This window comes from Botrytis deweyae, assembly GCF_014898535.1.
Source record: "Botrytis deweyae strain B1 chromosome Unknown BDEW_037, whole genome shotgun sequence".
NCBI classification, from domain to species: domain Eukaryota; kingdom Fungi; phylum Ascomycota; class Leotiomycetes; order Helotiales; family Sclerotiniaceae; genus Botrytis; species Botrytis deweyae.
In genome coordinates this window covers 1-109,610 of record NW_024066244.1, presented here as the reverse complement: position 1 = coordinate 109,610, position 109,610 = coordinate 1, and the positions used below count along the sequence as shown (strand labels likewise).

The 109,610-nt window shown below is 40.6% G+C and overlaps 27 protein-coding genes across 27 annotated transcripts in view; 13 read left to right on the top strand and 14 right to left on the bottom strand.

Moving 5' to 3' along the window:
* The window catches only part of EAE98_010503 (uncharacterized protein), a gene marked incomplete at both ends in the record, with an annotated part of 2,373 nt that extends 1,537 nt beyond the window's left edge, over positions 1-836 (top strand). The window contains one exon of the mRNA XM_038958124.1: positions 72-836. Coding sequence (XP_038805484.1) covers positions 72-836 — 765 coding nt within the window. The remainder of the gene's footprint in view (positions 1-71) is intronic.
* Positions 837-2,965: 2,129 nt separating this feature from the next.
* EAE98_010502 (uncharacterized protein) lies at positions 2,966-4,199 on the bottom strand (the record flags this gene model as incomplete). Its single annotated transcript, XM_038958123.1, has 6 exons — positions 2,966-3,091; positions 3,149-3,355; positions 3,411-3,527; positions 3,584-3,642; positions 3,696-3,764; positions 4,142-4,199. 6 exons carry the CDS (start codon positions 4,197-4,199, stop codon positions 2,966-2,968), a joined length of 636 nt encoding a protein of 211 aa, XP_038805483.1.
* Positions 4,200-7,477: 3,278 nt separating this feature from the next.
* Positions 7,478-13,105, top strand: EAE98_010501 (uncharacterized protein; the record flags this gene model as incomplete). Its single annotated transcript, XM_038958122.1, has 2 exons — positions 7,478-7,541; positions 7,602-13,105. The coding sequence occupies 2 exons, from the start codon at positions 7,478-7,480 to the stop codon at positions 13,103-13,105; spliced, it is 5,568 nt and encodes a 1,855-aa protein (XP_038805482.1).
* Positions 13,106-13,855: 750 nt separating this feature from the next.
* Positions 13,856-17,257, bottom strand: EAE98_010500 (uncharacterized protein; the record flags this gene model as incomplete). The annotated part of the gene is made up of 6 exons (XM_038958121.1): positions 13,856-14,955; positions 15,016-16,474; positions 16,529-16,681; positions 16,743-16,864; positions 16,921-17,005; positions 17,081-17,257. The coding sequence occupies 6 exons, from the start codon at positions 17,255-17,257 to the stop codon at positions 13,856-13,858; spliced, it is 3,096 nt and encodes a 1,031-aa protein (XP_038805481.1).
* A 683-nt stretch (positions 17,258-17,940) lies between these two features.
* EAE98_010499 (uncharacterized protein) lies at positions 17,941-19,816 on the bottom strand (the record flags this gene model as incomplete). Its single annotated transcript, XM_038958120.1, has 4 exons — positions 17,941-17,952; positions 18,015-18,564; positions 18,614-19,705; positions 19,773-19,816. 4 exons carry the CDS (start codon positions 19,814-19,816, stop codon positions 17,941-17,943), a joined length of 1,698 nt encoding a protein of 565 aa, XP_038805480.1.
* Positions 19,817-21,084: 1,268 nt separating this feature from the next.
* EAE98_010498 (uncharacterized protein) lies at positions 21,085-23,878 on the bottom strand (the record flags this gene model as incomplete). Its single annotated transcript, XM_038958119.1, has 4 exons — positions 21,085-22,161; positions 22,212-22,374; positions 22,424-23,304; positions 23,357-23,878. 4 exons carry the CDS (start codon positions 23,876-23,878, stop codon positions 21,085-21,087), a joined length of 2,643 nt encoding a protein of 880 aa, XP_038805479.1.
* Positions 23,879-24,703: 825 nt separating this feature from the next.
* Positions 24,704-27,636, top strand: EAE98_010497 (uncharacterized protein). The gene is made up of 2 exons (XM_038958118.1): positions 24,704-25,399; positions 25,561-27,636. Exons 1-2 carry the CDS (start codon positions 25,160-25,162, stop codon positions 27,487-27,489), a joined length of 2,169 nt encoding a protein of 722 aa, XP_038805478.1. The 5' UTR covers positions 24,704-25,159; the 3' UTR covers positions 27,490-27,636.
* Positions 27,637-30,009: 2,373 nt separating this feature from the next.
* EAE98_010496 (uncharacterized protein) lies at positions 30,010-30,881 on the top strand (the record flags this gene model as incomplete). The annotated part of the gene is made up of 2 exons (XM_038958117.1): positions 30,010-30,021; positions 30,077-30,881. 2 exons carry the CDS (start codon positions 30,010-30,012, stop codon positions 30,482-30,484), a joined length of 420 nt encoding a protein of 139 aa, XP_038805477.1. The 3' UTR covers positions 30,485-30,881.
* A 1,003-nt stretch (positions 30,882-31,884) lies between these two features.
* EAE98_010495 (uncharacterized protein) lies at positions 31,885-33,785 on the top strand (the record flags this gene model as incomplete). The annotated part of the gene is made up of 4 exons (XM_038958116.1): positions 31,885-32,163; positions 32,248-32,458; positions 32,535-33,065; positions 33,160-33,785. 4 exons carry the CDS (start codon positions 31,885-31,887, stop codon positions 33,783-33,785), a joined length of 1,647 nt encoding a protein of 548 aa, XP_038805476.1.
* A 5,108-nt stretch (positions 33,786-38,893) lies between these two features.
* Positions 38,894-40,353, top strand: EAE98_010494 (uncharacterized protein; the record flags this gene model as incomplete). The annotated part of the gene is made up of 3 exons (XM_038958115.1): positions 38,894-39,088; positions 39,143-39,549; positions 39,603-40,353. 3 exons carry the CDS (start codon positions 38,894-38,896, stop codon positions 40,351-40,353), a joined length of 1,353 nt encoding a protein of 450 aa, XP_038805475.1.
* A 2,720-nt stretch (positions 40,354-43,073) lies between these two features.
* EAE98_010493 (uncharacterized protein) lies at positions 43,074-44,792 on the top strand (the record flags this gene model as incomplete). The annotated part of the gene is made up of 5 exons (XM_038958114.1): positions 43,074-43,167; positions 43,263-43,382; positions 43,493-43,805; positions 43,860-44,151; positions 44,223-44,792. The coding sequence occupies 5 exons, from the start codon at positions 43,074-43,076 to the stop codon at positions 44,790-44,792; spliced, it is 1,389 nt and encodes a 462-aa protein (XP_038805474.1).
* Positions 44,793-46,389: 1,597 nt separating this feature from the next.
* Positions 46,390-49,252, bottom strand: EAE98_010492 (uncharacterized protein; the record flags this gene model as incomplete). Its single annotated transcript, XM_038958113.1, has 3 exons — positions 46,390-48,822; positions 48,880-49,011; positions 49,088-49,252. 3 exons carry the CDS (start codon positions 49,250-49,252, stop codon positions 46,390-46,392), a joined length of 2,730 nt encoding a protein of 909 aa, XP_038805473.1.
* A 4,038-nt stretch (positions 49,253-53,290) lies between these two features.
* Positions 53,291-56,109, bottom strand: EAE98_010491 (uncharacterized protein; the record flags this gene model as incomplete). The annotated part of the gene is made up of 7 exons (XM_038958112.1): positions 53,291-54,606; positions 54,682-55,044; positions 55,098-55,276; positions 55,329-55,493; positions 55,548-55,812; positions 55,876-55,942; positions 56,005-56,109. 7 exons carry the CDS (start codon positions 56,107-56,109, stop codon positions 53,291-53,293), a joined length of 2,460 nt encoding a protein of 819 aa, XP_038805472.1.
* A 7,605-nt stretch (positions 56,110-63,714) lies between these two features.
* EAE98_010490 (uncharacterized protein) lies at positions 63,715-65,727 on the bottom strand (the record flags this gene model as incomplete). The annotated part of the gene is made up of 1 exon (XM_038958111.1): positions 63,715-65,727. One exon carries the CDS (start codon positions 65,725-65,727, stop codon positions 63,715-63,717), a length of 2,013 nt encoding a protein of 670 aa, XP_038805471.1.
* A 4,436-nt stretch (positions 65,728-70,163) lies between these two features.
* EAE98_010489 (uncharacterized protein) lies at positions 70,164-72,516 on the top strand. Its single transcript, XM_038958110.1, has 3 exons — positions 70,164-70,678; positions 70,762-71,018; positions 71,111-72,516. Exons 1-3 carry the CDS (start codon positions 70,316-70,318, stop codon positions 72,267-72,269), a joined length of 1,779 nt encoding a protein of 592 aa, XP_038805470.1. The 5' UTR covers positions 70,164-70,315; the 3' UTR covers positions 72,270-72,516.
* Positions 72,517-75,754: 3,238 nt separating this feature from the next.
* EAE98_010488 (uncharacterized protein) lies at positions 75,755-77,132 on the top strand. The gene is made up of 2 exons (XM_038958109.1): positions 75,755-76,464; positions 76,555-77,132. Exons 1-2 carry the CDS (start codon positions 76,182-76,184, stop codon positions 76,911-76,913), a joined length of 642 nt encoding a protein of 213 aa, XP_038805469.1. The 5' UTR covers positions 75,755-76,181; the 3' UTR covers positions 76,914-77,132.
* An 18-nt stretch (positions 77,133-77,150) lies between these two features.
* On the bottom strand, positions 77,151-77,651 carry EAE98_010487 (uncharacterized protein; the record flags this gene model as incomplete). Its single annotated transcript, XM_038958108.1, has 1 exon — positions 77,151-77,651. One exon carries the CDS (start codon positions 77,649-77,651, stop codon positions 77,151-77,153), a length of 501 nt encoding a protein of 166 aa, XP_038805468.1.
* A 759-nt stretch (positions 77,652-78,410) lies between these two features.
* EAE98_010486 (uncharacterized protein) lies at positions 78,411-79,497 on the top strand (the record flags this gene model as incomplete). The annotated part of the gene is made up of 2 exons (XM_038958107.1): positions 78,411-78,791; positions 78,856-79,497. 2 exons carry the CDS (start codon positions 78,411-78,413, stop codon positions 79,495-79,497), a joined length of 1,023 nt encoding a protein of 340 aa, XP_038805467.1.
* Positions 79,498-80,084: 587 nt separating this feature from the next.
* On the bottom strand, positions 80,085-81,017 carry EAE98_010485 (uncharacterized protein; the record flags this gene model as incomplete). Its single annotated transcript, XM_038958106.1, has 1 exon — positions 80,085-81,017. The coding sequence occupies one exon, from the start codon at positions 81,015-81,017 to the stop codon at positions 80,085-80,087; it is 933 nt and encodes a 310-aa protein (XP_038805466.1).
* A 605-nt stretch (positions 81,018-81,622) lies between these two features.
* Positions 81,623-82,375, bottom strand: EAE98_010484 (uncharacterized protein; the record flags this gene model as incomplete). Its single annotated transcript, XM_038958105.1, has 1 exon — positions 81,623-82,375. The coding sequence occupies one exon, from the start codon at positions 82,373-82,375 to the stop codon at positions 81,623-81,625; it is 753 nt and encodes a 250-aa protein (XP_038805465.1).
* Positions 82,376-83,281: 906 nt separating this feature from the next.
* Positions 83,282-84,874, top strand: EAE98_010483 (uncharacterized protein; the record flags this gene model as incomplete). Its single annotated transcript, XM_038958104.1, has 1 exon — positions 83,282-84,874. The coding sequence occupies one exon, from the start codon at positions 83,282-83,284 to the stop codon at positions 84,872-84,874; it is 1,593 nt and encodes a 530-aa protein (XP_038805464.1).
* Positions 84,875-85,662: 788 nt separating this feature from the next.
* EAE98_010482 (uncharacterized protein) lies at positions 85,663-86,401 on the bottom strand (the record flags this gene model as incomplete). Its single annotated transcript, XM_038958103.1, has 2 exons — positions 85,663-86,130; positions 86,243-86,401. The coding sequence occupies 2 exons, from the start codon at positions 86,399-86,401 to the stop codon at positions 85,663-85,665; spliced, it is 627 nt and encodes a 208-aa protein (XP_038805463.1).
* A 396-nt stretch (positions 86,402-86,797) lies between these two features.
* EAE98_010481 (uncharacterized protein) lies at positions 86,798-90,981 on the top strand. The gene is made up of 2 exons (XM_038958102.1): positions 86,798-87,528; positions 87,576-90,981. Exons 1-2 carry the CDS (start codon positions 86,986-86,988, stop codon positions 88,827-88,829), a joined length of 1,797 nt encoding a protein of 598 aa, XP_038805462.1. The 5' UTR covers positions 86,798-86,985; the 3' UTR covers positions 88,830-90,981.
* Positions 90,982-91,318: 337 nt separating this feature from the next.
* On the top strand, positions 91,319-91,975 carry EAE98_010480 (uncharacterized protein; the record flags this gene model as incomplete). Its single annotated transcript, XM_038958101.1, has 1 exon — positions 91,319-91,975. The coding sequence occupies one exon, from the start codon at positions 91,319-91,321 to the stop codon at positions 91,973-91,975; it is 657 nt and encodes a 218-aa protein (XP_038805461.1).
* A 482-nt stretch (positions 91,976-92,457) lies between these two features.
* On the bottom strand, positions 92,458-93,698 carry EAE98_010479 (uncharacterized protein; the record flags this gene model as incomplete). Its single annotated transcript, XM_038958100.1, has 4 exons — positions 92,458-92,508; positions 92,580-92,877; positions 92,987-93,212; positions 93,269-93,698. 4 exons carry the CDS (start codon positions 93,696-93,698, stop codon positions 92,458-92,460), a joined length of 1,005 nt encoding a protein of 334 aa, XP_038805460.1.
* Positions 93,699-99,920: 6,222 nt separating this feature from the next.
* On the bottom strand, positions 99,921-101,380 carry EAE98_010478 (uncharacterized protein). The gene is made up of 2 exons (XM_038958099.1): positions 101,067-101,380; positions 99,921-101,009 (listed from the first exon to the last, which is right to left on the bottom strand). Exons 1-2 carry the CDS (start codon positions 101,266-101,268, stop codon positions 100,162-100,164), a joined length of 1,050 nt encoding a protein of 349 aa, XP_038805459.1. The 5' UTR covers positions 101,269-101,380; the 3' UTR covers positions 99,921-100,161.
* Positions 101,381-102,060: 680 nt separating this feature from the next.
* EAE98_010477 (uncharacterized protein) lies at positions 102,061-102,750 on the bottom strand (the record flags this gene model as incomplete). Its single annotated transcript, XM_038958098.1, has 1 exon — positions 102,061-102,750. One exon carries the CDS (start codon positions 102,748-102,750, stop codon positions 102,061-102,063), a length of 690 nt encoding a protein of 229 aa, XP_038805458.1.
* Between the last annotated feature and the right edge of the window lie 6,860 nt (positions 102,751-109,610).

Below are 109,610 nucleotides of genomic sequence, written 5' to 3'. Positions count from 1 at the left end.
CTTTTCCTTCCCATCACTTTTTGTTCTTCCTCTCTCCTCAAATCTACCTACTCGTCTCTGACAAAAAATAGCTCTACGCAAATAAACAAATGCCAACCCAAGCATCTCTCGGTGTCGGGATTATTCAAACAGCCTACAGACTCTCCATAACCATTGGTCTAGCCATTACATCCGCCATTTTCAACACCACCTCCTCAAAAGAAGCAAGTATAGAAGATCCAACTTTCCCTTATCGACGCGTCTATATCTGCTCTATAATATTTGCCAGCATCGGACTCGCATGCATTCCATTCATGCGAATCCAAACTCGCACCAAAGACAACACATCTACGCATGCTCGCCCAACGACTCTGGGAGCAGAAAGCAACGCTAGTATGGTTGTTAATCATCCTTCATCTCAATCGCATTATGACACCTTACTTCGACAACTCAATCTCCATCGCGAAAACCCTCTCAACCTTGACGAGCGAGTTTACCGTGGACATCGTGCCGAGATCAATAATGCGCAACGCTACGATCCTGCTCTCCCTAGATCGATGACTATGAACGATATTGCTCAAGGTCTTCTTCGTCTTCCTCGATGGAGTTGGGAAAATAGACCCCGAGCGGGTTTTTGGAGAAATCGCAGAGGTAGCCAATGTCACTGGGAGAGTAGCAGCGGAGATATCTTTGAGGTTTGCAAGAAGTGCAAGGAAGAGAGAAAGATTAAGGATGAAGAGGGAGCGTGGCAGGAGATTGATGAGGCGGGTAGGGATTGTGTAAAGGAGGGTGGAAGAGGTAAGGGTACGAGAGCTATGGAGTTGGAGATTAAAGATGAGAGGAGGTTTACTGTGTAGGGAGTTGTTTGCGAGGGGTTTTTGACGATGGCGCGGCTGCACATTGCGGGAATACCCAATTTAATTTTGCGTATGGAGTTTCGCGTTTTGGAGCTGGATGCTTACTTGCTTTTTTGCTTGTTTACTCCCCTGCTTTCTTTCGACAATCGCCTCTCGCATCAATATCTTCGCTTACGGTGTACATGGATGGAATGGAGCAACGATCGAAAGGGTGCAAATACGGATTTGGGATAACGCGAACACTGAGAAATAGATGATACGACGAAAGAAACTAATGGAGAGACGAATCATAAAAAGACAGTATACTAATTATAGATACGACGATACGACACAATACAGTAGATAGCGGGAGAGATGTGTATTGCAAGTTCGGAGAGTAGATAGTTAGATAAAAATTAGAGAAAATACAATGGGATGTTTTACATACAACACATGACACAGCACCCCTTCATTCTCAAATATAGACTTCAGTTCCCCCCCTTCTACCCTATCATTTCATTTCATCTCTAACAATTCCCTTGATATGAGAATATCTCACCACCTTTTCAACGCCGCAGATACAGAGATTTGAAAAATGTAGTACCCCCTTACCTTCTACCCCCCACCTTCTTTCTACCTTCAACACAAGCATTCAGCCCGCTCCTTCCCACCCCTTAAGAATTAAAACTCACCAATAAAATAGATAACTCCAGCACAAACATATCTAACATCTAACATCTATTACTACCTATTTACCTAATATCCAATATCCATTAATACATCAATACATTTATTCATTACCTATCTACCAATCTACCAACCTACCAATCTACCAATCTACCAACCTACCAATCTATCTACCTACCTATCAACCTACCAACCTACCAACCTACCAACCTATCAACCTACCAACCTACCAATCTACCTCCAGCTAGCTCTAACTAGCTCTATCTCTAACTCCATATCTCCCCACACAAATACACACACTATACCATCATCAAAAATACACACCATACCATCCATCATTATCAATAATACATACATACATACATACCAAAACCCCAACTCACAGCCATAGCCCCTCCCCTTTTGCTCCCTCCCCTTTTCCTCCCTCCCCTTTTCCTCTCCTCCCTTCCTTCATCATACCCAGTATCCAAATACAAAAAGACCTTCGATCGAGACCTACCCGTCTCAATAGATCAATTCTGTTGTCTACCTATCCTAGACCAGAAGTAACATTCTTCACACACCTACTCTTGAGCCCAAATCCGACATCACTCTTCGTTCAACATCGCAAATTTCAGAAGACAACGAAAGGAAATTTTCCGCTTCTTCCCTCCTTCATCCTCCTCCTCTCCATCAAGTAGCCCTCTATCTCCTCATCTTTCCTTAGCTTTCAATGTTCCTTCGCACTGATATTGATAATTTTCACCAAACATCCCTCACATTGTCATCACAACACAACTAAAACAAATCAAATACGCTCTTCAAATATCTTGACTTCATTTCTTAATCTTATTCTTGTTCTTGATCTTGATCTCAAGCACTTCACTTTACTTTATCCGACCGCTCGCATGCATTCTTCTCCAGTGTCCCTTGACAGTGCCCACCAGATATCTTTATCCGTCGATACCAATCTCCATAACTCAAGTCGTAGCCTCATGAATCATATGCTCCAGCAATCCATAAATCTCCTTTCTTTCCTTTACATCATGGAAATTTCATGGGGAATCTAGCATCGATCATCCTCGAAACTTCATCCTTCGCAAAATAAATTAAATAAGAAAAAACGCAAAATCTTGAGTGATATGACTTTTTTGAATCCATCCGTGCCGATAGAAAGTTGGAAAAGCAAGGGCCAAACTCTAAACTCAGATATGGAAGCAACGCAGCATAAGACTCCAAAAGAGGAATAGGTATTTTACTTTTCAAAAGGAAATAGAAAATGAAAGGCGACAAATTTTTCCGAAGTCGCAAAAAGTCGGTACAATTATACAAAGAGGTTATCTGTTCCCGTAATCCTTGAACGAAATTACTAGTCTTCGAAAAAAAATCCCTAAGGTTTTGTCGTTTCGTCATAATTCCTAACCGTGAATGTGTGAAATAGTCGACCTCGAGGTAGTCATGTGCCGTGCATCAAGCACTTAAATTTATTCTTGGCCGAAAGCCTTCTTTCTCAAGGGGCAGTCAAGCTTCTCGTGGCCCTCTTGCTTGCACTCGTAGCATCGACGAGCCTCAGAGGTCTCTTGGCTGCAGTCACGGGACAAGTGACCAACCTGAAGGGTTTGTTAGTATACTGTTTGGATGAGAGATGTATGTTGAAGAAAACTTACTTCACCACAGTTATAGCACTTTTGACCTTGGGTGCAGTCACGGGAAAGATGTCCGTAACCGCCACATGAGAAGCAGGTTTGGCTTCCTTGACGGGCACCACCACCGAATCCACCACCGTATCCACCTTGGTTACCTCCGTAACCTTGGTTTCCACCATAGCCACCAGCCTCTGGGCAGTTACGGGCGATGTGGCCGATCTTGGAGCACTGTAAAATAAACCCAGTTAGAAAGAGATTATGCAGCGAGAGTAATGAATCTTACCTTGTAGCATTGTTGTCCACCACCACCTCCGTATCCGCCACCGTATCCACCACCACGTCCAGCACCCTCAGTTGGTGGGTTGGAGCAGTCCTTGGAGATGTGTCCGGAAGTACCGCACTAAAGAGATTGTTAATAACCTCAATGAATCAATCTTTGAAAAACTCAAGACTTACTCTGTAGCAGACCTTCTCCTTTGGTCCCTCTGGGCAATCACGGCTCAAATGACCTGGGTCTGAAAGTATGTTAACACGATGTTAAATTATTGATCGTAGGGTAATATCTTACTGTCGCAGTTGTAGCACTTTGGTGGTCCACGGCTTGGGCATTCACGGGCTTGGTGACCTTCAGTTCCGCCTATAATTTTTGCAATCAGCTTGAATTCCAGAAAGCAATTACATGATCTTCGTATGGTATTCGTAAGATGTCCCGAAGATGCTGGGAGATGATTGACTTGAAGCAGAGTGTTGATTGTATTGTTTGTGGTGTAGAAGTATTGTTGCAGAGTTTTCGTTGGAAAGAATTGTGTCTTGATCCAATATTCCAAACTTCAACCACCAGTTTCCCAGCAGATGATGAAATTCAAATAGTATCTTGAGCAATGATTCATCCTCCGTAGTAATTCTTCTTGTTCTTCTAACAAGTTGATGGATTGCAAGGTCGAGTTTGTTGGAGAATGGACGTTTCGACTCAAGGAATGAAGGGTAAAGGTAAAGAATCTGATCCCAACTCACAGGTAAAGCATCCACGGTTTGGGGCACCGCCTTGTTGTTGAGCTCCGAAAGAATCCATTATGATTGGAGAGTTTGAGGTTTCTGTAATGAAGTGAGTACCTGGTTAGTATTTTCAATCTGTCAAGGTAAACAAGTGAAGCTTTGATGGGTTGATAGAGCAGAAAGTTTTGAAGGGATTTCAAGTTCGAAGTGGGTTGAAGTGGGGTTAACGAGGAGGATGGAAAAAAACAATGCGACGAGCAAGAACAACTTACAGATTTGTTGATAGAATTGATTGAGGTTGTCTTGAGGGAGATGAGAGGGAAGTTGAATTAACAAAGTCTCTTGTTGAAATATCTTGTTACGTTGAAGAGAATTTTCTTGTGACTGAGATGTTTCTTGAAAGAGGATGAAATGTTTTGTATGTAAAGGGTTTGGGGAAAGTACCGAATTCGAAATATATCCAAGCTCTTTACTTGATTCTCTCTTAGTCTGGTTTATTTTTTTCTAATTTTTCTAATTTTTTCTCGGTTGGAAGGTTTTTATTCTAATTGTGCGCAGATGTGGCGTTACTGAATCCCTAGGTATGTATGCTTTTCATGTATTTTTAATGGGGAATGTAGCAGATTGTCACCAAATAACAGGTCCGGCAAGATTCCCAGAGTTTTAGTAAAGTTTGGGGTGAAATGGATTTGAGCTAGATTCAACCAATCAGAATGAATCGAGGGAAGAGGGAAGAGGGAAGAGGGAAGAGGAAGAGAAAGAGGGGGCAAGGGCAAAGGCAGGGAGGGGTTATTATATATGTATATATGTATATATGTATATATGTATATATGTATATATGTATATATGTATATATGTATATATGTATATATGTATATATGTATATATGTATCTAGGTATATATGTATGGAATATGGAATTAATGAATAGGGCTTCCGATTTGTTTGATGAAGTTTCTACATACCTACCTAGGTAGAGACTTATTATTATTATGTACTCAATAGATGACAAGAATAGCGGTCAATGTTATTTACATTGTAGGTACATTTGCCTAGCACGTGCCTGGGTACTTTTCATGAGTTATCCAGAGTATTGGGTATGCAGCATGATCTACCTACCTACCTACCTACCTAGTAGTCATTTGTTAGTAGTATGTACTAAACATGTAGCCATGTAAATCATCACACCTACGGAGTTTCCTCCATTTCTTTGTTTTCAGTCTCTCTCCCTCTTCCCTTTCTCTCCCCCTCAACACTCACTTGCTCCTTTCCCCTCTAACCTCAATCATGTAAGCGTCCATTCACCATTTCATCTCGGCCCGGGGCTCTCGGAATAAACTTTCCCTCCCGTACGGATAAGCACCTAGCGAGCCTAGATACCGGTATCTACCTACTACATGGAATCACCATCCAAGAATTGGTTGTGTTTCCATCACAGCCCATTCAGATACATACATACATACATACATACATACAGTACTTTACCAACAGTACAACAACCTACACCGTTATTCAATATTGAAAACTTGCTTTCTAATGAGATTCATCAATTGGATCAGCATAATATCATGTATTGTAACATATCACTACTCCAGGTCTAACCATCTAACTTGTCGATTGGTCCAACTATCTAATGTCTATCTAATGCCTCCTCGAGTACAACCCATTGACATGTCTCGAATACAAATTATCGAAAATCAATTCTCCATATTACCTAGGCTCCGAGGTACATACTCAGATGGATGTTACCATACGAATATCTACCTACCTAGTATTTCACCATCATTCACTCTTGTTCCCCAGGTACAGATATACATACCTACCCATACATTGAAAAAAGGACCCTTGATCATCATGACGGGTAGATACATCTGGGGTTACGGATGACAACAGATGGTAATCTTTCACACAACCGGATTCTTTTGATAGGTTCCCCGAAACTTCGGTAATCCCATTCTTGATAACGACAATGGAGGGGGTTGCACATTGAATATACTTAGGTAGGACACGATGCAAGTGCTTGATAACCTTCTCGTTGCACATCATCAGATTTTCACGGAATGGGCGCCCGAGAGATGTGAGTGTAAAAGTAAGTGGGAGATTGTTTGATGGGATGTTCAATATATTGTCCGAAATCTTTGAATTTGGAGGTAAAACGGTGCTCAAGTGTTTTGGCGGGGCAGACGTATTACATTACCTGGTATCTCCTTTCACCAACAAGAGTAATAAGGGAGTGTTTCTTTGGACGGTGTCTCTCTGCATCCACTGGTTAAAGGGGTTCTCTCAAGGCCGGTATTGAGATGTGTTTTGATCAATATCGATATATGAAGAGTGTATGTACATGAGTAGGTATATATGTCTGCGTACATACAGATACTATTTGAATATGTCTATTCTCTTCCGTATCGATATACTAACCCTTCCAACCTTCGTGAGTTTACATTCATACGAAGTACTTCACTTCTCTTCTTACTCCACAAAATTCTCTCACTCATAGGAGTCAGTCATAGCACGATGTACGGAGCAGTAACATACCATACCCAACATACCGCCGCCCGGTAGATAGAAGGAAATTCTAATTCAATCTTCCGAACCAATCAAATCAAAGAATCAATACTAAGATCACGTTATGTTTTACTTTACTCACCCCTCGAAATCAATCTCTCCATTGATTTGTTCATGTTCATGTTTTGAATCTGACTGTATCAACAACCAGGATAACCTCCTCCCTTCATCTTGTTTTCCTGTCGAGTTTAAACAAAGTCAAGGGGACGCGAGGTTTGCCCCGGCGACGCGACTGTCAACATTAAAATATTACTGACAGATACCCTGAGACCTTGTGCCACATCATCTGATATTAAAGTATTTTATTTACGAAATACAGTACAAGTACAATCTCCAAGTTCTGATAAGCTTCAGTTCAACATTCATTTGCATCCCATAACATACTACCGTACCTATTGTCTTACTCCAAAACTAATACACCAATACACCTAAATTATCCCATATTGTTATTTTAAGAAAATATACCCAGGCAACTTCATCCAGGCGCATACAAAGGCCATCTTGACGCCGGGTATCCATCAGAAACCTAAAAAGCAAATAATTCCGCAATTCCTATGAACGACATCTAACGATAACAACAATGATAACCACGATACACTGATCAGTTTAACGTCCTTCCTTTTTCTCTTTCGATGATTCATAAAACCCGAGCCGCATTATCCATTGGGCATCTGTCTATTCAACCACAATCTACGATCCCCTCAACCAAACAATATCTCTCGCAGAAATAGCGGCTGTGAAAGGAGAGCTTCACAAAGAGGATAATCTGGACTATTGAACATCTGCAAACATGGCGCCCGGTGGTGGAGGGAATATTAAAGTCGTTGTGCGGTGTAGGCCGTTCAACAGTAGAGGTATGCGGTGGATATGTTGTCAAACCCCATTTTTGTGTCAGGACTGATGCCTCGGGATAGAGATCGATCGCGGAGCAAAATGTATAGTGCAAATGAAAGATGCGCAAACAGTCATCACCCCACCAGAAGGACATGAGGCGAAATCAAGAGATGCAAAGGGTGGAAAGGGAGATTCGGGCCAGAAGGTTTTCGCATTCGATCGTTCATACTGGTCCTTTGACAAAAATGATCCGAGTTACGCAGGACAAGACAACCTCCACACCGATCTGGGAAAACCTCTCTTGGATAATGCCTTTCAGGGTTACAACAATTGTATCTTCGCATATGGTCAAACGGGTTCCGGAAAATCTTACTCGATGATGGGATATGGAAAAGATGCTGGTGTCATTCCAAAGATTTGTCAGGATATGTTTGAGAGGATAGGGGAATTACAACAGGACAAGAACTTGAAATGCACGGTCGAGGTATCTTATCTGGAAATTTACAACGAGCGAGTACGAGATCTCCTAAACCCATCGACAAAAGGCAACCTGAAAGTTCGAGAACATCCTTCGACTGGACCATATGTGGAAGACTTGGCGAAATTGGTTGTGAGTAGCTTTCAAGAGATTGAAAACTTGATGGATGAGGGAAATAAAGCCCGTACCGTTGCAGCTACGAATATGAACGAAACTTCTAGTAGAAGTCATGCTGTCTTCACTTTGACTTTGACTCAGAAACGATTGGATGTTGAAACAAAGATGGCAATGGAAAAGGTTGCGAAGATTAGTTTGGTCGATTTGGCAGGTTCCGAGCGAGCAAATTCTACGGGTGCAACTGGAGCTCGATTGAAAGAAGGTGCGGAGATTAATAGATCTCTATCGACACTTGGTAGAGTTATTGCTGCGCTGGCCGACTTATCAGAAGGAAAGAAGAAGAAAGTGGGAAAGGGGAATCAAGTCCCTTACCGAGACAGTGTATTGACTTGGCTTCTGAAAGATTCTCTGGGAGGAAATAGTATGACAGCCATGATTGCAGCTATTAGTCCTGCAGATATAAATTTCGATGAAACTTTAAGTACCTTGCGATATGCTGATAGTGCGAAGAGAATCAAGAATCACGCAGTTGTAAACGAGGATGCGAATGCTCGTATGATCCGTGAGTTGAAAGAAGAATTGGCTCAATTGCGAGGTAAATTGACAGGTGGTGGAGGGGGCGGAGGCGGGGCAGGCCCAGCAGATGAGATTTATGCAGAAGGTACACCTCTAGAGAAGCAAATGGTCACAATTGTTTCATCAGACGGTGCTGTGAAGAAAGTATCGAAAGCGGAAATCACCGAACAACTCAATCAAAGCGAGAAACTCTACTCGGATCTTAATCAGACGTGGGAAGAGAAATTGCAAAAGACTGAAGAAATCCACAAAGAGCGAGAAGCGGCCCTGGAAGAATTGGGTATCAGTATCGAGAAGGGATTTGTTGGATTACATACACCAAAGAAGATGCCTCATCTTGTGAATTTGTCCGATGATCCACTGTTAGCAGAATGTCTTGTGTACAACCTCAAACCCGGGTCAACTTCAGTCGGAAATGTCGATACGAATGCAGCCCATGCGGCGGAAATTCGACTTAATGGAACTCGTATATTACATGAGCATTGCACTTTTGAGAATGTCGATAATGTGGTTACTCTTATACCAAATGAAGGAGCAGCAGTGATGGTCAATGGACAGAGAGTCGAAAAGCCAACTCGGTTGAGAAGTGGTTTCAGAGTTATTCTTGGCGACTTTCATATCTTTAGGTTCAACAATCCAACCGAGGCTCGAGCGGAACGCGCAGAGCAGAGCCTTCTGCGGCATTCTGTTACTGCTAACCAATTAGAAAATTTTAAAGATTGGGACAAATTCTCGCCTTCATCTACCCCTCGGCCAACCCATGATCGAACTTTCAGCAAAGCTATCTCCGACCTCGATTTTGATGGTAGTAGTCGAGCAGACTCCCCGGTGCCTGGGCGAGGTCTTTCTGATTGGTCATTAGCAAGGCGCGAGGCAGCTGGTGCTATTTTAGGAACCGATCAAAAGATCGCTGGTTTGTCCGATGAAGAGCTTAATGTTTTATTTGAGGATGTTCAGAGAGCAAGGGCTGAACGTGCAACTGCAAATTTGGAGGATGATCTAGACTCGGTAACATCGTATCCCGTGCGAGAAAAGTATCTTTCAAATGGCACTTTGGATAACTTCTCTCTGGACACTGCACTGACCATGCCATCAACGCCCAAGCAAGGAGAAGTCGAAGACAAAATGCGTGAAGTTAGAGAAGAAATGCAAGTTCAGTTGGAAAAGCAAAGAGAAGAATTCCAGGAACAACTTGAGACAGCCAAAACCTCAAATGTCGAGGTTGAGGAAATCAAAAAGGAAAAAGTGAGAATGGAAGAGACACTCAGAGAAGTTAAAGAGGAGATGCTCAAACAATTGGAGGTTCAACGAAAAGAGTATGAAGAGAAATTACAAGAGTTGTCCCCGGTAAAATCGGGACCAGATGGACCACCTCCACTATCAGAGAAAGAAATTGCGATTGCCGAGAAAGTTGCAAAACATTGGCAAGGACGAAGATATGTTCGAATGGCTGAAGCTGTATTTCAAAATGCCGCAATTCTGAAGGAAGCCCAAATAATGAGTCACGAAATGGATGAGAATGTTGTTTTTCAATTTGCTGTTGTTGACATAGGGCACGCTTTATGTTCTTCTTATGATATGGTTCTTAATGATATAGAGGGGGATGATTTTCATCTCGAAGATGCAACAAAACCTTGCATCGGCGTACGGGTAATAGACTACAGGAATAATGTGGCTCATCTATGGAGTCTTGATAAACTTCAGGATCGTATCCGGAAGATGAGACAGATGCATCAGTACCTTGATCGGCCGGAGTACCTCCAACATTTTCGACTCGACAATCCTTTCATGGAAACTTGTATGCCACAGTATACACATGTTGGAGATGTCGATGTCCCTCTATCAGCAGTTTTTGAGAGTCGAGTTCAGGACTTTACTCTTGATGTTCTTTCGCCATTTACAATGCATGCTATTGGTATCATCAAGCTTTCATTGGAACCATCTTCAGCAAAGGCCCCTTCAAACACTTTGAAGTTTAATGTTGTTATGCATGAAATGATAGGATTCGCCGAGCGGGAAGGGACAGAAGTTCATGGTCAATTGTTCATACCTCCTGCTTCAAATGAAGGCGGCGTTACAACGACTCAGATGATTAAAGATTTCGATGAAGGTCCAATCCGATTCGAAAGCGTTCATAGTATGAGCGTTCCAATGTTTGGCCCTACAGATGTTTCTCTTCGTGTGGCTATCTTTGCCAAAGTTTCATCAATGCATTTGGATAAACTTCTAAGTTGGGACGATATGCGAGACAACATCCCCCAACCCAAGAAGAAGCGCAAGGGTGCTCGTATATCAGAGTCGCAGTTCTATTCCGAAGAGAAACATGATGTATTTGCTAAAGTTCAAATACTGGAGTTGGCCGAAAATGGTGATTATCCAGCAGTTGAAGTGATTCAAACGAGTGAGCTTGACCAAGGAACATTCCAACTTCATCAAGGTTTACAACGGAGAATTGCTGTTACCTTGACGCATAACTCTGGTGATGCTTTACCTTGGTCGGATGTCACTGGTTTACGTGTAGGGCGAATTCAACTCGTTGATCACATTGGGAAGAGTCCGGATCTCAGCTCCTCTTCGACTCCTCCCCTTTACCTCAAATTACTCTCCAAGCCCATTGTTAAAGCAAATGCAAATGGCACCAGCAATGTTTGCATTGTTGGAAAATGGGACTCGAGTGCTCATGAATCTTTACTCCTTGATCGGGTAACAGCAGATAAATACAAAGTTCAAATGTCCCTTTCATGGGATGTGAAATCCGAGAAATTATCTCGCCCCATGACTTTCAATATGGATGTTTGCTCTCAAATCATGTCGCGTAATTATGTTCGTTCTACATCGATGTTCGCATCATTATTTCAAAGTGTACGAATTGTTCATTCTATGACTAGTATTTACTCTATCTCTGTTCGTCCAGTGGCCGTCAAAAGAGTGAGTGATCTGTGGAGAATGAATACATCGGAAGACTATGTTAAAGGGGAAGAAGCTCTTACGAATTGGACACCGAGAGGTATTAGTCTGGTGAAAGATTTCATTTCGGCGAGGAGAAAGAGACAGAGACTGGCAGAAATCGATGCTGCTCAGCCTTTGTTGAGACGTATCGCATCATCACCAGTACAAATATCAATATCAATACCCGCTCCCTCGATTCCACAGGTTATTAATCGAGATCCAGCCGACATACCACTTCCTGTCAGTCCGCCAGCTACAAAGGAAGGCTTTCCATCATTATCGATAGATGAGGTACTCCCATCATCTGTTGATGGAAATGCTCTAGGTATACATGGGGATGGTGAATTCAACAACGAAATCACGGAAAAGGCGGAATCTGCCATCGGCACTGATTCTATCCCTCATGATCCAAGTCAAGAACAAGAAAAATCCCAGAATCAATCGGAATACAACCCACACCAAACCGCCCTTCTTCAAAAGTTTACTAAATACTTCCATCTCTGCCGTGATCCATCGACAACTATCCTTACACCAACTAATATCGAACCACCTATCAATGGTTCGCCCGCTCCATCTCTCTTCCACACATCCTCTTTCACATCCAATACTTCCCGCTCAAACTCACCCCGTCCATCAAATTTTTCAAATTCACTCCACCCATCCACCGCCAACTCCCGCCAAACATCTCGATCCCGTCAAACCTCGCCCATTCCACACGCCCAGCCTATCTCATCCATACCTCAGCATCTCGCCACCATCTCTCAGATCAAAAAGAATCCCAGTGTGCTTAAAGCGGGAATGCTTTTAGTCCCTTCGGCGGATAGCACGAAATGGATACGCAGGTTCGTGGAGCTCAGACGACCGTATCTGCATATTCATGCGGTTGCGGGCCCGAATAGCGGGGAAGAGGTAAATGTGGTTGGATTGAGAAATGCAAGGGTGGACCATAGTCCCGAGATTGCGAAATTGTTGAGGAATGAAAGACAGGGTGGGAGTGGGAATGCGAGTAGAAATGCAAGTCGAAATAGTAGTCCTGCTGATGCGGGTGCGGGTGCACAGCAAAGTTGGAGTAATGGCGGCATAGGAGGCATTTATGGGTATGGAGGCCGAGGAAGGAGTGGGAGTGGAATGGGCATGGGCATCATGGGGTATGGGGGGAGAGGAAACGGTAATGCGAATGGCAATGGTAATGGAGAGAGCAGAAGAGAAATAGAAGAAACGGTATTTGCAGTCTACGGAACAAATAATACGTGGTTGTTTAGAGCGAGGAGCGAGAGGGAAAAGGTAGAGTGGATTTGGAAAATTGATCAGGGGTATTTCTCTGGGGGTGGGGGCAGAGGTGGGAATGGGGGTGGGAGTGGGAATAATAGTAGAGGGAGGAGAGATGATGGGAGTGGAGATAGCGATGATGTAGATGTAGAGGGAGATGTGGATGTGGATAGAGAGGATTATCTGGCGGATTAATCGTAATATAATGTTACCTCTCTATCTTGATGAAATTTGAGTGTTTTCTCAATGAATGATTGGATAGATGAATGAATGAATGAATGAATGAATGAATGAATGAATGAATGAATGAATGAATGAATGAATGAATGAATGAATGAATGAATGAATGAATGGGAAGCGAAGGTCCCACTCCCTAAATCCATACATAACTCACTCACTCACTCCCCAAGAAAAAGTAGAACAAAATAGACACAACACCCATCCCAAACTCATTAATCAAACACACAACAACACAATTCTACCACTGCAAGATCACGAGCTCAAAAATCGAGTCAAAAAAAAAGAACTTTTTATTTCATCCCCTCCCCCAACTACCCACTAGGTGCTTAGAACTGGCTTCCCAATTTTCCTACCTCTCACTTCACCCATTCGCTCCCTCGTTTCCTATCCCCTTCCTCGAAGGGTTTTTCTTCTTCACCCACTACATACATCCATCTCCATGAAAGATTTTAATTTATTTGTATACCTCTTCCCCATCCCTCATCATATCATTCATTCCCAACGCCAACCGAAGACTAGTAATTATAGAGAGCGAGAAATAAAAAGATGTTTCAAAAAATACAAGTGAAGAATTCGAGATACTGTTTCTCATCTCATCTCAATTCATCCTATCCCTCAAAAAGATATCCCAGTACCATGCCATTATCTGCGGTGACAATTTCCCTCTTTGCCACTACCACCCAATCCACGCATCAAGTAATGCACTTAATGCTTTCTCTTCTTCTTAGGGGCTTCTTCTTCTTCCTCCAATCCACTTTCCATATCCTTCCTCTTGGCCTTCTTCTCCAATTCATCCCAATCCTCTCCCTCACTTTGTTCATCACTATCCTCTTCTCCTTCATCCTCACTTGCATTACTATCAAAATCACTATCTTCATCCGAACTTTCTTCCGTGGCCGCCATTTCATCATCACTTATTTCAAAAGCAGATTCCTCATCTTCTTCATCACCACCTTCATCATCTGATTCTGTTGCCAAGAATCCCCATCCACCATCCTCAAAGAATCCATGAGGATCGGCTGTAACAGTCTTCATAATCGTTGGCCAATTCAAATTGAGTGGACCTTCGGAAAATGGAATATTGACGGAATCTAACCATTCCTTGACATTTTCCAGTGATTCGACAGGAATGGTATTAATATGGTAAGGAGCACGGTGGAAATCCTTAAAGACAAAGACCATATCAAAGTTCTTGAGTCCGAATTGGACACGCTCAAGATGAGCAATTTCGATATCCTCAAGAGTGATGACCATAAAAGGAGGTTCAGTAAGTTGAACTAAACAATCTGTGGAAGGTTGACAGAAAACGCTGGACCTATTTGGTACACCACCAAACCCAAGTTCACGGAAAGGTACGTCAACATCAACGTTCTCATTCTTACCAGCATCGGCAATCTTCTCGGCAAATGCTTTGAATTGTCGATCAAGATCAGCACGACGTCTTCGTTCTTCCTGCTCTGCTTCGAATTCTTCCTCGTCGCCATATCTATACTTTCGCTTTCTGTTTCCAGTTTCATCAAACTGAATATCAGTAGCTTCGCGATAGAATTGCACATCCTTAGTCTTCTTTTTGCCAATCAAAATTGGATCCTTTAGATGCACATGAATGATGACGATCAATTCATGGTCACAAGGTTGGAAAAAAAGATGCTTGACGTTACTGAAAAGGATATCGACTCGGTGTTGAAGATTAAGAGGGGATTGATATCGAAGACCATTCTGATGGATTTCAACCTTTCCGGGTACACGTTTGCCATCCATAGCTGGACGAATGAAAACGTTGTCCATAACAATTGGACGACGATCTAATTATGTTAGTAAGATAGAAAGAAAAAAGAAAGATTCGCTACAAGTTGCGAACTTACTTCGGATTTCCACCAACTTGTCCTGCTCAACAACATCTTCCATATCCTTCTTTTCTTGTTCACGCTTAACAGCATCTTTTTTCATGTTACCAATTTGATTGGCAATGTCTTGAAATCTATCTCCATCGTGAGATCTGAATGTCAAACTTCTAACAAAGTGTGCTGAAGCATCTTCGAATGGTTGATCGTCCTTTCTACCAACACCTTGGCCAGGAGATAAGAAATTGATTCGAAGGTATGAGAATTCGCCCTCGTCACTCTTACTGGCGTTCTTGATAGTTTGGATGTGGAAAGGTACTGGACGGCCCATAATGGGTAAAACAACAGTTGAGTTTTTGGCGTCCATAACAATAGCGAGATCTCTGATCTTGGGAGGGAATTGATTCTCACGCTTGTAAGATTCAAATCGCTTGAATTTCTTCACGGCAACACCATTTTGATCACCAGTAGCTTCAGCAAACCTTGCAAGGCCTTCGGCTTGTTTTCTTTTTGCGAGCTCTTTTTGATGCTCACGCCTCCTGGCTTCGGCACCTTCGTCAACCTGAGTTGATCGTTCACCCCGGAGTTTTGTCTTGGTGATATTTTTAGCTGCGACAGCCCCAACACTCGAATCCTTCTTTGCCTTAGTAGCTTTTGGTTCTGGTGCAGGCTCATCTTCTTCATCCTTGAAAAAGAATGATGTCGCATCAAGTTCCGAGGGGGCATCGCCGGTGAAAATAACAGGTTCCGCTTGAGTGACACGAACAGTATCCGATAATACCAAAGAGTAGATTTTGCTCTTCTTGTCTTGAGGATCTTTGTTCTCAATATCATTGAATCCTGTAGTGACACAAAGAGTCATTCCGTCTTTTAAGCTGCGAGTGCTCTTGGCATTCAGGAGTAAAGTAGGGTCCCTTGTTTCGATACCGATACCAGCTCCAACATTCTTCAAGAAATGCTTCTCCAACTCAGGTTTTTTGGTTCTAATGAGGGCTAAAGCTTTGGCGTAAATATCTTTGACATGAGCGCCATCGCGAATTTCTTTCATAACAAGATTGTGAACCTGCAATAAAAATTTGTAGTTGCTCTCTTGGGATTTGTTTGGGTCGACGAGATAAGTTCGGCCGATCAAGGAGCAGTAGGTTTTGTATCGAAGACCCATGGAACAAATGATGACACCAGCATGTAATAACTCATCATCGACTTGAGCACTCATCTTCAAATCGTATTTTCCACCACTTTGTATGATAGGTCCATGGGTCCAGTCCAATTGTGATGGATCGAAGTCATTTGGCATCCTCTGTTTATTAGGAAGCTCCACGGAAGTCCAAAACTTGGCGTCGTCCAATTTGCCATCCACTTTGTTTGCCAGGGCGCTATGTTTGACTTTTTTTTCTTCATCTAAAATGCCTGACATTTCCTCAACGAAATATGGGTTCATGAGTGCAGTACATGCTTTTGAGGAATTTCGCATAGCGCGCTGCAGAATGTATTAGCATCAGCCAATTGTTCCACCTCGTAATTAGCGTCTTACCAATTCATTCTCATCTTTTACTGCCAGAGCTGCAGCAGATAAAGCTGGCGCAATATCTACTTCTTCCACGTCCTTGATTTCGGTATAGATTTTCTTCCACTCATCGATAAAAGGGCCACTTGATGTATCTTTTGGTAGAATTCCGACTTTCTTCTATAAACAGAGATTTGTTAGACTGTTCTTGTTGCGCATAATAATATTGTTCATGGCTCACCCCTGATGATTTAATGACATCTGCGATCTTTGTGAAAAGCTTCTCGTTGGCTGCTGCATCTTTGCCTCTGACCAAGACTTCGAGAGGAATCTTTCCACCTTTCAAAGGTTCCAAATGTTTCGCTATTCCAATGTTAGCTTCCAATTTGTAGGCGCACATAGAATGAAGATTCACGCACCTTTCTTTGCCGTTGTCACAATGTATAAAGTTTCGACTGTGAAGAGGAAGAGCGTCGCAGGAAACTCATAGCCTAATAACCAAAACTATTTCTTCATCAGCATTTGACCTTCCCTTCATTGTACTTTCTCGTGAAACGTTTCGCAGGCATTTGAACTCACATGAATTGCATTATTTTTCTGAAAGCTTGCCACATCCTCCGTCTTTCCCATTAACACCAAGATACTATTGGCGCCATTGAAAACCGCGTCGCTGCCTCTCTTATCAGCTTTCCATGATGATATAAAGTGTGATAGTCGTTCCTGAAACAAATTCTTGTCAATTCTGATATCCACCATGATGATTTTGAATATTTGTTGATGGTATAGAATTGAAGTGGAGTTTGTTGAAGAAAGAGAGAGAAGATATCAAAGAGGAGGACGCGATAGTCGAAAACTCGCGTTGATTGAAATTGAGAAATTGCGTATGTGGTCTTTAAGGGTTGATAGAATTGTTGTCTAAGTGAGCTTCGATAGCTACGTCGATAAGGGATAATTGACGAAACCTAACGCCGAACTCCTCCTTTTAAGCCTCATTAACCTTTTACTGTACATAAGGCTGCATGAAAAGTTAGCAGCCATAAATCTTATAGCTATGATAGATTTGCATGCGTTATTGACTATTTATCATACTTTGATAATTACATCTTGTATTTATTTATAAAGTCAAGTTTTCTAACCTTTCCATCGATAATTCAGGTCTTCTAAAATCACGAGTAATATAAAATACATCTCCCTATTTATTAATGATTCAACCAAGCTTCATGAAATCAATTTTGGGTACATTGTTCGAGTACAATTGGGCATTAAAAGTTATATCAATAACCTATGTACAAGAGAAGCTTAATACTACGCCTACTATACGAGCTACCCATGTTCTTGTTTTAATATCTAGTGCTAGCATGGGCACTTCCAATCATCCATCTAGATTAGATGACTGGGACCGAAGTCATTCGGTAATGTTATATATGGTATATATACATTTAAAAGATACCCTTTGATTAAATTAGCAACGAACTAGAGTCGATCAAATTGATAGGAATAAGGCGGAACTTACTGGAATGAACAGATATGGAACCAATCTTTCGTACTCCTCCCAAGCCTCTCCATATCTCTCTCGGCACTTTTGAATATCTCTATATGCACGATGAGAAATCATACCGGCAAAGAAGACACAATAAAACCAAGGAAATGGGCTCTTGAAGCCAGTGATAAGTCCCCAGCAGAAAGCGAAGAAGAAATCGCAGGTGTAATGGATTTTGCGAGCCTTTCCGTACCAGCCATCAGCCAAAATTGAGTCACCGGTTTTGGTTTTGATGACACGTGGGTTCATAACCTCCTTCCATGGCAATTGAGGGAATGCTTTACGATCTGTGACGGTTCCGCGTTCACGAGATCTGAATCTGTTCTTTTGGCTGTTGGTGGTATCCCAGACCCAGTATACGAATAGGTACGTTGTGTACAAGAAGTAAAGGAAGTACTTGTTCCACGAGTATTCAGATGGCGGGTGGTTAGCCAAATAAATGGTGCAGTGGCAGTAGCTGAGAGGAACTCCCGCGAGATTCCAGAAAATCAACATGAATCCCCATTTCTCGTAGTACATATCCCTAAAAGAGTTAGTAAATTGTATTGAGGTGGGTATAGAGATCTACATACCAGGTTGTTATGATCAATTCTTCTCCTTTAGCGCATGCATTTGCATACAAAAAGTGAGCCATGATCAAGAATCCGACTTCGCCTGATACATAACCATATTGTTCATATTGCCTTGCTGCAGCGGCACAGGAAAGCCCCAAGAGAATGAACCAAGGTAGACGAACTTCGAAGAACATTTTGAAATCCAAGATGCCGAACATTCTTGGATTCAACTCGGCTCCCATGAAGAAGTCATAAATTGGATAGCCTGTCATTCGGTGTTGAGCTCCACGTGCCAAAGCCGACAGATAAGCAACAATTGAGACCAAAAATCCGGAGCAAATGGCTACCGACATTATTGGTCCAAACTCATCTAAGAGAGTATAAATTTTGAAGATGTCCAAGTAGTGCAAAACAGCCCCGGTGATGATGGTGAAATAAAAAGACCAAATTCCAGAGCAATAGTATGGCAATTGCTTACCTCCCTCGTGAGGAAGCGGTTTGCCATAACCCCAAACTCCTGGCATAAGGCAGTACAAGATAGCCTCAAAGACGAAGAAAACCCAGTAGATTTTCCAGGCACGAAGACTCGGGTATGCCCCTGTGTAGACGAGATCACCCAGATGTTTCACAAAATCGAGGAACTCTTGACCTGGTTCCGGCGTGGGGAATTTCCCATCATAGTATGTTGCTCCAATCCACATATACCACATGAGACAAGGGAAGCCAACCATCATAGCACTAACGCCGAAAGAACCACCAAAATCGAAATGGCCAGAAGCATCAATCTTTGGATCGTTTGTAACCTTTGTAGATTTTCCATTGACTGCCTTCTCCTTGGTTTCGCTCTTGACATTTGCGCTTCCACTCTTCAAAGATTCGATCGTACTAGAGTCATTCAATGCGGAAGTGAAGCCATTGATTGCTGCGCCATTACTGACATGATTGTTGGTTGTTGCCGTCTCGACCATATTGACTTTTCGACTCGAAGATCTCATTCTGGATGGCGGATTATCTGTCGCGGAGGAAGAATCGTCTGCGTCTTCTGGGAATTGTGACTTTCTCTGGCGACGGATTCGTGGAGTCTCGACGAAACCAGCACGTTCCGTTTTTCTATATAAATTGTTAGATTCCTCTCTCCAATGAAAATAGAAGAGAACAGATAACAGTGAGTACTTACTTTGGCGTCTGCCGCAAAGAATATCTTTCGCGTCCTTCAGACATTTTGTAATTTCGGAACGAACGATAGTTGGGACGAGTATAACCAATAAATTACCACATGTAATTTCAAATGCAGCGCTTGTAAGGAAAGTGCTATAATAGAAGCTCAAAGATCATGATTTCATACGCGTACAAGAATAAGTGTCAACAAAATTATGAGAATCAAATCAGTCTCCATTTTACATTGGGAATTATTTAAAATTAATATTTGTTTACTAGTTCCCGTTTCCCATTTCAGTCGAGCCACTCGGAAGCCATACATTGGGTCGGATTGATCTTCATTTATCCCCTGCGACTCCTTAAAATAAAGCCTTCGAGAATCGAGTAACCCTAGTAAAAGATGGGGATCTTAATTGACAAATTACGTTTTACATGAGTTTAATAAAGGGGCAAGGATAACAATGTGCGTATGGGTGTACCTACCACCTATTAACCTTAAGTTACGAATACGATATCGATAATAGTGTTTAGTCAGGTAGTCTTGATTAGACGTATTAAATGTATAGTTATGTAGGTATTAGACGTATTGGGTGTATCAGGTGTATTAAGTGTAATAAGTGTTGTCTAGGTAGTGACAACAAATAGTTGCGGGGCTATTTGCCTCAACCAACTCATCGATTCAAACATAAAAGGAATAGTCGAAACATTGTATCACCAACCGGACGTATGATGCTTGGTTAATCTTTATACCTAGGTAGGCAGGCAGCTCAACATGATCGGACTTGCGTTTCACTCTATGCATCCCAGCTGAGTCCAACACAAAAATACATTCTCTAACATTATGTGACTCCTTATTCATCGCTAATTTTTTATTGCCGTGGTCGGTTGCGAATAACCATTAGATATTATACATAGAACTTCCTCGTAACATATACTGTATTTTGCGCGCCAATTCCCTACCTAAACATGCGCCAACCGCTCATGCCATAGAAATGATGCCAAAATTCGGAAGTTATCCGAATAAGTAATGTACAAGAAAGTTGCAATGCATCTTTTGTTAACCCTAATATAAGACTAGGTCAACCGCCCATCCAAAATTTCGTTGCTGAATAGCGAAACATGGATACCTAACTTCTGAAAGGGACCGCACCTTCAGCACGAATCGTCTCTCTTCTCGTCATTTCATCTCATTTTCTCGTAATATTCATAATTTTGAGAATCAATCATGACATCCCATTCAACGACCTGTCCGGCCTCCTCCATCGATCATCGCCGTCCTCTTCATCCCTCTATCCACCGTGCCCAGCCCTATCATTACACCAACAAGACCCTCATACTTTCTGATAGAACAAAAGATACGCGACCTTGTTATCCATGAGTGAGGATTTACCAGCCCCGTATCCAGTGGCAGGTTTGGACTTTGGTGTAGAAGCGCCATTTAATACGCTTGACCATTTCTTTCCAGATCCACTGGCTTGTTTCCATCCATCCTCTTCAGTTTCTCCATTTTCTTCTCCAATTGAAGCAAAAATGTTTCCCGACGATGAACTGTCCTTCTTGTGGGCCTCCAAAGCAGCAGCCAAAACTTTGGGATCTTCTTCGCTTCCTCCTTCAGCTACATCTTCACTCCTTACACGCTTGATAACAGTGTCGTCAAGTCTGATCCACTCTTTCCCATCTTGTCTTCTAACGTCTACGGTATAGTGTCCACCGCTGGCATTCTTACCGTGGTGATAGACAACGCCAATTAGACGGTACTTTGGGTAGCCATCATGAGCAAAAACACTACGCTTAGTTCTTGGGAAGACTTCCTTTGGTAGTTCGAGTTCCAAAGGATATCCAACCTTCTTCCAAATCTTTTGTGTGCCGCCGGTGTTGTCGTATTGGAAACGCTTCAAGTGCAAGATGAGTACAGGGGGTACTGTCTCTATGAATACTTGCTTTGTCGCGGTTACGTTGGGACCCTTAGGAGACTTGAAATCGCCATGAAGAACCTCTGAATGTGTTAGGCCTTTCAAGGCATCAACGATGTTATGGATATCCGGAGAACCGATATCCAATTGTAGTGGTTGATATGGCTCAAGAGTAATGGAGTCTTTCAAGCCTGGTACACGCAATTCGGATCTCAAGCTACCACCAAAGATTTTAGTGACTGGAGAACCAGTAAGTATAGTTCCAGAAGATCTGGTGATAGCAGCTTTTTGTTTAGGCCCAACCTGTTGCCATACGTCATCAACAGATCCGCGTCGACTCGCAGTATCGCTGATAGGAGACGAAGGTACGTTCATGGGTGTGGTGACAGCCGAATTTTTGCTCGAGTCACTTGACTTCATGACATGTACACATTCATCATGAAGCCCTTCAAGTAAAAAGCCAAGGAATTCTTCCGCGTCTTGTTGATGTCCTCTCTATGTCATATATTAGTAAATGCAAACTCAAAGGATACACTCAAACTAACCTGCATTGTGACAAATCTTGGTAGACGTCGCATAACATCGTAGACAAAATCTGGCGTGAAAGAATCTCCATATTGCTCAAGTTCTCCGTCCTTGAGTCTCATTTTGAGTTGCTCAGTTGATTTTGCAGAATCAATAACTTGAAACTCCCGCATAAACATAATCCTTGTAGGTCGTTAGTGACAATCACACCAAATCCGTTGTTGGTACTTACATGGCATCAATTAAAGGTGTTTGACTCTTGAAGCTATGCGCTGCTTTCTTGCTAACTTGGTCAAGAAAGTCATAGAAAGGGGTGCAGAAAACGAGAACTTGTAAAACCGAATTCATATAGCACATGTTGCCAGTGTTCACTAGACCTCGAGGCTCAAGAAATGATATTTTGGTGTCCTTGGCTTCGGCCTTGAATGAACGTAATGCTTCAGCTAGTGACTCAGAATTGTTCTTGCCAAATTCGGAGGATCCATTCTGTCCACCATTGACAGTAGTAGGAGCTGTAGGAGCGGCAGATGAACCAAAAAGACCAGTCCAAGCTCTTGGTGTAGCCCATGCTTTAGCAGGGGGAGGTGTTGCCTTGACTTCTTCAGTAGTAGGGCCATTGGCTCCAGTCTCATTCGTCACTTCGGACTTAGTCAGTTCTGCCTCAGCTGTAACTTCGCCATTGGTATTTTGAGAATTCGTCGATGGCGTACTTTTAGGTTGAGATTTTGGGATGGCACGTATGGCAGGGACGGCAGGGACAGCAGGGACAGTGGCTCGCTGGGATTTTGTTGCCACAGGAGTTACTTCTCCACCTGCAGGTAGGGACGAAGCTTTTGTAGAAGATGGAGTAGTTGGCACTGTAGATTCAGTATCTTCTGATGGACCTTGGGTAGTGGTAGGTGTTTCAGGTGTAGGCTCTGAAGCTTCTTCAGTGCTCGGCTTTGGTTCTGACGATGATTCTGACGTCTCCACGCCCTTCTTCGACTCAGTATCAATCTCCTTGTCTAGACTTGGAAGCTCCACAGGATTCATAGACAACTCTGGACTCTGCTTTCTTTTCCGACGCCGTCTGGTCGGCCAGGGTGCAGTGGTGTTAGGGGATACCCAAGGCAGCTAGTTGTGATGTCAGCAATTGAGTAATGCGTTTTTTGAGGGTATAACATACAGGTGCCTGAAAAGGTATATGATGTTTGGGAGCTGGAGGTGGAGACTGAGCAACAGGTTGTATTTGTGGAGTTGGGGGCGTGAGAGGTCCTGCAGAAAGGGTGTTGGACGATTGTGTCGAGAAACTCGAGGGAGTTTGAGGCAGTGGAGGCGCAGGAGCTGGTTGGTAAGACGACGCAATTACTGGCGGGTGAGAGGCAGCAATAGCAGGAGATGGTTGAGGTCGAACGAAAGGTTGTGCTTGGGGTTGAAGCGGAGGTGGTGGTGGTTGGGTATAATGCGTCATCATTGGCGGAGGCGAACGACCATAGTGTTGGTATGGGTTATACTGTTGAGTCAAGCCGTTATTATAATATTGAGGAGGCAATGGTTGTGGATGGTAATAATTCGCGTTGTACGGGTGCATGTACCCATTGTACAGAGGTGCCGCCGGTGGATATGGTTGAGCTTGATGACTGTAAGGTCTCCGTCTTCCCAGGTCTTGTTGCATACCTTGCCCTGCCGGCAGATGACGACCGTTCATCATGCCGGCTTGCTGAAGTTGGTTCTTTCCAAACCTACCTTGTCCAGGTTGGTTTGAATTGGCAGGAGCTGTCGCGCAAAACTGATATTGGCTCTTCGTTAGATGGGGGGAGCTCTTTTGAGTGTGTTCTCCAAAGTACTAGCGCATTAAATAGAAAAGATATCTCTATATTTTCAAAGCGCGCGATGGCAGTACCTTCAACGATAAGTCTGCATAAATAAAGCTATTGATATAACTATTATTTAAATATATGATGTTGGGTTATACTGTTGGATTTGGGGTAGGTAGATTTCCGAAGTCCTCCAAAATTATGGAGATCAAAAAAGAAGATGACTGAGCCAAAAAAGTGAAAGCCTTGCCAAGACTTTTTGCCCCCAAACAAATGAAACAAATGATAGAGGAGTGTATGTAATCTTTGCCTACCTACCTACCGAGCCTACCTAGGTCCCTCGTACTGGTAGGAGAATTAAACTGGACGGGCTCTCATTGTATGCCGACTAGAACGATGTAAGAAATAAATCATTTGATATTACACGTGAGGTGGAAATGTACATGGTCTTTCTAACTAACAATATACCTAGGTAATGCTTTGAAGTGAGTCAAAATATATCTTCATACATTTCTTCATGGTCTCAGACATACCCACTATACATACCTAGCTATTTGTGAGTACCTGACCTGAGTAGAGGGCACTGGCTGATATGACGAACGGTCGGTCTAATTGCGCCTTATGTCTCTAATGTTTCCCTACAAGATTACCTACCGATAACATTGAGGGAACTTTCAAATCGCCCCTCCTCATTAAGTAATCTGGAGTGACTCTTCCTGTCCTCCAGATCTATCAACAACGTCCTTGTGGCGCCTGAAATCTTCTCCAAAATCAAACTACCTGGATCTTTTTACTTTTCATAGTAAAGTTACTTTGTCTTATGAGTTTGCCCGTTCTTACCATCTCATTCTTTTTGTCCAATCGTTCTACCCTAACTTTATATTTCCGGCTTTTCGACCACAGCTTTACATAGGTATCAAGAGCAATTGTCTTATCCGAGGGACCGACGATTATCAAATCGGATCGGATCGAGAACATTGAAAAGTGCAACAACTCTATCAAGCAACCAGACGTCACCATAGGACATATGAAGATACACCACTTGGAGCCATATCATATCATCTGATCCTTCCCTCTTACACGTACAATCAAATTCCCAGCCTGAGGGATCATTTGATTATCAAGCCTGGATTGGAACATTGAGAAGTCTCCATATCTATAGACTTGGAACTATGAACCCCGTCCAGCAAAGCGCGTCATCGCCTGGTGGAAAATCTCTCAATACCGCACATAATCCCACTCAACAACAGCAGAGTCAAATCACATCTCCAAGTTTCGAGTCAAATACAAGGCGCTCTGGTAGTCAATCAAGTGGTGTATCTGCGGCTGCTAGAAACAACCAAAGTCAACGAAAACAACATAGAAATTCCAAGAAACCTAGGCTCGCGGATGAGGATGCTATGGCGGAATCCGTAAGTCGTACATTTCTTCACGTTCCCATTATTTGCATTCCTGTTCCAGTGGTAGATTGCAAGCAATTGGCATAGTACAAAATATCAGCTCATTGCAGATGATTAGGATATTTCATTTTCACAAGCAGATTACAGTCAATCAGTGGTGCTAATACTGCTAGGCGGCTATGAGAAATGCCAATAGTCGAAGAGGACAAACATCAATTACACATCTTATGAGTTTCGCTCTTCCACCTAGGCCACAGGATTATCGAAACACAATCGCAAGAGGAACAAGACGTGGGAATATATATGGAATTGGATCTGGTCATCATTCTAGTGATAAAGCTAGGTATATTCACGCCAATTACCGATTTATAGTCAGGCCAAATGGAGATTACAAGCAACAAGCTCTGTTCGCAGACCAGCCTTTAGACTGGAATGATGTTCTTCAAATTCTTGCATCTGCCGAATCACAAGATACGTCATGTCCAATCTGTCTCTCGCATCCTGTAGCTCCTCGAATGGCAAAATGCGGACACATTTTTTGTTTACCATGTCTCATTCGCTACATGCACTCAACCGACGACACAAATCCTCTACCGGAGAAAAAGGCTCGATGGAAGGCATGTCCAATCTGTTGGGATACTGTCTATAGCTCAGAAACGAGACCCGTCAGATGGTATATTGGACAAGAAGGGCCGGCCCCTCGTGAAGGAGAAGATGTGGTATTACGATTAGTTATGCGACAACCTGGAAGCACTTTGGCACTGCCAAGAGATGGTGCGGATGTACTCGACAAATCGGAAGATATTCCATGGTATTTCGCTGCCGAGGTTACGGATTATGCTCGAATCATGAAAGGAAGTGAGGAATATATGATAGAACAATTTGGATTGGAAATCGAGGCATTGAAACAACAAGAGAATGAGGATGAATTGATGTTTGGAGAAGAACCCGAGTGGACTCGGAAAGCGGTCAATTCTGTAAACGATGCGAAGGAGAAAGTAAAAGGTATTGGTGGACCGCCACCTCCACCAAGTCAGCCAACAGAGAAGAAGCCCAAAAGGCAACCCATACAGTTCAATCCTGTCGATGAAAATTCTCCAGAGATGTATTATGTCCAGCAAACCTCAACGCTATCTCCATCAGCTGTTCCTTTCCAATTGGATTCGACAGTGACTCCACCACCACCTTCGTCCAATCCTGTTCCGATCTCAGATCCTTCACAATCCCATTCAGGGAGCATGCAACAAACCGACAGGCAATTACGTCCAAAGAATGCCCAAACAAATGAGAGACATTCAGATGCCCCATATTTATTTTATCAAGCTCTTCTTCATTATTATCTTGCTCCCCTCGATATCAGAATTCTCAAATCAGCATTTGGAAATTTTGCATCATTTCCTTCAACATTACTTCCCCGCGTCGAACGAGTATCCACTCACGTGATGGATGATGAATTGAGAAAAAGAACCAAATATTTAGCACATTTACCATTTGGCTGCGAAGTAGGATTTTTGGAATGCAATTGGACTGATGTTGTTCAACCGGAAATCTTGAATCAGTTCAAAGAGGATATTGAGCGACGAAGAAAACGTAATAGGGACAAGGAGGTTCGAGAGGAGAAAGATAGACAACGTGCTGAAAAAGCAGAGGATAATGCACGTTGGGCCACGGCTAGACAGAAGCAACCCGAAATATCCCCGGCAAATTATTCCGACATCGATTACACCCAGCTCGCATCAGCATCTATTGACCCGATCGATGCATCTCCTCCCTGGACTTCACGTCAAGGCTCTTCTTTCGGAGCGTTAGCTTCACCATCTACGAGCCCTCCTGCGCCAAGAACTGTTTGGGGAACGACACTGGTGACACCATCTTCGCCTGATCTTCATCCTCAGTACAATAGTAATGCGGACGATGGTTGGCTACCGGGTTGGGAACAAGAGCTTCAAGCAGAGAATGATGCATTGATTGCTCAAATTCAAGCGGCGTCCTTGAACGGAGAAAGTAGTTCAAGTGCTACACCTCCACCAGCACCTCAAGGGAAGAAGAAAAAGGGTAAGAAAATTACATTAATGAGTACAACAGCCAGAAGAGCTGCATGATTGTTCGCGAGGATTGGAAGTATGTAATTTTTTCGAAGAATTTGGCGTTCATAGTGATATCACTACAGAGACACGATGCAATATATTCATTTTCAATGTTCAACAACATGCCGAATAATGCAGGGTTTCCCATAGTCTGGATTGTATTCTGACAATGAAAATCATTTCCTTACTGAATTCCAATCGCCCGGTATATGAAGACCATTCAACCATCGGAGATCTTCAAAGCAGTCAAGTCATTGCAACATTCAACCATCTGAATTATCCAAATGAATTCACTTAATACAGTGGATTATTTTCCAGGACCTTGCTTCAAAGCTCACATCTCGTCTGCTAATCTCAATTATTGGACACCCACACAACATGATGTTATGCAAGTCTGGTCTCATTCTTCATATTTCGCACGGACAAAAAGGGTTCTAGAAGTAAGTACAATTTCTATCAAGTGTTATGAGTGGCGTTTTGGAAGGTGTAACGGCTTCCTGGCTTGATGTCAAATGCCATGGTAACACAGTGATCTGCACTTCTTCCGGTATAAATCAACCATCACAAGTAACACCCTCATCTTTCATTCTTCTAGCTGCTTCCATCAACGAACCATACGAGCTGAATTTTTTTTGCTGGAATCTTTACTTCCAAGCTAAAGAGGGGCCAAGATATCCATCCCACTTAGATGTCTGTGTCGCTTAACAATCATCCCACGTCTTCACAACAACTCAACAACACGATATCTTCTGAATTTCTCATGTTCAATATTGACTTCGGCGGTTTTATATGACCGAGTGGTCTGCCATACATTACATATCAATTGATTCAACAATTCCTTATGTGATGCAATGCACGGCCCGTACCGCGATAGGAAAACTTCCTGTAGCTAAAGTCTCGGCGCAGATCATTGTATCAATCAACAAGTTGAATAGTCCTATCAACTATTTTTATCACAATCTACTATTATGTCAACAAAGATATACGATATGTTTGAGCATTATGGGAAAGTTCAATCCTCTTATCACTCATTGGAATTTTTATCATCCTACACCACTATCTATCTATCTATCTATCTATCTTTACGAATTTTTCTCGCGAGCAACGTTACGACAGCATTCCTCGATTCTCGAGAATTTCTTCATAAATACCGGGACGTTCCGGATTGTTTCTATTTATATGTTTATTTGTATTTCTTCAATGCTTACGGAACGGGACCCTGGGGCTTGTAAATCCGAACGTTTCGCGGGACGTTTTACGATGTAACCTCAAAGTCGGTCGGTGTTGAAAATCCGGTAACATAAATTCGCTTAAGTCAGTCATCATCAGCCACGTTTACACCCCTCACATCTTCACATTATTACCATGCATTCATGGTTATCATTATTGTAGATAGGCTATGCTCTAGAACAACACAATCGGACACCCATCTTATTTTAGGATTTGCAGAACATTATTGAGTATGATTGAGATGCACTTACGTTTCATTTTCAGTTCCTAGTGTTATACATATGCAGGTCCATCAATATCATCCGAATAACCTATCGGATAGTATTCGATGCCGAGATAATCGAATGTGGAAACACTTTTCCATGCTGTCAAATACCCTACTCAATACGAGATATATTGCTAGGGATCGATGAGACACAGCTATGCAAAACCGAGTCCATGGGCTGAAAATAATCTTCAGCATGGTATGTTGATTTGCAGAATTACTTTACTTGATTACCAGTGCGAACGAACCTCGCTCAATTGATTCGCTATTGTTTATCAAAATTCATGGATAATTGTAGATTGGAAGCTTCCACGACGCATTCAGTATGCAAGCTGGAATTTGAAGTCAATATGTGTATGGCTTCGATCCAACATACCTACGTCATCCTGCTCTTTTCCCCTCTCAATTACACATGTTCAAATGTGAAAAAATAATATGATCATGTAATTGATTCTGTCAATGCTAGTGCAAGTCAACCACGATTTCGGAACCCGCCTCTTGACGCCCTCTGGTCTTGATATCATTGAGGAAATATTTTAATGGTACGAGGCTCTCGTGCTTCACAGCGTGAGTTCCAATCGGCCCGTGCTTTCACCTGTCAGGCTATCGTATAGAGTGGGAAGACACGAACTGCATATTCATGCATCTTACTGTGTTGCGTGGAGGAAGCGTCAAGAATGTATGTAAATAACAAGGCTAGGACCCTGTATAATCATGTTATGTCGTATTACTCACAAATAGTGGGACGAAAATTCATTCTTGATTCAACGTTGCTTGACATTTTGGTTTGGTAATGGTGCTGAGGGGCGAAGGTGAGATGGGGTGAGATAGGATGTGAGAACTATATATACTGGTGTTGGCTCTATGCTTTGAGCTTTCGATTATCCTCATCATACAATAACACCTTATATCCAACTCCAGTTTTATTCGATAACCACTACAACTGCCACACAGAACCATTCGGACTCAAACTCAAACATCAACATCACTATCATCCAAACAACCAACCCAAACTACATCCTTGTCTAAACTCAATCAAAATGCTCTACACAGTTCGTCTCCATCCCTTTTCCCCCATTTCAATACATGCACACTAACAATCTTCAGACCATTCTCCCCCTCACTCTCCTCACCGCCGTCCTCGCTTCCCCGGTACCCGTTCCTGCTTCCACCTCCCCAGTCTCCACCTGCTCCAGCCTCACCACCAAACTCGATTATTACCAAGGCTACCAATCCCCATCCCAATGCGGCATTAATGTTTTCTCAGGAAACATCACCGCTGGTGTTTGCGTCAATATCCTAACTCAAGGTATCATGCTTTTCCCGGCTGATACGGCTTGCACCTATAGTATCTGGAAAGGAGTCACCGATTGTAGTGGTGGTGTTACTCAGACTTTTGATTTGGGAGTCGCGCAGCAGGGTGTGCAGAGTGTGGGAACTTGTGTTGGAACGGGCGTTATGGATGGAGGGAAATTTTATCATGCTAGTGGATTTTTGAGCTGTGGATGCAACTAGGCACCTCTATCTGGATGAGTATAGGATTTGGAAGGCTGGGTCATGACGGTGGAAGACGACATGTGATTTTATGAATCATGAACGAAGGACTGATTTCGAATGCATGAAATTATGGGAGTTGTTAATGTTGCTTATGGTTGATGGGCGGATTTTCGATATCTCCTTACGCTTACCTGGGATGGATTGATGGAGTTACAACTATAGACAAAAGTGAATGCTATGAATGGAACTTCTTTGCTTGCTTTCAGCATTCACAATTATTCCGTGGACCAAATTGCCGTTATCATTTATCTTTGTATGTAATCTTTTAGGGTCAAATTAAGTTGAGTTTGCACACCGTCGCGTATCTTTTTCTCGTGCTTTTCATGAGTGCTCTAGAATCTTCTACCTGTGGTGTTCTAGTAAATAAAAAATCGTTCACAATTAGTTTGCCTCTACAGAAGTGCCTCCATGAGGACCAACGGAGCGTCATGGCGCCTCAAGTTAGGAATAGCTTGGTTTACTCTATTCTGTATGGAAATACGACAGACTGAATAGTCATTCTTGTTCCTTTTGAATGTTCCAACTCGTGGATTTGTGAGAGATGATCTTATGTCAACGGCCGTGGTGAGTTCTAAGCACATATGACTCGCGAATAATACACATGTCTTGTGCGCTACTTCCATCTTCCTCTAGCAAAGAAATTAGAGGTATTTTTTATTTCATCCATTGACGACGTGCATGTTTAGGGGCTAGGTAAGAATCTAGCTCAAGGTCACGAGGGAATATAAATGATACTCCACAGTTCAACAACACATTTCCCCCCACATCCCACTCTCCCACTCTAGTGTTCTCCCGTCAATGACTACCGCTCGCTCAATTTTTGACAATACCTATCTAGAGATAACTAGCCGATCTAGCCAATCTCTACCAAGCTCGCGCGTAACCTTCCTCGATTGATTGACGGATAAACAAACATTTATCTAATCGACGCATAATGATGCAAGCAACCAAGAATCTTCATAACTTACTGTCGGAAAAGGGCGGGGTTGGAGATCTGGGGTCTTTAGATTCTCCCCCAGTCGGGAGTTCAGGATACCCCGCGGGGACGCTCCATATGTTAGCTTCGTATCTTCATCACCCCGAACTATTCCACATAATACATGGGGAATTACTCAATTTATATGATTTTCAATACTAATTGCCGATTACATTGCCTTTGTTTAACCGCTCGCTCATTGTCAAGTTTTCAACGCCGATGAGGTGGAGACGAGGATTGATTTATCGCGCGTCTTTTGAGCTCTACTTAATTGTTGGTACCACTACATAATTCGTCTCGAAAAGTCACGTATCGAGGGGCTTTTCACTTTTTGCCATTTCCCTTCTTCTCCAGGAAATTAAGACAGAGGGATAATAGAACCATGGATCAAAATAAACAAGGAGAGGGAGAAGTAACTCATCTCGAGGGTCCCCCAATTCAACAAGGGAATCTTCAATTCGACACCCTTTCTCCGCAATCTTCATTGCCAGCATGGAAGCCATCGCAGAGGAAACAGCCAGAGGGCGATACAGCTCTTGCTTTATTCCAAGATACGGAACAGTTACATCAAGCGATTGATCCTGTCGAAGAGAGGAAATTGATTAAGAAAATCGATATGGTCATTTTACCTTGTTTAGCTGTCTGCTATATGTTCTACTATGTATGTCAATACTTTCTTCCTCATACTTTGATTTTCTTCTTTTTCCCCCCCAGCAATGACAAAACAATTGCTTACACGAATTAGATCGATAAAACTACTCTTTCATATGCCGCTATCTTTGGTATAAAAGATGACCTTCATCTCGAAGGGACAAAATACTCCTGGCTTTCAAGTATCTTCTATTTTGGCTGGCTTGCCTGGGCCTTCCCCACCAATTACTTGATGCAGAAGTTTCCGGTCGCGAAATACCTCGCTTTCAATATCTTCATGTGGGGTGCTCTTCTGATGTGTCAAGGTAAGAGTTCCTTTTTCCTCTTGCATTTGAGGCTGAAGCCCACTCCCTCGTGATTCATATCGCTGACCTTCAACAGCCGCCGCACGCAACTTCACCGAACTTGCCGTGCTCCGCGCCCTCTCCGGTGCCGCAGAAGGCTGTAGTGATTCCTCTTTCATGATCATTACATCCATGTGGTACACGCGACGCGAGCAACCGATCCGAATCGGCCTCTGGTATTCCGCCAACGGTGTGGGAATTGCACTCGGAGGGCTCATTGGCTACGGGATCGGGAATATCCGCGGGTCTTTAGCGTCGTGGAAATATGAATTTCTGATCGTCGGAGCTTGTTGTTGTATATGGGGAATTGTCTTGTGGTTCTTCCTACCTGACAGTCCTGTTACGGCAAGGGTGTTGAGTATTGATGAGAAGCGGATGGCGGTGGAGAGATTGAGGGAAAATCAAACGGGGGTGGAAAATAAAACCTTCAAATGGAAACAGGTAAAAGAATGGGCGGGAGATTACAAAACGTATTTGTTCTTCTTGATTGGACTTGTGGCGAATATTCCAAATGGAGGAATTAGCAATTTTGGTACCTTGATCATCAAAGGGTTTGGATATTCAACTTGTAAGTTTCCCCTTCTTCTTTGTTGTTCGTTTTCCTTGCGACTGTTGTCAAAAAATCATGAATAAATACATGAATCACAACTAACAAATAAAAGTGATAACAACCATCATGCAAATCCCCTACGGTGTTCTCATTGCCCTCAGCATCCTCCTCTGCGTCTTCCTCAACGATCGCTTACCTCCCAATAACCGCTGTATCATGATCCTCATCTTTCTCCTCCCCAACATCACTGGCGCATTCGGACTTCAATTTCTGCCTCAGACTCACCAGGTTCCTCGTCTCATAATGTATTACCTAACCGGGCCCTACAATGCCTCTTTTGTATTATTACTCTCAGTACTGTCGGCCAATACCGCGGGCCACACAAAGAAGATCCTCACGAACGCGACACTTTTTGTAGGTCTTTGCGTGGGGAATATTTCCGGTCCGTTCTTTTATAAGAGTTCTCAGGCTCCGAAATATCAATTGGGAATATGGAGTATGATTGTGGCGCATTTAGCGGAAGCCGTGTTGATTATAATTTTGAGATTTTTGTTGAAGAGGGAAAACGAGAAGAGGGATTTGCAGCAGGGAATTGATGTGGCGAGTGGGGCGAGAGAGGGGCAGGGAGATGAATTTGCGGATGAGGATGAGGAGGAAAGGAGAAGGAGGGATTTGGATGATACTGCTTTTGCAGACTTGACAGATAGGGAGAATGAGAATTTTAGGTATATCTTCTAATGGATAGATGTTGATGGGGTGGATTTGAGGAAGTGTAAAGGGGACTGGTAACAGGTTCCAGAATATCCATGGATTGGATAAATATGCACACACGAGCATCAAGATATTATAGAAATGGTGAATTTACAATATCTAGAATAAGACATCATAGATCAATAAATCAATTCTCATATTCTTGAAATGCCAGACTAGAGATTTCAAAATAATCATTCTGTATTGTCTCAAGCCCGCTCTACAACTTTGGCATGGGCTTTTAACGTGGAAGAAACAATATATCATCTTCAAATTTGAAATCCAAAAGAAATTTAACGGCGCACAAACATGAAGTGTGAGATTGAACTACAATACACATAAGCACCCGACAATAAAATTCCAAAAACAAAGAACATAACTTATCCATAACTCCAACATCTCTCGTCCGCCTTCTCCCCTTCCTCCCCCCTGAATGCCCAAATATCAACCCCTCATAAAATCCAAACCGACTTTCAAAGACCACCGATAACTTGCAAGTCGCCCTCTTTCTCCTTCTCAAACCATCCCTCCACCCAAAAGTTAAGAGGAAGGAAGGCTTCCCACTATCCAGTCATGCAGTCGATGGAAAGCCAGGTGTTCACCTGGAGTCTTGTTGCACGTCTCACCTTCAGGTATTCCGATGATATTGAATTAATGTTTGCTTAGAACGATGCTTCCTGGATACACTTTCGCAGATTCTTCTTCCGAGGTGAATGAATGTACAGGCAATCCCTTCCAGAAGATTCGAGGAGGTCGTTGGTTGCACATCTTACCTGCTCTAGATTCCTAGTCGTTTGAGTTATTTCGTAAATCTGACTTACGAATCCCTCAATAATGGGAGCAGGTAGATATATACATATTAATACAGGGCATCACGTTACCACCACGAAGAGATTTTTGTTGCATGTCTTACCTACGAAATTTCCGGAAAAGTGCCAGAATCAAACTGAAAAGGGGTAGGTGTTTCTTGTGTTTGTCTTACCCGAGATCTCCTTCCAAGAAGTTCAAAGATGTGCATACCCAATCGTATCCAGCGCTTCTTATCACCACATCCAGAGGAATATTTGTTGCACATCTCATCCGAAGAATCCGGTTTATGGATGAAAGTCAATAGCAGAATGATGCTGTTTCTTGTCACAACTGCTTCTCTTTTACCCCTTATTTCCGAACTTCCCGAGAAGAATCTTAGTATATGGGAAGGGTAAACACCGGACAGCAACTAGAAGACTTGATAGATATTTTGTTGCATGTCGCATCCCCGAGCCTTCCGGTGGCAGTTACTTTGAAGACTGTTCAATCCTTCAAAATCATTTGTTGCATATCGCATTCCGGATTTCCCGGGCCTAATGGAACATATTATATGATATGGTGAAGATTTGTTGTCCATCCCATCTTCCGAGAGTTCCGGTAGTTTGAGGATGTTACCGCTAGGTCGACAATGCGATAAATGTATATATATAGCAAGAAGAAAGAGGTTATGCTGGACATAACAAGAGTCATAGTCCATTTCAAGAGAGATGACACGATCATCTGCGGATGGAAGTCTCATTCAACGAAGGTTCTCATGGATCGATCAACCACTTTCGTGAACATATATCACGTGAAAATGTGCTATTCACATCATACGGCTAGGGATTTTGAGTACTACTCATTGTCTATTCACGTCCGAACTGAAGCCACCAAAACGCACGCTTTCATAAGACGATGTTTCGAAGATAAGATGACTCGACATCTTGAGGTTTTGCAACATGGATTGAAAGCTTGAATCGCTTCATCCAAATTAAGCCGAAATATGTGTCTGGACTTTGCGTTTTGTCTTGGTTCTCGATTCTGTAACCATCAAAGCAGCACCCCTCGAGCAAAAAAGAAAAGAGATCAGCCAAGAACGCGGGGCATTGACATTATAGATTGACAATGGGGTACCGGTCTCGAGCCGGGACATGTCGTTCGTGATACCGAATTACGAAATTAGCCAATTGATCGACACATAGCGTTGCGACGATTCTTCCACAGATGGCTTGGATAAATGGATTCAAGGCAAAATCTCATCGTGGTTCGCGACTTACAACCTGAATCTGAGTACTACTGTATGAGATGAAAACTCTTCATTATCCGCATATTGATTGCAGTGGCAATAAAGCACAGCGCTAAGAAGATATTCCGATGTGCTTTGGGCCTTCAATAACTTAAATATCTTGGGCCACGGAAGAAGAAAGGGAGGATTTGAGGTCGAAAAGTCTGATGTTAGGGTTGCCAAGGGTTGTTCGGCGTAAGACCATCTTTGCGGGAAAAGGTGTAGAAGAGTCTAAAGTTATTAGTCAGATCAACTGTAGGGCCACTGGTGCACTGGTGGGCTGGTGGGCGTAGAAAGTTATTCATGGGTTGGAGAATTCCATACTTACCGTGCTCGAGTCGAATTTTCCATTGAAAAAACGAGAAACCATTCTGTAGAATGGTAGTCAATCGCATTCTGCTTTACGTAGAGGTTTGTTGATTGTTTGATCGTAAACAAACAATCCCAAAATAAATCAATTCATCTCACTGTACGTACAGGGCACTCCAGAGAGCCACCCTTGAAATTTTGCACATTTTATGCTATGCGTTCATTTCATATTCACATTTATACTCGTAGATTATCTCATCAAACTACGAGTATTGATGTCGTCGTAATCAAATTCAATCACATCCATGCATGGCAGTACAGTAGATCATCAATCTCTATGGAGTAACTTCTGCGTGTTTAACTTTTCACTTGACATTGCCTCCAGGGGGAGTTCCATGTCGTTCCCTCGGTAAGCTTCCCTTGGGAAATTCCTGGCCAGAACCAGGTCGCAACTGTGGAATCACGGGTAAACTAATCAACTCATGTATCCATACTGGTAGTACCGAGTAAACAATGGTTGGTTCATTCATCAATCCATGATGAACGGAATCTAGAAGAAGTGGGTGGTAAAGGAGGTCTGGACTATTTGAGAAATTCTCGATTGCCTTCTTCTGAGTCCTTCCTCCGAGTCTGGAGATTTTCCAATGCAAACAAAATCAATTATCATACAATAAATACAATGGAAATTGTCAGGATGATTACCCAGGTCATACGATATGATAGGAATAGAAAAGATGAAATGAAGGGGTTTCACAGCTGTTTATATATCGTTGTATTTTTGACATCTAGAATCCTGTCTGTGATTTCTCCAAATGAACGTGATTTGGAAGTGCCCCAGCAAAAGATTTGACACACAAGACATTTCAAGGTTCGAGAACGACTGGATCTTTTCGTGATTCCCGTTCCGAGATGAAGATGTTCGAACTTCCAACGGAAGGCAAATCAGGAAAGGAGAGGAAAGGAGAGGAAAGGAAAGGAAAGGAAAGGAAGCAAAGTAAAAATAGAAAATATATGACGACGCAAGCTAGCTAGCTAGCTATTATTTATTGATTGAGTTGTTAATGGAAAGCAAAAGGAGTGTGTGTAATGAATTAAATGCAATCAATCAACATGTTTGTTTTATACTTTGAAAACAAGATGTGAGGTGAGCCTGTCCTGTGTATCCAAGGAATACCAAGAAAGCTTGAGGGATGATTTGGTTACCTAGTATCGATAAGATACGTTTGCAAGTCTACGTGGTAATGACCACCTCCCGGTATCTGTGTGTATGATTTGCTGCTTATGGATACGAAGCAATCGATCAAATATTGATGAGCAGGCTGTTTTTGCTCTCTTTGGCTATCCTTGGATGTCATGCTTCTATTTTAAGGTTTTCTATACGAAAAGATGGACATGTAGGTAGGAAGTCAATCTTCTCGATGTTGGAGTAGACGATAAAAATAAACCATTACAATTGGATGAATCATGAAGCAATGAGGATTGTACGAGGGCGGCGATGTAGGCCAAGAATACTTGCTCTGTATCTATAGGTCTTTGTCGGCCTTGGACGGTAATCATCTTGGTCTCTCTTCCTTTCCCCTGATGTTAACATCTACTGTACTGTACCTCGGGCACTCATTGCCTGTGTATTATGCAGCGATGAAGCAGTCAACGCAAAACTAATGCAGGTCCCAAAGCATGTAAAATACCTACATACAACCTAGGTAGGTAGTACATGATGGAATTTCATTGGCCAGAGTCTCGGCACGGATGTGAGTACGGATATGTTTCTCCCTTTGGACTCTGGAGCCATTTGGAACTTGGCACGATTCGTTCCTTTTTTGCCCCAGATGTCCAAGAAACCGGCAGGAGAATTTCCCCCTTGGCATCGATCGTGTTTCCTAACTTTACTGTACGAGGTCTTGATGGCAGACATTGGATTTAATCCGGAAAAGGAAATACACAGATGGAAATCCCCTGAGGAAGCACGTTTGATTGGAGGATGGGAAATAAATAATGGACCAAATCGAAAGAAGTGGCTCTTGCTTATCCTGGCAGCCACTGTACTAGGTTAGCTGGAGGTTCCAACCCGTGGACCTGTCAGGTACGATGCAATTTTCGATGGTTCGTCCAACCACGCAACGAGGAACGAAGCAACGAAGCATCCAGCCAACCAACCAACCAACCTTGGTAATAAAGACCTCTTCGAGACCTTCACCATCCACTCACCCATCACTCACCCACGTCCCCTGCTTTTTCTCCTTACTGCACGTTCAATCCTCCATCCCCTCCCTCCTTCCCTTTCCCCCCCCAGTTTTTTCTTACAAGGTTGATTCCCCAATAAATAATAATATGTAATTGAAGCTTTTTCTCTCTTCCTTCTATTCCATTCCAGATCTCTCTCATTCCTCCTTCTTTAAGATCCTCAAACACTCGTTAGACTCGAGATCTTTCCTCAATCATTCCAAGTCTCTCTCTTTAAGGTTGATAGTTGCTAGGTATTCCTTCTTAATTCACCACCACCTCCAAACTCAATTCCACACCACTCGTTATCCTCCATCGACTTTTACTTCTTCTACACTCACTCACTCACTCACTCATCATAATCAATTCACTTTTTCGACTTATCCTCTCTTAATTGTGGAATTCATCATTCAGTTTATAACAACATCATACGTCTTGCTCGAATAACATATCAAAATCAAACAATCAAACAATACCATAATAATTCATCATGCTCTCCAAGACTCTTTTCGCCGTTGCGGCTTCGCTCTCCACTGCAAGTGCTGTTAACCAAGGTTTCAACTATGGTGCAACAAACGCAGATGGCTCTTACAGAGTTCAATCTGATTTCCAAGATGCTTTCGAGACTGCCAACTCTCTCGTTGGTACCTCTGGTTTCACCTCTGCTAGATTATATACTATGCTCGTAAGTTGATGGAAATACTCCTCACATTCTCCTCCATGCTAACAATCTTTAAAGCAAGGTGATACTACCGAGCCAACTTCAGCCATTCCTGCGGCTATTGCCTCGGACACAACCCTTCTCCTTGGTTTATGGGCATCCGGTGGAGCTGCCGGCGTCACTGCCGAGATCAACGCTCTCAAGGCAGCCATCACAAAATATGGTACCGCTTTCACTAGCCGAGTCGTTGGTATCTCTGTAGGATCCGAAGATTTGTACAGAAACTCCCCAACTGGTATTGCTGCCAAATCTGGTTATGGTGCCAACCCAGCCGACCTTGTCGACTATATCAAACAAGTTAGAGAAGCAATTGCCGGTACTGGTTTGAGTGGAGCTTCCATTGGACATGTTGACACCTGGACCGCTTGGGTCAACGGATCAAACAGTGCTGTCGCAGAGGCCCTTGACTGGGTTGGAATGGATGCGTAAGTTTAGCAGCCTGTCAATAACCCTATTTCATAACTAACATATTATTTAGCTACCCATACTTCCAAGATACTGAGGCAAATGGAGTCAGTGAAGGAAAGTCTCTCTTCAACTCTGCTTTGGCCGCTACACAATCTGCTACTGGAAAGACCGTTTGGGTCACTGAGACCGGATGGCCTGTTACTGGTGCTACTGCCGGTGATGGAGTTCCAAGCGCTGATAACGCCAAGACATACTGGGATGATGTTGGATGCCCTAACTTCGGAAAGATCAACATGTACTGGTATACTCTTCAAGATCAAAACGCTGCCTCATCTGTTACTCCATCCTTCGGTATCGTTGGTAGCACTTTGAGCACCACCCCATTGTTCGATCTCAGCTGTTCCAACACTACATCAAGCTCCTCATCAACTGCTTCTTCCAAGGCTACCAGTGGTGTTGCAGCTGTTGCTACTGGAGGATCTGTTGCCTCTTCTGGCTCTGGTCTTTCTCCTACCGGCATGGGTGCTGGTATCTCTGCTGTTTCAGGTGCCGCTTCCCCAAGTGGTACAGGTTCAGCCGGTGGTTCCCCAGCTGGTGGATCAACTAACGGTACCTACACTGCCTCTACCCTCAAGTCCTCAGCTGGATCAAGTGCTACTGGAACATCCACCTCAGGATCCGGTTCATCTGGCTCATCTTCAGGATCTGCCTCTGGATCATCATCCTCTTCCCCATCCGAATCCACCGGTGGTGCAGCATCCCTTACCGGATCTGTTGCACTTGCCCTTGGAGCCGTCTTTGCCGTTGCAGCTGCTTTGTAAATGAATTGAGTTGTGTTTATGGGAAGAAGGAGTGGTTTGCATTACATGGGTAGCATTAAAATGGGAGAATTATGGTATTGAGCTTTTGCTTTTTCTTTTGCGGCATTTTTTGGTGGTGAATCAATACCACGATGACCGGTCTTCATAGATGGAGTTTTTAAATTAAACAAGCATGAATTACAGTGGATGGATTCATTGTCACATTAGACAACGGGACATTCCTTCTTTTACAAACAATGAAAAAGTATTGAACTTAGATTTTCTTGGCAGTTGATGTGACTTGAGAAATGATTTGAGAAGTGATTTTTCATGTTGTGATGACAACACTATCTATCTGTTCGATTTTGAGAAATATTCTTGACACCGGGAGGTTGAATAATACATTCTACATTGTGTATCACCCTTTAAGGTTACCCTTTTGTTCAAAGAGCGCTTGAAAACTCGACCCTTTCTTTGAAGATGAAGGCCACGGTATCTAATCCCTTTTATAGATGTAAATGAAGTGTCGTCATAATCTACATGTCCACATTCCTTGCACTCACGATGGTGAAACGTGGGAGAGGTAGAATGGGATGGGAAGTGGAATGCGGGAATGGGAATGCGGGTAGTTACTTGCATTGATTGATAAATGAATAGATAGGCGGGCTTGGCGTCGAGGGGGAGAGGGCAAGAAGATTGTGATGGGGGTTTGGGGGATAGGATATGGGGATTAATTTAGGGCTGGACCCTGAAGTGATGAAGGGAAGGATAATTTTTAGGGGTATCAGGCGCCTACTATTAGGTTCCTACTAGGCCCCTACCAATGTAGGTATGTGATATGAGTGAATTTGGCTAGGGGAAGTGTAAGATTATTTTGAAGTTTCCAAGTATGTATGATATGATGCCTAGGTATGGATCTCCGAAGACCTTTCTGTCGACGCTTCTGATGGTATATACCTAGTAACCTACTCGAGTGATCATAAATAATTTCACGATGTATTTTTACTAGGTATTCTCGTATTTTAAGGAAACGATAGACACTGACTGCACTCGCTGAACGCATGAGCGGGTTGCGGGCAAGACGGGCGCCAAGGGGATGGTCTCGGGGGTTTAGTTGTTAGTCTGACGGATCGCCATTTAAGAATATGTTGGGTTTTGCGACGAGAAGAGCTAGTAGATAGGGTGATACACATACATCTCTAGGTATTACTTACATGTATGCATACCTATCTGGGGAGATCTTCTCCATTGACTGAAATATATGCATTTGTCAGTAAATGTAAATGTGAACCTCGCTGTGTACGTAGGTAGGCAACCAAGATCCACCACAGCTTTATCAGGGCCACTGTTTATCTTGTTTTCATCACCCCATAATTTCATCATGAATGATACGATCCGACACAATACGATGTGATGTGATGGGGATTTGGGGGATCCATGCTGAGTGTTCGATGTCCCGCGTAAAAACCTATAAGGTGTGTTAGCACCCAGAAAATAATGGAGTGCGAAGGATAAGCTTAACCAAAGCGCAATTAGGTGGACTCTGTAGGCTGGACTCTACTGGTACGGTACAAAGAAAAATCATATAGAATACCTAGGTAGTATGTAAAGGAAGAGATTTCAGGGATTTCAGGGACAGACGGACGAATAGACGGATGAGAAAAAGATTTTTTTGTTTTTTTTTTTGATTTCTTGGCTTTGTAACAATATAAGGCTTGATGGGTTTGAGGGTTGACTAGAAAAGCTTGGAGAGGACAGAAAGGGCTTGGAAAAGCTTTTGTTGATGTTTGATGGACATCCTCGTGATTTTGTCGCCAATAATTGAATGACTGACTGTTGCTCTGTTGGAGGTTGTCATATATATCACATTGTTAACATCGAATATGAGTCCTTTCCATCTGCTTTCTATCTGCTTTGTATTTAATGTTCCGCTAGCCCTCGAGGGATTACCACCGTGAAGGTAGATTAGATTGAAAGTAGAACCCTTCGAGCGCAGCGAGCTATGGGGGTCTGGGGGCTTGCCCCCATGAAGAAAAGAATATAACTTTTGAGAGAATTGATATGGATGATTGTATCATCGACATATTGGATATCTAGTACCTACCTACCTACCTAGGCTTGTATGATTGTATTGAATTCTCGTGATATAAAATTGAACGAGAGGCTGTGCCCATAAGCCATAACATAAGGAAGGGAAGAAGAGACGAAGGGAAGGGAAGGATCCTATAAAAAAAAAACGTTCAGCTGCGAATCAAAAGAGAAAGCGCTACATGAACCTTGCTCTGCTTTGGGATTATCCTCCAATGAATCCATCTGAGATTATCTCACTACTAACTTCTCACTCATTACAACCAATCTTCTTCCTCCATCTTCCCTCTTCCCTCTTCCCTCTTCCCTCTCCTCTTTTCCCTCTCTCTTTCTTGTCTCCATCACACCTTTTCATCTCATCGTCTCAATGTCACTTACTTCTACAAGTCTTTCAATGCCTCTCTTTTCAAATTGATGGATTATCACCATACGGGAAATTTGTAACATAAAAAGAAGTATTTGACGTCCATTCGTTTCTTAAATTGATTTGAACCTTTTTGGAAGGATACTTCTGAGATTGAGTGAATCCTACAAACCTCTGAAGGATTCCCAACTTCAGCATCGACTCTTCCACATCTACAAACACACACGACGCACTACAATCTACATTCTGCACACTGCACACTACACACTATCGAAAAACTTTGGACAAAATGCTTCCTACTTTCGCTTTATCGGCTGCGACGGCAGCCCTACTCAGTTCCTCAATGGTTAATGCTGAGATAGAATTAAATCTGGACGACGATAGTATGTTTGTTATGATTTCCATTCGGGCATTCAAAAACGGTCTTTCACCTTCCAGACTCAGACTTGCTAACTGGATTTTTTGTTTTTCAATATAGCTTCGATAAAGAATGCGGCTGCGACAATCGCATACGATATGATGACATACTATAAGGGAAATCAATCGGGAGGAATACCTGGAGTGTTACCTGGACCTCCACCAAATCCCTCTTGGGGTTGTGAGTTTAGAATTCTTTTCTTTTCTTGTCTCTCCATTCTCGACTTTGCGCAAATGCAAATGCGACGTGCAAATAGGAATGTGAAACTGATTTTCATATCCACTGTCTAGATTATTGGTGGGAATCCGGTGCGATGTGGGGGTCTCTTATCGATTATTGGTATTATACTGGCGATTCCTCATACAACGATGATGCGATGGCGGGTATTCAATGGCAAACTGGGGCAAATAACGATATGATGCCTGCGAATTGGTCACAATCTATGGGAAATGATGATCAGGGATTTTGGGGAATGACAGCTATGACTGCAGCGGAAACGAAATTTCCGGATCCTCCTTCGGACAGACCAGGTTGGTTGGCTTTGGCTCAAGCAGTTTTCAACACTCAAGCAGTGAGAATTGATAATGCTACTTGTGGGGGAGGGTAAGCTTTTATGATTTTGAGATTGGGAGAGGGAATTGGACTAATGATTGATAGTTTACGTTGGCAAGTTTATCCATATCTTACGGGTTACAATTACAAGAACTCTATCGCAAATGGATGTTTCTTCAATATTGGGGCGCGACTCGCAAGATACACCAATAACGAAACATACGCCCAATATGCTGAGGAAACATGGAATTGGGTCACAAGTGTTGGATACATGGACAAAGATTATAATATTTATGATGGTGCTCACATTGAAGAGAATTGTACGGATATTAACAAGGTTCAATTCTCTTACAACTCGGGGGTTTATCTACTCGGTGCAGCTACCATGTATAATCATGTACGGTTCTTTTCTGTTTTTTTTTCCTTCCGATCTTTGATACCCTTAAATATTTATACTGACATGAGTAGACAAATGGCTCCGAAATTTGGAAAGAACGTGTTGACGGACTTCTCAATGCTACATTCAAAAACTTCTTCCCTACCGGTGATATCGCCTATGAAATTGCTTGCGAAGCAAAACTTTCATGTACAACTGATATGTTTTCCTTCAAGGCATTCCTCACTCGTTGGTTGGCCGGAACCACGAAAATGGCCCCTTACACTTACGATCTAATCATGCCATATTTAAAAGCATCCGCAGTCGCAGCAGCAAAACAATGTTCAGGCTCGAGCCCATTTGATGGTAGAACATGTGGATTAAGTTGGAGCAAAGGAACAGATTGGGATGGAACCTCTGGTGTAGGGCAACAAATGGCAGCCATGAGTGCCATTTTTGTAAATCTCGTTCAACAAACAAAAGCCCCGGTTACGAACAGTACAGGTGGAACCAGTGTGGGGAACAGTGCGGCGGGTAGTGGGAGCACGACTAGTTTGGATGCTGTCAAACCGCCATCTACAGGGGATAGGGTAGGAGCTGGAATGGTTACGACTGTGATTTTGGTGGGAATGACAGGAATGTTTGGGTGGATGAGTTTGTAAATCGGAAGAGGAACGAATGGGAAGCAAGGGAGCAGTTGAGAGATGGATATGGGAGGGCAACGGAATCAGAATGGGGAGGCAAAAATTATGAAATGGAGTTGGGAAATTAATGTTTATTTTCTTTCTTTACGTGGATATGGAAGGATATGGGATAAGGTATTTGAGCGTACAACTTCTGCTGGGTTGGTGTGATTGATGGGAAAGGATGGATATGACATGAGATGTTGAGTTGGTGGTTACAGTACTGGCTATGAATTCTTGTATTGCATTGTTTTTGCGTGCATATACCCCATACATTGCTTTACTAAGAGATATACACAGAGAGGATGAATTCGGCGATGAAGGATCGGTGATGAGAATGAAAGAATTGGATGGGATGGGATGAATAAATGAGATTTTTAAAAATATATTATTTTGATTAATTGATGTGCACAATGTTGTGAGTATGATGCATGGGAAATGATCTTTTCATCAAAGTGTAGGCGTTCATTAGACATACTGATTAGCGAGTGAGTGAAAACAGGGTGAATAATTATTGATCTGTTCGTTTGGAAGCTTTGAGGGCAAGGTGGTGGGGGAGGATAGGAGAATTTTGGAGAATTCATTTGGTGGCGTGGAGCTTTTCGGAGAGGAGATGGGGGAGTGGGACATGCGGAAGATTGAGGGGGATCGGATCGCGAGATGGGATAAGGTAGGGATGAATAGGGTGTGCTATATTTTGGAAAGAGAAAGGAGGGAGGGGTAAGAGCGGAAAAGGATGGAATGGAATAGGGATGGGGATAGGGATAGGGATGGAAACTAAAAGGTAGCATGTATAATTCTAAGAGTAGCGAAAGAACATTTAATGGGGTTACCCAAGTAAAGTAAAGATTAATAATATCAACTCTGAGAATCGTGAAGGGGGACCAATCCGGCTGGAGTTAATTGATGCACATGCATATATCTTGCGCTCATGTTTTGGCGAACGAGTCCTGTCAATTTTAGGGGAGAGAGGGGAAGGAAGCGAGGCAGGGTGGGTGGGACGGGTGATTAGAACAGAACGAGGGATTATATCATGTCAATGAAAGAATTGGGGTACTTAATTATTTTAAATCGTCTTTTCTGGATTTAGAGCGGGCTAAAAAGATTAAGAGTACGCTTGTTAATCTGGCATGATTCGGGAGGTTTGAATTCCATGATTGCAGGGTGAAGTAAAGCATGCAAGAACCGACTGGTATATTCAAAATGTCTGGTAAATCAATCAATCATAAGATGGTATTCGTCTTTCATTAATAATAATACATATAACTATTGATACATGGATGAATTCGTAACTCCTGTGATGGGAAATAACCCCAAATAAGAAGGAATATCTCTTGACCCAAAATGCTGTCTGTAATGTATGGATGGTAAGTCCCCTAGCCTGCGCTATCCCGATTATAATCGAGGGTATTTTGATCCTGCCGTGCCCAAATTTTCCATTCATTGACTCCCATACCCAGAAAGCTGGATACCTATGACTAGATCCTCTCGGATACCCTGAACGCCCGCTAATTTCAGATTGAAGAAGAAAAACCCCTCCCCCAAGCCCAAATTCACCCTGTACTTCCCAAGCCAATCATTCACTGCTGTTCTTCCTCCCTCTCGTTTCCCTATGCTCTACCATGGGCAATTCTGTGCTACACTTTCTCCCGGTAAGACTCATCTTCTGCACCAAAACAGATACTCTACGACTTAACCTCCGAAGAGGCGTATCCGGTCTATCATCTTCATTGCCTCTTGACTCCTGTCCAGCTTCTCTACTTTCTTCACCGCTCGACCAAATTCCACCCATAACCACAGGTTTCGGGTCAACTAGATGCTTCACACCTTCACCACCAAAATTCAAATACACCGGATATAAAAGTGCCAATAAAAATAATACAAAAGGAATTACAAAAGAATATTGTATAGTATGGATTGTCCGCACACCAAAAAGAACAAAAACAAAAACACTTCCTCCAGTTGCCGATGCTACTACACACGCTGATGCCCACTTTGTATGTTTCCCCATACCGCGAATGGTCAAAGAAAACACCAGTGGGAAAATCGGACCTTCAAAGAAAAAAACTAAAAGAGAGGATGCAGCAAGAAAAGATTGTGATATATTGTTGATGGCGAAGATAAAAGCTGAAAATATGGTAAGGCAAACTAAAGCAATAAGCAATAGAATTCGTGGTGGGACCACTAAACAGAGAGGTGCAAAAACGAATCGACCGATGGCAAAGAGTCCATGACCTAAAAGTAGGTAATCTTCATCGTCATTTAGTGTGAAGAACGATTTGAAACTACCCGTTCTAGGAACAAATGAAATTAATAATGGTTTGAAGAATTCTGAAATACACTCCTGTGCTGCAACGTAACAGAGTTGAGCAATAACACCGATGACGAGAGTCGTATAAATAATTGATGTGCCTGTCCAAGGTAACTTTCTTGATGGATATATTTCGAAAAGTTCCGCCTGTGCTTGAAGGTCGGCATCACTAGCTTCGGGTAGAGGCATATAATAGAAGAACAGAGCGAGGATGACGGTAAAGAGGGCAATCGCGAGGTAGGCCCATTGAACATCGATTAAAGTCAAGTGTTTTGTACCCTCAATTTGTACTCCATTGAAAAAAACTTTCTCGGCCAAAGTTTGACTCACAAGTGATGCGACGGCTTGTATACTTTGCGCAAGCATCAATCTAAATTCAGCATATTGCATTGGTCCACATAGAGCCAGGAATGGATTTGCAGCGGTCTCTAGAATCGATAAACCAAATCCAACAACAATACTGGACAGTATGAATCCCGTGTATGATGTTAAAACTGCGGAGGGCCAAAACATTAATGTACCAGTCCCGTAGATACAAAGTCCCGCAATGAATGTGGCTTTGAAACCACTATGTCTCAAGACCCATTGTCCTATTGATAGGGCTCCAATGACGTAACCTCCAAAATAAGCGGCAGATAGTCCTATGGTTTGGCCATCGGAGTAGTTGGCTAGTATTGCTATTTCGCGATTTAATCTATTGAGTAATCCGTACGAGAAACCCCAAAGGAAAAATAGAATGGTGACCATGATGCAATATTTGAAAGCTTCTCTTCCACGAGTCTTCATCATTGATTTTGGTACCCTCATATTGACAAATCCAAAGTAAGTGGTATTGGCTGTACGCGCTGTAGAATTTCGTCGTAAGGTTTCCAAGGCAATAGCTGAAGGAGCCGTTAAGAATTCTGCCATATTGAGTTCTTGCTGCTCCATGTCTTCTCGATAACCTCCAGGGTGGGTATCTGACAATGGTGATAGAGGACTGTCTGTCAATGCGGTGTTTCTCGGTGGTAAATGATTGTCGACCGTGGCTAATTGGCCTTGGCTACCAATCGGTGGACTCGCAGACTCAAGGTTATCTGCTGTGCGGGTGTGCGATCCTGTTCTTCCAGATACTCGGTCCGCAAGCATCGCCGGTAGTATTACTTTCATAAGTGGCTTCAAGGTAGGAATGCAAGCACATACGATCCCGACATTGACCTCAACAGCCGACCACATAAATGCAAGCGAGGCATTGTAGGCAAAATCATCTCCTTCGCCGAGCTGCGAGTGAGACAAAACGGATGTTTGAAAGTCATTCGAGGCTTGTTGTAGATAATAGATTCTGACAACGTCGACAATGGTGACAAAAATTCCCAAGGAGAAAGTGAAAACCAAGATTGCCTTTTGCCTTTGGGGAAGGTTCATTCCGGTGAGAACAGGAATCGGTAGAACCAATATGGCTAAATCCGTAATGATATTCACAGGAGCTGATGCGAGATAGATGGTGATAATCGATAGACATTTCGCATCCGTATCTGTCCTCCACGCACCAGAAACAGGGCTACACTGAAATGCGTTGACAAAAGTAAGGACGATACCGTCTAAAACGGTAACGAGTAGGGTGGTATATGAAGCCCACCTCAGGAGCTTTTGAGTATTTCGGCTTAAACGTAAGTAGAAAATGAGAATTGAGGTCTTCGTCGCCATCAAACATGGATTCTGTAATACAAGTCAGGAATTGCGCACTCAGTCCATGATCCAACGACCATGACTCACATAAAGTACTGTAAATGCATATTCGGCCTTTTTTAGGTGAGGGCGCCATTCTTCCTTAATATCAGGATCGGGCTTTCCCAAGCCTTTATTTGTTGCATAATCAATTGAAAAAGTTAGGCCAAATGCAAAGATCTGTCATGGGGAACCATGAGTGTTAGTAAATCCGTTCATTCAACATATTATCCCCTCAGAAGAAATCTTATCTTACCCAGGAGAGTATGATAAACCAGTCATCCGCAGTTCTCTTTCTCAAAATTCCGAATCTAGAAACCAATCTCGCTACAACAAATACGCTGGTAATAATAAAGGTAATGGTAGTGACCCAAAAAACCAGCTCACTGCGCGATTGTAAAGGCTTTATTGATGTTGACATTGTATGTTTATATATTTCGTCTCAAATTTGTTCGTCTCGAGTTCGATTCCTAAGTCATTTTCCACTCTCAAGTCGAATGTAACAATTTCCGTATTTCCATCCTCTGATGTACCAAAATAATATCGAAGTACAACTATTCCGATCGGTGAGAGTTGCGCGCAATTGTATTCCCAATGAGGCGAGCAAACACGATTTGTGATGTATCCCCCCTCCTGCGATCCAATCTCTGCCTTCAATTCAAGTCGCTGATTCGTATTCGTCAATGTCGAATTTTCGTTTTTCGATGGGATTACTTTTCGTGCGTGCCAACCAGCTTTCGAGATCGTATATGGCGCAAATGGTCCTACGCTATAATCGCTGTGAGTGTGTCGGAGGACAAGTAGTGATGATTTGTTCTGTTGTTGAATTATTTTCGGTGTAGATGGATATCGAAGTTGATTCGACGTGTGGATTGGGCTGCGGAAAGTCTGGACACCAGGTCAAGTATAGATGATCATGACCTACACTGATCCTCTTTTCCCGATTCCCGGTTCCCAAGTGCCCACTCGCACGTTTGTGGGCATTTGCTAGTAGCTCGAGGAGGTCGTTTTACCCCGGTATTTCCCACATCAAGACTTTTGGGATTTAACGTTATTGGCAGATTGGCAAAATAATAAGTTTGGAATCCAATCAACCATTCAGAACATAGCAAGACCTTGAATAGCCCCATTCCAGTAGTTCGGACGCCATTGCCGATTCGTTAACTGTATGGGGCGAAGCTTGGGAAATGAAGAGATTTTTGTTAAAGCCTTCTCACTTACAAGTTACCAGAGTCTTATGGACTGGATGATCTCCAATGAAAAGTCGACAAACTTACATGTGAGCAAGTAAAAAGCAGCATCAACAAAGATTAAATATAAACCAAACCTTATTTGTCATTAGTGTATCTATAATTACCACTTGGTCGAGCAGTAATAATAATAAGCTGTTCACTATGAAGAGGTCGTGAATCGCGAAAAGATGCCCAGGTGATGGGAAGGGGATTTTCGGTTTTCAAAGAGAGTGACGATAGAATTAAAAAAAAAGTTGACGAGTTTTGTGAGAAGTGACGTAAATGAATAAACTTCGATCCCTCGGTTAAGGTACGTTATATGACCATTTCAAGATTAGTTTTCTATTGCTGCTTTTAAATCATGAATACTAGGTATACATGTGTACATCACATCGCACGTCTTACACCGAGCACTACCTCATCTCTTCGCCTTCTCCGATATTTCATGGACTTTGGCATGCCTTGAATCTTTTATCCCCGATTTCTCTGTGTCAAGATGATATAAAACTCTGACACGGCTGAAGATCGAGAATCAAAAGGAATGTGCTGATTGATTATCAAACAACATCTTTTTCGCTTGCACAGTATTGTCCACCTGTGTGTATGATAATCCCTTTCCTTCCCAAAGTGGTAACATGGAGATTTCACGCAGGTGTCAAGCAAGCAGATGCCAGTTGTACATTGTTCCTGAGTCAATAGTTGCCAAGGAAGTTTGATGTGTAGGGCAGGTAGAGTGAGTGTATGATTAGATGAGACTCACGAGAGCATAGAACACAATCTCGCAATTACTACCTACTGCTAAACACCCGATACTTCGCAAGTATACCTAAGTGAATTCTCACATAGTCTTGATAAGGCTTTGATCAATCGACATTCAATATCTTCAATACTAACATGTTTCTCATGTAAACCCTTTTTTCAATTAAACTTTTTGAATGAATTGATCCATTTCGCAACTTGAGACGACAATACTTGCTCAGATTGTTTGAAGTAACCTTTGCTATCGAGGTAGCTGGAGGCTTAGCCATAGTATGGAAACTTAAATTCCATCGAGTAAGGATAGCTTGATTTCACCACAATTCACCACACTTCACTTCACTTCACTCACTTCACTTCAATCCATCGTATAATATCTCTTTCCAATAATCTTCTCCTTCAGTATCACATCTCAAAATACCCCTATTTCGTCTTCCGAGCCTATCAAAATCAATGATCTCTATTGAAACATTTCTTCCTTCAATGCGAATACTAACATGACTCAAAGACAGATAGACTCAAAGACAGATAGATTCACTAGGTAACAATAAGTATTTACATCCAGATTTTAAAGTCACTATGTACGAAGTCCTAACGTTTGAGTTGAGCTGACCTTTTGCATATGGGGAATTCCCAAAGCATCAAACTCTCTAAACTCTCCACCTATCAAGTATATATCGAGGCTTAGCTAATTAACTTAATACCATCGGCATTCTCCTCGTCATAACTTCCGCGATTCGAAAATCAACATGCGAAGATCCGCTATACATCCGCTCGGTGCCGGTATTCATTTTGGACTAGGTTCTTGTCTTTCGTATAATGTACCTAGTGCTGTGTATATTATTTTTTCGCAAGCTTCACCTATACCGAGACACTCCTGCTAACCTTACAAAATAAAGTAAGGAGGTAAGGTACTAAGATCTGACAATGTAGGTACTAAGTAGGTCACGCACCTCCCGGTCAAATCCCCGCGCCGTCTTGCCCCCAAGTTTGATCTAACCTACCGGTACCTAGTACATACTAGGTATTTACATTCTACCCATCGCCCCCCGATAACGCTCATAACGCGGGGTAAATCTGTCAATCACAAAATCTATTCGCTTCCTCTCGAGTCTAAAATCCTGATGCTCCAAACGCCCCTCCCCCTCTGTCAAATCACGCACCGTGTTTTCTCTGTTGGAAAAAAAAATAAACTACTAAAAGAGGGAACTCCATCGGTCCGATTCCCACCCTTTCTTTCAAAAGAACCCTAAACCTTTAGCACGTGCTCATCTAAGGTTATCATCCACACTATCGTAAATATCCCCAGCATTTCACTTTGCAGCCCCCATTTTGTGGGGGACGGCTACATCCTTCCACCATGTCCACTGTGCAGTCAAAGTAAAAGTGTAAAATACGCACGTATCTAACTCGTATAGGTAATTAGGTGGACAATTTGCAAAAGCATGTCAGAAGTGGGATGAGTGTTCGTGTTTTAGTGGAATCTCGGGTTGAATGGAGGGGCAATTTATTTTTCCGAACTGGAACGTTTGGGGCGGGAGGGAGAAGAGGTCACTCACTGGTGAGGCTCTTGGGCACCCATTTTGAGCCATTGTACGTACTCTTTACGAAGAACTCGGATCATGATTTCCGGAAAGTCAATCGATCGTGCTATGCGGATCGTGTCATTTGCTCCATATAGGTTGTAATTGAGAATCGATGGGTGTAGCTGGCGAGGGAGGCGAGGGAGGCTCGGAGGTCAGAACTTCGCACGGTCGAACATTTCATGAATCAAATCTTGGACATACATTGGAAATCTTTTCTTCACAGATTTGTTGCATAATTCATGATTTCAAACTAGGTAGTGATTGATAAGTTACATCTACCAAGAAAAGCAAGGGGCAACCATGTTTCCGAAGCGTCCGAAAAAGGGTAATAATTCCAGGCTCTCACAGTTAAAAGTAACACTCAAGATGAACTCGGTGCTTGGAAGACATATTTGTATTAAACGTCGCTTTTGCACCTAGAGTGTGATGTGATCGCGAGCACGGAAATTTCCTCCGCCTCCAATTTTGCTCACTAGATATAAAAGATTCCCGTCGTGAGATATCGCCGTAATGTAACCTACACCCAGAAACTCCCCATCTCATTCCCCCACCCATTTAACCTTCATATGCCCCTCAATGGTACTGTACGTAACTCCGGTACTCTCAATCGCAATGCAATGCTCTCAATTCCTTGTACATTCTTTTACTTTTGAGCCTGTCTTTTCATCCTCGTAAATGTCTTAATTCCTTTCTTTGGTCGTCTCTCCTTGGCCCGTGTGGATGTTCCTCCTCCTTTTATTCATCTCCATGATTTCGTACCAGGTAATTCAACCAAGCAAGCATGATGTGACAAAGTATCAATTCTTCAACCACGTGAGATGGTTATATTCATGTCTTGGAAAATAAACACGGGCGCGCATAATGTATCGTGTGCCAGGTTTATTTTCAACCCTGTCCACCTCCCAAGAAAAAGTCCAGTTCGCTTGGTCCACCTCTTTGTTGTTCATTTTCTGCAAGTTGTTCCAACAAGCTTAGGAAGGGATCTTTCTCCTCTCCACTTGTTCCTGTACTCCCATTATTTGACCTTCCTCCTGGTGTCATACCTTCTTCCCCCATCATACCACCATTTGTTCCGCCCATTCCTGGGAATGAAAAATTCCCACCATTACCCAGATGTGGCATACCAAACATTGGATCAAAATCTGATTCTTGCCCGTGATTCAAAGAGAGCGATGGAGAAAAAGTATATGGTTGCGATTGATTCTGACTGGGTGGCGAAAAGGGTATTTGTGGAAGTGTAGTCATTGAACTTCCTTGATTGGAATAAGATGCCGGATCGTGACCGAGTAGACCGTTTTGTGGCAGTGGCAATTGCTCAACCGATCTTCCATTCGGTGACATTAGAGGTCTTTCTTTTAGACTATTGGTAAGAGCACGTTTTCGTGCAGACGATGAAGATTTGCGTTTGGAAGTAACAGTAGTTGAATCATTCGAGCCATTCGAGCCTGTTCTCCCATTCATAGAACCATTCCTATTTGATTGTGTCGGCGCATAAAGGTCATGACCTTGATATGCTTCAGGATTGGGTGTCACAACATCCGCAAAACTGATATGAGCCCCATCAAAGTATTGGCCCAAATCACTATACCTATCGAAAAAGTCTTCCAGGTGAAAGACTGGACTAAAGCGCATTGGATTACTTCCAAGACTTTTCACTAGATCGGAATGACATCCATAGATAGTCTGTAGAGTTTCTCGTTGATGCTGAACTGAGGACCATGCATATCGAAGTTCGGAAAGTTGTTGCATCTCCCTGGAAAGGAAATCGGCGGAAGCGGAGAATACTTCGCCTTCACGGCCGCCTTTGTAATGTGTCCCATGAACATGGACAGTACCAGCGGTGCAAATACAGTATCCCACAAATGCGGGCCATTCTATCGATGCAGATTGCTTTCCGAGCTCTACCAATTCGGCGATTGCGTTTGCGTGAAGAAAACAAAGATTTGTGGCTTCAATTTGCCAAGATTGATGTTGACCGGTTCCAGCTAATTCGGCAAGGTCGATAGGAAGAAAGGGTCGATATATTAGACAATGTATAAGATGATAAATGAGTTTGCTGAGGACGAGAGTTGTACTGTCTGGTTGCCCAAAAAGTGTATCAACAGATGTAAAGACATCCTGTGTACCGCCTGCCCAAATATCTAAGTCTTGACGAATTTTCGAAAGGTTCGATAATGAGTGCCATGGAAAATGAGAGTCGCCTGTTTTGATAACATGATAGTCAGTATTCGCACAATAACTAATTGTCGAACAAAAATGATTGCTGCAAAACTTGCCTTTTACACCGCCAGCTGCGAGATAGCGGTTAGTAATTCCTAATATTCTCACAATATCTATGAGCATTCCAGTGCTTCCTTGGCTCTTCTTTCCATTACCGAAATGAAGATTTGAACCACTTTGGAAGAACTCTCCCTCGACGGGAAGAGCGGCTGGATTGGGTGACCAAGATGGTAATCGTAACACAATAGATTTATCGGCAATTAATGATGGTCGTTTTGATCCGCATGCTGTGAATCTGTCTATCAAATAACATGTCCAAAACAATCTTCTTCGTAATTCTCTCTCGACAGGACTAATTCGTATGTTCTGATCCAGTTCGCGATGGAGTTCTAGCGCAACAGCCATTCCAACGGCGTTCGCTATGTACAGTTAGCGAATTGTATATTGGTTGAAATTTATTGAAGGCATTTACCAAGCATCATGTATGCCTTCTTCCCTCTTCCAGATGCTGTATAAGAAATACCAAGAAGTAATAGAGCCTGCAAATTATCGATAGATGGTTCGTCAATATCTACTTCCGTTCTTGCTCGATGAGCATAATCTTCACTTAATCTCACTGCGGCAAAATAACCATTTGGATGGGAAGTATATCTTGAAGAAAGGTCAGTCAATCGTCATATGTAAACCAACAATTCTAACATACCTTGCGCTAACAGCGTAGATTGCATAAAGTAGATATGTTGGTATTTGGTTTGACTGAATTCGTTGTCTAATAGAAGTTTCGTCAAGTATATGATAAGATTTCCCATGGCATCGAACAAAGTAAGTATCCAAAAGGACATCTTGTTGAACTGATGGAGAGGGTTCGCTGAGAATACGTCAATTGAAAAGAAAAGTAGGAGTAAGGATAGGATTTAGATACCTTATGGGCGTTGGAGAATATACAGCCGATTCATCTGCAATATTTGAAGAGGTTGTCTCCAGATGAGGTCGTTTTGGTTTTGTATCTTCATGAGGACTTTCCACTTCACCCCCACCAGAACCAGAACCAGAACCAGAAGCACTCCCATCGTTGTTTGGAGAATTGGATTTTTTCTCATCTCTCAATTTTCGTTCCAATCCATCGACTCTCTTTAATAACGCTTCCAATACATCCGTCTTAGGTCCACGCTTCTTGGGGACAGCATCTGTTAAGAGAGAGAAACGTTAGGATTAAGTATTTCGAATTTCTTGAATGATATAAACCCCACCATAAATACAAGGGCATTGGAAGACTTGACAAGCTTCGCAAGTCGGTCGCAACCGATTGCACTTTATCTGGAAAAACTTTTAGTATCTCGGAAGAATTGCGCCTGAAGCTGAAGCACAGTAAAACCAACCTTCCTCTTTCTACAAGATTTACAATTCATTGATTCTCGTGGTTCGTTGCTCATACGTCGTGCTGGTAATCGTTCAATTCCAACTTGCGCTGGCCTTCCAGACATGGTATCCAAAGGAAATTCCAAGGCGACAAGAAAAGGCGAAAGAAGAAATTATTGTTGTACAGTAATAATAAGATTCGTCACATCATAAAGATTGGTCGAGACGCAATGCACAAAACATTACGAATGTGGTGGTTTTGGGGGGGGGGGGGAAGTATGCAAATAATTTCCGATTCAGACTTGGTCAAATGGATGATGTATTTATGTATGTACGTCGTATCCTCTCCGGATTTTGGATTGGTATTGGATGTTCGACGAATTCTCGGGTCGAAGGGAGCTTCCCAAAGTAATGGTAACCGTTATTCGTTCGCCAATTGCAAGTGTAATCCAATTACAGAGATGATCGGATAGTCATCGACCGAAATACTGCTCTCAGGGATAGATTCCAGGCTATTTTGGTTGGTCAGTTGACAAGTTGACGGTTGACGGTTGACGGTTGACGGTTGACGGTTGACGGTTGATATATTATGGTGGTAAGTTTGATGACGGTTTTCATTCAAGTATCAAGCAGTGGGAAAAGAAAGTATATAATTGGAATTAGACGTGGCGGCTCGTTGGTAATGTCAAATAATGGGCTAGGATTAGAAGTATGTGAGATGATTGGTATCGGTGAGTAAGAAAAGCCAGAGCTCAAAAGTACGGGAGCATGAGATGAGGGTTGTATGTTAAGGGTTAAGAACGAATGCGCCTGTCCCACCATGTCCTTGTCATTAGAGGAAGATGGGGGTGTGATCACTTGTTTGGAGATGCAGAAATATCGTACCTGGCAAGAAAGTAAAAAGATTCTCGAAGGAAAGCGAGGCACAACAGCAGTTTAGCAAAAGACAGGGGGATGTTCTGGATACTTTGGTAGGGAAGATTGCGGGGAGGTTGAAGCTAGAGAGAGAGAGAAAGCTGTTACGACCTAGGGATGGATGCATCCTCAGGGATTGTTAGTGCATTGGTGCAAATGATACCTAGGTGGTATTACAGTTTACCGTATATTGTCAAAAGATTTTTGGTAGAGGTGGTAGAGGAGGTCGTGGTTGGTAATGACGATGGCGGTGGTCATGACTATGATCTAATTCTTCATTTTGAATGTGCCGCTCTTCTTTCATTTCTATTCTCCCAAAGTTCCATCCATTCGTGCAGATATTCATGAAACAGGAAAATACGAAGGACAAATTTCATCAATGCATTATTGGACTCGATCCGGAATTCGGGTGAAGGTAAAAGCATAAGATGCGATGAGAGCGAAGGATAATTGTCGGGTACCTGAAAGTTTACTTTACTCTGTAGATACTAGATACCCAGTAGCTACATACCGAACATACTAGACACCACGATGATCATGAGTCTATCGAACTTTATGGCAAAGACGTGCAAATGCAGTAAATGCAGTGATGCAGTAGATGCAGTATCCCACGGACCATTTGCCATATTGGAGATCGTGGCTCCGATATATCAATTGAAAAACTGGGGTTGTGAGAAAAACAAAAACAACAACTGGTTCGCCGTCCTCGTTAACACACATGTCGTTTGCAAGCGCTCATTGCGCTGTACCTAACTAGTATTTTTAAACACCAGGAATCCTAGAAAAAGATCAGTCAGTCAGGAGTCAAGACTCAGGACTCAGTACTAAGTATACCGTGACAAAAATTCAAGGTAATGAGCTTACATCTCCACTCCTAATCCCCCGAGTCACCCCTCTCGGCCCTCTCCTTGTTTTCTTGTAAAATTCAATTAGATCAACCTTGGTCATTGATCTGCTGTCAAAGTGATATGTTACCATGGCCTGGCAGGGAAAGGATCAAGTGAACCAACCGATGTAAAGGGGGTAAATTGAGAAGGAAAGATTGAAGGGAAGTAAGTACAACCTTAGTTAGGGAAGAAAAAGTCACATCGCTTTTCTGCATAATTTGCGAGTCACCTACAACTCTCTCACATGAATACTAGGTACCTAACCCTCTTTCTGATTACTCCGTCGTTTTGGAACTGTGGCTGAGTTCGTACTATAATAATCTTTCCCTCGCTGAATCTCCCAATCTCAGACCTCTGCATTTCTGCCTTCACACTGCAACGGTACCGGCCGGTACTATTCTCATTTTCCTCGGTCTCCCACCTCATCACGTATTTACCTCCCCACAATTGAGACCCAAATCTGGAGTAGCTTCAAATTCATCCATTCTAGACGCTAGACGCTTGGTCGAATGACTTGTCCAAAATTCCTGTGATCCCCGAGGCTATCCCTCGTTATCCACAGAGGAGTAAACAAAACCCTCCTTCAAATCCATAACCCACAATGGCCATAACACTCAACCCACAACTTTACCTTTTGCTAATTCCTGGGGTTATTCCTGGACCCGAGTCCCCTTGAAAGTAGAATAAGAATTCACTTGGATGTATCATCTTGTTCAAATTCACACGGGAAGGTTATTCTTCGCGGATTTACGGTCCTGCCAAGCATATTTGAAGTTAAGCTCTATGTAAAGCTTCGTAGTTGATGACATTAAACCAATGATTGGGGCGCCTGCATTGTTAGATTGTGAAATGGTGAGACTGTGAACCTGTGGGACTGTAAAAACAAGACTTTGCCAACGGGTAGTGACTCTCGAGTTGAAATCCGCAAAGCTTCTAATTTCCCCCCTAGTCTCATCTTCAACGGCTTCGCTTCCGAAATCATCTTAGATCATCTCAATGCGCCAATGCGAGCCATGCTGACGAGGACTTTCATGGAGAAAAAAAACATGTCTTTATGGAGATTAAATGTTGAATGTAACCTCAAGTACCATTCATCCACCTTAAACCATCGATACTTCCGAGTCACTTCTTCAAATTGCCGACGACTAAACCAAACAGCAATGTTTCCTCCGAAGATTGAAGATGCAGGCCTCGGGAAATTTCCGTCATTCTGAAATGTCCGAGATATTAACGTTTTGAGAAGTTGCGAAATAATGTGAAATCTTATCTTCAACTCGAAATGGTATTCGAAAATATAGTAGATCACAGATCATCACGTCGTATTAAAGTTATCCCCTGGCCTACGATATACAACCATCAAATATGTGGATAGCGATACATCTCATCTAACATTCATCCATAATTGTGTGATTAAGTCGCGGGAAACCAGGTTGTGCATCGATCTTAATACTTGATTTATGCTTCAAATATATGATCTTAATTCCGTAAATTGTAACTTCACATCCAAACATATTCCAAATGTTGAAATTGAGTTGGGAAGAAATGCCGCATGGTAGGGAAGAGGAATAATATAAATTGAAATTACACTTTGGACTATTTGAAACAACTTCCCCGCAAAATGCAAAGCGCCACTCCACTACTACCCAGCATTGCAGATTCACAGCCTTTTGGACACACCACAAACACGTTTTTTGATTTATTACTGTGTGACCCTTTTTCAATGGTCTGTGTTCCCGAAGTGTCTGGGGTTCAGTGATTCAGTAACTCTCTCTGGGACAAAGTCGAGTCAGTTGAATGGTGCAGATACGAATCAACTACCGCGATTTGATTAATCGTGATACGAGGTGTGACATTATCCGCCTCGTCCCCTCTTGTGTAATCTTCATACCACGGATAAGGATGCTACTCAACTATCCGCTCGCAACTTTAACCTACACGATAGCATCACTCCCGAATCACTCCCGAAGATCTACATATTATGGGCCGATCCAAAGTATATCATAGAATCAAGGTGCCAAATAACCATCCCCCAGCACGCACGACGCTTCAAGGAGTAGCATCTCCGTCATGCAGGAGACATCCTCTAGTCCTCTGAGAAACCTAGCTCACCTCATCAGAGGCGCAAACGGTGCGTTTGAACATAGTACGCGTATGGGCATTCCATTATCCCCAAGGTCGTGACTCGTAGCTCAACAGTAACATATGTGTATGATGCTCCATGTAGCATTCGGATAACCTGCATCGGAAAGCATCGCTTTGGGTATTTCAGGGTCTGTCGTCTGAAGTTTCCTGATACAAATCGGGACACTACATCCGTGTACCTAGGTAAAAATGCATATCACATCTCTTTCACGCGCCAGAGATGCCCAACCTTCATGGTCTGCCATTTTTGTTTATCTCACATCACTAATCACATTGAGACGAGATACATGCAAATTCTCACTTGGAGGTACTCGAAAGAGTATGTCTAGACGACAGAGGATCAGAAGCGTGATCATGATCAACTACTCAGCTCCTCTTCTGTAACACTATCACTGAATGACCGAATCAGGCAGAATGGAAGACTTCATTCCGCTCATTACAACACTTTTGGTGACTCATCTACTACCTTCCCGACTCCCGAGCTCCCCAAGAACCAAGGAATATACATAGAGAAAGCGGACACACTATCAACCAAAAATGCCAAGTTACATGCTGGTGACTTTTCCAGCCATTTCGAGCAACACAAGAAAAAGCCTCTTCCGGGATTTTCATCTCTTCCTATACTGAAGTATCATACATAGAACTGAATCTTTCCATTCAGCTTAACATATGACAGGCGGCACTTGTATGAAATGGGCCCGACGTCCCGTATATTATGATTCGCACTCATTTCAATGATTGATTCAAACAAGAAAATGCCACGGTCGGTTCGGTCCGTCATCCTCTCTCCGCAGTGATTTGAACCCACTTCAACAATTCCGCTGAGAGAATTGCTGACATCACAAGTATACTTAACCTTACTGGCTTTTCCTCCTCTTCTTGTTTTTTTCTTTCTTTTCGACGAGGCCTCAAGAGATTTACACTTGGGATCCAAGCCATCGCCTTGAGTGTCGATTTGGTATCAATCTTCATCTTAAATTTCGTCAATAATTTATCAACTAAGGGTATATTCATTTATTCATTAATGGTCTCAGACAATTTACTTTTCCCACCAATCTCAGGTTAAGTACTTGCAGATTTTACAAATTAATAGAGCACCTTTTATTACATTTGCATACGCATGTCATCTTGGATAATACCCCATACTTCCCCAGATTTATGCACTTCGCGTGGCTTCAGCTATTGTCAAGGTCTTCTAAGGTTGTCTCAAATAATGTAGTTATTCCCTAATAGGGATGCGGTCTACATCTACCTGCCACTGACGAACCTTGTGATCAATATCTTACCACACATCTTTTACCACAGTATGATATTGTTTTGATAGCTGTAGTACAGTAAATATTAGTTTCTATATATGTACAACACTACCTAGGTGCTACGTATTTGATCGTCTGATAATACTTCAAAGGGTTCATGGATTTGGATTTCAGCCTCAAACCTTACGCTATTCCCATCTCACGTCTCCGTCCCTTGGGTCTTAACTCGGGATGAATTTGAGTTTTTACATGCGAAAGACCCCCAGGTCGTATTAGATGATTAGAGTGAAAGTACATTATCAACTGCCTCGTTCAGTTTCAATTTATCCTGCATTTGAGATACTTTGACAGGTATTTTTTACAAAGTTGATTAGGTTCACTGTCTCCTAGAACAATACCCTGCTGTCAGATTTATGCCTGACTTCCTGTGCCATGTGTCAAAGACAAATATTGATTCTTCGAGTCAAGTGACTGCGTCAATACTACCTTACTCATAATGTTGGCATTTGATCTCGAGTCGCTATGGGAGCGACGAAAGCTAGAAATGAAGGGCGAGGGAAGCCTATTGCCGCTTGTTTCCCCCTCAAGTTTTAAGCTGTCGCTCTGGTATTAAAATCTGTTGAACTCTGTACTTAGTAAAGAATGTCAAATAATGTGTTTTTCAAACCATGATTGTTCACATGACAGGAGTTGCATCAAGGTCGAGGAAAATTAAATGATGCTGATCATAAACCTAAGCGCAACATCGCCGGCCAGCTATCATGCGATGGCAATATTTGCTACTGTCGGAAAGTTGCAAAATTGCAAATGTAGAGAAACAAATGAGGTAGCCCAGTAGAGGCATATTTCTGAAATGATAAATCGCGAGCGAAGAGATTAATTTCGCCCTTGAACTTGACTTGATTTCTGTGTCCTATCCGTTTTTCCCCTTCACCTCCTGAGGTTCTTAATACGTCGAACACTCAAAATTTACTGGAGAGATGTCATTGCAATGATTCACAACTGAGCATTGTTAATGGTGTGATCTCTATAATTCACTCTTGATTCAAAACCTCGAATGACGGATCGATGCGCCTTTAAATTTCGTTCGATATCGTCATTTCCTGATACGTTACCGAAGTACTTCAACAATCAGAAAAAACCTTGCGTGTTTTTTGAAAAGTTTCTAGAGAATTATAGTCCTCAAATTCAAGAAGACCACCGATTGCGCACGTGTGATTAACTATGTTGGCCGTCGACTGAGCTCGACTCTTATTCCAGACACGAGCCTCATTCTCTCCCATTTGACCATAAGCTCGTTCTGCCTTTATGCCGTTCATTGCTATTACTGTTTTCAATAATTCCTGGGTGAGCAATGGCCAATTCCTAAATCAAGACGTCTCGGAATTTAAGGCGATGCACCCAAGTAGAAGAGTCTCAAAATTGATACAGTGCTTGATGAGCGGAAAGTGAAAGGAGAGATTTGAAATTGGGATGGTGGAATCTATTAAGAATTTTGGCACAATAGCTAGCCTTTATCATTTGTATCTTTTGAGGGCGAGAAAGGGATTCAAGAGAGTTGGCTTGTTAAGTCGGGGCGGAGGAGAGAGGGTGGAGGAGGGGCAGTGAAATTTCGAGACGATTATATTCCAAATTCGAAGATAATGGTTTGGAAAGGTAGATTGTGAATATTTGGAGACTTCCGAGTTCTAAAACTATTTCCAGACTGTCGAAGGTAAGAATATATTATGCACCAATTTGTTCCCTCGCAAAGCATTGAGTTTGAAAAATAGGTTGGGAGATTTACCCCGCTTTTCAATGGAAATCTTTCTGTCTGCTTTCCAAGCCGACGTGCAAATACTACAAGTATTTCAAGACTTAATTTTATAATCACCAGAGGAATTCGTGATGAAGTATCGGATGGCATGACAAAATGGGATGGGATGGGCGACAAAAAGCTCAAATATTAGAGACTTCAAAAATATCTCACAAGGTTCTGGCGGGGACAATACTGTAACTAGATTTGGATGGAGATAAAACGGATGTGTCTAAATGCGCAATAGATAAATTTGACCAACATCTATGAATTCAAGTAAGCGTGTAGTACAAGTAAAACCACGCAAGTGAGGTACTTAACATCCAAGTATACCTACCTAGTATTTGATAACATTGTGTCTTCCGCACTGTTGCACCTAATTGAAAGACTAAATTCCATAAAGTAAAAAGACAATGCAACCTTCAATTCCTAATCCTTAACCCTCAATCCTCAACCCTCAGTCCTCATTCTAAACATGATCCCGACTCTTTACACCTGAAAGTGCACAAATCCATAGCCTAATCAATGAAACCACCCCTACACTCAAGTCTCATCTACGTTTCCCTCGTTCGTATATTCGCGGTTTCGCCCCGCTGTATACCACTCATTAACGCCTGCCTCATTAAAAATAGAGAGAACACCACACCATGCACTGATATCATCACAAGCGCGTCGCTCTTACTTCCAGATTCATATACAGCCTACCCACAGGCAAATTCGCTCGCTTTCGAGAAATCAGTATAAACCTCTCCCACTTGCTAACCTAACAAAACTATATGGAACATTTTGTCCGACCAATAATCTTAGCGTCTCTACTGTTGTAAAGGCACTCGTATCAGCAACTCCATAAGCTGTCCATCCACATCCTTCTGCGACAGCCAATGGGTCTCCTTTCCTTGGCCCATGAGCAAGATCAACGAATACTTTTCCTTGTCCTCGAGAATCTCTTCCATTAAAGTATCTGAGAAGAGGTTGTACCAAATGAGTCTTCTCGGGTGGTAAAGCTGAGATTATCGCAAATGGAATGTCGGATTTCGTAACACTTTCCATTGAAGTGAAAGACTCGACACCCGCCGCCAAAGGACCATGTGCCTTAAACCCAATTGTATAGATTTTTCCAATATTCAGGCTCCTAAGTGCAAATATCACCGACGCGGCATCTTCCCCATTACTCGATAAAATAATAGCAGCTCGATCTTTATATGCCGAAGGTGCGAAATCACGTGTAAGAGTTGCACGAATACCTTTCCATGTCGCGTTATCCCCTATGAAAGTCGAAGATGGTCCTTCACCTCGTACAACAATAGTATCAACAGCACCAATAGTACGCGCTGCATCTGATAGCATAGGTATGTATGGTTGTGAAGATGGAAGAGGTGGATTGATATATGCGCCACCAAAATTAGGTTGTAAACAGAAAGCTTCGACGGACCCTTTGACACCTCGGTCTAATGATGCGAAATTATGTGGTAACCCTAATTCATTGAAACATTTCTCAAAGAAGGTTGCTTGGGGAGTGGTGCGGAAGGCCCCGATAGCGTAAATGTTTTTCTTTGGCAATTGACCCATGGTTGCTAGAGCACCATTAATCTCCGCGGCACTCATTTGACCTGGGGCCGCGACGATAGGGAGTAGAGGATGGGTGATAGGTGAAAAGACTGTATTGAGAGCACGAGATAACTGTCCAAGTTGTCCCATGTTGACGGCAGACAATGGAGGTCCATCAGGGTTGTTGGCTTTGATTTGAGAACGAAAGTACTCAAGTTCATAATTCTCAGACATAGAATTAATAATGGTAATCATCTTGACAATATCTCCATATTTTCGGCTCTCTTGGAAGATGTTTTGAGCCTGAAGCGATGGCCACTTGAATGTTCCGGAGAAGTCATGAAATGCCGAAATGATCCTACTATTTCCTCTTTGCTCAAACAATCTTTTTCTAATATCCTCTGGTAACCAAACCTCAACATCAATATATTCACACCCCCACTGTATCGCTCGGTAGAGATATTCGTAATAGAGTTCTGGGTTGTCCATGGGAAATCGACCATTTTCTCTCGTACATCTGGTCGTAAAAATTATGGGTAATTCTGTACGCTGCCTCAGTAGCATAACTTGTTCCCCAACGTAACTCAAGCTTGGTACAGAATTGAAGGTTCCATCAGTTAGACCTTCCTTTAGTAAATCGACGCGAATTTCTACTGCATCTGATCCAACTGAAAGAATATCCAAATTAGATAATGCCGTCCGAACATCTGGGAACGTGGTAGATATGAAATAAGTTCTCGGCTTCGTAATGAGTGCTTCATGATGACTGATTTGACCCAAAATGAATGCGATAAATCGTGAAAGATCTCTTCGGAAAAATGGTGTCTCTGTGTAAAGAAATTCATAATCTGTTGAAGCCGATAGATTTAAATCTGGTGGCATCCCCAAAGCCACACAGTGAGCATTAATAGCGACGATTAATGACCGATTTCGGGATTCAATATCACCCTTTGCATCACTTGCTGCTATTCCTATAACAGTTCCATGATCTTTTTCTCCAACATCCGAAAAGCTGGTGGCCATCCTATGTGGTTTCCCGAGTACATCCGCGAAAACAGGAACAATTCTATCTTGACCTTGCCCAAAAACAATTACAACTATCCTCTCATCTCCCATACCAGCTTTACTCCCATTAATAATTCCATTTGTGCTCTTCGGCCGCGTAGGCGTCGGAGACGATTGTTGCTGTTTGGTTGCCATAGATTCGCTGGAATTTGTAATTGACAGATTGGAGAATGTTTGAGGAAGTCCTTGTTGACCTTCAGAACTTCGGACGAAAGCGTCTTGACGAATAATTTTGCCGGTTGTTAGATTTGAAGTGGATGATGTTTTACCTGGGTAAACAGGCTTAAAGTATTTCCGACGGGTAAATGTTAATGAGGGACTATCGAAGGCGCAATATGAATGATAGCTTCGAGTATTAAGTTCGGAGTTGGCGATAGTTGAAGTTTGAAAGTGGAATTAATATCTTGTTTGCGATATTAATGTATGTATGTACCTCTGTAGGTATGTACAAGTCCAATAATCTCAAGGTTAGGATAAAATCGATTTCATACTAAATTTCTCTGTACTACATGGCAGCCCGTGATTTATATATAAAAGTGCGGGAGTGACAGTGATAGACATCCGAGTTGAAAGAGAAGGTAGAACTCTGGACCAACTGTGAGAGGAAAAGGTATGGGAGGTAAAATTGATATCGGATATTTCCATGCACTGTACTGCAATGTAATATTGAATCGAGATGTGGTGTGATTGCGATTGCTTATTCGTAGCTCGTGGGTTTGCTAGAAAATGTTCGAGAGGCTATCGAAATTTCGCCGAAGAGTTTTCGATTAAGTTTTGGAAGGGGGATGAAGGGGGGTGGTTTAGAAAGAAGGCTGATTGAAGTGATGAACTATTGGAAGAAGTTCATGCAACTGAGAATGAAGAGTGGTAAACGGAGTTATGATCTTGATAGGATTTTAGAGACAGGATTGATAGGGCGATGGCTTCGTTCACTCGTGTGTGTTGATACCGTTCTTTCTCTGCCAGCCTCTTGTTGTTTAGATTGAGATTGCCCTTCTGGTGTTGGTAGTGGCGTGTGTTTTTCCTTAATCCGTCGAGTAGCGAGTAATATTCAAGCCATTCTCATGCAATCTCATGCCAAGTTCGATGTGGAAAAAGAGAAAGAAATCTCGTCCTCGGATTGAACAGCAACGGTTATGGAAAAATAGAAAAGATAACAAACTCCCTCTCGGTGAAGATTGTTCCACCGACAAAGCAGCTTTGTTTAAAAGGAACCTTGCGACCCTGCATATAAATTTGAGGGCGATAGGTTTAGATGTGATGTTGAACTGGGGGGAAAAACTAAGGGGAATGCCAAAAGATGGGGAATTTGGAGAAGTGGAGGTAAAATTGGTCGGTAGCCAGGGGGTAATAATCTTCCGCCAATGATAATCCCGATAGGTAAGAAAATAGATGGATATCTCGTTTTTTATAGTTGTGGAAAAGGATTCAACAAATTAATCCCCGAACACTTTCCATTCAATATATTGCTTGTTTGTTTCTGTGAGGACGCATGGATTGATCAAAAGTATCATCTTTGAGGGGAGACGGTATATAAGTTAGACTACTCATACCCGAGGTGTTAGACACGTACCTTTTTTCGTGTAATTCACCATACAGTAAAATGGGTAGATTATACATGTATGTTGATATCCTCATCTTCTGTCTTGGTCTTGCTTACCTAGATCAAAATATCTACCATTTGTACCTACCCTCGCTACCCTACTTATTAGTAGAGAATAAGATTACTAGTCACGTTCGACTTCTCCAAGTCTTTTAGATCCTTGACATCGACAAAGACCTGGTAGTCCTAGAAGAAGAAAAATTGACTGGCAAAGACAATTAGATTGAATTCCATGAGTTCTAGAATACCTTCTCCATATGCAGCTCGGCGGCGTAAGGATATAGATTTCACGTTTTGGTGGTACGTTACACCATATAAAGACATTGTAGAAATGCTTTGAGAATACCCTGAGAATACTTTAAACGAAGGATTTATCCATACATTTTGCCTGATTACCTAGTAGATTTTCATACGAGTTTCAAATTAATTTTCTTCATCACTCTATGGAGTTGTATTGACATCTCCGTACGAATGGATTTGTTTGGTGGATATTGACACACATGCGCAGTCGAAATCTCAAATAATGGAACGGTTTTGTGGATGATAAATTTATGTGGTTAGTACACTCTGAAAGGGCCCTTCTCGTTACTCAACTGACAATGAACTTTGGAAAGTTTGGAGGTTGAATTGTCTTTATCTGTGCAAAACATCATCAACCGTACCCCATTTAACGGAAAAATATATTTAGAGTTTTGCCTCTTCACCTATTCAATTAAATGCAAACATCGACAGTACGTTTTCCTTCGGCGCGGACCGAATATTTCAAATCTCTCTCCTTTCATCTCGAGATTTATGTCATCTGAGCGGTGGAAGGATCATTTCCTGCTTGTTCATAAACTACTTCCACCTTGGCCTACAGTCTTATCGATATTTCGAGGAACATCCACATCCATGTGAAAGAGGAGTTCAGGTCCAGACGTTTCTCCTAAGAGCTTCTTTATCTGGATGATGGTGCAGATAAGACGAGAGGAGTTGTTGAGAATATCGTTCTCTGTATATCCTTTGGATCGAGAGACACTTATCGATGCTCCGAAATTGGTTCCTGGGAAAAGAAAAGGGAAGACGAAAATGGGCGAATGTGTAAAGTCTACATCTCACAAGTGTGAGTGAGTTCTTCCAGTGCCTTTTGATGAGAGGAATCGAGCTAGAATACCACTTTTGTTGTTGTCAATGTCACTCCCTAAGTCTGGTTTGACGAAGATACATTCCAATACCAACGTCAATGTGGGATTCAGGACAGAACTAGATTTCCCATAATTGATTAATCAACTCGTTTCCCTCCCGCAAAGATGGCAAGAGAGCTACCCCAGAATATCACAAGTCGAGGGGTAAAAGCTGACTTCGTTAAACATGGAAAAAAGGTTGGTCAACAATCATGTAGCTACCAATAAATCTTTCAAACATCGGTAACTCGTTTACCTGGTCTATCGATTTATATATATCCGTGGTTAATGACGATGATGTCGTATCTCACCTCCTTCACGTGCGTCGGTTCCAAGGTGAAAAGTTTCTCCTCACTCCACAATCACCCCCACCTCGAGAAAAATAATCCCCCACGTTTGAAAAGTCATTGGGTTAAACCGGAGTATACCCGATCGACACCGGAATCTTTGCGCACGAGCACCTGATTCCAATCCAATTCAATTCAAGCTGGATGGATCTCAATCGAGATAGGGAGATAGGATGGAATCATGGAATTGCTTACATATGTGTCTCCGATGCGATCCGGCCATTCCGGATTCCGTTCAAAACTTCATGAGGTCTGATGTCTACCCAGGTGGGTAGTAGGTACGAAGTAAACGACGTTACCCAGTAGTTCCCAGATGGCGAAACTCATTAGAAGGGATTTTTTTGATTGTAGTAGTCTACTGTTTTATTGTCTTTTTTTTTTTCATTCACCGTTGGGCTAGTATCTCAATTATATGGTTAACGTGTTTCGAAAATTCTAGAAACTCAATTGTTCACATCGTTTGGATTTTTTTTTTCTTTTTCCAATCTCCTTTCTCGATTAATCTGATGATGTCGCCAAAGTTTAATTAATTCTTTGGCCATCGCCCTATCGAACGTCATCTTCCTATATAGTCGAACGCCACACCCGCAACGCCTCCTAGAATTACTTGCCCAGGTGGTATCCACTCGAGCCACTCCTCCAAATCCCCCAAATCTCCAACTGTAACCCGATTTCTGCACTCCAATTTCTCCAACCATGGAGTCCCCGATACCCCGTATGAAAAAGTAAAGACTATCTCAATTACTTCCTGTGGATGATCAATCAAATTACTTGACTTGGACACGTCAACAGGAGGGACTCAACTACTCACCACTACCCAGAAGTTGAGATAATGTCACCGAGAAAAGGACCGTCCAAATCTCCAAATCTCCATATCTCCATATACTCAGCCATTGTGGGTGTTGACTTGATTCTCAAACCAAAACACGCGACAAATGATTGGAGTTTCGATTAAGATATATGGATCTTTCAGGGGATTTTCCTTAAGGAATTGCACCCGCTCCATGGTAAATATCCGGGCCGCTCGTAAAAAAAAGGGTCAAACCATCATGAACGACGTCATTTCTTGGCCATTTATCCATTTCACTAAGAGTTTAAAAAATCAACCAGAATTTTTTCGAATAATGGACCACCTTCTATGGATCCTTGGGGACTCCAGAAACTCCATATGGAGGTTAGTTTTAAAGACACTCCAACTATTCCACTTTATCATTCCCTGTCGTGAATTCCTTGTGACCTCTCGGACCTGGGATTGTCACAAACTGTTAGTGAGATATCACCGCCGGAGGTGAAGAGTCAGGAAGACTCGGCTTACCCCCGTCTCAAAACTCTGTCAATTGGGTAACTTTTTTCATTTCGAATCTAGTATCATTATTTGACACGAGAAATAACAAGGCCGAGCAGCGAGCGAATGCCCATTCAGTTCTAGTCTCATGGCTAGACTAGACGTCACATTAAGATATATTTACAACCTCCCCTCCTCTTCATCCGTTTTTCGTTTCACAAGTTTTACCTTCATCAGTTTTTTCCTATATATTTTTTAACTTTTGAATACACTTTAATTTCTAGCAAAGTCGATCTCACACTGTGTTCGTCAATCATCAGTGATCATGGCTCGCTTTGGTCGCAATCGCAATGGCGGTGTCGACAACAGCCATCCATCAACCGTCGTCAATTCAGGAAATAACTCGATGGAAGCGACAACTGGAGCCAGGGCTTTCAATGCCAATTCCGAAAAGGGTGTTCACCAATACGAAAATCTCCATGTTCCTTCCATCACTTTGCGCACTATATTCATGACCATCTTGGTTGCAATGGGTGGATTTATCTTTGGTTACGACACTGGACAAATTTCTGGATTCTTGGAGATGGATGTTTTCCTTGAAAGATTTGGTCAAAGAACTACGAACTTAGCAAAATACCCTACTGGATACTATTTCACAAATGTGCGATCTGGATTGATTGTTGGCTTGGTATGTTGTCACTCCGTTCTTTTATCTGAGCCCATCCCCCCTCCTCACTTTCTCACTCCAAGAATGGTACTAATAACCTCTAGTTATCCATCGGTACCTTGATCGGATGTTTGATTGCTGGACCTCTCGCCAATAGATTCGGACGCAGAACATGTATCCCACCTTGGAGTATGGTATTTTGTGTTGGTGTTGTTGCACAAATGGCTGTTGGTCCTGGTGATTGGGTAGGAATTGCAATGGGAAGATGGTGCGCTGGTTTGGGAGTTGGCGGATTATCGGTTCTTGTTCCAATGTACATGGCTGAGACTTCCCCTGTCCCTGTAAGAGGAGCCGTCATTTCGTGAGTATTCCTCTTTGATTATATCCCATCTTGAAAAATCGATCTCGTATCAAAGCACTAAGGGGCGCGTTGGCTAATCAATTGAATCGCAGATGTTATCAACTCTTTATTACTATCGGAATCTTCACCGCTGATTGTATCAATTATGGAACCGAAGCATTTAGCAGCACAGCATCCTACAGAATTCCTATGGGCGTTGGATTTATCTGGGCAATTATCCTTGGTGTTGGAATCCTCTTCCTTCCAGAGACTCCCAGATACGATTTCAATCATAACAATGGCACAAGGGCTCGAACCACCATGGCTGGCTTCTATGGCGTCGACGAAAGTCACCCCATGATTGAGACCGAGGTAGCCGAAATCGAGAAGGTTCGCATGGCATCCAGCGGTAACCACCCATGGTGGGAAGCCATAACCGGCCCAAGAATGCTTTACAGAGTTTCTCTCGCAATGGGATTACAAATGTTGCAACAACTTACCGGTGCGAATTACTTTTTCTATTATGGTACCACTATCTTTGCTGGCGTTGGTATCAAAAACTCCTACGTCACTGCTATGATTCTCGGTGGTGTAAACGTTGGAGCTACTTTCTTCGGTGTCTATATGGCTCGTCACTTCCGTCGTCGCGAATCCTTATATATCGCTGCTCTATGGCAAACTATGTGTTTCCTCATCTTTGCATCTGTCGGACAATTTTTGTTCAAGGATGCTCCAGAAGGAAGTGCCACAGCTAAAACTGCTGGAAGTGTCATGATTGTCTTTGCTTGTCTCTTCATCGTTGGTTTTGCCAGTACATGGGGACCTCTTGTTTGGGCATGTATTGGTGAAATGTTTCCATACCGATATAGAGCTGTCGCAATGGCTTTCGCTACTTCGGCGAACTGGTTCTGGAACTTTATGCTTGCATTCTTCACCCCATTCATCACAAACGATATTCAATATGCATACGGATACGTCTTCGCTGGATGTAATCTTGCAGCTTTCTTTGTCGTTTTCTTCTTCCTAGTTGAATCAAGCGGAAGAACTTTAGAAGAAGTTGATGCCATGTATTTGTTGGATGTTAAGCCTATTGGAAGTCATGCATACGTCTTTGATGCTGCTACGATGGCAACTTTGGGTACGGATATTAATACCGATGCCATGAATCTGGAGACCAGAAATGGTAAGCTTCAAAAAGTTAATGAAGCTGGCCAAGGTGGAGTCTTGCATGATGAGGGACTTCCGGCGGGAAATCAGTCCCCCAAATATTAAATTCGGGTGATGGAGGGAAACCTCGAAAATATGAGCATTTTACTGTTGGGTAGTGTTCGGATGAGTATGATGAGATGATATTCTTATTTTGTATATTATCCCCTTTATATGGCTTGATGGTTAATGTTTTTTGCAATGCATAGCGTGGGTTGGATTGGGTAGAGTTTTTACATTTGTATATATAACATCACGTCGTTAATTGATTAATGAATAAAGACATCTTACGTTCAACAATTATTCCAAAGACTTTTCCTCACATTTCACAAAATCTAGCATGTGATTGCCGTGCGTCCGAAGTAATTTTGGACCCGAGTTTGAGAGAAAGGGGGCTCGGAAGTGTAAGTTTAATTTGGGATAGCATTGATTTCTCCCATTAAGGTCGGCTTTCTTTCCCCCTCATTACAATTTACCACGCATCACCTCGCACCTCGCACCTCATGACTTACATTACCACTCGACGTCTCGGTACATTCGGGCAACATTTATGGCAACAATTCTTTGCCAGGCATCGAACAGGAATTTTTATGCTTTGATTGACGACCCCATCTCCATCTATTCTTGCCCCCCACCATTTTCCCTCAAGCGTACAGGAAATCCACGACGAAAATATAAATCTGGGAGCTGACAGAAAGGAGATACAAACACTCGACAAGCAGTTAATACATATACCAAAGGAAAACATTTAGCCAAAGAAGCAACAATTTAATTCAGCAATTTTGAAATGATTTCATTCGACATTCACCTTAATTTCTGCCCCTTTTAATAAGCGCCAGCCGACACCTGGTTCTAAATTACCTTTCACCAATATGGTGGAACGATTTTATGTCTCTTTTTACAACCTCTGGTCAAATTCGTGCCATTCAACAATGTGTGTGGACTTTCCGAGACCGACTCAAAAGTTTGTAGGAGGAACATGAATATTACAAGAATTTTTTTCCTAATATGTGCGAAAGCGGGAAATTCTCCTTTATACACCCATATAATTCAATCTCATTCATCAACAAGAATGGCGCAAGTGAAGAGCGCCTTTAAGGGTGAGCACCTTGGCGCACCTTAAGTCTAATATTAAACTTCCCTCCAAAAGAAGGATCTCCCTGTTGTCGCGTTTGGGACGATCTGTTGTTTTACCAATTTTGCCTTGAGAGATTTATTACTTCCGAGTGTCTCGGACATCGAAGAAATTTGGACAGAGCGGGAATTGGAGGGATTTGTTGTTGACATGAGACTTGAGGTAAAAAGAGAGAGAGAGAAAGCGAACATTCCTAGTTTTTTATATTTCCTGCTGTGCTTGTAATACAAAATCTTGCCTCGATATCTATGCCCATAATTAAAATTCTTGGCCACCCAGTCTTCGTGCTTATTCCAAGTAAGCCTTGTCTTGGTAGATAGATAGAAACTTTGGTATATCATGACTTCATGAATGAGAGAATGCTTCATCAAGATTTACCACGGAGGGAAAAAAGGAGGTTCCAATTATACATAAAGTATCATACCCTACGATTGATAGGATTGAAATGTTGGGCATTGATTGTGTTAAGTTTTGAAGATTTACAAAAGTAATTCCTTGAAAAGATCGTCGACATCGTGCGTCGAGAGAAATTACCATCAGTACCAAAATTCTATTCGTATTTGTTGATCTTAATTTTCAGGAGTAACAAACCAAGAATCATCGTCTTCTTGATCAACCATGACTCTGAATATGGGAATATTTTGAGCATACCCAATTGACAAAAGAGTGGTAAAAATCAATGTTAATTAAACAATAAGGGGGGGGGGGGGGAAGAGGGAGGAGAGGTAGAGGATAAATAGAAAGCACCCCATCCTGATAAAATTGCTTATTCGGGACCGTCGGGCTCTAAGGTCTCAACTTCGGACCCGGGATGAGGCAAAGTATCGTGGTAGAGAAGAATAATTGATTCTCTTCTTTGATCTTATCAATCAACGGAAATCATACGATCTATTCCAATCCTTTTAGTCACATTTGTTGAACAACTTCTTGGATTTTAGCCACAACCAAGAAATTATTCCTTTGCCAACAACCAAGTTGCCACGAGCGTGCCGAGTTTGCCTTTTTTCCTGTCCCCCCGCAGCATAACACAATATAGGTAACACAGCAGTGACAATGGGTTTGCCGTAGAACCGAACCTTCTTCTTATCTTCATTCAACGTTTGGACTCTCGAGCGCAGCGAGGTCTGGGGGTTTGGGGGCTTGCCCCCATCTGAGAAAAAGATTAAAGTATAATTATATTTGTTATAAGAACACCGGTAACATAAAACGCAAACCTTTTTGGTTGGCCAGTTCGTTCGTTCGTACGTACGTGTAAGGCAACCGTAATCAGTAAGAATCATATCATAAGCCCCCCTCTCCGATCAAAAGATCGAGTATTCAACACGTAACAGCCAACGAACCAAGCATATTCAAGCCACTCTCTTGCAGCTGAAGTTTTTCGTTTCTCCGTACGAAGTACTCCATCGAGTCCATATACCTTGTGGGTTTGTCTTCTCTTTCTTGATTCAACCAATCCCATGCGCAAAATCAAATTGATCTGTCACTAGCCACTCTGAAACCCAGATGTAAATGCATCCTTATGCTATCAATGCCACTCTTATCCCGGAGTAGACGTTTATGGGTTTGCCGTGCTCCCGAAATCTCCATACAGCCGTAGCGATATGGGGCAAGATGTTCGAAGCATAAAATAGATTAGAACAAGCATGGAAGCATGGCATGGTATGGTAATGAGATTGGGTTTCACTGAAATCTACTTCAGTATGAAAATCAATTTATCGAGGGAGGAGATTTACCCTAATCTGATCTTCAATAGCCTGGAAGGTAATTAACAATATTTAAAATTAAATCATTCAAGAAATAGAATCTTGTCCCCGTGAAATGCTCCCCTTTTTATATTCTATATGATTGGCTTTGAAGCGAACAAATCTTGAAGGAAGCGCATACCTCTACATGCCCAGTATCTATCAGCTACCGACGTAACACATCCTACGAGTCTACGTATAAGATGTACAGTTAACATGTAAGGTAGTCAATTGCACCCTAGCCCTAAAGTTGCATACGATGTGGTACCATCGAAAACCCCTCCCCAATGAACTTCAACCGTCAATCCTCGTGATGACAACTTTTACGTCATGCAGACCTTTCCCATCAGCCCAACCATTCAAACCTTCGAAAATCTACCTGGGTCGTGAGTCTTCTCAGAAAAGGCTTAGAAGTTAGAACACACTTAGAACCAATAACCTTGTTAAGTCCCTGCCCTTTCTCGAGCCCTTAAAAAGCTTACTTTGTATGCCCAGGTATTCAACATCTTGGAACATGACCCCCTGTTTAAATGTTTCTCCATTTTTTAATGCACTTCTGAATCACTGCGCCCATCAAGACAACTCTCAGAGACATTCATAATAATACCTGGTAGGTACTCATAGAATCATTCATATTTGTTACTGTATGGAAACGGAAAGTAGAACTAAATTGAGCTTATTTGTAAGTGAATGATTTAATACCTGTAATTGTTATTTCGTTTGTGTTTGGGGGTTCGGATTGAATTCCCTTTCATACAATCAATCAATCAATCAGTCAATCAAGCCAACAGTCAAGAGAATCCATCTGTGAGCCAGAGCCAATAAGTGAAAACTCTCGAGTATTCCAGAATACGGTGTGGTAGAACAGGATTCATAGTTGAGCCATTGCATATTTAGGTTTCTGCATACTGCAAGCCTACACCAAACAGGAAGGAATAGAGTCAGCAACCCGTTGAACCTCACGAAAACCATTTTACATATTACTTCTCTCAATTGTCTCACTCACATTGAAGATCCTTTTATTACCTCGACCATACCTGTCTATCTCTTTACTGCACTTCCACTCTTGTTCTCCTCAAAAGAGAATACAAATCAATCAAAATGACGGGTTCATTCTGGCACAATGTCCTAACATTTCGAAGACCATCCTCATCAACTTCCTCAACTTCCACAACATCCGACTCAATAGATTCCTCCTCTAGTAGCACCCTAAATTTAAGTGTTCGCTCCAGTCATAGACTATCCCGAAAGCGACGAGAAGCATTTGGTGATTTCGATTATACCTTCGATAATGAGAGCATGAATGCGAATATGCAAGAACCTTTAGGGATGGAGAGAAATTCTCTGGGCAAGGACACAGGATTTCCGGAGCCTTTGAGCCATGGTATGTTATTGTTCTTTTTTTTCCTTCTCGATCTTATTGAGAGGGGTCATGTATGCCGAGAATCAAGGAAACAAGCTGACAATAAAATAGATCGTAATACAACACTCCCACACCCCGAAGCAGATACTTCACCCTTTGCAACCCTCGAATCCACAGAAGTTGACATTTATCGTTCCCACTCACGACTCTCCATTAGGAGACTTCATAGCAGACATAAAGGATCACATCTAAGCGTACCTTTATACGAGAGCAACGAATATACAAACGGTAATCATGTCCACGGTGATATGAAGACGATAGAAAAGGATGTCGAGAAACAAAACGATCTGGTCGACCCACCCAAAACAGTAGAAGAATTTGTGGAAATGGAGGATCGAGATGATCAAGGGTATAGACCGGGAGACAGAAGGAAGGGCGTACTCAGAAAGTTGAACTTACACAAAGTTTAGAGGAGTTTGGTAAAAAGGAATCAAGAGTTGAGAATTTGGAAGGAGAAAATTTGATGGACGCAGAACGCAACACAAAACTGGATGGGATGGGATTGATCAAGCAAGCGAGGAGTTAAATGGATTTGGAGTTCGGATATTTGAAAGGTTGATATTAGTATCCCTTTGTAATTATTTCTTTTCCTCAACAGAATCATGAAATAACTTCATTCATGGAAACAAACAGCATAAGACCCCAAACTAGCTTCCCCGATAAGTTGTATAACTGTATGGTCCCAAAAGTAGCGGAACGTGGAAATGTTCTCCTTCCTTAACTACGAAGTTGAGTTCAACGCAAGGGAAGAAAGTGTTTTCGTAACCATAATATGCGCCGGTCTCGAATCGAAGTTTCCACATGCTAGAACCCATTGGCAGATTCTGATTCTTTATTTTCCCCCCTTCAACAATCAACTCTCCGACTTTCTTGGATGTGACATTCTCTTGTTCGTTACTCCAATTAGCGATTCGACCGTCGGCATTTGTTATCGCACGAAAGATGGTAGACTCTTCGGAAAGGCAGATCAAAGAGACGTTAATTCCCGAAGCAGGTCGACCAGTAGTAGTGTCGAGAGCATGGCATGTAATTGGATCCCTTTCTGCCATTTTTGCTATGTGCAAAGTTGATGTTGATTGAGGGGTAATTTGTGAGGATATGGCTTGTAGACGTTCGTTGAAATGTTCAGAGGTGGGGTTGCGGGGCATCGACTGTAAATGGTGTGAATGAGTGAGAACGGTAGATGGAGGGTGACACGAATCTCTACTTGAGTTTGAAGGATCTTAAATAAGGGAAATGCGCCGAGTGTTGTTGAAGAATGAAGCAATAACAATTCAACGATGATTATTTTATGTTGATACAATTGATTGTAGAGAAAGAAACGCCTACCCAGTAGTGAATAAAGCTTGCCTCGCAAATCGGAGATGGCCGCTTCAGCCTTGTGTTGACGCTGGATGGGGAGGGGGGGGGGGAAGGGGGTAGAGACTAGTTATGAGCCTTGTACTTCAATTGTACTTTGGACTTTGGGACTCTTCGTCAGAAACAACACATGAATTGAAGGGAATGCGATGACATTGTTTGATCATTTGAAACTCGAGTACATTGGAATGTGAACGCACCTTGGAAAGGTGTTGACCCAATGATAAGCCTGGTACAGAGCTTCCTAGGCTAGCGAATCACATCACTTAGCGCACTGTATGTACATTTGACAACTTGCAAGAAGAAGACGTCAGAAGGCAAAAGATAATTCTAGAATTCACCAAGAACTTGGACTTTACAAGGAACTTGGGAAACGACATCGACCATCATTCAAACTTGACTTCGATTACTCAAAATCACCTTTCTCTCCTGTTCCCATTAGTCCTTCGCCATTTTTGATTTAATCTTACCTTATCATCAAATAAATTAAGGGTCTTTACCCCCGTTCATCCAATTCCCCCTCCTGCCACAATCCCTCCATAATCAAGATGTCCACCGCAGTTGTCAACACTGACGACGATCAACTCGAGCCTACTCTCCAATCAATCCTTGATCAAAAGTCTCTACGCTGGATCTTTGTTGGTGGAAAAGGAGGAGTTGGAAAAACTACAACATCATGTTCCCTAGCCATTCAACTCGCCAAAGTCCGTCGTTCAGTTCTCCTCATTTCAACAGATCCAGCACATAATTTGAGTGATGCCTTTTCGCAAAAATTTGGAAAGGAGGCTAGGCTTATTAATGGATTTGAGAACTTGAGTGCTATGGAAATTGATCCAAATGGTAGCATCCAGGAACTCATGGGACAGGCTGAGGAGGGCGAGGGACCAGCTGCGGGCATGGGTGGAATGATGCAAGATTTGGCTTTTGCTGTCGGTTCTCCTTGCCCCTACAAAATTATTACTTGGAGTGTTCATTTACTAATTCCTTTGATAGATTCCCGGTATTGATGAAGCTATGTCGTTCGCAGAAGTCCTCAAACAAGTTAAATCTCTCTCCTACGAAACCATCATTTTCGACACCGCTCCAACAGGTCATACCCTCCGCTTCCTTCAATTCCCTACCGTTCTCGAAAAAGCCCTTGCGAAAGTCTCCCAATTATCCACACAATTTGGACCTATGTTGAATGGTTTACTTGGAGCCAATGGTTCTCTACCAAATGGACAAAACCTCAGCGAAATGATGGAGAAATTAGAGGGTCTCCGCGAAACTATTTCTGAAGTAAATGGACAATTCAAAGATGAAAATCTTACTACCTTTGTTTGTGTCTGCATTCCCGAATTCCTCTCTCTTTACGAAACGGAGCGTATGATTCAAGAACTGGGCTCCTATCACATCGACACACATTGTATAGTGGTCAATCAATTACTGTTCCCTAAGAAGGGAAGTGATTGTGATCAATGTAATGCAAGAAGGAAGATGCAGAAGAAGTATTTGGAACAAATTGAGGAGTTGTATGATGAGTTTAATGTGGTCAAGATGCCATTATTAGTTGAGGAAGTCAGAGGAAAAGAAAGATTGGAGAAGTTTAGTGAGATGCTCATTACTCCATATGTTCCACCTGCTGGAGGATTGTAGATTTTCTAGAGAAAGATATATAAAGAATTGAGAATTGATACCCATATTTCATGCCAACTTGTCCGACACTTTTCCAGCCAGTTACACACATTTGTCAGACATACCTCCACTTGCTTTCATTCATGTGCCCAGTGGGAAACCAACCATACTAATGATTTGTCGCTTGCTAGTTATCTTGACCACACTTTTATGAAGATCACTCCTGATGTCTGTTTAATATGTCCTCAATTTATGTTCCAACTAGCCTCCGGATCATCGCATCATCGCATCGTCAAGATTCATCGACTTAATTCTTTCCGCTTTGTAACCTCTGTTTCTCCAATGCTACAGTGTACTCCTAAAAGGAAACTCACAACTCCGAGGACTGGAAGACAGCTAGCACTTTTGGATCTCATCACAAGCCAGCCCTTTTCATTAAAAGACCACCCCTCATCCCCCCAACGCCAATTGCCAAATGATCTTTATTCTGACCCATCAGAATTTTATACCTCCGTCGACGCTTCATGTCCATACCACGGTTTACGAGCCGAGGGTATTGTAGAATCAAACCTTACAGTTATTTATCCCTCTATTCATTAGCGTATCCATCACTCACTGGTCGCTGAATAGATTCCAAGAAGTTCGACCGGTTTTAATTCAAACACCCTCTTGAGTCTCTCCTTATCCTTATAACACAACTTCCCATTTGCCCATAATTCTCCTCCAAAAGTGTCACTAAAATCCTCCATCACCTCTTCCATTTCCTTCACACCAGCCCCATGAGGTGATTTCTTCAACCACTCGTTTTGGTCCCAATACACCCAGTCATCCCAAGCTGTATTTACACAGACCGCCCTCTTTATCCCGTCCCCTAGATATATATCATTGCCCGGTGTCCCCGCTTTACGAAGAAGCTTCATCCATCGAGAATATAACCCCCAACGTTTATCCGCATTTGGATTCATACCAGCGAAAAGTTCCTCACTTTTCCACCGCATGTCCATAGCTTCTGAGACCCTTTGCATCCATTTTACATCCATCTTAATTTCCTCGGTTCTCATGGGGTTGATTTGAACTTTCTTTAAACCACTCCATTTCCCTCCCTCGGTTCTTTCATCACGAAGACCATAGTTCCCTCCAATACTCAAAAATAACATTTCAGCCCATTTCAAGTCATCGGAGTCAGTCAAGTCAAGATTTACTTGTAGTGACTGAATATGTATAAAAGTATCGTCGCCCAAATCTCCCATGCGAAAAAGTAAATCCGCGGGCCAGATTCCAAGGCTATTGACCTTCCATAGGGAGACGATGGCTTCATTGTATAATTGCGAACAAGTACTTAAGAGACCGAGAGCGGGAAGTGAAGAGTTAGAAAGACAAATGTCGTTTTGAGGATCATAAGGGAGTATTTTATAGGTATTGTTTAAAGTGCAACGGTAAGTGACACAATTGAATGGAGTTTGAAAGGCATATTCGTATATTTCGTCTCGAATTTCTCGTGGGATATCTATCAAGATGTTGAGATGTGGTTTGAGACGCATTTTGAGCCTAGGACTTGGAAACTAGAAACTGGCAACTGGAGAACTGGGAATTGCGGAGAAGACAGAGGAGATTGCGGGGGGTCGGAGATCAAGGCTGAGGAGCTACGAGCTTCAAAGTTTAGATGAAAGTGGTGTTGTACAGTCACATATAGTGTGAGATCTGCACGTTGGATAAAGAAAAAAGTCATGCGCTACACATAGAAGTTGCAGGTGAAGAAAACGGTATTGTCAGTATCACAGCCTCTTTGTACATCACTAATTGCGCGGCTCAAAAAGTTGTGACCAGCAACGGTAACCCACATTTCGGATATTCTCCGATGATTTTCACAAGGGTCGAGTAAGTGAGTGAACGAGTGAATAAATTGATCATCATCATTTGAGACCCCAGTATTACGATCGTCGGATGATACACAACATTTAGTTCCAGCGATTGAATAAAATTCCGAGTTTTGAGAGTTACGGAGTAGTCTGATAAGCCAAGTCCAGGCTAGCTTTGAGTATTCTAGAAACTATGAACCTATAAATAATACCTAATGGGTTCAGATTCACCCCCCCTCCAAAGAATATAAATCATGCAAACGTCTTCAACCCCGTTGAACAATTTCCTACCTGTGCCTGGGAATAATTTTGAGTTCTCCATCTCTTGAATCAAGCTTCAAACCCTTCACAATTTGTTTTCCATCTTTCAAACATAAGACCCCGTCAACATATAATTGCCCGCCAAATTTGTCATGAATCCTGTCTAAAAGCTTGCTTGTATCAGTCGTGTCAATTAGCATTTCTGCCAACCATTTCCTCTTGGCCCAAGGAGACAGTCGAGGCCAGCTAGTGTTTATCATCCAAGTCCGACATCCTTTGTCTGTCGAAGCATTTCCAGGATACTCTTGATATAACCTTCCATCGACTATTTCACCATTTTCCCTTAGGTCGAGAATATCCTCAAATTCTTCTACTGTTTGTGGTCGTTCTTTGCTCGCTTTGATTGTAATACCATGCAGTTTTTGTCGAGATCCTGCCACTGCTGCTAGACCACGCTCAACCCATTCTAATTCGTCCCAATCCAATACCTCCAATTGTATGAACATATGCCATCGCGTTGCTTCGCCAAGCATTGAAATCCTCTTTTCGAGCTTGGATTTCAAGACAGGAAGCTCCCGCAGTTTCAGTCCTTTATGCTCCCAAATTATTTCCTTGCATTCTCTGTGTACTTGTTTACACGTTCGAAGTATGGAAAAGGACTGCGCAACTTCCATAGACCATGGCGAAAGAGTAATGATACCTTTCGGATCTGCGAGGATAAAGGTGTAAATTAAGTCGCGGATCTCTCGTGGGAAAGTTTGGAGGAAAGGGAGAGTCATGTCTTTATATGCCAAGAGCTGCTTGTATGCTGTCAGTATACGACAGAGGTTTAATTGCAGTATGTCTTGTCTGATGGAGGATTTTCTGCACCTTCAATAGTTGCTTCCTAAAATATTCTCAAATAACGCGCCTTGCTCGGACCTAACAATGTTTCTTCAAACTTTCCAGAAGTAGACTTCAAACGAAGTCGCGGGGCTTCTCGAAGTCGAAACTGCGATTAAACTTGCACTTTTCTTGAGTTGAAGACGGCAATTTTGACTGCTGCCTTTTTTTCTCGAGAAATTCTGGTTACCTAGTATAGTAGCCTCAGAATACTTTTAAGGCCAAAAAGTATGCTTTGATGATACCTAGGTTGTTCTTCTTGTTGATAATCGACACGACCTCTCAATAGCTTAGCTGGGTACCTCACTACCACTGAAATGAATTGTTGCTGCTGGTGTATAACATCTTGCCGGCTGGCTATCATAAAGGATTCTCTACCTTTGGTGCTTGTGGATTTGTAATGGTGCGTGTATTCGACAAAAATCGGCCTTGTGCGAAAAAATGAGGTCTCGATTAAATTGTGGCAGTAAGCACTATGTTATTAACATCACTGGATATACGAACGAAAGGTCGGGTGGTAGTTGATTGGTTCATATGTATTCCATTTCCATACCGGCCGGTACACTCATGAAAATCACTTAACGCGTTAAAACACGCTTTGACCATTGTACGCGTCGTGAATTCATTCATAACTTTCGTTCCTCCATCAACCAACTTGTTCAAATTTTGTACGAAGTAATTAACACTTGGGCACCTTCAATTTTGCTATCTTACTTTGACTGCATTCACAAACTTTGCTTGTATAATTCTTGCCTTGCCTTGTATATTTTTGGTAATTCTTGCTTTCTATCACAATTGCCATCATGCCTTCTGCGGTCAAGAAAAGGAAGGTCGCGGCGCCTTCTTCGAGAAGTGCAGCAACCACCAAGATTCAACCATTGAGTTCCTTTACTACGATTTCCAAAGCAGTCACAAAGGGTGGAGCGAAGTCAATCATTGAAAAGAATAAACAAGCAGATGTGGCATCAGTGACAGTGACCAAGTTAGATAAACCTTCTACAAATTTAAGAAAGAGAAAGTTGGATGCAGAGGAGGAATCGAATGTTATTGAGATAGCAACGACTACGACTACTACGACTGCCAAAGAAGTTGAGACACTTCCATCAAAATCGGTCCTCCCGTCGAAAGTCCCACAAACACCGCACAAACTTATCAAAACGTCCTCGATCACTACCGATACCCCAACAAAAGGCGCGCGCACTCTGCTCGATCGTCTCCTTCTACAAACCCCTAAAAGACCTGTCCAAAAAAGAACTTCTCTTTCGTTACTACGATCTATTTCTTCGAATTCTGGCACGGAGGTTTCGACACTTCCTCTTAAACATCCACAAACTGGCGCTGAAGGAAAGGAGGAGGAAGCAAGTCAACAAGAGGATTTTAAGGAAACATTGCCTACTGAACTCATCGATATTATCAATCTTCACGCAGCACTTCTCACAACGCTCACCCTTCACTGCGCTCACAATGGATCCAATGCACCCGCAGATTTACGGAATCTCTGTCCGGATGTTGCCAGAGCATGGGGAAAACGGAAGGTCATGCTGGATGATGTCCGCCGGGCTCTTGGCGTCCTGAACTCTTATGTCAAAGTTGACGCAGAAGATCAAAAGCTTTCTACAATCACTCTATCAGATTATGGATCCGGGAAGATATGTGTCGAGATTGAAGATGGGAATGGGGGCGGAAAGGGTAACAACTTGAGGCCGATTGACGAAGAAAGACTAAATGGAATATTCTCGCAAAGATTAATAAGTCAGTGGGAATTGAAAGAGGAGAGTGTCACTATTGAGGACTTCATCAAGCAATTACCATCGGAGCCAATCACACCTTGTTCTTCGCTCTCAAAAATGACGCCCCTCCTCGCCAAGGGTCAACGACGACTGGAAGACATGAAAGCCGGCATTGTTGCTAAAAAAGATCTCAGGAGAATGAAATCTTCCCCCGCTCTTATTCAAGCTGCGACTTCTACAGATACTTCCTCCCCTCCCTCCACCGAAAAGAAACCTACACTTCTCGAGCGTCTCCGCGCAAAACAACTTGAAAAATCTCTCCTTCCTCAAGCGCCTTCTCCTGCGCAAGTAGCCCGCAAATCAGCTTTATCAAGAATGGAGGAAGTTGTCAAGGTCCTCAGTATTTTGAGTACGTCGGGATCAGCTGGTCAACAAAGAATCTCTTTCACCATGCCGACTTTAATTGGTAAATTGAAGGATTCATTCAAGACTCCAATATCGAAAGACGAAGCAATTGCCGTTGTGAAACTTTTAGCGGTCGAGATTGCGCCGGAATGGGTTCAATTGGTTAAGATTGGGAAGATGGAAGCCGTGGTATTTGATAGAGAGAAGAGGGTTTTGGAGGAGAGTGTTAAAGATAGGGTTAAGAAAGCCCAAGCTGCTTGAACCTCAAATTGAGTTGGATTTCGAGAATGAGTTTTGGAAAACGACTCTTTTAAGATTTTGTATATCGTATTTATTGGTTGAAAGAGATACCCTTGTTTTGTATATATTAGGAGCACGACGTACTATGGTTCGTTGGTTGAATTCGGCTCGTTGAAGGATACGGGTCACAGAATACAGGATACAGGACTCAGGAGCAATGGACGGGAAGGAAGGGGGAAGAATAGAATTGTACAAACAGAAACCCCAAAAGGAATGAATAACTACTGAACGACCTTTTATTTACTGACCCGTGTAATATCATCAGCGACAGCGGTTGCCCATCACCAGTCTTACGTGCCAAATGTTGTCTTTTGGGCCAATTATCTGCATCGCTTCGGCACCGGCATGTTCATCCCGAACTGAGGCTGCTACAGCGCATCCAAAACAGAGATCTTGTTCAAGTGTCGGCCAAGATCGAACAGGAAAAATCAGGTGAAGAAATTTAATCAGTAGGAAAAACGGACTTTGCCAGGAAACAGTCAAGACATTGTGAATCAATTGGAGAAAAAGGTTTGAATTGAGTAAATGATTTATCTACTCTGATAGACCATGATCGCCAGGTATAATAACATTGAAATCCAACGCAATGAAAACCTCTTGATATCTAATGCTTTCATTTATTCTTTCATGCATCTCATCTATTCATAAACTCCATAGCTTGAGGCAGATACCATTCACCATCCACCGTCCACCAATACTCATTTGATAGGACTCGCCCACTTATATCATCATCATCACACTATCCGCATTTACTCATCATCGTCCGCTCCACCTGGAGTACCAGTCTTAGGAGTACCAGTCTTGGGTGTTCCAGAAACAGGAGTTCCACTCTTCGCACTCGCTGGCCCAGCGGTAGGAGGAACAATCTTAATTGTGGTCTTAACAGGTGCTGCCTTTGCTGCAGGAGCAGGTGTAGCATTCTTCTTTGGTCCACCAAACTTCGAACCTCCAATATCATTTCCACGTAACTTAATACCCAAAACACGTTCCATATTGTTCAGAACTTTTTGATCAGGAGTGGCGACACCCCTTTCCATGTCGTTAACAATCTTTGGGGTAGTGTTGCATAGTTTGGCGAGGTCGGCTTGGGTTTTGATGTTTTTGGCCTTGCGACCATCTTGAATGGCTCGGGCTACTTCCATACCAACGGTCTTTGGCTTTATGATTTCATCAGAGCGGTCGACTTTTGTGAGATGTTGACCTTCTCCCGAAGAACCCTGTTATTTGAATAGATTAGTTAATGGCACATGGCGGTCGAATGTAAGGCTTGTGGAAATAAGGTCGCGGGGTCGCGGGGTAAATGTTAATGATTGAATGGACTCGACTTACAGCATTACCGGAAGCAAATTTCTTCTCGGTAGTAATAGCTCCTCCACTTCTCTTAGCAGCATTCAATGCAGCAGCTCCTCTAATGACAGTCTCTCTGTTTGCGCCAGCTCCTCCACGAACATTCTTTCCAATCTTTGTAGTTGACTCCCAGTCATCCATTTTGATTGATTTTTATGTGGGTATTTGATTAAAAGGTGTTGCCTGAAGAGATAGGATGTTGAATTGAAAGGAAAGGGATTCCGAAATTTATCGAGGGTATTTTGACGCTGATGTTGTTTTATGTTGTAAAAAGCTGAAGAAGGATTGATGACTTCTATTTGTGGCAATTGAATAGCGCTTCCTCTCGCCGAATGAATCAGATACAAAAAGAATTTCTTATGTAAGCAGGGTTAAGTTATGTCGTCAAGCGGTGAGTACCGTAGAAGGGAAACTTTACTGCATTGAGATGAAATGGTATGGCAATATATCCTTGTATGACCTAGACTTTTGATTTCTAAGAGAAGTACACCAATACGTACTTACCCATTGACCATCGTGTATTTTACATGTTCAGACAACTCTAAAACATCATTGCTATTCTATCATACGAGAACCTTGCGGTCTTATATATAGAGGCTGTCCCGTATTACCTTTACCTTCTGTTTCCTTACGATTCGTAATTCTTGATATTGAAAACGCTTGAAAAACAAAAATGCATTATCAAAGAACTCAACATCGCCTCCCCTAGATTTCCAAACCGCGTCATGGGTGTTTCTTATTTTGCATTCACCTCAATCACACTCATTGGGCTATTCGGATCAGTGTCCGATATATCAACTATCTTCGCCTTTTCGATTATACGGAATAGACATTCATTTTCACAATCAATCCAGAAATATGTTGACTTATCAACCATTATTACCATTGCCACGAGCACGAGTGTCCTGTTTTCAATTGTTCAAATTATTCGATATGTCCGAGGGCTTCAGGTAGCATCAACCAATCTAGATGATCAATTTTTAAAACCTATGCTCTTTCCTACGAAGACAAGTCATTTGAGGTTGTTTCCAAAGAGACATGGCTTCTCATACTCCTATCTTTTAACTGGCATACCCATTGGTTGGACAGGATCTTCAGGAGGGATGATTTCAGTCGATGAAAAGAATGACGGACTCCCATGGTATAGAAGATTATTATCCTTACAACCAATGAGTCCTTGGTATGTCGTGGATGGAGATTATTATTTGGAGAGGGGTCATGTCTCTGGTGGATTAGAAGGAAAATTGAAAAAATTTCTTCACGATCAGGTAATTTCGATTTTTTACATGTTCAGGATTCTGTTGACAAAATCTAGGGTTTAAATCATGAAGATTATCCATTTGCATATCTCTTGACGTCTTCTAAGTTTCTTGGTTATCAAAATAATCCAGTTTCAATATGGAACCTTTATTCAAGGAATAGAGAATTGAAAGCTGTTATCCTCGAAGTCAATAATACATTCGATGAACGTCACACTTATTTTGTTACACCAAAAGATGCGGAAGATTCCAAAATAGAGGAACCTAAAGGCAAACCACCAAGGTTCACAAATACTTGGTCCAAGGAATTTTATGTTTCTCCATTCAATTCTCGAAGTGGTTCTTATTCCGTCTCAGCTTCTGATCCATTTTTTCCATCGCTTTCTGGAAACAATCCTCTGGATCTCACATTAACTCTTAGTTCTACTGAACGTCCATTCTTAGTAGCAAGAGTCTTCTCTGATGGCCATGCATTCGACCCATCTACCATGTCGGTACTCGAGAAGACTAAATTTCTACTATCATGGTGGTGGGTAGGATTCGCTACATTCCCTCGAACATTAGTCCAAGCCTCCATATTATTTTTCAAACGGTCCTTACCATGGGTTTCGCGTCCGGAACCAGTCAAAAAGACTATTTCCAGACATGCCGATAAAACTCAAAAGTCTATCGAGGCATTATTTCGAGAATTCTTACAACATCTTATTGAGGTAACGGACCAGCCTTTGGTTTTAGAGTATAGACCTGCTGGGCTTCTTGATAATACACCAGAAATTATGTTTTCTCCATCAGCTCAAATGTCACCGGAATTAGCAAAATCCATGGAAATATCAGTACTTACACCGATTTTCTACACCCAATTCATCAAATATGTCGATATCGTCCAAGGTCTTGAAATGGAATCGAAAAATGAAACCGTATCCATCTGCGACTTGAGTCTTTTATGGACACGGCCTTTGAAGCCAAAGGAGCAGCAAGCAGTACCAGAAAATTTCCATTCATCGGATGAAAATACTCTTACCTGTGTATTTTTCCGAGCAATTCGCTCCACTCGTACATGCTCCCATGCCGATCCTATTGGAAATATTTTTTCGTCATTTGACAAATACATTCTGTGGCACACCGATAATGTCACTTCCTTGTTATACCAGAGAATACTGCTCAAGATGTGGCTTTGTGATTGGATTGCTTTGGGATGGGAAGATTTATTGAATTTCCAATGGTGGTTAGTAAAGATTGGAGGCTTTTGGTGGTTAACAGGAAAGATGTGGTTTGTTTATTTGAATTCATACACTGGCTTGGGGCATTGAAAGCATGATGTTGGGAATAATGTATGGTAGATGCCGGGAATTCGAATGGTGATGTTGAAATACTTGAGAGTTCAACCCTTCAAATCCAGCAACATTCGAATGCTCTCATCTGCAAATTAAATACACAATATACACCCGATCTCAATTACCAATCCCCAGTTCCTCTTTTGCTTTCAAATAACCTGAACATTCTCCATTGATATGTCCCCGTGGATCGCGCAATGTTAGACGTTAGGAACACCAAAATATTGACACTGGAACCTAGCTTGCCATCATCTAGTGCGGGGTGCTGATGCGTATCCCCTTCTCCCAAGACTCTCTCCGCCCAAAAGAATACTTCTTTGACTTTTGTCTCTTTTCAAATAAATGAAGATAGCATGGCCTCTGCTGGTAGTTTGGTACTGGCGGTTTCCATCGTATTTTCCCTCCTCTTTTGCTCTCAAGCAATTTGATCACTGACCCTCCGAATTTCTCCAATGATGGTTTTCCACCAGTCCTCGAAAGTGCCAAGTGGATAAAAGTTCCTCTTTGCCCTAGAACATTTCTAAATGGCTTCTGGGATTCTTTATGAGGGTGTGCGAAAAGATGCGGGAGGATGTGGGAGGATGTTCTACGCATCAAGGTTCATTCACCTCGTCCGTCAATTCGCCATTTTTGTGGGTATTACTGCCTTGATAATTCGACGGTAATGTATCTACTTGTAGCAATAGCGAGTACTTTCTTCAAAACTTTGCATCTGTCTAGGATATCCACCGGCACCCAGCGACCCTTTGGCTTCGCGACCTACTCCCATCTGAAGCCGAAGCAATCGACTCTTTGGACGGGCTTGACCTGTGCTCCGCAGATTAAATTGACCTTTTGTAAAGTTCCTTCGATGTCGCACGCTCAAGTCCCTGTTCTGTGGAAGTTATTTGAGCCTCTCCGAATCGCGCACTTAGAAGACATGGTCAAATCCAATCACCGTGGAATGCTCGCAGCAGGTGTAGTTCTGCCGCCAGGAATATTTCTTCTGTCATTCTGATGATAGACTTCGAAAAGTTTCGCAAACTACCGCATTAATGTTGTCGTGAAATTGATCGGTCGACCGAGTCGCTCTGTGATCTAGTTGCGGGGCAGTCAGCTCAAATGCAATCACTCATTCCATCATTTGGAACGTCGGGTTCTTATGAATTCACCTTGATCAATCCATCTCGCCTTTTGAAATCGTTCTTCGCGGCTATCCACATATGCAATTAAATACAGCATTAGTTATCCGTTGCTTTTTGAAGGCGCAGTGGTGATTGAGTTCGCGCCGAAAGCCATTTTCTTGTGGAGTGGGATCGAGGCGCTAATAAATCCGCAATTTAGCGTGTCAAACGGAGGTCAACCAAATCTTACTCGCAAATAATTTTAAGACTTTTGATTGCACGATCAGGATATCGGCTCGATTTATTCGAGTATCTTTCTAAATATCATGAGTTACGGGATGGGGAATATCCTGATATGATACATCTAGCCTTTCGCAAGCCATAAACACAATCTATTCACGGTCTCGACTGTCCATCTATTTCAGTATCCCCCATACCCATGCGTTTGTTTTCATAGTTCATCGCATTGGGCAGTCGGAAAGAGAATATGAAACTGGGGAATTCAAAGCCACTTGAGGAGTATTCTTAATTTGAAATGGATTATTTGCTGTTTCTTATTTGCAATCGTCTGAACTTTTGACTGGTCGTCAGTGCGATCATAAAGTTTCTCTAGAAACAAATCTGGGGCACATCATGTCGCGGATAAATTTATGCAAAGTAGTCGGATATGCTTTTCGACTCTTCAATATAGTCGTCGCCAGAAGAAGCTTTCTTGGCTAGGAGATCATGGGCTTTGCGTACATTCTACGAATTTACCCCTCGTTGAGATGCTTTGAAATCGCAGCTTCCATCGCTCCAAGTCAAACGTTAGATCAAAACAACAAGTGAAAACAAGACTTTACTATTGTCAGATTGAGAGTAGGTTGCGAAATGTTCTTCCCACCGTGTTTTTAACATTTCTTTCCGTTGCTCAAGCCCATACATATCCAGATATCGCCAACTTCTACCACAAATTTGTCGGAGAAGTTTATAGTTTTGGATCGAAACAGAATTGTGAAAGTTAATCGAACAAGCCAAACCATTATAATCTCAACTTCGTATCAAACGCTACCTAGCCTCAACTGAATATCTTCCGTCGCCTCAAACACGTGTGATTTTATGACGTCCGCATTAAAGTTTGTCTCGTAAACCCTTTCCATATGGTTTCAATACATGGAATCTTTTGACATTGCGGGGTCACAATTTCTAATATATATTCTCATCATGTTCCCTTGTATTTCTTGTTCTGGTATCCCAAACAATCATTTCGCAATCCACTTAATTATACCGGCAGGCAGGTATTACATTTCGAGAAAGTTGACCTTTCTTACAAAGCCTTACACTCATTTTCAATTCCTAAAGAATAAAATTTAAATCGCCAAGATGCGAAGTTCCATCCAGAGCATTTCCTTTCTCCTCCTTTTATTGGGTACCTTTATTCTCGCAAGTCCCATTCAAACCGAAACTGCAACAGTACCATCAGTGCCAAAACGAACAACGCTAGTCAATAAGATGTATGGTCTTTCATCTCGTCAAAAGATGAATATGACCAACAGTGACACCAATCCTAAATCTCCGACAAGTTCTGCTGGTGCTAAATCAACTGGAACATCTACTGTATGTTCACCAGAAGTTCAAGCTCTTGCATCGGGAATCAATTCGAATATTGCAGACCAACGCAATGAACAAAAAGCTGTGACAGCTGTTGGGAAGATTCTCCAACAATCACCTTTTAATACCTCCATGTTTGATGCAGCACAATCTTCTCTTATGACCTTTGTTCAGAAAGGAATCCAAATTCGACAAAACAATCAAAAGATAGCTCCAGCAGGAAATGGTGCCATACCTGGTTTGGCAATTGTAGCAATGGCACAACAGGAAGAATTGAATTTAACCATGAGTTTGACCGCAAGTAATGTGGCTGGTAGTAATGCGACAGTTGCAAAATTGAAGACCGATTTTGCAGGTGGAATCGTACAAAATATGAAGAATTTAGCAGCGGCAACTAAAGGTTGTAAAATGCCCAGTACTACTACATAATTTGTGTTGGTGGGTTTGGTCAACTACCTAGGTAGTCAACAGAAGAAATCATTCATGGGAGACGCTGGTCGCTCTGTAATGTAGCAAATATAATATATATATATATATATATTTGTATACTTCATCTCACACAAAAATTCTCAAAGTACAATTGTTGATCATTCATGCCGCCGGGTTAAATTCTCTCGTTCACGAGTCTCAAATCTCAAACTGCATCATCATAAGAATCGAACAATCATAATCAAAACGTTTCGCATCGCATGTATTTCCATAATTATATCAATATTCTATTCACTTTTGAACATCTATTTGTCAAAGCGTGCGACCAGCAATCAGCAACCAGCAACCAGTCATACATCCAATCATCCATTCAAACAATAATTATCTTCCACTGTGTCAAATCCATTTTCAAACACTTTCCTACCATACCTCTATATATCTCATGTCTACCACCACTCATGTCCATCTCATGACCAGTGAATTTATCTATGATAAAGTTTATTCCTCGAATCTTGCACGTTCAGCAACGTATACTAAACAAATAATGTCAGATAAGCGCACTTTATCCAATTGAATCCGACAACGAAAAGAATTGGGAACTCACACTACAAAATTTAATTCCTCCTCCTTCAACTCCCATACCTGGTGCTACCGTATCAATTTCTCTATGCAAAGCTCTCAATCCCCTGAATTCCATACTCTCCCACCAATCCAAATAAACACTTGCAGTGATGCCCTGCCACTCAAAGATATGCATTTCCACCAGTATTTGACCGATAGGAAATTCTGGTTTCAATGGATCTGGAGATGTAAGTGCACCAGCGCCGCCAGGAAGTGTATAACCATTCAAGGAAGAGAGAGCATTGTATTCCGAATATTCGATATCCGTCTTCAAAATATCACTATTCCCACAAAAATCGAACCATTAGTTTATTTCTTTTTCAATTCTTGTCCCCGAAAAGATTTTTGGCAATGAGGACCAGGGAAATGTGCGGCTTCTAGAAAACTCACATGTAATCATGTCCATTCCTTTTCATCATATCTTGAATTGTAACAAGTCGATTTGCATCATCTGTAGCACTATTTGCTCCATTTCTTTCAAAATGTGCTCTTGCTCTCATTTCTTCCGTAACTTCTTCACCAAAATTAAATCCCGGCACATGTTGATCGTAACCCCAAATTTCACATTTCGTTCGACTAAGTATTTCCGCTTCGAACGATGAATCATTCCCAATACCTTTTTTGATTTGAAGTTAGCCATGAATTTTCAACGTTCATGAATCAATTACTTACCAAAACTATAGACCACGCAAGGTTCTTTCTTCTCAATAAATTTACTAATTCCACAAATCCACCAACCTCCTTCCCCAATTCTTCCAAGTCTTTCCATTTCCCATGGACAACCATAACTTGGAGTAACTAAGTCCCAAATGCTCCAAGGAGTTTCTTTGAAAGTAGTTTCATCCTTGGCAGGAAAAAATCCTCGATCAGGAAAATTATGTCTAATCTCTCTTCTTTTTGTTACTCCTCGTTGATATATAATTTCGGATTGTTGCATGAATGTATTGAGGTTTGGACGTGATATAGGTATGAAATGAAAAGTTCCCAATGTTGGTATGGAAAATGGTACTTTTGATCTGGCTTTTGATGGAACAGCGATAAATATGGCCAAAAGTATTAATGAAGTTAAAAATAATATCTGAACAACATTATTGGATCTCATGATGAGATTGAGTTATTCGTCTTTTGTTGTTGTGAAATCACTTTGGCCAGAAATTTATTGAAGTCACGAAATCCAAATCAAGGGGAGTCAGGAGGAGTAGGAAAAATATTTTGGCCCTTTAGCTTCAGTATTCTTTTCAATTTTATGGCGTTCATGTGTACGTATATGTGGAAATAAAGGGCAGTCGTTTATTTTCAGCCCATTAGATTGCAACCAATAGAATTATAAAAGTTCTGAAGAATGTTTCTGCTTTCTTTTTATGACTCATCAAAACTCCTTGCTTGATTGTGGAGAGACAGTATTTTCGAAGGTCGGCAAATCTAGGAACCTTTGATAGGCGGTTTGAAAAGCATCCTAAGAATTATAGGTGTTCTTGAATTTGGTCAGAGGAAAGGAGAGAATCCTGAAACCTTTAATTCTTTTGATATTTTGAGATTGCAATTTATTTCCGGGAAGATTAGCCAGTTCTCATGAAATGGGATAGCTCCGTGTACCCTTCCAATCGAAATCTATGAATACCCCAAAATGTGAGGCAAATATAGTACTGCTACTGAATAAGTCACTTGATTATGTTCTCTATACTACATGGCGAGGGTTATAGAATTACTCAGATGCTATTATAATAATACAGTCTTCGACTTTCAAAACTACAAAATTCCCAAAATTCTGTTTTCTATTATATTAATAGATTGTTCTGTTTAGAAGAAGCATAAAAATATTATACTATTCTATAAATTATTATTTATTCTTTAACTACGATATATCTTGTTTCAATTGAATTATAAATCAGCTACTAATGTATTTTTTTTGAACTCTTAACCAAACCATACAACTTCCCTCAGTCAGGGCTACGTAATTATCTAATAAAAAGTAATAATAAATGGAAGTTGAGATTTTGTCGTTTTGAGAGTCAAAGACTTCAGAAGAATCTAAGCGAATATGCCCCCTACCCAGACTTCGAAGGCATCGGGAATCTTACATATTGTTCAGAATCATATAAAAGTCTGTGGGGTCAATCAAGATCACTTGATGTATTGCTGAATGAAGTAAAATCGACACGGAAACAAATGTGTGGTTTCGAATGGATGATAATTTTGGTGGTGTATAGATTTCATACATCCAGTCTTTGAGAACATCGCGAATCTGAATTACTTGTCAGAAATATAAGTGAATCTAGCACATTGACGCCTGATCTGGCTCCAATTGAACATTGGACTCGATATAAAAGTCTCTTGGGTGAATGGTATGTAGTCCAGATGATTTAACTCACGACTCACCCAAGATTGATGAGCTCCGAATGTATGTGTAGTCCGACAGTTCCCACGACAGTTCCTACTGTTTGCGCAACCGTATAATCCCTTACCAAAAAGACCTATCTGCGCAGTTTGTTTGATTTACAAGAGTCACTTCAAGAAGTTTCAGAAGTTTACGACCGGTGGTTAAAGATTCCGTTCCTGTCAGGTAACTACCATATTTAACTCCATTGAAGCCTCTACTCTAAGAAATGTTTCTCTAATACTTTAGCACACTATCTAATACTTTATATCCATTTAGGAATTGATTACAAGAAGAGGCGGACCTTACGTGCATCTCTGGAGGGTTTGGGTATTGGCGACATAAATACGCCAATCACTTTCCTCCGATCAAATTTTGACTAAGCATTCTGAGAATCACATAGAATGTTTAATAAGCCATTGAAAGTCGATCGTCAAAGTTTTGTAAAAATCCCGCCACCTCATCATGAGTTCCTTGGTACGATGTGTTGTGTTTCTTGCTTCTCGCTGAGCACTGCCTAGGGATCTCCTTCCTCCCCCCAGTATTTGACTCCGGGTCTTGAGACTTGCGTAAAATGCTTTCTATCTTAATTCAAATTTATGATCAAGGACTCGTTAAGTTGCGCTAGCTGATTATAAATTCCTTGCTAAGTGAGTTGACTGTTCGCGTTGCTTGTCCCGAGTATTGCTCCTACCCCCGATGGTTGGATCGCTCTCTGTCATTTAATTTTGCATCCCGCATACAGAAACTTTCATAAAGTGATCCTTAGCTAAATTGAATTCTATGATCAAAATTCGACAGAGTTGCGCCGGCTGATTATGGATTCCTCATCAAGTGAGTTGACTGTCCCTCTCGCTTACCCCCCATGTCTGAATCTCTTTTCTCTCCCTAATACTTAATTCCGATTCTTGAAACTTGCATAAGATGCTTTTCAGCTTAATCTGATTATATGGCCAAGATCCTGTAAATTTGTGCTTGTGATTTATAAAGTCATCGCTATGTGAGTTGACTGAATCTCTTACCTATCCCCCGTTACTTGAATCGCTTTCCGTTATTTAATTCTGACCCCCGCACTTTGAAACCTGCGGAAAACCTGCGCAAAACGTTCTTTGCGATATTTCAATCGTACAATCCAAATCTTGGAAAATTTCCGATACCTGATCGTTGACCCTGCACGATAATAATTTCCCTCTCCATTTAAATACGCGTTTTTCGAGCTGGTTTCCGAGGATCAGTTGTTTGCAGAGAATCTCTCGATGTAGAGGTTTGGTGTCAAAATGTATTTGATTATTGTCCAGAGGCCTACCCTCGAAGTCCGCATACAAAGAAATGACGTTAACTTTTCTTTAATTGATTCTGAATATATCAATAGTTTTTGTGTTTTCCGCCATACCGTTGTGTCAGGAAAATCTTCGTCGCATAGATATAACTTCAAAGTACTTCATAGAGACACCTAGTCCTCATGTCCATGCCCACAACAATGCCATCTCCGAGAACAGCTCGAGAACAAAAGTATTAACGCTTTCTTTACTTGATTTCTAGTATACCAGTGGATTTCCGAGTCTTTTCAATGTATATTGGAAAACGTGCGCTGAACAGAGAGTTCCATTTTGTCGATTGCGAGCTTGACTTTATCAGGATATCCAAAACAAAGTCCGACACTTAAAGAACGAATGAGAACACTTTTTCATGTACTATCAACATACTGACAAGCTTTCAAACCTTCCCCCCTAATTGTGGAGTGTGGAAAATGATTGTAAGAATTTGCGAGATGTAAGATTTGTAGATATGAAGACCTCATGATGCCTCATTTTTTGCAATAAACTTTCTATTGCGCACATATGAAATCTCGGAAACTATTCTTGGAAGAATTCTCTTTACACTGATAAGATTCTAGATGTTTTCGTTGCATTATTGTTTATGGAAGATGTCTACAGGATATCGATTCTATGGTCAATTCTCTCGACTTCGATTGAGGTATATAGCAATGAAACTTCATTGCGCGTAATAAAAACTATCGGAAAGTAACTTTCATTCGATTTTATATTTAATGAGAAGTTTCTCAATCTTTAAAAAAAAAGACTCTGTGCGTAGAGAACGAGACTCGCTATCGAATAACGATTTAAAGTCATTAATTCCGAACTGCGCAAGGAGTTAACGATTAGAAGATGCTTCAAATCTAACTCTCTATATATAAATCTTTGCGCTGTATTTTCGTATGCGTTAAGATTCTTAATAAAATTCTTGAAAAAAGAGATTCAGTATTTTTGAGAATAAAATAGTAATTTGTTTTATAGAAATAAGTTTTATTAATAAAATAACTTTATAAGTTCTATCTTTAAAATAAAATATTTCTATTTAGAATTAAAAATTCATTATTCTATAATGATGTCTTAGAAACAGTTAGTTTATAAGAAGAATAAATTAATTTTATTTTATACTAAGAGTTAAATTATCTATTAGTCCTCTTCCATTAGTTAGTTATCCTCTAGTATGGAAAAAGCTTAGTTTATGTCACGGATCGGCACCCAATCGCAGTTGCGATCGCTCACGTGCGCATGCGCGCACGTGTACGATCACGTGTACATAGTTGATATATAGGTGCGCTCGACGAGCGCTTTGCTCCCGATTCTGTAGTTGTAGATTCTAAGGATAAATTATACCCTGCTCTCGCAGTTCTTCTAAGGCAAAGCGTCACAGTTTATAGATATATTTTAACTAGATTTTGATATATATAAAATAAATAATTCTTATAAGTTTAGAGTTATTAATGAGACAAAGCTGATAGGAGACAAAAAGGAGATAAAAGATTAAATATAATTATAATTTTAGTGAGTTTTTGTTTTTCTATAAGTATAGCTTTACCATTACGGGTATTAACACGATGTGGAATCGATATCGGGCCGACTATTAGTCTGAAAGCGAAGAGTTTTCATATATATGTAGCTTCAGGAAAGAGGTTTCGAAGAAATTAATAAAAAGTCTTATTCTAGTTCTACACCTATATTTTATACTAGTCGTCATCTTACATTGATTCTAACAATTCTTTTTATTCAATCCCTTTAGAGCAAGTTGTTAATTAGTTTTAGGAATAGCTTCAAAAGCTTCGAAACAACCCTTTCAAAGATTTCACCTTAATTAAACTACAATATGCCTACAATACATTTACAATATGCTAGCGGTATACAATCGATATTATTCAGATCAAGATAACCCCTATCTTATTAGATTGAATTGAAAAAAAACTAAGAAAAGAAAATATCTTTACAATTTAAATCCTTCAAAATGCTTGAAGCATCTTTCACAATATATCATCGCAATACACTGTCGATATCCTTTCGAGATGAAATAGAATAATTGAAAAAAAAAAAGAAAGAAAATATAGAAAGAAAAAAAAAGAATCTCTTTTATAAAACAATCGCAAACCCTACCTTAAGCAATATTTACATTTTCAGTTCTAAGAACTCAATAGAAAGATAGAAGCTCTACTATTTTATAAGATTTCTATCTCAAAAAGAACAATACCCCTACATAGCACTAGGAAAGGGTCTAGCTAGTCATTCCGTAATCAGTTTATTAATTGAAGCCGATTGCAAACAATTGAAATTATATCGAATAGCTTGCTTATTAACTAAAAACAAAACAATATTTTGCTGAAATTGTTTTACTCTAATAGGTAAATACAAAAAGTTCATTTTCGGGGGCTTTCAGGCTTTTCCAGGATTTTCGGAATACTAAGTCTTTTTCAGATATTCCGAATTTGTATTATCTTTGGAATTCCCTTTAGGTTTTGAAGAATTAGTGGGAAGCTTACGAAGCTCCACTATTTTCAGGATTTTCAAACTTTTTTTGGATTTTCTTAGACTTTCAGGCTTTTTTTAAGATTTTCAGAATTTTTATTATTTTCAGAATTTTGAATATTATATAATATCTAAAATACTATTTATTTCTAATTTTATAGGTTTTCTATATTTTCGAAAAATTAGTAAAAAGCTAATAAAACTCCACTGATTTTGGGGATTTTTCAAGAGTTTCAGGATTTTCAGATTTTGAAGAGTTTCAGGATTTTTAGATTTTGAGGGTATTAGTTCGGCTAGCTTATAGAAGTTCTATTATTTTTTCAATATTTTCAGGATTTTCAGAAGATGGAATACTATTTGCCAGTGAATTACTATCGAATTTTAATTTTATACATTTTATATACTTTCGAGGACGAAAGTCGAAAAAGGGAGAGGCAAAACCCTATCGAATACGAATATCGAATACAACCCTTTCGAATACGAATCACCACCCCACCGAGAGCGAATCGACTTCTCTTTTTGAATTTTTTGAATTTTTCAAGGTTTTCAAGGTTTTCAAGGTTTTCAAGGTTCGAATATGGATTGGATTAGTTCTTGGTACTCTTGTACTACAATGTAGCTCTTTTAAAAGCTATAGAAAAGCTGAACCTCATAAAATGAGGATGTAGATACCACAACTAGTTTGCTGTAGGAGTTAATGAGGCTTAGAAAAAGAGGTCGATATAATAGCGATTGGCCATCGAATAGCTTTAAAGCTTTCGAGGATGAAAGCCTAAGGAGAAGGGCTCTATTACAAGTATTGATACAATATGGAATCGATATCAAGCCGACTATTAGTCCGAAAGCGAAGAGTTTTCACATATATATAGCTTTAGGAAAGAGGTTTCAAAGGAATTAATAAAAAGTCTTATTCTAATTCTACACCTATATTTTATACTAATCGTCACCTTACATTGATTCTAACATTTACTCTCTACTATCTTAAGTTTAAGTATAATAGTATCTTTATTAAACTTTTATTATTCAAGTTTAATTATAGCTTTGCTGTATATTATTACGAACTCAATTTTTATAAAGTAATATTGATATACTATTGATTGATTAACATATTTATAGTTAATTTCTAGAAGAAAAACAGGCATTTCTCTTATTAATATCATCTATTATGAAACTTATATTGTCTTGTATTCCTTTCACTTTCCCATCAAATCACTTTTTCTGTTACAACATTAAATCTGTTCTCGTATACAAGTCGTGTTTGCTCAGGTAGGGTCTCTGGCGGCTCACGAACAAGTCATGTCAAAAAGTAACGAGTAAAATTTTCATTTCCCAAATCTCTAAAATCCTTCTTCTCTTCGAAATTCTTGAGATTCATAGATCGTGACTAGCTAAGCCAGTCTAACAACTAATTTTTGCCCACTTACACCCTTCTTGCTAGAGTCCATTGCACTCTGTAAGCCACTGAGTCCACCTTCGACGATTTGAAGTCGAGGGCTTGGTACAATCGACCCTCTTTCTAAGGCAGACGGAAGGAATGTGTGGAAGAGCCATGTTGAGATGTCCCTTCGTGTAGTCCAGACGTTCTCCCCGGACACGGATAGCAGCTGAATATCATCTGGCTTAGCCACGTTCTCTGGCCAGGGGAGCACGTGTGCCAGTTTGCTGCCCTGTCCTCCTGACCCAGAAAGCACCTTGCTCACGGCTGAAAGAGTTTTCTCTTCGGAAATGACGTCCAAAGCATGGCAGATAGGTTGTCCTTTACTTTTAGCCGCATCAATGATGTCTTTAACAACTGTCGGGGAACTATAATCGAAGAGCGTAGTTGCACCGAGCGACTTCAGATAAGAATGGTGGGCTGGGCTAGCGACGGCATATACGTCATAAACTGCTAGATGCGCAAGCTGAATAGCCATAGAACCAAGACCAGAAGCACCACCCCAGATGAGGACTGAAGCAGAGCCCTTCGGTACCAGCCCAGGAGCTGGGCGGAGAAGGCCGAGATCACTGAAAAGTGCGATACTGGAAGTCGCGACAGCCATAGGTAGCATCGCACCATGCTCAAAATCGATACTGTCAGGTATCTTGGCCGCAGATGTGACAGGAACTATGGTGTATGTCTGGAAGGCAGAGTTGTCCAGCTTTCCAGACGAAAAGCCGTCTGCGAAGCCGATGACACGGTCTCCTTTCTTGAAGATCGTGACATCAGGGCCAATGGCTTCTACAACACCACTCACGTCTAGTAAGAAGAATACAGATTAAAATCTCTTCTTGTTCTCGAGCGAAGGATTCTTACCACTGCCAAGAATTGTCGGATAGGAGGGAATTGCAAATCCCCAGTCCCGCCTTTTCCAATCAACTGGATTAACAGCAATCGCATGATTGCGAATCAATATCTCTCCATTGCTTGGGCTTGGGATTGGGCGAGATTCGATAGTCAAAGGGGTCGCAATGGCTGGCAGAAACGCTGCCAGATTTTGTGGCTGCTGTTCAGACATATTGGGCGCCGATTGGGGAGATAGAACTGATTTAGAAGTTGAAATTTGAGAAGCTCCGAGGATCTTGTGGATTAATACGAAGGGAAAAGTAATCTAACGTGATCTTATAACTCAACTACAGCTTCTATATATTTATCTTTAGCCAAGACAGGTGGTGTTGCGCTCGAAGCTAAAATAGTTCACCGCCTTTGCTTTCATCGGTAACCCTCGAATCTTATTATAAAGCAGAGAAACCTTATGATAAAGCAGAAACCTTATTATGAAGCAGAGAATACTAATATCCCCAAGTTCCCGACGCTAAAATAACCGGCGCTTATCAATTAATATTATTAGGCGATGTAATATTATTCAGGGGGATTTAGTAGTATCGAGTCCCCTACTCGTGCGGCCAGAAAGTATATAACTCCGGCGCTATGAAAACCAGGTTAGTTCTCTTGTAGTTTACCATCTTGTGGTATGTACATCTAGCGTCGGAGTTGCATACTTTCTGGCAGCACGAGTAGAATGCGAACATTCGGCTCCCTCGCTTAACAGGGATCTTGGTGATCAATCAGAACATCAGAATACTTGGAATTTAATGACATGTTCACAAATATCGCTATTTCTTTCCATCACAAGTATTTTCAATTAGTGTAACTGCTCTTTTATCATCTTATCAATGTCGAATTGAGCGAGTATCAGAAGTAGACATACCTAGTATACCGCTTATGTGTCTCCGAAACTGATTATATATCTTTTTGCAACAAAGTCGATTGAACTTAATATAATATAGGCTAATGAAGGTATCTAACTCTACGCCTTATTGAGCATTGCAAGTATATCTCCCAAGCCGACTTTGATACTTGCTCTCTCAGTAAGTCTGGACATCCACTCCTTGACATTAGGGTAATCTTCTGGATCAAACCCCTCTTCCTTGCTCACAATCAACACAATAATTACCTGCCAAACAATCCAAGCAAAATCAACGTACGACACCTTATCGCCAACAATCCACGCCTCACCACCACCATTCTCCTTCTTCACTTTCTTGAGATGCCCCTCCAAAATCCCCGTTACGCGATTGATTTCCTTCACATATCTCTGCCTGGCACTAACGACCACATCAGGATGATACCTGTAAAACCAAGAAGCCTGCCCGTAATAAGGCCCTTGTCCTGAAACCTGGAAAAATAACCATTGCTTCGCTGCATAAAACTCCTTCGTCCCGGCCTCGAAGCTTATTCGTTTCTCCACATCGTACTTCTCGACCAAATACTCGAGAATGGCGCCGGATTCCCAAATAGTGAGGTTGGTATTAGGATCCTGGATTGCGGGGACACGGCCGTTTGGGTTGATGGCTAGGTACTCGGGTTCCTTTACTTCGGTGAGAGGGATGGGATTTAATTCGTAGGGGAGCCCGAGCTCTTCGAGGAGAATGTGCACCTTAGGCGGGTTGGGCCCGCCTTTTCCCCAGACCTTTATGGGCTTGATTGTTGAAGCCATGGTGGTTCGGAGAGTGTTTGATACTGCTTTAACTTAAGACTATGACAAGGAACGTAGAGCAGAGTGAAGGATAATGCAAATTGAGGGTGAATGATCTAAGTTCGGTAGGATGAGAATCTGATAATTGTTAGGGAAGGGTGCTGAGAGTGAAGACATATATACTCATTCAATGGAATCCAGCATGCTATGTAAGTCCTTGGGCTCGGACTTCTCGGACTTTGCGTGTTACACCCGCGTCTTGATAGATTAGAGTAGGTCTACAATTATTCAGCAATCCGTTGATTGATTGTTCAGAACTTCAGTTAGAGCGGATTTAGACGCATAAGTCCGTTGTGGGCTAAAGTGAAGATATCGGTATAGATGGAAACGGGGATGAAGAAATTTCTTGGAGGCTTTCTCAAGCTTCGAGTAATTTCACAATCTCTCTACTATACCAGATGAAAGGAATAGGGAATAATACCCCGTACCAAAGTCTGGATGTAGAGATTTATCGCCCAGATATATCTACATATGACTCCCATAGGGTTTGAAATCGCGCGCCGTTCTACCATATATCGTACGTCAATTTAGTAATCAGGCCTTACAAAGTCCCCATCATTACCGGTATCAAGTGTAGGCTCAAATGTTCTCCAGATGTCTTGGAGGTTAGCTCTTATAATAAGAAGGAATAGTATTATTATAAGGATAGTGGAAGATCTAGTCAGTTTAAGCTTGAGGGATAAATCGAATATATAGAATAAGAGTTGAATTTAGAAGAGCTAGGCTGAGTTGAGATGAAATTGCTTTGCTTTTTTCTAGAGTTTCTTTAAAGAATATTCTAGGTTTATATAGTTTATAATGAAATTCCAGTATATTTTATACTTATAAATAAAATCGATTTAAATCGTATTTTATAAAATTACTTTAGATAATAAAAAGAAAGTATAATTAATTAATTTAGTGAGGTTTCCTGTATACTTCTATCTAATTCCATTTCATTCTATTCCATCATAAATCAATTTGATAAGAGATATTATTATATAACTATATGATAATATGATTTTATAATATAAGATTATATGATATGTGTATTAATCATCAATATATCCCTTATTTGATAAGATATTAGTAAGTAATTTAGTAAACTTATTATAAATCCTTATACACCCCCTTAATAGATATACTAAATCAATCTTATTATATATCTTAATTCAGATTGATCTGATTTGTAAATTCGATTAATTTGATTCGAGCTAATAATTTAATAAGCCCATCAGCTTTCTATTCATTAATAGATATATAAATTAGATCTAAATCTCCTAATTTAATAATATCCCTAATATAATAAAATCTGATTACTATATACTTACTTCTTTTATAGAATATAGAGTTTTTAGTAACTGCTAGCGCAGCCTGATTGTTTGTATATAAAGGAAATTTATTTTGTTTATATAGATTAAACTCTAATAATAGCTTTTTAATATAAATAGTCTCTTTAGTAGCTAGATTTATAGTAATAAATTCAGATTCGGCTGTAGAAAGGGCTACTACCGGCTATAGTTTAGATTTCCAACTAATAGGTCTATTCCTTAGTATAAATATGTATCCACTAATGGATTTATATGTATTAATCTTTTTTTTATAATTAGTATTACAGAATCCTTGAATATAAGGATTTTTAATTTTAATATAATTTATACCCTTATTTATAATTCCTTTTAAGTATCTCAGTATTCTTTTAATAATTTGAATATATTTTATACTAGAATTAAACGAGAAACTAGTTAATCTAGACATAGAAAATACTATATCTAATTTAGTTTCGAAAATTAAATATAATAAAGAGTCTATAATTTCTTAATATAATTTAATATTATCATTATTAGCTTTTTCTTTATTATAAATTAGTTTTATTTTTGGATTTATTAAAATAAAAACAGGATTGGAATTTAATATATTAAATCTAGTAAGTACTTTTTTAATATATTCTAATTAATATAGTTTTAGTATATTACTAATCCTTTTAATTTGAATATCTAGATAGTTTTTTATAGAATCTAGATTTTTTAAATCAAAATATTCCTTTAGATTATTAATAAATTCATTAATAATTTCTTAATTTGGGGTTATTATAATAATATCATCGATATATATACTTAGAATTATATTCTTATTTTTATTAATAAAAATATATTCCTTGAATATTAGATTTATAAAGCCTAATTTATTTAATATATCTTTTAAAATATGATATTATATCCTGACCAACTGTTTTAGGCTATATAAAGTTTTATTTAGTTTTAAAGCTTTATTCTTTAATTCATTAAATCCTTTTAATAGATTTAATAAGAGTGGTATATCGATATTATCTTGTGTAAATGTGTGGACAAGGGAATTCATTCAAGGGAATTCACTTCAAAGGATTCACTTCAATACAATGGCAACTGTATTAAGAGTATTAGGCGAAAGCGAAGGAGATTAGTTCTTTCAGTAGTGCCTATATAAGGCCTACTATTCCCCTCATTTAGCTAGCTTTTTAGATTGAATACAAATAAACATTTAGAGACCTACACATAGTGAGAACCACGTCTTCCATATCTCTCTTAAACCAACACTAATTAGTAATATCACAAATTACTTACTTATTCGAAATACCTTTTTACTCTTACTTCTTTTATTTCCATTATAATATCCTAAGCAAACGCTAGCGCTAGCTTTAAGCAAGCTAATAAGAAACCTGATACTAGCAAGAAACCAGTTCTATTCAATCAATCCACTGGTATAGGAAAATATATCGATATAACGATCGATAATACTAATCCTCTACAAGTAGATTTCAGCACTTCTCTCTATAGAGATCTGAATCTGACTAATGCTTCTTTTTATCCCTATCTCATTACTCCCCCTAACCCTTACATTCCTTTTAACAAAATATTAATTGAAAAAAGAAAAGCTCAGGAAATTAAGGATTTAGAATTCAAAGGAGAACTTTAGAATTATACTTTTCCAAAAAATCTCAATAAAATCAGACAATTCTATAAAGGATATATATTCAGATTAAAAACAAAGTATTATATTGATAGATACTTTCTTTTTAGGAAGGCTATATATTCGGATATAGGGATTATTAATATACCTCTTTAGGATATAATCATATTCAATTTCGATTGTACTCATAGAGGTATATTAAGGAATATTGATAAGCTAATATTATATAACTTTTGTACAATCCTATGATATTATAAAGTTTATATTGATATCAATATAAGTATTGAGAATACTCTTATAGAAATATTTGATTACAACAAATATCACAATTGGATTACAAATCAACTCCTAGAATATTAGTTTAATAAAACACAACTATTTGTATTAACGAAATAGGCTTACCTCCCTGTCGGACTTAGTCCAAGACTACAAGCCGAATCTTCCGAACCTTAGGATAATAATACAGCTAATCAACTAACTTTACCAAAACCTAGTAAAATTATAAGTAACTCAATAATGAAAGGATTAACTTTATTTCAATCTTTATTCCAATCTGGAAATACACAAAATACACTTTTACTAGATTTTAAGATTTCATTAATTAATATTCCTGTAGGATTATCTAATAATAATAATGATTCAGATAATAATAATAATAATAATAATCAAAGTAGTAGAAGCAGTAAAGGTAGTAGTAGTAGAGATAGTAATAAAGGTAGTAGTAAAGGTAGTGGTAGAGGTAGTAGAAATGAGGGTTATTATAATTATCCTAATCACTGGGAAGATAATCAATATAATCAGAATCGTTATTTTATTAATTTTTCTAAGATCTATAAAGATAACAATAGATATAAGGATATTAATAATTCCTTTCAGTTTAAGATCTCTATATTTGCAGAATATTACTGTAGAATATTTATATCAATCGAAATAACTTTAACAGCTTTCCTTATTATATTCTCAGATACTATTAAAAACTTTTATTAAATTAATTTCAGTACTTTTTCTAAGATATATGATAATATATATAAAATGATAATCAACAATTTCGAAGAATCTGAATATTAGCGAAATATACTTTTCAAATAGAATAGAGTTATTTTCAAGAATTATATCAAAACGAATCTAATTAAAAAATCTTAGAAAATATTTAATATAATAATTATAGATTTACACTTTATTCAGTATACTATTCTCAGGAATATATACGACTTTTAATTACATTATATTAGAATTTTGTTTATATATAATAATATTCCGGAATATTATTTTGTAATATATAATCCTCGTTTAATTATTATAAAACTTATTAATTAAATTAAGTAAGTTATTGATTCTTATCAAAAAGTATTTTTGAAGTAAAATATATTATCTGAAATATTCCTTATAAATCAATATTTCTACAATAATGGATCTTTAAGCTCCTTCTTTTGAAAATCTTATAATAAATATATTAAATGATAACCTTTCTCTATATTAGCTAATAAGAATAAAAACAATTGTTATTTCTTTAATTATAAAAAGAAGGGCTATAAATATTATAGGTATATATAAAAGGAAAAAAACCGATTTAAAACAAATTATTATATTAAATATAGTAATCTCAATAATAAAAGTTTTATAAAGCGATATAAGCAGTTTGTTATTAATATTGGATAAGAAAATAATTAAGATGATGATAGTAATGATAATGATAATTATTTTATTAATCAATATCTTATTGATATAAATAGTTCTAAAAGGATTTCCAGAACATTCTTTATCTTTATAAGTACTTGTAATAGTTCTTTAGTAACAATTAATCTCAATAATACTATAAGTACTTATAAGTTGATAACTGAAATATTTACTATGAACAATAAATGATATAATATTGATATGTTTTTTGATATTATAATTAATATAGATATAATTAAAAGATTATTTGTCGAATATAATCAGTATTTGATATAGAAGAAGATTAAGGATATTGAGTATAATATAATTATTACTAAATAAATAATAATTCAATATAATATTAAAGTAACGATTTCTATTGGTTTATTTTATATTGAATTTCCATTTGGGGAAGTAGAATAGAATGTAATAGAAGTTGACCTTTCGTTTTTACTCTTTTTAACCAATATAAATAAATTTAAATTCAAATATAATAATCTTAATAATATTATTATTATATTTAAAAGCATTTATTCTATATATTAATAATTTAGCTATACATTTTTGCTATAGAATATTAATATTAAAAAATTAATTAATTATTTTATTAATAATAATAATTACTATCTTATCGAAATTAAGTTATAATGAATTCATTATTGATTTGGCTATTCATTTATATACAAATTCTATAAGATACTCAAATGCTTTAAATATAATAAAAACTTTGAGATAATCAAATAGCTTACTAAATTTTATTACCATTATCAAGTTTATAATAAATTATTTAATAGATTCAAATTCTCTTTACCCGATAAGGATTTTGAATTCAATTATATTATATTTATTAATATACTTTATATTAATAATAATTCAATCCTATATATTATTAATAAAACCATACACTTTCAAGCTGCTCAATAACTGAACAATGTATTTATAAAGTATATATAAAATAAATTCCGTAAATATTGAATTGATATATATATTGATTTATCAGAATATATCATTTATAATACTAATATCAATTTTGTTAAAAAAGAGTTTTAATAATATATTATATTAATATTTATTCAGATAAAAATAATCCTTATAGAGATATATCATTCAATTAATATTGTTAAGAGATTTTATATATTATTATATAAATCTTATGAAATTATTTATAAAGAAATTTATAAATTCAGTATTCACAAGATAGCTATACTCTAAATAACTATAAAGGCAATTAATGATATTACTAAATTTAATAATTTAATATTTATTTTATTTGTTTTTGGGACATTTCCTTATATAATCAATATTAGCCCTTTGATATCTATTATTCAATAATATATTATTATAATCTCTAAAGTTATAATAAAGGTTTGTAGATTATATAATTCTATATAAATATGAGAAGCCTTGAATATATATAATGGATTCTTTACAATTATACTTTATAATTTATTATCAAACAATAAGATTTTGATTTAAAGGAAAGGTAATGGAATAATTACTAATAAGTAAAAAGAATCTTTTTTATTTATTAATATAAAAAAGAAAATATATATTTTTAATTTACCTTATAAATCTATAAGATTTAGATCTATATTAGTAAAGCTATATTATAAGCAATTAGAAGCTAGATGTATTAAGAAGATTAAAGAAATTAATTATAATATTAATTTCAAAATAATTTTGTTAAAATCTAATAAAATTATATTGCTTCTTTTAATAATTACATGTATAACGAATTCAAAAAAACCCCTTTTGGATTTATTCAAAAATAATTAGATTTCTATTTTAATATCTTTCTTATAAATAATTATATTTCAAATTCAAATTTATATATAAAATTATTATTCCAAATATTTTATTATCAATTCTAAAGATTCTATTATATATAAGGAATTCAGAAAAAAAGAAATTAATAGATTAACAGCTAAGAATATATTCAAAATTATATCACTTTTAAATATTTCTTTTAGTATATATATTTTCAAGTTATAATTTATTAATAAAATCAAGAATAAAGAAATAAATATTAAATTCTATAAATCAAAGCTAATTATTCAAGTATATAATAATATTAACAAAATATTTATATTAATATAATTTCCGATAATTCAATAATTATATTAATATATTTTAATCTTATTAATTACAAATATTTGAAAAATAGGGTTAGGGTTAGGGTTAGGGTTAGGGTTAGGGTTAGGGTTAGGGTTAGGGTTAGGGTTAGGGTTAGGGTTAGG

What these genes read in the sequence shown, in the direction of transcription:
- EAE98_010488 (XM_038958109.1), top strand. Translation starts at nt 76,182, where the DNA reads ATGACGGGTTCATTCTGGCACAATGTCCTAACATTTCGAAGACCATCC. An exon ending in TCCGGAGCCTTTGAGCCATG is followed by an intron (nt 76,465 to 76,554) that starts GTATGTTATTGT and finishes ACAATAAAATAG; the next exon opens with ATCGTAATACAACACTCCCA.
- EAE98_010489 (XM_038958110.1), top strand. Translation starts at nt 70,316, where the DNA reads ATGGCTCGCTTTGGTCGCAATCGCAATGGCGGTGTCGACAACAGCCAT. An exon ending in CTGGATTGATTGTTGGCTTG is followed by an intron (nt 70,679 to 70,761) that starts GTATGTTGTCAC and finishes AATAACCTCTAG; the next exon opens with TTATCCATCGGTACCTTGAT. An exon ending in GTAAGAGGAGCCGTCATTTC is followed by an intron (nt 71,019 to 71,110) that starts GTGAGTATTCCT and finishes ATTGAATCGCAG; the next exon opens with ATGTTATCAACTCTTTATTA.
- EAE98_010497 (XM_038958118.1), top strand. Translation starts at nt 25,160, where the DNA reads ATGAACCCCGTCCAGCAAAGCGCGTCATCGCCTGGTGGAAAATCTCTC. An exon ending in AGGATGCTATGGCGGAATCC is followed by an intron (nt 25,400 to 25,560) that starts GTAAGTCGTACA and finishes TAATACTGCTAG; the next exon opens with GCGGCTATGAGAAATGCCAA.
- EAE98_010481 (XM_038958102.1), top strand. Translation starts at nt 86,986, where the DNA reads ATGGGTGTTTCTTATTTTGCATTCACCTCAATCACACTCATTGGGCTA. An exon ending in AAAAATTTCTTCACGATCAG is followed by an intron (nt 87,529 to 87,575) that starts GTAATTTCGATT and finishes GACAAAATCTAG; the next exon opens with GGTTTAAATCATGAAGATTA.
- EAE98_010478 (XM_038958099.1), bottom strand. Translation starts at nt 101,268, where the DNA reads ATGTCTGAACAGCAGCCACAAAATCTGGCAGCGTTTCTGCCAGCCATT. An exon ending in TCCGACAATTCTTGGCAGTG is followed by an intron (nt 101,010 to 101,066) that starts GTAAGAATCCTT and finishes TCTTCTTACTAG; the next exon opens with ACGTGAGTGGTGTTGTAGAA.